At 38.8% G+C, this 127,997-nt stretch overlaps 3 protein-coding genes, 1 long non-coding RNA gene and 7 pseudogenes across 4 annotated transcripts; 2 read left to right on the top strand and 9 right to left on the bottom strand.

Moving 5' to 3' along the window:
* Window positions 1-6,914: 6,914 nt before the first annotated feature.
* Window positions 6,915-9,231, top strand: LOC131787600 (uncharacterized). The gene is made up of 3 exons (XM_059104683.2): window positions 6,915-7,236; window positions 7,829-7,956; window positions 8,584-9,231. The coding sequence occupies exons 1-3, from the start codon at window positions 6,915-6,917 to the stop codon at window positions 9,229-9,231; spliced, it is 1,098 nt and encodes a 365-aa protein (XP_058960666.2).
* A 3,858-nt stretch (window positions 9,232-13,089) lies between these two features.
* On the bottom strand, window positions 13,090-15,151 carry LOC131787601 (uncharacterized; annotated as a pseudogene).
* A 6,701-nt stretch (window positions 15,152-21,852) lies between these two features.
* On the bottom strand, window positions 21,853-25,161 carry LOC131787602 (uncharacterized; annotated as a pseudogene).
* Window positions 25,162-40,678: 15,517 nt separating this feature from the next.
* LOC136280748 (tetratricopeptide repeat protein 28-like) lies at window positions 40,679-50,353 on the bottom strand (annotated as a pseudogene).
* Window positions 50,354-57,797: 7,444 nt separating this feature from the next.
* LOC136280747 (eggshell protein-like) lies at window positions 57,798-59,744 on the bottom strand. Its single transcript, XM_066166431.1, has 2 exons — window positions 59,508-59,744; window positions 57,798-57,869 (listed from the first exon to the last, which is right to left on the bottom strand). Exons 1-2 carry the CDS (start codon window positions 59,742-59,744, stop codon window positions 57,798-57,800), a joined length of 309 nt encoding a protein of 102 aa, XP_066022528.1.
* Window positions 59,745-67,146: 7,402 nt separating this feature from the next.
* LOC131787617 (uncharacterized) lies at window positions 67,147-72,244 on the bottom strand. Its single transcript, XM_059104694.2, has 7 exons — window positions 72,131-72,244; window positions 70,572-70,912; window positions 70,344-70,487; window positions 69,396-69,518; window positions 68,566-68,694; window positions 67,593-67,973; window positions 67,147-67,429 (listed from the first exon to the last, which is right to left on the bottom strand). Exons 2-7 carry the CDS (start codon window positions 70,894-70,896, stop codon window positions 67,188-67,190), a joined length of 1,344 nt encoding a protein of 447 aa, XP_058960677.2. The 5' UTR covers window positions 70,897-70,912; window positions 72,131-72,244; the 3' UTR covers window positions 67,147-67,187.
* A 1,887-nt stretch (window positions 72,245-74,131) lies between these two features.
* LOC136281044 (uncharacterized) lies at window positions 74,132-79,342 on the bottom strand. The gene is made up of 4 exons (XR_010717544.1): window positions 79,223-79,342; window positions 75,839-75,910; window positions 75,299-75,407; window positions 74,132-75,144 (listed from the first exon to the last, which is right to left on the bottom strand). It is a non-coding gene; the product is annotated as an uncharacterized lncRNA (long non-coding RNA).
* An 8,687-nt stretch (window positions 79,343-88,029) lies between these two features.
* On the bottom strand, window positions 88,030-89,448 carry LOC136281015 (uncharacterized; annotated as a pseudogene).
* A 21,001-nt stretch (window positions 89,449-110,449) lies between these two features.
* LOC131773535 (uncharacterized) lies at window positions 110,450-111,378 on the top strand (annotated as a pseudogene).
* Window positions 111,379-111,646: 268 nt separating this feature from the next.
* LOC131773534 (uncharacterized) lies at window positions 111,647-113,165 on the bottom strand (annotated as a pseudogene).
* A 20-nt stretch (window positions 113,166-113,185) lies between these two features.
* On the bottom strand, window positions 113,186-114,199 carry LOC131773533 (uncharacterized; annotated as a pseudogene).
* Between the last annotated feature and the right edge of the window lie 13,798 nt (window positions 114,200-127,997).

Genomic DNA, 127,997 nt, shown 5'->3' with positions numbered 1-127,997 from the left:
TACAAAGCACAGTATAGTAGACATTATCAAACGCACGATGGTTTTACAACAGTTCCATGCCGGGGCCATAAGCAAGACAATGATAAGATAAACTGAAGTGGTTAAACGATTAAGCTCGCTACAGACTGGGAGATATAGAGACAATAGAGGCTTCGTTTAAAAGGAGGATGGACGACCTAAATATGATTTTGTAAATACAGTTACGCTTTAGGTAGACACAAATAATCACTTATTTAACTCAGCATCCCTTTGTAATGCATAAACTGAAACAGGCATAACAGTATATCCATTGATGGTAACACGCTGTTCAAAACATTAAAGCACTACAAAAATCATGTGTGCTTCCTATAGCAGCTACATTGTATTGGTCCAAAAGAATATTCCGTATCCACTTGTTCCTCTTAGAATATATCACGCAAGGACTCCTGTTAACCTTATCGTGTGACGATTTTGGAAAAATTCGCCTCCGTTTACCATGATTATTAAAGTAAAGCATTGAAATTTCTAGAGACAAAAATGATTGCTTTATTAAGGTCTTTTGAGGTATGAAATAATGCATACTTTCCGGTGGGAACAAACGTATTTCAAAATAGTTACAACTGGAAAAAAAAAGAAAAATTTCCAATCATCTGGATAATACTAACACAAATAGATAAGAGTTCCCTGGTCTAACTTTTTCTGTCGACCAACAGATTCTTGTTTTTTTTTAATAACTGAATTAAGCTACCATTTGTTTGTGATTAAGTTTAACAAATTGTTGACTGGCCAATAACAACCTGCACTTTACTTTTAAGGGATACATGCTTTATTGCTTTTTGGGTACTTTTAGTTCCTATTCTAATTGTTGAAAATAGAAGCAAATGCATGCAAATTTCCGAAGTAAAAAAATGAAATATTGAGTAAAATTTTGATACGCAATCGTTTTGTGGCTGATCCACTTTAAAACTCTTTATGGTGGCCAATTTACGTTATCAACTCCGTTGATCATACCAAGTTACCATGTTATACTTTCCTATCGAAGTGGAGTAAGGATTCATGAGTGAGTTGCTAGTAATCGGATTCTCGTGTTTGCTCAAAGGTTTCTGGGATTTTCAAGGGGCAAACCCTGCTTGCTTTTTCGGTGCAACCAAGGCTAGTTGTTGTGCTAAAAACGGTCAGGGATCTGACCCATTCTAGGTGGATGAAGACTACTGCCAAGTGGAAGAGGCACTGTTACTTCTCTGTACGTTCTTTGGGCGGGAAATCGAAAACTGTCAACATACTGAGAACGCTGGCGTGGTTTGTCATAATTAGATTGGTCGCAAACAAAAACCTGATATGCACGAAACAAAGAGTTTTATGCCACAAGTCATTTTGTGGTATTGTAATGCACGACCCTTTTTTCAGCATGCTCATATTGACATAGAAGCGGCCATTTGTTTCTGGGGGAAGGTTGTTAGTGGCTGTGATCACACTTCAGTGGGCTATAGTCAGGAAACGAAAATAATAGTTAAAAAGTCGAATTACTTAAGTACCTGTAAATATAGTCTTCAAGATTTCTGTATACAAGTATTGTTTCTATAGATGTCTCAGCTGCCCCTGAACGACGCGGCCTGGATAGTCTTAAAATAATGTAAGCTGGTATGATCTGATCTGATCATCTCATGAGTAGTAACTGATTATTTAGCGGCGAAAACAAAAATATTGCATTCTCCTCAAAAGGAGAATGAAAGAATCCACTCTTTTAAAATCAGACTTATGGACGAGGAAGTTATGTATTTTTATTTTCTCTTCATTACTTTCTCCTTAAGGGTTGCGTTATACGGTTCAAGTTGCGAAATTGATTTCTCGCGCAACACCGTTGTACCTAAAATCAAACCACACGTAAAATTATACCGGTGGCAAGCTAACTTTTGATTCTGTAACACATTGCTAAGTCTTATAGCGTTTCAAATACACGTTACAAACGAGCCAAATTGACAAATATTTGCAAGACCAACTATTACGAAATGTCTGCCAAGAATTCCATCTGACATTTCAGTCTGCTTATCAATAACACCAGTTTTCATTCTAATCACACTCATTAAATGTATATATATAATTTCTCGTGAATAATCACTCATGATAAAAGTCCTCGTCTTACTCAAACATGATCAAAGACCCTAAAGTCAGCATTAGACCGGCGGGTGTCGTGGAAGTATCATTAAAACCTTGTTAGTTGACATAATAGCACATATTATTTTAATCAAATATTAATCAACACAAATGGGTAAATATACCTGTAACCATACCTTCAAAAATTTATTATTCTAGAATGTGTCCTCTATGGCTGGTATCGATCCAAGGATACCGCTGGTACGTGTATGCGTACCGCTTGCACGCCTATTTACAGGTGCGGTGCACACTCAACTGGTTGGCTAAACGAAGTCCATCCTACTACAGCTGACCGATAGGTTACAAGACAGGTCTGCTTTTACAGGAATTCAATTTGTTGTCTCTGGAGCATCAACATTGAAGTAAGGAATTGTGGCTCTTATTTTCTTTATAATCTTCACTTAACACCAGATTGTTATCTAATGTATTGCGGCACTAACTAGGTAACGGCACAAGGTTAATGGTACTACCTTCTACTTGTAGCTGGCAAAAACAAAAGTAATAATAATATCACACTCTAAACAAAGAACATTCGAAAACTGAAGTGACAAGTACAACCCCAACACTGTTGTGTATGAGAGTGTAGATCATAAACGGATGTAAGTAGTAGGAAATGCATTGATAATGGCTGTGTTGTTCGTAGTATTAGTAAAAGTAGAAGTTTTGATAGTGTTAGTAGTAGTAATAATGGAGATAATGATAGTATTAAAAACGGAAGTTGTATTTGCGCAGTAGTGGTAATAGTTGCTGCAGCAGCAGTTTTGTGGTAAACTGAACTTCTGAACTCTGTCGAGGTGATATGACAACTTGAGATAAGGAACATTAGTGCTTAGTTCTTATTTCCGAGAAGTACTTTTATTTCAAAATTAGACTCACACTCATCACACCACAATACATTTGTTCGGATTTGTCAAACATACGCACTGTCTCGTAAGATTGACGGCCAGCTTCATGCCCAGCCACAACTCAGTTAGCGGGTGACATCCGGTGATAAGAGAGTGGTCGAGAATCCAAAGCAAGAGACTTAGGAGGGGTTACCTGCCAGGCTTTTATTATGGTGATTGTGGCTGGCCTTCAAGCCAGCCTGGCCGATGAAGATAAAAAAGGTTTAAAAACATTAAGGCGAGCAATGCGATGCAGCCCTGGTGAGTCACTGGTGAGTCACTGGAAACTGTTTGTGCAAGCCCGAGGATGGGAACTCTTGGTTTTGGACTGTTCAGCCCACTTTTGTTCAGCCTACTTTTTTTTTTTCTATCTGAGTTTTGCGTATAACAGTGATGGTGTTTGTTTTCTAGATCTTGTCTTATAGTCGTTTTCTGTAAGTCCTGTGTACCTGCTATTGTCCTTACGTGTGACGGTGGCTTGATAGGTAACTGATGATTGAAGGCAGTTTCCGTCGAATTGGGAATGTGTTCTTTTGTCGGCAGTTGCAGTTGTTTTGCCATCATAGCGTATCCTTTTATTACGCTCACCCTACAATAGCGCAAATAAAAGATGCAACCTCTGCCTTAAAGAAAAATTCCTAATCATCTGCCGACCTGATTTATCATCACTCGACAAACGTAATGAACTCGTGTCTTCATGATGTCACAGAGACAAAGCGTTGCCGCGTAACAGCTGAACAAAGCATCTAAATTTACCGCCACATTTATTATGCAAATTTTATTGTCTTTAAACGATGGTTACAAACATTCTTGCCATTAAAATCCCCAGAAGAGTGATTCTATCACGAAACAGGCTTTTCGGGATAAAGCGTAATCTCTTTGTTTTTTCCTTAACCAGTTCATACGCTCTACTTCTATGTCTCCAGCACTGTGATACGGAGAAACCGAAACATAAACTTCCTATATATGTATATATCATACCATACCATACGCCACAGTAGATCTATGATTCTCTCTTTAAAAATGCCGAGTATGCCAATTCAGTAAGGAAGAGGCAAAACCGAAAGTGCTTATTTCTCTTGGTTAAACTTTTCTTTTGACGTCAATAACTCTTGTAAACAAATTCACGATGGAAAGCTTCAATTAAATTTTGTTTTGGATTAACTATGGGAATGCAAAAAGTCGAAGGGATTGAGAAACTTGCAAAAGCTTTGGTTCCTTTGAAATTTATTGTAAAAAAAATATGCTTTCCCAAAAATTTCTGGCATCTCTCTTCGAGGGCTCCGCAAACTGGCAAAGATACAATTAGTTAAACCTCACAGACAAGAGGTTCTATTCATTAATTAACAGTACAAAAGAAGCTTGTCCATTGGCGCCTGTCTCGTCGCTAATAAATATTTTATTTCTTTCATTTTTACAAAAGAGGCCAAATGTTCTGAGAGTTTCGTTGGCCTTGCTAAAGCTTGGATGCCAGTTACTCAATTTAACAAGTGGAATTAGTCGAAAGAATTATCCCGAATGTAATTTAAAATACCCTCATTTTGCGGTAAGTATTAATGAAGATCAGGAAAACTACTTTAAGGAAACATAATTCCCATTTTGGAAGTCCTATAGATTAAGATTGAGGTCTTGGCAAAGTAAATTGAGTGAGTGATATATACGTTTCAATGGAATATGAACTAAACTCGTTTGTTATTTTTTCGAGAATAGTAGAGAATGCGTAGCAGATATTTATGATATTTGAGTTATTTGTATCATGTAAGATGTTTAGAGAATAATGCAGGGGCGCGCGTAGATTCGATGTCGGTCGATGATGTTTTACGTCTGACCGAAAATCTTTCAAACAGGAAGCCTAAAAAGTTATTTCTTTGTGGTTCAAACTAAATTTTCACATGCAACACAGGTCTGCTAATTAAAATCAGAGCAGATTAAGTTTATAACTAACCGAAGATTCACTTGCTGGATTTTTCTCTGCTTTTCCGAATTTTCTGGGCTATGCATTGATGCATTTCTTACCTCGTATTTTTATATTGTCTCTCCTGAATTATCTCTAGATGTAAAGTTTGGGAAATTTTAGCGAACAAAGCCGCTTCTCGTTTACTTTCTTGATCGAGTATGCAGAATTTTCACTTCTCAGGTAAATTTCAATATTTATTGTTTTTTTAGAGGGCACGGTAACGAATCTTGCAATCTGATTGGTTCTTTACCCGGTCAGTATTTTCCTATCTCTGCCCACGGGCCACGGTAACGCTTTCGTGAGTCGCCGAGTACATCCCAACTTTCGTTGTCATTTTTCATAAATATACCTCGTTTCCTGGCTGGGCTGTATTTTTAAGCAAACACGTCGGTCACTACCTCAAGCCGATAAATAACTTATGAATCCTCTCTTTTCTCTCTATCAAATCACTTTGGTTGACAGAAAAATATTGGTTTCAGAATGAATTTGTATAAACAATAGTGTCATTACGTTGGTTGACAAGCGGCCTAAAAACCGTCTGCAATTAATTTTAATCGTTCACAAAAAGTACCCAGAAAGTTGAAACGTGAGGTATTTGGTTACAGTTAAACTGAACGATGGAACTTTTATTCATTTAATATCTGAATTTTCTCGAGCAATTTGTTCATAGTGAAAGAGCGAGCGAAGTTTTAAATTCTACAACAAATATACGCTCCTGGTGAGTCTTTCCAATTCCGTTCAATTTGGACATTTGTACCTTAAATTGCACAACAGAAATTGAAGGAATTTTTTGGGAAAAGGCTGCATTACATTCCCTTGTGTCTCGTTGGAGTGTGCCGTTCGAATTTAGTTTTTGTGAAGGAAAGATCAGAGTTAAACACGCCATTACAGCAAACAAACGAGCAAACTCTCACAACTTCAAAATAAAAAAAATTGAATTTACTCACAATTACTTTCCTCGCCGTTTACTTAATGAACAGAGGTAAATCTTCGTACATGAATGAGTGGTCGATGAGAGTGAATAATACTTTCCGTTAGATCATTAACTGATTTTGAAGAAAACATTGTCGTGACAGTCCTTGCCAAACTAGTTCTGTTGGTTTTCAAATGTTCCTACGCTTTTTTTTTTCTTGCGCGCTCTCTAATTGACAGGTGTCAGATTGTGACAGATACTAGTAAAAATAATGTTTCAAAGTTTGTTTGGAAGCCTTTTAAATCACCTTTATCGTTACGGAAATGAAAATGTTTCGCTGAGGCATCTCTCTTAAATTTGCATCACCTCTATTTTAACTACCATTTACTCACTCAAAAATTGTTCAGTTTATGGAAGATCTTGCCGTATTCACGGGCATAAATCATTCGGGTTCTTTCGGAAATAATTTCGTCAAGTTTAAAAACAATAAAAATGTTATTTACCGGCTAAGGGTCGGTCCGTATGGTGAAAAACTGTGACCTCGGTCTTGAAAATGCTGCCCTCGGCCTACGGCCTCGGGCAGTATTTTCAAGACCTCGGTCACAGTTTTTCACCATACGGACCTCCCAGCCGGCAAATAACATATATATATGCATAAGGGATTTTTCCAGGCTAATACGCAAACTAAGCTGTAAGCAAAAACAAAACAAAGAAACACGAGTTTTGAGGGTTCTTACAACTTTACGTTCACATTGATAGCCTAGTTGCAATACAGGGGTTTTAGTTGTGCTGCATGATTAGAAGCCTAGTTAATTAGAAGGCTGAGTCCGTGTAGTTTGGCAGAAGTGAATCAGAAACGTGCGGGACCAAAATATATAATTCAGCTGAAAATTTACCTTGGTATTGGCGTGGGAATGTTTTTCTTTATTATTTTTCATTTTACCATGGTGAGGTGTACGTTAGCTTGCATGTCTGAGGGTTTAATGTTGCCTTTCATTTACAGAAATCAAATCAAAGCTGCATCAAGATGAACAAGATAAAGAAAACGTTTCACTTACTCTCCCTGATATCGGTGTTATACTTATTAAATATTTCAGTTGGCAAACAGTGCAAAACAGCGGAAGCATCTATTTCGGGGAAAGCTCTCATGGGTTACACGTTTAAGTCTTTGGCTGTGCGGGCACCGTTTGAATGTCAAGTACTTTGTGAGAACACTTTTCATTGTCAGAGTTACAACTTTTTCTTACCGAGAAAAATTTGTGAATTGAACAACAGAACTAAGGAAGCAAGACCACGAAACTTTGTCACGGATGAAGATCGATTTTACGTGAGGAGCTGGCCTAATAGAGGTAAAGTGTTGATAAAAGTGGAGTATAGCTTTGCTTCTGCAGGACGTTGTCCCAGGACTTATAGTAAACGAAATTAGGAAAATCATCTCGAAAATTTTGTTATTTCTTAGTATGCACATTTAGCTCAGAAAATTCGTCTCCTTAACTGAAAAAGAATAATTAATCGAACAGCTAGGCATTTCAAAACAAACATCAAATCTTGTAGCTGAATGTTCCATGGGATTTTCTGTTGGAATCAAGTAAAAATTTTGTATTTTTAGAAAAGAGAACGTAGCGGCTTTCTTGTCTGACCAAGTTCAGATACCTTTAGCTAGAACATAAGCATGGGTTTTGGAATCGCTTTCCATTGTTGCGTATACATCTGACACTCTCAAGAAGTACGAAAGCAGCTTTTAATCGAAATTCTGTGAAAACATTAAAAACTACCTCCTTTAAGTTATCTCTTTCCTATCTCTTGGTCGCATTTGCCTTTCATTACGACTACGTTTTTGCAAATATGAGCATATCAGAAAAACATAAACAAAGATTTACATGACTGCAGCTGATTTGAAATATTTCTTTGAAGCGTTTCCATTTCGCCATCATTTTTCAGTTTCCCTAGGCACCATTCCTGAGTTGTCAGCTGAGTCCTGTATGGAGATCGTCTCCAGCGAAGAAGAAAAGGTTGTCAGAGGTTTGTACTGGCTTAATTTCAGAGAGCTGGGAATAATAAAGGTAATTGCTCTCCCCGTCTGCAGAGAAATCGCAGTGATTGCTTAAATTGGTCGAGCATTTTTTTTTCTGAGATCCTGTTCATCATGCATTTTCGTGGCACTTCGAAATTCAGAAAATATCATTAACTACTACGCCGAGACAATTTGATCTTGGCGTCTTGACATTACGCTCATCCATATCCATCCATTCGTAAGTTTATCCGTGTATGTGCATTTAACGCATGTCTACACGGGTGGGCAAACTAAAGAAACAGAATGATGGTCTTATTTGAAAATGCTATGTCGATTCCAAGTTTTATTTTCATTAAGTTTTCCCCGCTTTAGAGCGCGGAAGATTTTCTGTGAAGTACACACGTACTAGACTTCAACTTTTACGGCTGAGCTACTCGACATATTAAGATTTGCCCGTATATTCTGAGAAATTTACAAATATTTAAGAGAGAACATTGATCATAAGAACTTGACTAAAACATTCGTTAAAACTAACGATATCTTTCTCACCATCATAAACAGTGTTACTTTCTCTCCCTAGACACTTTTTTGTCAGAGTTTTAAATACAGCCAATCCTCGTCAACTGTTGGTTTTAAAATTTAAGTTATCGTGCCAATATTTTGTATAATTTTGATTCTTCAGGTATATTGCGACTTTACACATGCTAGACATGGGTGGAACCTCATAGCTCGATTCTCAAACACTGATACAAGGCACTGGATGCTTGATTCTGGTCATTGGTGGTATGATAGAATGGAGGCTTTCGGAGAAACTACTGATCCATCTGGCAACACTGACATGATATCACCGTTATTTTGGCTGCTTAACGGAAGCGATTTCAAGATCACACGCAGCGATGACTCAGAGCATACTGCTCTACTGCAAACCACAGATAACTGTCTAGGAGGACAGACATTCCGCTCTAAAGTCACAAACTACGGTGATTTCAGAAATGGCACAGCTTGGCCCGCGGAAAGGTGCTTAGGAACATGCAAAGTGCAATATGATGGACAGTACCAAATTACTGACGGCTTCGTGCGGGCTTCATGTAACGGCAGCCTGCAAGCTGCTGATAAGGTTGGCTTTTGGTGTGAGATTGGTTGGAGCGGCTCCGTGATTATGATTGGAGGAGCCGGAGGTGCATGTGGTACAACGCATCACGGGATAGGCATTACAACGGCAAAAGAGGCTTCATTCAGTGCAGAAAATGGACGGGCTGAAAATGATTTTGGAAATAGTCCGTGGGGCTCATCTGAACGGAGTTACTCATTAAACTTGTGGATAAGATGAAGAAAGGAAAAATGTATTTAATTGTATTTTAGAAAGAGATTATTAATTCTTTATGATAATTAATGCTTCTGGAGCGGGGCTAAGAATAGCTCTATTCTATTTATTCTAGGCTTTACTCTATTCATAATCCATTTTCGTTGATTATCGACAGGTTTCTAACTGAAAAATTGACTGTTGGCAAACATGGCAAACATGTATATTACCTTTTTTCTTAAAAGTTACTTTTTGCAAAAAAAAACTCCTTACTTTCCTTTTCTTGCTGCAATTGAAGTACATTAAGAAAAAGATTCCTTCAGCAGCCGGGCTGGGCTTGCTCAGGAAGATGCAAAGTACTTGTAATGGGGCGGACGCTGACATAAATCAAATCAAACTTGAACAACGCTGTGTCGGGAAATGTCTTATATCAACGGAACTTTCAAGCGTCTATCAATCTCGACTGGTTTATTAAAGACTGGAAAGCTCGTAAAAATTGAACACGGCAGGTTAAAGTTTTATTATGTTCTTCGAGTTGGACTCCAAGAGGAACTTCGAGGTGAACTTCGAGTTGAACTTCTGGTTATGTTTAGTGTTTTATCTAGGTAACTGATTCCATCTAAGTGCAAGTACTGAAGGATTGCCATCAGTAGAGAGCAAATTGACATAAATCTAGTATCCCACGCCAAATAAGTAAATTCTGATTTAGGCGATGAAATAATAGCCGTATACACCTTTGAAAAAGAGGAAAACTGTCCACAGAAAAGCAGACATATTAGCAGTGTGAATTTTACCGTGACGCGAAACAGGGAAAAGCTTTGATTATCTCCTTTGTCATACATTTTTAACGCCACGTTATGAGTTCATATTTACAAATAGCCAGGTGAATTCGAGGTAACATCGGGAATATTTTTTTCTTTCGTGGTTTAAGCCATAAATTTTTAGAGCAACGATATTGGTTCTCTACAAAGTGTGTTGCAATTTTGAGGAGGCGAGCGTGGCCTAGTGGTTAGGGAGCTGCACTTGTTAGCCGGAGGACCAGGGTTCAAGTCCTCCTCCCTGCCACTGGATGGATTTGTCTTCGGTGGCCCCGAATTCAACTCCTGCACGCTTTGTAAATAGCCAACTGGTCTGCCTCCTACCAGTTGGGGTTTTTAACGAGTTTCTGTTCATTTACGATATTTGTTTCCTTATTTACAGTGTCCCCAATTAGCACAGCAGTGCTAAAATACACTGACACTTAAATAAAGTTATTATTATATTATTATTATTTTTCACTGCGAATGAATACTAAGAAACTGTCCATTTCTGCAGTTGTAGACCGCATACAGACGAACAGACAAATTAGCGAATGTGAATTAAAACTCGAAGTCCAACTCGAAGTCCAACTCGAAGTCCAACTCGAGCTCGAACCTAATCCAAAGTCGGTGGTACGTGCTACTCTATAACATATAAGGAAAAATTACCAAATATCAACCAGAATAATAGAATAATATCAATTTGCTCCTACTGATTGTAATCCTTTCGCACTTGCATTTAGATGGAATTGTCTAGATAAAACTCGAAACAGAACCGGAAGTTAAACTGGAAGCTAATACTGGCGATACTGAGCCGAAACAAAGAAACATCGTTGTAGAAAATTTTCAGTTCCGTTTTATTTAGTCATCTTCTAAGTATTTTGTATCGTGTTTTAAATATGATCTGAAATACCTTGTCTAGACATTCTTTTTGCGCCTTGTACTCTTGCGAGGAAAATGCTTCATAAATATTTCATTTTAAAAACTTGAACTAGAAACTTGGCTTTTGAATATGCGCTTCGGAGAGCGCAATTTGCTTCGGAGAGCGCAATTTGCTTCGGAGAGCAACCTCATCCGGTTAGCTTGAGCCCTGAAGTGATGTGTACAAATGCCACCAACACCTGCCGTGCTGTTAGCAAATATTTCATTACACGCTGATCTCCCGCTACTTGTAATGAACTGGGGAGTCTTTCCTTCAAATTTACTGACAAACTCTTGTTTATCGCCTAACTTACAACACTCACAAGTTAACCTCCCTTCAAAATACTTCATTTCTCACACAATCCGCTCGCTCAAATTGGTCAAGTCGCTCCAAGAAAATAACGAATGAGTACTAATAACACCCTCTTTTATTTTGACAAGTTTTTCTACCTCCGGTATTTACATAATTGCTTTCACAGGGCTCAGATTGTGTGCCGAAGGACTACCTGTTATTACTTTCACCAAATTTTAACTCATCTCGATATTTTGCGAAGATCTCTAGTTCTCCATAAGAATAGGCTCCGCAGGTTAAATGGACTAGCTACAAAAAGATAGCAGTACTGAGCCGAAATAAAGAAACATTATGTTGAGAAAATTTCAGTGTTGTCTCATCTCGTTTTTTTCGAGTACTCTGCATTTTGTTTTAAATATCTTCTAGAATAATTAATCATGGAATATCATTGATCTCTCTCTGGAGTACGCTGTTTTGAGTCAAACTGATCTGCACTCCTGTTTCCTTCCTCAATACACTCATTAACGTAAATAATCCTCGTTTATCAAAACTGACTTAACTATTAGGTCAAAGGAAATTATCACGTAGACTTTTTCAGATAATATTTTTTTACTCATGCACTCTCTCCAGGGAAAGGCTTCGTCAACAATGCATTTGAAAAAATAAGAGTCTGACTTGTAAAACTGCGCTTCTGAGAGCAATCTCGTCTGATTAGCTTGAGCCGTAAAGGGAAGTGATGAACGAGAACGCAATAGAACCTAAACTCGCGGTATACTTAGCAAGCTCCATGCTCCATACAAAATACAAAAATTCTACCTATGATTGATTTGTGTTTTTCCTCGAAAACTCTTAAAAAGAATTTTTCAGTCATAACCTTGAGAAAACATTTTGGTAATAATAGTACAAAAAAGATTTCCTATGAAAAGCATGCTTCGGGTCTAAAATTACAAATTAATCGCGAACCCGTAAGGTAAGGGAAACATTAAAGGCAGTGGGAATGGTTTTCAAACTCTTCTTTAAACAACGAATATTTAAATCAAAGAGAAAAATCAGAGAAAGCTCTAAATTTAGATTGATACAAGAAATCACAATTTCACATTTGCTATTTGCGAAGGAATACTCAACGAGCTTACTTCTCTCTCTTGAACTAATACATTATAGCCATAGCAGGGAACCTCCAAGATTTTCGTTGGGCTTCAATCATGATTTTGGACATAGTGTTGCCAGCAAAAGATATTTTGTTATTTTTTTGTTTCAGGTTATGCATGTCGAATAGTCGCTGAGTAAATGTGTAATCATTTGTACGTGCGCATAGAGCATTACTGTATTTACAAAATCATACTTAGTTCGTCCATCTTCTTTTTCAAACAAAGCGTGCTGATGTTGTAAAATCCTGCTCCATAGTAAGCTTTAGAACAGTCACCCTCCCTCTCAGCAGTTTATCTCTTAACCACTCCGGTCACAGGCTGACAACATGCGTTGATCTCATCCGTGGTTTGCATATGGCCACTGCATTGAACTATTGCAAAACCATCCGTCGTTCAGCAATGTCTACTATACTGTACTTTGCATCTTCCTGAGCAAGCCCAGCCGCTCCTGTAGTAACCTGTTGCTTGATTTATTTCAATTGCAGCAAGAAAGGGAAGTAAGAGTTATTTTTGCAAAGAGTTACTGTTTAAAAAAAAAGGTGATATATATGCTAGTTTTCCAGTTCGAAACCTGGGGATAGTCAACGAAAATAGACAATGAAAAGAATAAAGCCTTGAATAAATAGAATAAACCATTATTAGCCCGTTCAATGATGACTCCAATCAAGAGATTGTAAATAGTTAATAATCTCTTTCTAAAATACAATTAAATATACTTTTTCTCTCTTCATCTTATCCAAAAGTTTAATGAGTAACTCCGCTCTGATAAGACCCATGTGGTATTTCCAAAATCATCTTCTGCCCGTCCATTTTTTGCTAATGAAGCCTCTTTTGCCGTTGTAATTCCTATGCCGTGACCACTTTTGCCACATCCATTTCCGCCTCCTCCAATCATAATCACGGAGCCGGTCCAACCATAATCACACCAAAAGCCAACCTCATCAGCAGCTTGCAGGCTGCCGTTACATGAAGCCCGCACGAAGCCGTCAGTACTTTGGTACTGTCCACCATATTGCTCTTTGCATGTTCCTAAGCACCTTGGCTTAGGCCAAATTGTGCCATTTCTGAAATCACCGTAGTTTGTGACTTTAGAGCGGAATGTCTGTATTCCTAGACAGTTACCTGTGGTTTGCAATAGAGCAGTATGCTCTGAATCGTCGCTGCGCGTGATCTTGAAATCACTTCCGTTAAGCAGCCAAAATAACCGTGATATCATGTCAGTGTTGCCAGATGGATCAGTAGTTACTCCGAAAGCCTCTCTTCTATCATATCACCAGTAACCAGAATCAAGCATCCAGTGCACAGCGTCAGTGTCTGAGAACCGAGCGATGAGGTTCCACCCATGTCTAGCATGTGTAAAGTCACAATATACCTGGAGAGTCGAAATAATACAAACAATTGGCACGATAACTTAAATTTTAAAACCAACAATTGACGAGGATTGGCTGCATTTAAAACTCTGACAAAAGTGGTAGTGGGTTACGATAATGTCTGAACTACGAAGTGCCACGAAAATGCATTATGAACAGGATCTCCATTATTTTACTTGCAGACATCAATGTTGAAGTTTCTCAAAAAAGAAAAATGCTTAACCAATTTAAACAATCGCTGTGATTTCTCTGCAGACGGAAAGAGAATTTACCTGTATTATTCCCAGCTCTCTGAAATTAAGCCAGTACAAACCGCTGACAACCTTGTCTTCTTCGCTGGAGACGATCTCCATACAGGACTCAGCAGACAATTCAGGAAGGGTGCCAAGAGGAACTTTGAAATAATGGCGAAATGGAAACGCGTCAAACAAATATCTTTAAATCAGCTTTAGTCGTGTAAATCTTTGTTTATGTTTTATTTTTTGGCATGTTCATATTTGCAAGAACGTGGTCGTAGTGAAAGGCAAATGCGACCAAGAGAAAGGAAATAGTAAACTAAAAAGAGGCACTCATTATTATTTCGATTAAAAGCTGCTTTCACACTTCTTGAGAGCGTCAGATGTTTGTGCAGCAATGGAAAGCGATTACAAACCTATGCTTATGTTCTAGCTAAAGATTATCTAAACTTGGCCATACAAGAAAACTGCTTTGTTTCCTTTTTAAAAATATAAATGATTCACTGGATTCCAACAGAAAATCCAATGGAACACCCAATAACAAGATTTGATGTTTGCTTTAAAATGTTAAACCGTTCGTTTGATTTTTTTTTCAGTGAAGGAGACGCATTTTCTGAGCTAAATAATAATCAAAAAAAAAATCATAATAATTTCATGCAATGCTTAAATGCATATATTTCGTCAACTTTAAAAAAAACGACTTTCTTTTTACAAAAACGATAATCCCAAGGAGATTGTAAGAATAATTCAGAAGAAGTTCTGTGAGACTTTCCCACAACCGCAGCGTAATTTTTATTTGAATACCTATTTGGCTTTTTCCTAATTTCATTTATTAAAAGTCCTGGGACAACGTCCTGCACAAACGAAACTATACTCCACTTTTATCAAAACTATACCTCCATTAGGCCAGCTCCTCTCGTAAAATCGATTTTCATCCGTGACAAAGTTTCGAGGTCTTGCCTCCTTTGTTCTGTTGTTCAATTCTCTGACAATGAAATGTGTTCTCACAAAGTACTTGACATTCAAACGGCGCCCGCACAACCAAAGATTTAAACGTGTAACCCATAAGAGCTTTGCCTGGAATCGATACTCCAGCTGTTTTGCATTGTTTCCCAACTGAGACATTTAAGTATATCAGCGATATCAGGAAGAGTAAGTGAAACGTTTGCTTCATCTTGTCCATCTTGATGCAGCTTTGATTTGATTTCTGTAAATGAAAGGCAACATTAATCCCTCAGACATACAAGCTAATGTACACCTCACCATGGTAAAATGAAAAATAAAAAATAAAACATTCCCACGCCAATACCAAAGTCATTTTTCAGCTGAATTATATATTAATGCGTTCCTGGTTCACTGCCCCCAAACTATACGGACTTGGCCTCCTACTAAGCTTGGCAGCCAATCATACAACAGAGCTAAAACCCCTGTATCGCAACAAGGCTATCAATGAGAACTTAAAGTTGTAAGAGCCCTCATAACTTGATTTTCTTTGTTTTGTTTTTGCTTACAGCTTAATTTGCGTATTAGCCTGAGAAAAATCCCTTGTGCGTACGTTAGAGCCTTGAAAGAAACAAAATTAAAAACGAAAAAGTAGCACAAACTTTTAGAACAAATTGAATACAGCTAATTAGAATGAAAAAGAAACGTCATGCATGGTACACCTGTTGAAGCTCTAATTAAAGGTCCTTTATATCGACTTCTTTCTTTCTTTCTAAAGAATGACGTCTGGAAAGTTCAGTTTCTGAAGAGAATTCCGAGAAGTTTCGAAGGATACAATATATTTGACTCTCTTTGCCAATTTTTACCAGGTATAAAGCTATCCCTATGTCGACATTTGTATAAATAAATCTGTTTTTACTGAAACTTTTTCATGGAAAACTTTCAGCACCCTGGAAGAAGCTCTCAAAGAAAGACAGTTGCTCAAGATAAATTGAAATTAAGGTGAGAAGAAAATTCCGCATACTCAGGAAAGTAAACGAGAAGCGGTCTTGAACGCTAAAATTTCCCAAACTTTTCATCTGGAGATAATTCAAGAGAGACAGTTTAGAGTAAGAAATGCATCAATGCATAGCCTAGAAAATTCGGAAAGCAGGGAAAAATCCCAGTAAGTGACTCTTCGATTACTTATAGACTTAATTTGCTCTGATATCAATTAACAAACCTGTGTGAAAATTTCGTTCGAACCAAAAACAAATAACTTTTCAGGCTTCCTGATTGAAAGATTTTCGGTCACGCGTAAAACGCCATCGATCGACATCTGCCATAGCCTACCACTAACCTTTGAAACAACTTTTGCGTTAAATTTTCTTGTTATTTCCAAGGTACTAATAAAAAAAAAACAACACGAGCGTACATAAATAGATCACCCACTGCCAAAGCTCACGTTCTTCAATCAAAGCAGAACAGTTTTCACAAAGCGCGCTAAGATAAAAGTCATATTGGACCTTGACTGCATTTGATGAGACAATAAGCCATCTCTGAATTACCTTTAGCCTCTTTTTCAAAGCACATCCTGGTGCACATTCTTTCAAAGGTTTATTCGTTATCATTCCCATGCAAATTTTGGTTTAAAAACTCATTTTCATACGAATGACTCAGCACCAGGCCTTGTTTCGAAAAGAGGCCAAAAGCAATTCGGAAATGGCTTACTTATCTATCCTTGATTTCGGACACTGAGAAAAAACAGGTCGTCTTTTATTCTTCAATTTGAGCGAATTCTAACTTATAGCAAGAATTGCAGAGAAAGAGCTTTTACGTATAGGATAAACAAAATAAGAAGGAACAAAAGGCTGACGTTCTTACTCGGTGTGAATTTTGCTATTATTGAAAAAAGAAAAAACTGACCACTTGAAGTATTTTGTGTTCAATCAATCAAAATCCAAATAAACCCGTGGCTGCTTAGAAATAGAATAGGTTTGTTTTAAAAACCCCGAATGAACATTTTAACAAAATACGCCAGCTGTCGCTTTGTAATTTGTTTCTTTCTTCCAAAGATGTTATTGTTCTATTTCATAAACAAGCTGTCTTGAGTCAGTAGCGTAAGTAACCAATCTGTTTATAAACTCTCATTTATTCATTGAAATATAAGGCACCAATGCGTAGACTTATGAACTCTCTCTTACCAGGAAGATTTTTCACTTTGTCATCTACAATCCATTCAAAAAGCACGAAAAAAGATTGAAAACCTCACTCTTAAAAACTAAGGATAAAGGACCAATCTTTTCTGTTTGCCTTAAGCATGAGCCTTAAGAATTGAAGTATAATGATGCAATATACCCTCTTATATTTTGCATATCCTTTCCATTTTTGGGATTTACATTTTTGCTTTTAGAAACCTAACACTGTCTCTCCGCCAGAGGAAAACCCGTTGTTATTGTTACCAAATCTTAACTCATCTACATTTTGTGTGTGGATCTTGAGCTCTGTATGAGATTAGGCTCCCCAGGATAACTGAATAAGCGACAAAACGATAACGTATCTTTGTCTCACTAATTTTCTCATTTCATTTTCGTGGTTAACCCTGGTGATAATTCTGTAGAAAGGCAATTTGGAGCTCCGAATGTAAAGCGTGCCTTCGATTATAAATAAGAGACTATTTATTTGTCTGCTAATTAGTTATTCCTCGTGGTCAAATGATTATGGAAACATCAAACGTAATGAAAAGGGTTTAAAATCGTTATCTAAAATACCAACTTCCACATCCAAGACAAAATTGCAAACAGAGAAAGCGGAGCCCTTGTGAAGCGAGATGCCAGAAACTTTTAGCAAAGCGTATTACTTTTTCACGATAAATTGCAAAGGAAAAAAAGCTTTTGTAAGTTTCTTAATGCCTTAGACTTTTCCCATTCCCATATGTAATTCAAACAAATTTAATTGAGATTTTTTTTCGTGAAGAAAAAAGCATAGATCTACTTTTTTGCACGTGATCAGGACGTGGCTGTAGCAAGGTCTTTTGCATAACATTGAAGCTCTCTTTTCTTAATTTTTCCGACGATTTCAGACAATCTGTCGCTAGTTCTCCTTTAGCCCTTGAAAATTTCACTGGATCATCCTGAGGCTTAAAAAAAGTGCTTTTATACTTTATGAAAAGACAAAATCGAAAAACTGGAAAGCAACAGCTGTGTGTTTAAAGGGAAAACTAAAATAGGCTGAAGAGTCCAAAACCTATCCTCCCCACTTCCCCGGCCTTGGACAAACAATTTCCGGTGACTCACCCTCCAATGGGCCGATCCCTGGCCTGCATCGCATTGCTCGCCTTAACGTTTTTAAACCTCCTCCATTTTTACCGGCCGGGCTGGCTTGAAGGCTGGCGATAATCGCCTTCACGCCAAAACCAGGAAAGTAACCCCTCCCAAGACTGCTGCTTTGGATTCTCAACCACCCTCCAATCACCGGATGAAATAGAAATAAAATTTCTTCTCAGAAATTAGGGGTAAGTACAAATGTTTTTATCCTAAGTTATCATATCATCTCGACAGCACTCAGAACTTCACTTTACCACACAACTGCTGCTGGAGCAACTATTACCGTTACCTCTACTATTACTGCTACTGGTACTACTAATACTAAGAAAACTTCTGATTCTACTAATACTACAATCAACACAATCACCATTAATGTCTATATTTTTCAAAACTCCTCGTTATCCAGGTGGTGAATTCATCAGATTTCTTTACCAGCTTGCGAGGCTCTCCATAACCTTAGGTTCCTTCTTGGGTGAGTACGAGGATATTAATGCTTTAGGAAACTCTTGTCATTTGTCAAAACTTTCCTTGATTTTTATTGTTTAAAGAGTCCAGAAAAAAAAGGAGTGAAAATATAAGGTGAGCTGAGAAATAGTTAATATTTTTGGATTATAACTTCGATAGTGACGATAAACCATTTAAATATACATACAGAATGTCAAAAAAATCAAGGATACCATAGAATAGATAAGAGATTATAATGTTTGAAATGGACAAAGCTTTTCGTACTTACTCTCTAATAAACGACATGACTGAATAAATTAGAGGACAAAAATAAAGTAAATACTTTTCCCAAAGGAAACACCTGTCATCTAGACGGGATAAAACTAGTTCGAGCGGGAACGCCAAAGCGACAAAAACAAATGGAGTGAAACTTCCATGTCCTCAAAAACCAGATGAAAAGAAATCTCTCTTGATTCTAGAGGGCTGTTGGCCAATCGAAGAACTTGACGGCAACTTGATTGCAAAGAACCGTCAATTTTAAGGCTCTTTGTAGCAACATGCTGACCAATCATATTTGGAAGTCTTAGATATATTTTACCGCCCGCCATAAGGACACAGTTAGATTGTTTGATGTATGCAAAAATAGTCGATTGTGTTTTCTTTTTCTCTACAGGCACATATAACCTCCTTTCAACCGCACGCTTTCTCGGCATTTCTTTTATCCTTTTCTGAAATAATTGACAACATATAAAGGGAAGCGAATATTCCTAAAACTCAGTGAAAACGGAATTATATGATGAAAAGACCCAAAGTCTTAGATATTTCAAAGATTAAAAGTAACCCTCTCCTTTAAAGTAAAGGGATATTTGAAAAAACAGTGTTGGAACGTTTGGGGAAAAATAACTTGAGCAAATGTTTCCATCTTCTATAACCAAAAAGCTTCGCGCTTAAATTCTCCTTTGGTTGTGTTTTCTTAGTCTTGGGAGCTGAAATTACAACTGTGCTCTATACAATACGAAGCACTGACAGCTAATTAAGAGATAACCTCCTGAGCAAAGAAACAGATGTGAAATTTTCGCTAAAAACAAGCTTCGTGCAAATAAAACGCCTAAAATATTGAAACTATGGAAACGACGAATTCTAGAATGTATTAACAAGAAACCCCAGTACATTTTTATCCAAACCATACGACGATAGCTTCAATGTGCCAAACCGACAGCCACAATGGTTGATTCTGAACTGAAAAACTAAAAAACAACCGAATGGGTGTAATGGTTTAAAAGCACAAACGCTCCTTCCGCAGTTTTCCTATTGCACCCATATCAACTAAATTTGAATAAGATCTAAGACTGTTTAAGATTGATTTCTGGAGTAGGATGGCACTGTGGTGAGAGCGCTCGCCTCCCACCGTTGTGACCCGAGACTCGTTTCTCGAGGGTTCCACTGAATTAAGTAGACTTCATTAAAATGATAAGCAGGTTCTGGCCCCCTAAGCAGTCTCATGTTTTCTTCTTTACCTGACAACTTCGTTGCATAATATTCAAACCTTTTGAAAACCCATCTGGATAGAAAACAAAACAGCTTTTGGGGTCTCTTAAGTTACCGGGCCTTCAAGAAATAGGCTCCAACGGCTGATATTTCACATAGCTCGGGTTTGTTATTGGTTTGTTATTAGTCCTTGCTCCAAGGGTCTTTCCCCTAGTCCTCCGGTTTTCTTCCCTCCACAAAGACCAACATTCCAAATTCCAATTCGAACAGGAGAAAGTAGGTAAGAGGAGGGGAATTTCCACTCCTTAATCCCTACTACCATTCTTCCTCACCAACTCATTTGTATTTTGGTGTAGATTTCCACTTCTTAATGATGATAAGCTCTGCATGATAGCTGGATTAGCTACAAAAGTGTCGTTTTCAAGTTTTTGCATGTGAACAGAACGTTGGTGATGCCGATGGTGCGATGGCGGCGTGATATTTTTTACAATTTGCCGCTAGCTCTCCGCTCGTTCATTCAAACATAATGGAGTAGTCTGGAGCCGGAAACAGTGCTTTTTTGCTTTATCGAAAGACAAAACCGAAGAATAACTGAAGTAACGGATTATCCTTTGTCGACAGGGCCATTGAGCCTCTCGGAGAATTCTCGTCATCTTTCTAATGATACATTACTTGTTTGATTCGTTCTAAGGAGAGTCAGTAGATTTGTCTCTTTTGGGCAGATATCTATGACATTGAACCTCGCCGATTTCTTTTTGCTTCAATATTTTGAACAAACATACAGTGACATAGCATGCTGCCAGAATTTCTGTTTTGTGTCAAGATATTTACGTTGTTGCCGTGCCTTTTCTTACATTTGATAACTCCCAACACTATTATGCCCGACAGAAATGCGTGTCAGACAGAACACATTCGCTGCAAAAATATGGACACGTATGAGAATAAAATGGTTAAAATAGACGATTCTGTTTAATCGGAGTTTTTTAATGCATTCAAAACTTTAAAAATAATTAATTCGTCCATGCTCTTTTTTAAGCAAACCTTACTTTGCGACTGTAATTCCTATTCCGTGGTGAGCTAGAGAGCAGTCTGCTCGCACTCAAAGCATAACCAGCCCCAGTAACAGCAAAAGTTGATCTTATAAATAGCTTGTTTGTTGCATCGCGGGGAACTAGGGCGAGGCACACGATCGTTTGGTAATGTCCCCTAGAAAGGAGATTTTCCAAAAACATTTTTATGAGAGCAATCTTACCCGTCTCAGAAGTCATTTATTACTGACACATTTCGATTGAAGCAGGAAAGGGAAGGGACAAAGTCGATTTTTTAGAACACCCATGATAGGATATGTTGCTAGTATGTTCTAATGTTTTTGTTTGGATTACAGCCAATTTATCATTTCATTTTTTTTTATCTTATCCACAAGTTTAATGAGTAACTCTTCCTGTGTGAGTCCAATGCACTATTTCCAAAATCGCGCTTAGGTCGTCTACGTTCTTTTTTAAATGAAGCTTCCTTTACCGCTGTAACTCCAATCCCACGGTCAAACTTTTGCCATTTGAGAAATCAAAGTAATTTTTGATTTTGAAACGGAATGTCTGACCTCCTAGACAGTTATCTATCGTCTTCAATAGTGGAGTATGCATAGAGTCATCGCTAAGGGTAATATTGAAGTCACTTCCGTCCAGCAACCAATATAAGGGTGATATCATGTCAGTCTTGTCAGACGGACCAGTGGTTTCTCCGAAAGCCTCTTTTGTATCATACCACCAACGAGTAGACTCATCCATCCAGTGCTTGGTATCAGTGTTTGAGAACCGAGCAACAAAATTCCACTAATGCCTGCCATCTGTAAAACCACAATATACCTGACGAAATGATAATGATAATGACAATGGTAATGACGTAATTTAAATGGCAGAAAAAATCGAACTTTTTAAATCAACATTGGAAGAGAATTGGAAGCATTTAAAGGTGTCTCAAAATACCGTATTGTAAATAAAAGCAGTGCCGATTATGACTGCTAGGTTAGTAATGTTTACTTTACCATTGACACTATTATCGAGCTTTTGACTAAAGAAATAAAACTGTTTTTATGCTCCACTCACACCTTTTAATGTCTTTCAGGCTAGTGCAAATGGTAGACATAACTCAAAATCGTTAATGATTAGTTATAAACTCTTTTGAATATGTGTAAACGCTACGATATTTTCTTGCGTTGTAAAGCGGGTAAAAACTGTAAGCGTGACTTATGAAAGCAGCATTCGGAGTAGGCTTCTTATTTCAGAATAAAGTCAATACTTTGTTTGCTGGATGGGCTTACCTTTGCGATGCAGTCATTGGAGTGAATGCGTACCGGCGAACTTACGAACGGACGGACGGACGGACAGATGCGCACTCGTCAGGAAACCAAAACCAAGTTTTCTCAGCATGCGGAGTTATCAGCATAAGGAGTTTTTTGGAAATAAGACGCATAACGGCAAAAGAGGAAACTGCAGTACCAACAGCAGCTTGATCATCTTACTTTTTTGCCTCAACAGACAAGTACAATAAAGGTAATTCAGGCAAATAATAGTCAGTCAATGCGACACCTTTGCAGGAAAAGTGAGCAATTACCTGTAATATTCCCAGCCCTCTGACATTGAGCCAGTATATACCGCTGGCAGCCATTTCTTCTTCGCTGAATAAGATCTTCAAATAGGACTTGGCTGATAATTCAGGAATGGCGCCCAGAGGAACTGTAAAATTATCGCAAAATGAAAACCATCTCAATAGGTTCCATTATTAGTTCATCACCATAACAGCGTCTTTAAATAAGATTTAGTCGTGCACTCGTTCAGTCCATGAAATCTTGGCTTTAGTTCGTTTGAGGATGCTCCTATTTGTAATAAAGTTGCTAGGGAAAGGCGCAAATACGACAAAGGAAAAAGAGAACAAACCAAATTGGAAATAACAAGCGAACAAAAATACGATGCGACCATATGTTCCGCGGTTGAAAAATTTCTTCAGAATTTACGTCGAATAGTTCCTTTAAACTTCTGAAAAGTAACAGGCGATTCCAAAACGTCTTCCCATGTTCTACAGATCTGTGCTTAAAGAAATATCAGAAAGAGAGATTGCAAGAAACTATGTTCTCGAAACTGAGAGTCTGAAATACTAAATTCCCGTAGATGTGTAGATTCCCTAATGTAAATGTGATGAGAGCAATAACATAAGGCAATTTTTCCGAGGATGTCACACCATAAAATTACAATTTTCAAAAAATTTCGACTTCATTATGCTTTCATCTCATGTGTTGTCTACTAAGAAATCAATATTTCCTTAGTTACCTCTATTAGGCCAGCTCCCCGCCGTAAAATTGATTTTCATTTGTGACAAAATTTCGTGGTCTTGCTTCCTTAGTTCTGTTGCTTAATTCACATATTTTTCTCGGTAAGGAAAAGTGGTAGCCCTGACAAATGAGTGTGTTCTTAAACGGCACCCGGACAACCCAAGTTTAAAAGTGTAACCCACGAGGGCTTTACCTTGAATCGATGCTTCGGCAGTTTTACTCTGTTTGCCAACTTTCAAAGGAAAATAAAATGTGTTAACGATGAGTTGAAATTTATCCAAGCGGTTAAAATGGCCTAAAATACTATATAGTCTGTCGGAAGGAGAATTGAGAATTGGCGTGCGCGTTAAAGGTTCTCAAGCTAAACTTGCAATTTAAGTTCCAATTTCCCTTTGGCTAGGGATAATTTAACAAAGAGAATATCAGTTTATAGAGAGTTAAAAAAATACCAGAAACTGATTGTTCGGTGAGTTGAAATCTTAAGGTGATTTCTCAGAAAAAAAAAGTTATCGAACAATTTTTTCAAATCTTTCCTTGAATGTTCCTTACCAATGTCTGTTTCGAAAAATACAATAAAAGAAGATAGGTCGCCGCGCTTGTTTGGGAGATATAATGGGAGATATAATGGGGCAAACTTATCCCATGGCACGAATCGCGCAAGTCATTTCATCGGTTCGCGGTACATTTTGCTGCGGCTGGAAGCAAGAGGTTTTAAAGTAACATTTGAAAAAAGCTTGATAGGCAGCAATTCTCGAGTTTATGGGACAGTTTGTTATATAATTTGTACGAAAATCACGCAAATTTAAACGAAATCGACTCGAAACGTTCCTCGAGTCGTTCCCCTCAAGGTCATATTTTGCATCCTGGAGTGACGGGCTTTGTGCACGCTCTCAGCTTTATCTTTTATTTCCTTCAGAGAATCTTTTTCAATTTCCCCAATTTAAGTGGGATAAATTGTTCACTAAAATTATGCAAAAAATTTAGCTTACCGTGCTCATTCAAGAGCTAAAGACAGTCGTTCCTCTTTAGCTGGTGCATTAATTGAAAAACAATACTGTATTCTTGGAATGCGCGCGCGCTTATTCGCCTGATTACGTGTTTTGCGCGCAGTAGAGGAAATTATTTTTATTTGTGTTATTTCCATGATACTAATAAGAAAAACGCAGGCGAAATTCATTAAATCACCCACTGCCAATGCTTACCATTTTTAATCAGATTATTCCAGTTCGACAAAGCTCCTTCACACAAAATCACAGGCGTCTTTTTACTCCATTTGTTACAGCTGGAAATAGATTTTTAACTCAGAATCATTGATTTCCCACTGTGAAATATAATCTCTTTTCTTTTAAATCTGAGTGAATTCTAACTTAGGAACGGGTCGCACTAAAGCGAATTCCAATATTATCCAATTTTTCTAAAACCAAAAAATGGCAAAATTTTTCCCACCCTTTCCAAATGTTGGCAGCGGTCTCATCAAACTAATATCTCTTGACCAAATCTTCACTGATTGATTCATACGTCAATGACAAATCCATCTTGCTCTAAAAAGGGATGAAAAAATCTCGCGCGAATTGCGGACTAACTGATCCTTTTTTCCGGCCAATCTTTTGCGTTTTGGTTGACACTTGCGCTACTTGTGCTGACTTCAATACTTGCAACGGAAGGAGAATTTCTCGTTGAAGCCATATTTCCGCCAGATTGCTGTCAGTATAACATCAACTAGGATACGAGATACAGATATCCGAATACAATCGGCGCTCAAATTAGTCTCCCTCGATAGAGAAAGAGTCAGATCCTGCCATCGGACGCCAAACTACTAGACTAACGGACTTGTATTCTTTTTTCGATTAAATTTTATCTAGACATATCTTGGATATTATGACAGCTAAATGCTTAAAAAAATATGAATGTTTGTCTCGCCAAAATTTGGAAGCCTCCGAGGCAAGACAGGTTCTTTGAAGATCGGCGAAATTTTGGCGATTTGCAAAAATTTGGCAAGTTTTTTAAATTGTGGTCGCACTTATTTTACGCTACATGTTGACAGAATTTTCATTTAAACAAACAAAAAGAACTCTAGTACGACCCGGACCTTACATCTAAATATCAAGTAGGGAGAAAGAGCTCTGGTGAATAACCATGCATAAATTAGGGAAGAGCAGAAAAGCTGGTGGTCTTGCCTACTGTAAATATGCGTAATGTTTCAATTCTTTTTTCATCGTTATTATTTTATTTTCTTCTCTTCCCACGAACTGATACTCTTTCTAGTCTATTGCGATGAATTTTTCAAAACTCAAATACGCTTAGGGTTACCTAGAAGAGATTCAATTGTTAAAAACCCTTTGCTGACAATGGCGCTCACGTGCATTCTGACAAAGCACGACAGCCGTCGCTATTCATATATAAATCATATTTTTAGCTTTTCTGAGAATGAAAAGGTTAAAGATAAAGGTTTTTGAACCCCAAACTGACACCATCAAAGAATTGATTGTGGGATCTTAATTACTGCTGTCTAATAGATTGAATGCTAAGCTTCACTTGTGATGCAAATCGCTCCAGCTGGCTTGAAATTTCCTTAATTAACACCTCAATTTAAATCACCCTTAAGATTTTAATTTAAAATTGAAAAATCAAATAAAAGGTAAGTCAAAATCAAATCAGAAATTAAGGGGTAGCCTTTTTTTTTGTTAACGTGTTCTGTTTACAAATTTGTTAAGTATAAGATATTGAAGGTTGAGACACACATTAATCAAAGTGTAACTGGCTCATTACAATCAAAGTTTCGGACCATTAGAAAGAAATGATTGCACTGAATTGTTCGCAGGGATGGAAAAGTGAAACCAACTCGAAGTAAACAAGCATTAATACGAACAAACGAAACAGCCAAACCTAATCTATTATTGAATTAACGCTGTTCCATGTTCCGCGTTCAGTCTTTTCCGAGAACATTCGTTTCTACAGTGAATGAATTTTGAAGACATTCAACATGGCACGAATCGATAGAACTGTGCAGATACAGGTAGGCGATAACATTTTACCGTCAATCGTCTCTTGCCTCTTATTTACGTTGCAAATTACGCGACGTGTTATATTGGGTTAAAACATGCGGTTTACGGACAGCCTTTACTGATGGCTACCACTACATGAGCGAGTGTTATGGGAATTTATGCGGCTGCGATAGCCAGATACGGGCCCAAAAAAAGTCAAGGGTTTGATTTAAATTTCAAAAGCCTCACTAAATCGTACCGCAGACAAGATTGTGAATCCAACTACATACCACGCAGAGTAAATAAATCACATTAAATATAGTTCTACAAGTGAATAACTACCGTATTTCCAGGTCATTTTTGTGAATATTACTTTAATTTATCACAGAGCGCACTTGTCAGTTAAGCGAAGTAAACTTCTGTTTGAAACACACCCCTTAAATGCATAATTAAGTTATCGAGAAAGTTGAAGGTTTTTTATGCTTCAAATTTGAGTCATGTATGAAATAAGAGTTCACTAGAAAACAAACCAATTCTGAAAAAGATGCAAGTTGTTTTAATTTGAATAATGAATATCTTTATAATTTTTCCAATTTACAAATCTATTACCAGCTTTGTTCAGCAGTACCTTTGCCTCGCCATAAGAGTCTTCCCCGTAAATTTCCCGCACACAAATTATGGCCGATAATTTACTGTAAAACTTTGCACTTTAACACGCTACATGGCAAGGTTGTTAAAATCGCACCAATTACTTTACAAAACCCGAAAAAAATGATAAGAATAAAGAAAACCAACTTTCCCTTATCAAGTTAACAATTAAATTTATCATTAGGCCGTAGATGAAAGAAACCCTGCAATTATCTAAAATTATTGCTCAGAAATACTTTAGATGCCCTTGCTCTAAGAAAATCACAGCATCTCAACTGTTGACCACAAAGAGAGATTGTTCACCCTTCACACCATTACATCAGTAAGTATATTCTCCATACAACTCTCTATACATTTCCTAAGGTGCTGACAGGGAGAATTTGTTTAACAATCAAAGCTTCTTAGGTTGGTGATCATTCCTTTATTCTCATGATCTTTATGATTGATCTAGCAGTATTACTGCAAGGAGAAATTAGATGCTGGTCACTCTTAGGATTTAACCTGTGAAAACCAAGACAGAATTTCTCCTTACAATATCAATACAATATAAAACAGACAAGTGATGAGAATAAAGAAAAATATAAATTAGCAGATTATTAGTTGATCCAAAACCAAATTCTCCAAACTCACATCATAAGAATTGTACTGCAGACAGGAAGGAGAATTATTAATGAGATCTTGAGAGTGGAAAGTTAAAACACATTTCCTCATGACTTTGTAACAATATCGAATGGTCAAGTAATGATAACTGACGACAACAGCGATAGCCCCCTTAACCCTTCAACTTCCAAAACTATCTTGATCTAGCACCATGCTCTCATAACTAATTTACAAGGAAATGTGTATCAGCTAGAAGGGAGAATTAACAATCAGATCTTGGAAATTTAAGGGGTTAAACAAAGCCGTATTCCCAAAAGCATTCAATGGTTTTCAAGAACTGTATGCATGATGGAGTTTTGGGGCTGTGCAGAAACTTCGCCAATATGAGTGTAAATGTGTTGTACAGATGATGCATCGAGCTCTCACGGGTATCAGAAATATTTACGTGTGTATCTCCGATTCTCTATTGTTTAGAACGATGTTTTACTAAATTACAAATTAAATTTGGGCGCCAAAGTAGTGATGGGATTTTCGAAACTCAGCCTGAAATACTAGCTACCCACGAATACTCGAATCAAGTACTGAGATCTTTGTAGATTCTTTTCTTCTAAGGCAGATCTTGATCAAAAGTCAAAAGCTGTACAGATCGAAGTTAAAAAGCTTCCAGATTGCACAAATTGGACGGACTTCATGCATTACTGTATAAATGTGCGTGATCTCGATCGAATATCAAGACCTATTTCCGAACTATATCGGGAAACTATGCCCCGATTTTTCATGGAAAAAGCTAACCTAGGTGCCTACCTTCGGCAAAATCTCTTTCTCTCCATCCCCTACGTCGACGCATCATAAAAACAGTGAAAATCTGCAAACAAAGTCGATCTATTTTCTACAATCGGCCCCAGCTTGGTATGACTTCATATTCATCTCATTCAAAGGTAATGGAATCTCACCCCATGCCTCCGCTCTGATGTCTAATCATAGGCGCGTCTAGCGTGTGAAGTGTACTTTTTTTTGGCTGCCTGAGTCGTGACTTATTAAAAGTTATTTGAAAAAGCTTTTTTTTTTTTGAGTAGTTTTCTAGTTTTAAGTATAAGTTAATCATATTTTTTACTTTCTATGGTTTTAACTTCTCTCAGGACTTTCCTCTCCAGTAAGTTGTACACAAGGTTAGGGAAACAGGTAGTCGCGATATGTTTTTGTTTACAGCGAAAACTAGTGGATGCGTCAGAACTAGCCTGAAAAGCAGTCGTAACGCATAATCCATCCTTCTATTCGGAAAATGCTCCAAAGGTTAGCCAACTTCTCATATTCGTCACGGCTAGAGTTATTTATCTTTCTCGAGCAATCACAAGTTAAATACCAACAGATTGTTAGGATGGTCAAATGATTCAGAATGAAATTTGGAATACAAGTGCATGTAAATATTGACAACAAAGATTTTCAAGAATATACAAGTGCTAATCAGTTTATTTGCTTGATGCCTGTTAGTAACACAATTTTCATGTGTGAATTTTGCTGCGTACACCATTTGAACTTTCTGCTTTCAATTTCAGTTTTCTGTACTTTTTGGGGTTATTTGATGCGCTGTAGGGCATTATTCCCTGCTTGCTATTACTTTACGTTAAAAACTTATTACTAATTGTTTTACAAGCCAATGGACACCAATATTCTCTGTTTTAATATGAAAGAACGCATGCTGGTTTTCAAATAAGGTTGCAAAGCATACAAGTCAGTTTAGGACGCTCTCCAATGGGCACTGCCTGATTGTGTGCACTGACCTCCGTAGAGAACAAGAAAAAGAGAATTAAAGTTACGAAGGATCGTTCATAATTATTTCATGAATCCAACCGGGTGCAATGCAAGTTATAGACCGCGTTAAGAAAAACTCGAATGTCAAACAAAACGGTCTCCATATTTACGAGTGACATGGAAATCATTCATTGCGCGAGATCAAGTTCTGTCAAGATGTGAAGTAAGAAATGAGTAGAAAGCAAATCACAATGTTTCCCAAAATTGTAACGAGGAACTTGAAATCGAGAATTATCAAGGTTCTTCATCCAACACGTTTGAGGTTTCCCACACGTTTCATCCCTTACGTTTGAGGTATGATCCTCTCTTTGTATTTCCGCGATTTTTGTCAGGCGAATTACTGAAAACGTTCATGATATTTTTAATTACTTTTCTCCCATCCAAATTTAACAACTGGCTAGGGTTAAATTCCTTAATCGGAAAGAGATAAATGAGATGAGATGAGGCACAATCATCGCATATGTTTTTTGTTGTTTTTGTTGTTGTTTTTTTTTTTCATCATCGTGGTACCATCGTATTTGTCGTGTGCTGGTTTTTTGGAAAAGTTTCTTCTCGTCAGTGTGAACGCGAACACTCCATATATGAAATGATGCTCAAGGGACATGTCTTCAAAAATGTGACGACTTTATCTTTATTTTTTATCTTTAGGCTTGGCTTGCAATACCGACGTCAGCTGTCGACGCATCAATTACGTTATTTCGCGCAACATGTATGAGTTGAATGATCGGACAAAAGAGGCGAGATCTGAAACTTTCGCTCCAGACACTGACAGATTCTATTTCAGAAGAGACAAGAATAGAATAGAAGTATAAGATACAACAATAAAACATATGAGCAGATAAAAGTAATAAAATGCATTTGGACGTCATAATGTACCGGAAACGCATAAAAGACACAAAGGCTTTGGCAGGATTGCACCCTTTATTGTACTATTTTTCTTTATGGACAAGAAGGAGTGGTTTGGGTGCCTTTTTAAATGGGAATACTTTATTAAATTTGATGATGGTTGCATGGAGCAGTTTTCCATCTCCTTTTAAGGTCCTAAGTTTTCAATATCCTTAGTTTCGAAATCAAAAACACTCCATCTCTTGCGTCCTTCACAAAAATAAATTAAAAAACAACTTGATTAACTATTATCAACTAGACATAGTTTGAAGCTACACTGGTTTGCAGATTTAATGAATGTAACCGAAGAAGTTACAATTCATAGACCCAACGTTTCGACACTCCTGTCTAGTGCCTTCATCAGGGGTGATCTAAACGCTGCAACAAGAGGTCCTTTTATATGATCACTAATTAGCGGCCTTTTTTTTTTTCTCTGACGAGGTGTAAATAGGCGTCAGGAAGCAGACCGCCATCGTCACGATTTAAAGGAGCGTGGGCGGAGTTAATGTGCCAAGCCTCCAAACAAAGGCGCTGGTGGTAACGCCGATTAGTGGTGATAATTTTAGAATTATCCCACCCAATTGTATGGTTGGTTAGGCAAGTATGCTCCGATAAAGCTGAATTTTCCTTTTTGCAAAGAAAAACCGCTTTTTGGTGCTCTTTTAACCGTGTACCAAACTGGCGTTTGGTCTGTCCGATGTATTCGTTATCACAGTCATTGCAAGGAATAGAATAAATGGCGTCGGTTCGTTGTTCTTTCGTGACAGGATCCTTAGGTTTGGCGAAAATATGCCCCAAAGTCTGAAAAGGTTTTTGAGCAACTTTAACGTTGTGGCTATTCAAAATTCTCTTGATGGGTTCAGTAACACCCTGTATGTAAGGAATAACAGCAAAACCAGTCGCTGGTTCCCTTTCATCAAGAGCGTTACTATTTGTAACTGGTTTTTGGCAGTTACGGAGAAAAGTTTTTGTATAGCCATTTGCCTTTAGGACATTGGAAACATATTTCCTCTCCTCAGCCTTCGAATCGAGTGATGATGGTAGACAATCAGCCCTCCTAAGTAAAGTTTTGGCTACAGACTTTTTATGGCAAATAGGATGGTGAGAATCGAAAGCGAGGTATTTGTCGGTGTGGGTGGGTTTACGATAGACACTTGTCTCTAAATTACCCTGAACCCCTCTAGACACATTTAAATCAAGAAAGGGCAAATGTCTATCCTTTTCACGTTCAAGGGTGAATTGGATCGACGGCTCTACTGAATTCAAATGCGACAAGAGGCGCTCCGCTTCATTTCCGGATACCGCAGAAATAACATCATCGACATATCGTTTCCAGAAAAAGGGTTTAACCGGTGAAGTGGCTAAGGCCCTTTGTTCCACGTCTTCCATTACCATGTTAGCAATGACAGCAGAAACAGGCGAACCCATAGCTGTACCAAAAACTTGTTGATAGTATGTGCCGTTATATGTAAATTGCGTGGTTTTGAGGCAAAAAGACAGCAGATGAATAATATCCTCCACAGGCAAAGAAGTTCTTTGTCCTAGGGAAGCATCTTCTCTGAGTCTTTCCTCCGCAACCTTAACGGCAAGATCAACTGGGATTTTAGTGAAGAGCGAAACAACGTCGAAAGATACTAATTCTTCACAAGCGTCGAGAGTTTTATCTCTTATGAAATCCGTAAATTCGCAGGAATTTTTGACAGTGTAATCAGTATTCCCAACAACAGGCGACAAAATTCTCGCAAGATAACCAGAAATTGCATAAGTCGGAGAATTAACAAAAGAGACAATGGGTCTCAAAGGAATTCCCGGTTTATGAATTTTAGGTAAGCCATAAAAACGTGGACATAAGCCGTCACTACTGTATAACATTTTGTACGTAGAGTCACTAATTCTGCCAGCTTTTTTCAAATCAAGCAACATTTTGTTTAACTTTCTTTGAGTTTTACTGGTTGGATCAGAGTTTAAGACAGCATACGTACTCTTGTCATTGAGCAGAGACAAAGCTTTGTCGTGATATTGCTGTTTGTCCATAACCACAACACAATTACCCTTGTCAGCAGATAATACGAGCCTGTCCGGATCCTTTTTGAGAGTTATAAGCGCATTGAAAACATCCTTTTGAATGTTTTTGGGAGGAGGTTTAGCACGCCTGAGTACGCTACTTACTTCTGCTCTTACCAAATGCCTACGATCGTCGTCGAGTTGAGAGATACTCTCCTCAACAGCGGCGACAATTTCGGCGGTCGGTATTTTGCGAGGAGCAATAGCAAACTTTAGACCCTTCTCTAAACCGCTCCGTTCCAGCGCGGATAATTCCTTGGAGGAAAGGTTCATGACCCATTTATCTTTCAGAGATGAGCCTGAATTAACAGGAGACCTCTTACTGAGCAAGTGACGGAATTTTCTGTCATGTTTCTCTCTCTGTTTGGTAAACGTCTGCAGTTCTTTCGAAATGCAAAACTCCTCGACCCAGGAAGTTTCGGAGTTGTTAATCAAAGCAGAGAGTTCACTCTTGACGCTTGTGAAGAATTAGTATCTTTCGACGTTGTTTCGCTCTTCACTAAAATCCCAGTTGATCTTGCCGTTAAGGTTGCGGAGGAAAGACTCAGAGAAGATGCTTCCCTAGGACAAAGAACTTCTTTGCCTGTGGAGGATATTATTCATCTGCTGTCTTTTTGCCTCAAAACCACGCAATTTACATATAACGGCACATACTATCAACAAGTTTTTGGTACAGCTATGGGTTCGCCTGTTTCTGCTGTCATTGCTAACATGGTAATGGAAGACGTGGAACAAAGGGCCTTAGCCACTTCACCGGTTAAACCCTTTTTCTGGAAACGATATGTCGATGATGTTATTTCTGCGGTATCCGGAAATGAAGCGGAGCGCCTCTTGTCGCATTTGAATTCAGTAGAGCCGTCGATCCAATTCACCCTTGAACGTGAAAAGGATAGACATTTGCCCTTTCTTGATTTAAATGTGTCTAGAGGGGTTCAGGGTAATTTAGAGACAAGTGTCTATCGTAAACCCACCCACACCGACAAATACCTCGCTTTCGATTCTCACCATCCTATTTGCCATAAAAAGTCTGTAGCCAAAACTTTACTTAGGAGGGCTGATTGTCTACCATCATCACTCGATTCGAAGGCTGAGGAGAGGAAATATGTTTCCAATGTCCTAAAGGCAAATGGCTATACAAAAACTTTTCTCCGTAACTGCCAAAAACCAGTTACAAATAGTAACGCTCTTGATGAAAGGGAACCAGCGACTGGTTTTGCTGTTATTCCTTACATACAGGGTGTTACTGAACCCATCAAGAGAATTTTGAATAGCCACAACGTTAAAGTTGCTCAAAAACCTTTTCAGACTTTGGGGCATATTTTCGCCAAACCTAAGGATCCTGTCACGAAAGAACAACGAACCGACGCCATTTATTCTATTCCTTGCAATGACTGTGATAACGAATACATCGGACAGACCAAACGCCAGTTTGGTACACGGTTAAAAGAGCACCAAAAAGCGGTTTTTCTTTGCAAAAAGGAAAATTCAGCTTTATCGGAGCATACTTGCCTAACCAACCATACAATTGGGTGGGATAATTCTAAAATTATCACCACTAATCGGCGTTACCACCAGCGCCTTTGTTTGGAGGCTTGGCACATTAACTCCGCCCACGCTCCTTTAAATCGTGACGATGGCGGTCTGCTTCCTGACGCCTATTTACACCTCGTCAGAAAAAAAAAGGCCGCTAATTAGTGATCATATAAAAGGACCTCTTGTTGCAGCGTTTAGATCACCCCTGATGAAGGCACTAGACAGGAGTGTCGAAACGTTGGGTCTATGAATTGTAACTTCTTCGGTTACATTCATTAAATCTGCAAACCAGTGTAGCTTCAAACTATGTCTGATTGTCCACCTGGTTGCCGTGTGAACTTTAATATATTTTATTATCAACTAGTTCCTTTTTTTTCCTGCTTTTCACCCTTGATCCAAATCTGGCTTTACACCTACGACTGGGAATCATTCTCACTGATTTGTAGATGCTCTTCGGAGAATTGAAAGATGTCGGATATCGTGTACTCATTGCGCGATAATGGTTTTAACCTCTCGTCTAGCCACTTTGCCACAGCGTAGTTGTACTTATTTATTGCAGACAAGATGGGCCATAGTGAAGTGGCTAGACAAGAAGTTAAAACCATTATCGACCATGACGTATGACGTCACAGCCCTTTTTACTCACGTACCTCTAAGAAGAAACTACTCAGATTTGAGCAGAGAAAGCATTTGATGGAAACTGGTTTAACAACACACACAAACTTAACATCTGTGAAGGCGACCTAGTCGAGATGCTTACAATCGCAACTAAAGACAAACTCTTCCAGTTTAACGGTGATTTGTACAAGCAAATAGACGGCGTTGCCATGTGCTCACCATTAGGACCACTATTGGCTAACACCTTTATGTGCTTCATTGAGGAGAAACTTGCACATGAAGACAAGCTTCCCGATTTCTACAAAGGATACATCGACAATATCTTCGCTTTAGTACCCGACCTCGCCGCTGCTACCGATTTCCTTTCAGTTCTGAATGATGCACACTCAGCAATCCAATTTACAATGAAAACAGAGAAAAGACCAACGAAGGGCTTCTACTCCATTATCAGAGCCATATTGACAATAGATAATATATAGATTTAGCCAAGCCTAAAAGCAGAGCTCGCATTTTTTTTTCCCACACAACTTGTCCCGGCCAGGACAAGAACCCGGGTCGTCCGACTCGGAGCGCAGTGCACTGACCACTGGACTACTGAACAAAGCCGTGGCGTTGGCGTGCCCGCGGTACAGTTGACCACGCATGTCAAAAGTAGCACCTTGTACAGTCGTACGGTCGTACAACCAAATTTTTTCGGCTTGATGGGTTACTACCTTTTTTTATAGTTATGGGGCTACGCTCTGCGAACTCCGCTATAAACGATACCTGATAAAAACTATGCTTGATCGCGCCAACCGTTTGTCATCCTCACCGGATCTTTTTTGAAAAGAATTTCAGGATCTGAGAACGATATTTCTGAAACTGAAATATCCTGAAAAACTCATTGATTCTATTTTCCAGAGTTTCCACGTTTCCAAAACCTAATTGAGCTAGTCGACAGCCCTATACGAATCACGTTGCCTTTCAAAGACCAGAAATCCGCCGACACCTAAGCGACGTTCGAAAGAAATCGACAGCGTACAACAACTAGTTTTCACAAGCAGGAAAATCTCGGAAGATTTAAAAGTCACGGAAACAAACCCTTCTTGGTAAACTTACAATGCGTTGAGTATGAATTTAAATGTAGTTTGTGTGGTGCGAATTATATAGGCTACACGAACCGTCACCTCCACCTTGACATTGAGGAACACAAATATTCCGTCATAGGTAAACATCTTAAGGACGAAAAAATCAAAGACCGAAAAATCTTCACGAGGGATTTGCCATCCTAGAGAAATCCCATTGAAAGTTTGAGTGCTTTATTCTCGAGATGCTTTTAATAAGGAAAAAGAGACCGACTCTGAACACTCAAAAAGACTCCATTCCAGCGAAACTGTTCATTTAATCATGTGCATTCTTTTGTGTTACTCCATCTTATTTTATTCTAATTTAGTTTCACACTTTCCTTTCTTTATAGAACGTCACCAAACTTATAATAATTTTTACATTTGATGATAATGACATGTCGTCGCCGAAACCTCATGTTTTCATCTCGCTACTTTTATGGAACCTTTCAAACTGAAAAGGTGTCTGTATTCCTAAAGAAGTGTTTGCCAAGGCCGGCATTCTCGCAAAATTTGAAGATTTGCGAAATATTTCACTGTCTGACATCAAGTTCTTTTTTTCCGGTTTAGAGAAACTTGAACAAATCAACTCCCCTTCCTCTCCCGTTAGAAGTCTTAGCGTACATTTAAAACAAATTTCTGGCCTTCAAGGCTAACATCGAACTCTTTTTTGCAAAGAGAGTAATTAACGGCAAAGAATGAAAAAGAAGAAATGCTTCGATTGATTATATAATGCATATATCGTTTTTCTCTATCAATTCACTCAATTTCACCTTTTCATCATTTTTACCCTTAAATTAAACATATTTTTTCATTTTCTTTCCGTGATTTGAAAAAATTGTAAGATCAATGTCCTCTTCTTCCTTTCAGTTTCTCTCGGTTTCCTTTTTGAACTACCCAGAGAATCCTGCGAAGAGATCAAAGCGAATGAAGGAAGACAAGCGGTCATCGGAATGTACTGGCTGAAGTCCGGTATACCAGAAACTCCTGTTCATGAATTTTGCAACATGGAATCGAAAGGTGAAGATTAATTTTTGTACAGTCCATAGAGAAAGGAGGCGAAAACTATCTGGACACATTTTAAAACAGACTTAGGTAGAATAACCAATTAACATTAACATGATATTCACTTTTCTCTTTCAACCTGTTTTAATTTAGTTTATGACCATGAAGCAGGAGTACCTTAAAAAGTTCATATTAATGATTAGATGATTTAAATATTATATAGTAATAAATGTAAGCACAGTTCGTTTTTTTTCTTTCTTTTTTTTTCTCGTTTAGTTTGCAAACCGATGGGAGTTGAAAGTGAGACCCTAATTCCCGACGCCCAAATAACTGCAAGCTCTCATTACATGTATTATTATGCACACAAAGGACGTCTCAACGGAAATACGGGTTGGTGTCAAAAGACCTCTAAAATCACCGATGACTTCATACAAGTGGATATGGGAGTACTGCGCTGGGTGTGTGCGGTAGGAAGAAAAACGGAGCACTTAAGAAGAGCTACAAGATTATCTTTTCGGCAAATGGACTTGAGTGGATGACACATCAAGAATAACAAGTTGACAAGGTGTTTTTAAGTGAACACTGGATTAAAGTCACCTGAAAAAATTACAGATACCTTTGTTCCTTTTCGCTCACTCAACGTTCGTGCCAAATTTGAACACGAGAAAATCAAATTTGCGCTGTTTCATACAAGCAAAGATTATTTCGGATAAAAGAAGCTTGCGATTGTTACGACTTCGGTCCACTGCCCTTAGTGCCACTAACACTGGAGCTTACAGCCGCCTGCAGTTGCTTGCGGCTGACACTGCAGCAGTCTATTTGCACTTAGCTGTTCAGATCTTATGCTGCCCAGGAGAGCATATCTTACTTTGGTTTGTTTTTTTTCCAAATAGTTCTAGAGGAGATTTTTTTTCCATCTTCTTTTTCATGGTGCCAAAATATCACTGATTATTCATATTTGTTTGCAGGTCTTTGAAGCTTAGGGTGGTGAAGAACATTCTGAAAAACCCGGTACAAGCAAGATACGTTCGTTTTCAGCCATTAACTTTCTATAGCTATCCATGTGTAAGGATGGAAATATTTGCTTATTACTAAAAAAAGGTCTGCGTAAATTTGAAAACTATATTTCCAATCCACAAATGTTTTTCCATTCTTGTTTAAGTTCTCGATATAAATGTTTTCGATTGTTTAGAGACATTTAGTAGTGAATATAAAAAGTCTAAGTTACATTATAAGCTGAATTATACTTTGATTGCTTCTCACTTAAGATTCTGACTTGAAATTGATAAGAATTTCTTTAAGTTCAATCCCCCAACAGTGTACATTATGCTCTAGTTGATACAAGTGATGCGTGCTTAAAGGTCCATCAGGAGGTAAAGATTACACCCGTCACCGAAAGACAGATCATAAATACAGCCGAAGCAGTTGCTACGAAAATAACAAAAAACAGCTGTAAAAAAGTCCTGAATAATTTATCAGGTAGATGCCAGTAAAGATAGCAAAGGAGCATAACAACTCTTACGCCAATTCTATCGAACTGCTTTACTGTTAAACAGAGTCTACTAACAATGGACAGAATCTAGATTTCCACTGTTTGTTTGAACTCCAGTATGAACTCCAGTATGGCTTCATTAAAAATTACGAGGTACAACTATGATGGAATTCATTTAAGTGCAAGATAAATACGTTTACAGAAAAACACTTCAAAGGTAATTGCGTAATAATAACTTTTAACAAAAGTAAACAGTTCGAATTTGTAAAAGGGCCTAACAACGATAACGCCAACTTTTTGTATATCAACTAGAAAATAGTGATTCCAGTCACACCAATGGAAATCATTTCACAGGCTGTGAAACAATAGAAAATATTATTTCTCATTAGCTGTAAAATATTCGTTTGACATAGCTCAGGTCAAGTGACTTTGGAAATTTCAGAAAGAGATAGCCAGTAAAAACTAATTACAAGTTGTGAAACAATAGCCAAAATTATTATTACCGGTAGCTGTAAAACATTGGTTTGGCATGGCTTCAGTTCAAGTAGCAAAAAAAGCGAAACATCAGATCATGGTACTAAATCAGTCATTCTAAAAATTCCAGGAAGAAATAGTCAGTTAAAAGCTAGTATTAGGTCAAAAGAGTGAAGACCAAAAATAATTACTCAGCTTCATAGTCAAAAGAACATCCGAAAAAAGGAATATTGTACTTTAAAAGAAAATCAGTTTTAGCATATATAAAAGTTCGAAGTTAGCTATATCCCTTTGGGTTAAAAACTGTACCAGAAAGTATTATCTAAATTACTGCAATTGAATAAGTTGTTCCACGCGCATATACTTAGAAGCCAATCCCGAATGCAAAGCACTTCCTTTGACATAATACCTCTACACTTTCATTCTAAAATAAACATGAACAATCGTTCAACTATTTGATTGATGTCAACAGTCAATTAATGTAACACCTGCCTACTAAAAAGGTGTAGACAATATTCAAGGTAACTTAAACAAATTCAAAAACAAAACACCAATCCCAGTTGATTGTTTATAAGTTCAAATTAGTTCAACAGATCCCGCAATCTCGTTATTTAACACTGTGCATAGTTTGACTCCTCTTCCTTTCTTTTTAATCTAGATGCAACTTCTGTGCGGAAGGAGAAACTTTAGAAGTTATTTATTAACTTCTAACTGAAAAATTTGAACTAATATTTCGCTACTCTTATTTAGGATTGGTCTCTTAGAAATAACAGCTTAAAGTAACGAGCCATCCCCTAAAGCAAACTGCGCTCAAGACCTCCAGTGGTTTCACTGATTTTCTTATTGAAAATGTGACAACATCTCCAAACTATTTTCGTACTTAGACTTAAGTTTAAATGCAATTCCTATTTTACAAAGAACCAGTCACTTAAATAAACTTGGTTAATGAAATTGCTTCAAGACTATTACCGCAAATTAGGATAAAAACCACATTATCACAACGTCCATCGGCAGTATTTGGATGATCCATGACTTAAAATATTTGATAAGAGTTCTGAATAAAAATTGCTTGGTAGCTATTGTACCTTTTGAAAATCAAGAACCGATATCTCATTAATAAAATATATTGTTCGTATGTTTTGAGACCCAACCTCTTGTCTTACTAACTCCTAAATTAAAAGCATTCATACATTAAAATTATGCATACTTATGCTATAAAGCCGATTTTAAAATCAGATAAGTTAAAATATATCAAATAATATCAGTGACTATGGCTCTTTACGAATTACCATAAAATAAGCGTATACCTTTTCGAGTTAAGAGTTCACTTTCACCGTGCTAAACGGACCATTTTGCTTGTAAACTCCTAAATTATGATGAAGTATTTTGCTCAGTCTCTTAACTATTTCAAAGGTGAAACAACACTGTCCATCGCATTACATGGATTCATCACAACAAGGTCCATTCCAGTATTAGTCTAGGTTAAAGAACAACGATAATTCTAGTTTGAATCCACCTTATTTTTTCAGCAACCATCTAAGGGGAGAAAAAAAGAGTCAGCAACAGCAAAAAATCATGTATTTTGAGAAATAAAATCATGGTGTAGTTTTTTGAAAACTTCGGCCCTCTTCTCCTTTTTTCGGGGCAAGTACAATTCACAGCTGATACAGTGTCTAGAAAAGTCACCTTTTTCCTCCACTAATCTACAAATTCTTCCAGACTGCGAAATGTGACCTTATCCAATGTTTAAAAGCCCCTGACCAAGGCCCAGCTATGGCAGCTGCGAAATCTCGAATAAAATGGTTAAAAAATAACTTCTGCCGCTTGTAATTGAGATTTTAGAGGGTGGGTGAGAGATTCATATCGCAAACAAAAATACAAAAGCATAATATTTGTAAGATTTGATGTTAAAAGGCAGTTTAAGCATCCTAGAGAAAGTCTGTTAAAAAAATCCCAAAACAAGTAATAATTACATTGAGCAGCAACTAGATTGCATCGATTCCATTCAGCTCAAGAGTGTCATCATCCCCGATGAGAGCAAATGGTGCCCAATGTTTCACTTCCCTGAAATCTCCAGACTCTCTCATACATTTCATGGCTTGGTCCAGAGCTTCACAGACCCTTCTTCCTCTAACTAGTTCTTTATAGAAATGTTTCATGAACTGGAAAGTGGCTTCGTCATCAATTGCCCACAGGGACACCAAAACGGAACGAGCCCCGGCACCTAAAAATGCTCGAGCAATGCCAACTAACCCCTCAGCCTTTATTTCTCCACGAGCGCTATGACAACAACTCAACACAACCAATCTTGCCCGCAGCTGAGCCTGTAAAACATCCGCCATTGTCAGTAGAAAGTCTTTCTCTCTGGGACGATGGGATTCTCGAATAGGGTTTGGTGCCAAGGCAATTTCTCCCGTTTCCATGCTGCCATGTGCTGCGATATGTATCAAGGCAACCGTCGAGAGTCGCTTCAAAACTTCACCTTTAGTAGCCTTTTTTCCGATGAGGGGGGCCGTGCAGAGAATTCTTCCAATCATCTCTACTTCCTTCTTCGCAAATGGCAGCTCACACAATCTTTTACCATCATAAAGAACTTCCTCTAAGCACGGATCTCCAACAAGTAGTGCGCCGGTTTTATTGTGGGACTCTGTTGGACAATAAGTGACCAATTTCAAAGTGCTCAGAGATGGCATCATACGGATCTTATAAAGCTCAGACAGATATTTCAGGATTGGGTTCACCAATGCTACATAGGGTACCAAACAAAATGGACCTTCAGGAACGAGTATGAGGTCATTTCCATGAAACCGATCAGCTATAGGAGCAATGATAATGTCACTCATCTTCTTTAAGCTTTCTCCGGGTGGAGTAGAGTGAGAAACACTAACAGGGGCTCTCTCAGTCGTCAATGTCACATCACAAGGCTCGTCAAGCGAGCGATTTTCGCATTTAATGCCATCTCGTACAGTTATCTCCTTAAGAAGACTGTGGTTTAAAGAGGTGATAAAAGTTCGCACATTCTGTTCTAATGAATGGTCTTCTATTCCCCTTCTTCTCAATTTGACCTCGCAATCGCTGTTTATAACCCAGAGGAAGATTTCTTTCTCACTAAACGCTACAAAAACTGTTGTCGATGGAATAGATGTAGGGGAGAAGTTAGCTGACCTTTCGAAAAAGTGAGACTGAGAGTTTGCTTCCTTAAGCCCTTACTTATCCTCCATGAGATCCCTTAAAGCTTGGGCTCGTCCTTCCTCGGCATAAAACAAAGCATCAATTACTTCACCACGGTTTAAATGCAGACGCCACAAATTATTGTATGCATGACTATATGTATCACGATAATTAATCTTCCACTCGTCTTTAAACTCGAGAGCGGCTCTGATTTCATTAAACATCATCACACTGGGACGATAGCATTCAAGAGCATTCGTTGACGATCCCTTACCTTCAAAGCTCTGACCGAGTTGATAAAATGAAACGGAAACTGCAGCTTTGTCTCCTACTTCTTTAGCAACTTTTTGACGAAGTTCATAATATTCAATGGCTTTCTTAAAGTCTCCTGATTTATAGTAGGTGTTTCCGAGATTTCCATAAGCCCCTCCCTCTAAAGTTCTGTCTCCTATTTCTTTGGCAATTTGTAAAAGACACTTTTGGCACTCGATGGACTTACTAATATATCCTAATTTGTCATAGGTCGAGCCTAGATTTCCATAAGCTGCTGCTTGAACAGATTTTTGTCCTTGCTCTTCGGCAAAGTTTAGGAAACGTTTCCCGTACTCGATAGACGTTTTGAAATCTCCTAATTGATCATATGCATTTCCAAGGTTTCCATAAGCCGCTTCCTCTCCAGCTTTGTCTCCTACTTCTTTAGCAATTTCCAAATCCCACTTATAGCACTCGATAGCCTTCTTGAGATCTCCCAAACTATGAAAAGCGATGCCAAGATTTCCAAAAGCCCTTCCCTCTCCAGCTTTGTCTCCCACTTCTCTGGCAATTCTTAAATCGCGCTTGTGGTATTCAATAGCCCTTTTGAAGTCTCCTAAGCTGTGATAGGTATTGCCAAGATTTCCATAAGCCCTTCCTTCTCCAGCTTTGTCCCTCACTTCTTTGGAAAGTCGTAGATGGCATTCATGATATTCGATGGCCCTCTTAAAATCTGCCAACGCACGAAAATCTGAGCCGAGATTTCCATAGGCCATTCCCTCTCCAGCTTTGTCTCCTACTTCTTTAGCAATTTTTAGATGACATCCATGGTAAGCGATGGCCTTCGTAAGATATCCTAATCCACGAAAGACGTTTCCCAGATTACTATACACTCCTCCCTCTCCAACTTTGTCTCCCACTTCTTTGGCAATTCTTAGATGGCATTCATGGTAATAGATGGCCTTCTTGAAATCTCCCAACGCACGATACGCCAAGCCGAGATTTCCACAAGCCGCTCCCTCTCCAACTTTGTTTCCCACTTCCTTAGCAATCTTAAGACTACACTCATAGCACTCGATGGCCTTCTCGAAATCGCCAAACGCACGGTAGGAAATTCCAAGATTTCCATAAACCCTTCCCTCAAGTGATTTCTCTCCTATTTCTTTGGAAATTTTTTAAATGAAGCTTATGGTACTCGACGGCCCGCCTAAAATCTCCTGAACAATGGAAGAGATCGGCCAGATTTTCATAAGCCATTCCTTCCCCAATCTTGTCTTGCATTTTCTTAGCAGTCTTCAGACGACGTTCATTATACTCGATAGCCTTCTTCAAATTTCCTGATTGGTTAGGATTATTCCAAAGACTTTCATTTGCATTCCCCACATCACCTTCTTTTTCTTCTTCTTTAGCAACTTCTAATTCTTGGAGTGCTTTTGCAATTGCTTCAGCTCGGTATGATTCTTTTTGTAGGCCTTAAGTAAAACAAATTGCGCCTTTTAAGTTCAGGTAACATATCAATAAGAGGAAGATTGAATAGACGGTCCCTCAGTTTCATCTTTTCACCTATACTACGCAATTAGAGTTCCATCATTAAGTATCTATGTTTACAGTATATTTCCCCAGTTGGCCATTCCAAACTCTTAATAAACCAGTTATTCTACCAAGGCCATTGTTTTATCAAGAGAAGAACAATTTTCCCATCAAATATTGTTTTGAAGTCTCACTTTCTTTTCAAATTTCGTTGTAAGAATGAGAGAAGTTAAATATTTAAAAGGGCATCCCACATGATCCAGCCTTTGTTTTTGCTTGTTTCGCGTGCGTTGGTGTGAATGAACTGATTTTCCAATTTCTTGCCTGGGATTTCTCGGGATTTATTGTCAGTTCGCCCTCTTTCTTCCATGTCTCCAATGTTTCTTGAACTGCGTGTGCCTCACCAGTACATAGTCTCCATAAGTTTTCCAAGACGTCATTGCACTTTACAATCTTCGTAGAGTAAAGACTGATTCATTTAACTTACAGCTCTTTGTTATCACTTGATACTTACACATTTGTCTTACTCGTATAGCCATAAGAATTCACACTTTTTTTCTCTCCCATACACATACATGGCAATTTTATTTCTCCCAGCCACTTGCTGAGTGTTCATAACCGTTGCTGCAAGATCGGGTCAATAAAAAATAAATATGAACCATAAATGCAAAGCAAATTAACCGATAGAGTGAGTGGTTATTAAGGGAGAAGTGTATATGCTCCCAGCAGTCAGTAAGATAATCTTGTTTCCTTTTTTAAAGGAGAAACGAGTGCACAAACGAGTGCAAACTTATTCTTATCCGTATCTTAAGATCAAATCCGTTTAAATATGATGTAGACTCTGTCTGGTCTGCGTTTATTATAATGTCGATTGAAAGACTCATGCAGTGGAAGTGTACCTCAAATACCAATCAGCAATTCATTTCTGATAATTGAACTTACCCAAAACGCTGAGACCATTTAAACTCCATATCTTTGGATGCCTTCTTGCCACTGACTGACTTATGAATAAAACATACGCCTTTTTTGATCGGAATGGAGCAAGCAATAAAAACAAATCGCCTAAATTGATTGAGATTCTGAAACAGTCAAGATGTGGGGATATATTCCTAAAACCTAAACAAAGGATACTGCCAGTCCCTTCTGACACCACTGAATGGCCTCTGCTTGTAATTGAAGCTGCACACAAGCACTGGCTCCTAAAGACGAATGGCAATTGGTTGAATGCAGTTCGCTAACTTTTGTTCGGTAGTGAAAAAAATTCTTCTTTCTTTCATGAAATCGAACCAAATTCTGTTCACAAGTTATCAATCAGTACATAGCCGCTGACGCCCTTTTGCTTCCGTCACATGACAAAAACACCTACTTCGATTTTAAGGAGAGGCGTGGTTTGATTGATTTGAACTTACGTGCTGATACATGCATGAAAGTGAATGTGTCCTTGAGTGAAATAATGCGGAGGAAAAGCTCTCTCCAACATAAATGAGGGGGAGATCAAATTTAGCATAGTTTCAAATCATCAGCATTAGATGATTGTGTGACAGCATGAAGATAAATAATATTTCCCTTAGCAAAAGTTTCCAGTTCAGACAGTTATCCTATCGTTGATCGGATTTTTGAAAATAGCTGGCTCCGGTTTTACACAACCGAGGCAGATAGATTACCAAGAGAGTGATTAAACCAGTTTTGATCTTATCACGTTAAGACATGACTTCCACTTATTATATAAAATCTGGTTATTTCAAGGATTTCCATCCCTTGGAAAAACCGTAACAGCACACGTATAATATTACGATAATAATTTACGTGTGATTGATATAGCCAATCAGCTACTGACACGTCACTCGCCTTTCGCGCCATTCTGTCAGGCCGATGAATGACTGGCACAGCTTTCATCATTACTTAAGTCGACTTTTCTCATAAGCAAAGGCTTCTGGTGTTGATAAAATAAACAAATTAATACATAGTTGTCTGTAGATATTGAATTTGTCTTCTTGCGTTCAACTCGAAACATCACTCGTTCGCTGCACTCATTTTTGAGCTACCGAGTTACACATTCAAAGAGAAATTGCATATCTACGTGCGCCATGTATTATTCACCATTTATTAGTCTTATTTATGGCACCTCGTTAGTTACCTTGACTCAATTTATCGATTAACTTACCTAATTCTATGGCTTTAATCAAAGTTGGATCCAACGCAACAGCAACTGATGCATCATCCAGGGTTTCTTTGTAATAACCTGGAAAAGAAAGAATAAAGCAATGAAGCAAAAGGAGGAAAAGTCAACATGTGAACATTATGAGCAAGAAAAAAGCAGCAGACATCAAGAAGTGCAAGATTACCAACAGAAAAACGATATTTTTACTTTTAATAGCCTCCCCTTAATGGCCACAAACTGTATGTTAAGGGTTACAGGTCAACCTTTAACATTTTTTAATTTCTTATTGTAAAATATTTGTCTAAGACTAACAAGAGAGTGCTGATAAGGCAAAAGTCAGAAACGAGCTTCACCTTTTGATATGCTTAAATCATGCTTAAAAGGAAGGCTAAGGTACACAGAATGTTTATTAACTTCTATTGTGTACGTCTACAAGGCCTTGCTTCTACAAGGAATGAATAGTGTAACAATGAAACCTTTTCGAGTTGAGCTTATGGCTTTACGAACTTCAGGAGATTATTTTAAAATAATTCATCTTTACCATCAAATTTTACTTTCCGTATTCGAACAAGAACTTAAGTCAAGCCGGGGATGCATTCGGAGGTTAAACCAGTACGAAAAAAAATTAAAACATTCTTACCTAAGTAGAAACTTGCTTCTGCCCTTTTGCTGTAAAGTTCGGCATTCAGTTGATCATCCCTACAGTTTACTTGGAGGCCCTCAGAGTAAAAGTGTATCGCGTTATGAGGCTGTTTATTTCTGTACTTGTCGTCACCCTCCATCAGATACACCTTCGCTATAGCTAACAAAATCACAAGACGATCATTTGCGCTAGCAGTGTATCATAGTTACTGTGCTTTGCCTATTTATTACTCCTCCACCCCTCATCGCTCCCCCTAGTAACAGAGGGAGGAAGAGTTTGTAAAGTAAAATCATTAGTTCTCAATATTATTCAATTTAACAATTTTTTTTTCATTAGCTGACCTAATATTCTTAGTTCACTTACGAATCAGATTATTTTTCTTAGTTTTACTTATCTTTTTTTTTTGTTTTAATTTTTTTTTCCATCATGTTCTCTTCCATACCTATCGAGGTTTCATCGTCAAAATTTAAGCTTTCAGCTTCCGCCATATCTGAAATTTTTGAGAAAAAAGAGGTGTTAGCTGGACTTTTAAATCCGAGCGGACAAAAAGTAGATATGTAATTTACAGTACGGAAGGAACTCTGTCAGAAAGAGATATTTATTCTGTACGCTTCAATCCGTGAGCAGTGCTTTACGATACAGCGACAGTACACTGTTTAAAATTTAAATCTTTAACAAATTTTATCGAAATTGTTTTGCGATATCATAAACAGATGAGGAATAGATTCCATGCTTTGACTCTGAGTGAAACTAGAAAATCGTGACTTTCGATGCTGCCGAGGATTACTAAACGAATGAGCAACGACCTGTGTAAGATATACTAAAGTGAGAAAACGCACTAAAAAGCTATAGGGTAAAGCCTGTACTCGAGCCGAGTGAACCATCCAGCCAAAGCCTATCCCAGTTTCCATAGGACGAAGCGCCTAAGAGTATTACTGCTCACCCTGGATGGGATGCCAGTCCATTGCAAGGTTATTCCTATCATCTCTTCAGGCTTCCATAATAATTCGCTCTGAGCGGAGAGAGTAACTGTTAAAGTGTAGTGTTTTGCTTAAGAACAAACACACTCACCCGGCCTGGTCTCGAACTTGAACCTCTCAACTCAGAATCTAGCGCATCGTAAGGCAATTGCGTGTCTTCTGTCAAAAGTTATAAGCAATGACTACTTTCGCAGACAGCAGGACATATGCAGCCTTATCCACACTATAAAAAAATGGCGTTTCCCTGAGGATGGTTATATCCACAAGAAACTGAGACAACTAATTCTTATCTTTATTTCCACACCTGTGCTCTGTTTACTTACCTGATTGCCTTTGCGTTTTGATGGCTCCGTTGCTAAAAAGAAGGAAAAAAGCAGGAAGCCCTTAATTTTCTTACCTTTCATTATTTTACAGGATTTCTTACAAATTTATGTAAAGTATGGTCCCCGATCAAATGGCCTTACAATTTTAACTCATCTGCCACATTGCAAGAATTTTATCGGAGTTAATTCAGCGTGTTTCGTTCTATTCCACTTTAGCTTCAAGTTTTTGAAAATTGACCTGGAAAATCAGGACAGTGATTCCATTCGAAAAACACTGAACAACCCTTGTGAAGCGAAGAAAAGGACGTAATACTGGTTTCTTGCAGAAATAGGCTTCGCATTCTTATAATATTTCACGTTACGTTTCGTTTCGTGACTGACAACAGTAACACCTAATCAGCTGATTGATGTTAAATAAATCGCGAAGATGTAAAACCTTTGAAGAAGCAATGGCCCGCTTTTTGAAATTATACATGTTTACTCAACATTCGATTTACTAACTCTTTTCAAGTATACATATAAAGAAGTAAATTCCTAGGAAACAGAATAGGGACCTCTGCAAAAATATACTAACAAATAACACGAGAAAAAATTAATACAAAGATATGACAAGACAGAACTTCCCAAATGCTGAGGGAATAAAATGAAGCAGTCGTGGGGGAAAAGTTTACATAGAAGCAAAAATAATACACATTACAAGAAGGAGCGTGAAACGTGAATTTGGGGCGGTGTAATTTTCATAAGGCGCGAAAATAATAGTGCATAACTCAACTCATTAAAAAACCGAAATGAATAAGCATAAATCAATGGTGCGAAAAGTATTTAAAAGATTTGTACCTAAGGGATTTAGAAAATTAAAAAAACTCGCCACAACAACCAATAAGAAAAGAAAAGCCATATAACAATGTCATCTTAAGGGGAAACTATCATTAAATTTTATAGTATCAAAGTTTTATAGTATCAAAGTTTTATAGTATCAAAGTCTAAGCCACGTAGCACAGCAGTTCATCTCAGTACTTCATTGTCAATAGTCGCAGTGATAATGAGTAACACTAGCAGCTTTCAGCCACTGACACGCGATGTGCAGATAACTTAAGACTAAACAATTTTGAATGACACTCATCATGTCACTTACAAAGCAGAGCTGTATGCACTACTGAGTCAGGATATTATTCAACCAACAGTGATATGCGGGTGCAAGTCCAAGAATAAGTACAGCACAAGGTTCTTTTTATTGTAATAAAAGGTTTTAAGTTATTAATTATTCTTGAAATTTCTATGATAAGAGCGAGGCCGTAAGGAAGAAAAAAAGATATTAAAACAATACAAAGCAAAAACAAAGGCTGGAGGGTGCTCGCTGGCCGTCGTCGGATTTATCAACTGATCTCAAAAGCTGGTGACTTTAAATATTTAAGAAAATGTAAATTTTATGGAAATGAAGAGCCTCTAGCACGGTGATTTCGGATAGTGGAGAAACTTATCAATAGTTTAATAATATTCGTCAATCCTGCCCAGCCATCAAACGGCCTAAAACAATACAAATGATGTGTAGCATAACAATACCCTATTGAAACCTTTCAACCACATCCGCACTGAATCACGCCTCACTTCAGATGTCCACCACTTAAACTGAATATTTTCTGTCGAATCGGTTTTAATTAGGCTGTATTTTGCCTCACTAAAGTGAATCAAATGATTAACTCACAATCTTCAAGCTTTGATCGACGTCTTCACACTATTCCGAATTTAACTACAATGTTTAATTATTTGAAGAAAAAATATTGACAGGACTGCAATTAATATATCCACAGTACATGATAATATACCATGAACAATTCGTTGGGCTCAGTTATATTCAAATTTGCGGAATTCGTCTAAAAATTAAAAGAGGAATAAACCTTAAGTTTCAAAATTCTCTTCACCGTAGCAACTTGATTTCATGATAATTATATAACATACATCTTTATCTACTATGCCATTTTAACTGAATAAACTTCGACCTAAGGTCGCATTTATAATATTTTTTCGTTGTTTCCCTTTGTCACTACACAGTTTGCAAAGCGGAAAATTCTCAAAACTTCGGACCTTTATTCTAACGGTTAACTTTGTATTCGATATTTCTGAACGAAATGAAATTAAATCTTGGATCAGTATTTGTTCTTGGGAAACTGAGCTCCGCTTTCTTGGCTTTTAGTTTAGATAAGCACTTAAAAAAATTTTACCGAACTCTTCACGCGAATTATGCGCGGACACAATTCGGTTCATTCGGCCTTGATTCAAAGGTAAGCGCACAAAACTTCATAGAATTTCGGCATACAAATAATTTATCAAAGAAACTTCGTGACTACGTCATTCGAATATTCTCAAAACTTTATTATTTGAAATGTTCGGTGGTCATGCATCGACCACATTTCACATTTCCGCTCTCAGGAAAAAAGCTCAAAAAAGTACGTAGTCTGAATATCGGCTTAAAAAGTCATGATATATAAAGAAACGGCCATCTGTATTACGTGACTTTTCAGCAGAGTTTACTATGAGCAAGAACATTTCCAAATGCTTTCAAGTCTAGCCATACCTTAAACAACAACTGCGTTTCCAAATAATCTGCTTCGAAAGGCAAAAATTTTTAAATAAACGGCCTGCATAAAGTGACGGTTCATCTAGGGCTGCTACGAGAAAAAAATTCCAAACGTTTTCAAGTTTAGTCCTACCTTAAATCACAGCGTGGATTTGATTTATCGATTCAATATTTGAATCGCCAGGTCGTATTTCTTTTCCTTGCCGAAGAGCATTGCCAATCGAACCGGAGAGAGGTAAACAACTTTTCGATCAGTCTTGTACATAAGAGGTTACGTTAAGCATGCGCAAACAGCTATATTGCAGGCACGTCCACACCCTTGTTCAGCTGTTTAGCGGACGACTCAGCACAACGAGTGCACAGAGGTTACGCAGAACCTTGCATATGTACGTATTGTAGTTTCAAACTTGCAATGTGTTATTTTAACTGTCGACATCAAAATTGTGTCTGATTCTGTACTACGAAAGCGAATCAGCGAAAGACTTTCCAGATAATGCCTAACTACAGTCAACCACAGTCGAAAGTGAGCAAAAAAAATGTCCAAGAATTTTCTGCGGATCTCATTGTTATGTAATGTCTTCAAATGTTATTTTCTCTGTTAATCTCCTATCAGGTCGAATTCTTGCGATCATTTCACCTTGCAGTTTAATACTTATAATATTTTTAATATTTTCAAAAGAAAAAAAAACCGTTTGTATGGCTTGGGATTAATCTCTTATCGTGGATTCGGCGTGAAAATTGACCTACGGTTTCCACGGTGACCACCTCTATGGGTAAGTAATGCTCCAGTTATGCCTACTGAAGCAATTTTAATCCATTGAAAACTCCAAAAAGTAAATGCTATGGTTCAAGCTAATTTGTTTACGTATCGCACATCCATAAAGAATGCCAAATGTTGAAGTTAAGATGCGGTAGAACAAAAAAAAGACTGTTACCTAACAATATGATAGACCGAAAAGTTGTAGGAGGAATGACGTACCCAAGAAACCACCCTTTTCTTTTGAATTAACGAGCTACGTAGTCTATGAACAAATTTTTTAATAGGAAAGTAAGTAAAGAGGTTAAAAAGAAGAAATTGTTTACAGTTACAGTTACCTATTGACAAAAGATGTTAACTTTGATAGAATTAAAAATAAAGGAGTTCTTTGTTGACCATAACGGTTAACAATTACTTTCTTCACTAGTAGACGGGTTAATATTGCCTCCACAAGCAAAATTTGAGCCAAGCCTACCTGAAGAGTCAGTAGCGACAGAAACCGAACACCTGTTTTCACACTGTGTTTCTTATTTAAAATCAGAAGCACTATAAAGAGAGTATTTTAAAATGCTAAATAGACTACTTTTTCATAAATATAGAAGATATCAATTGATCTAAATTGTAAAATATGAGCGTTATGGGAATATCAAAAGATCAGATTCCTTTTTACGTTTTTCTGAATAGCTTGAGATACATATTTTTTCTTTTGTATTCCCAACACTAAGATAACAATGCTTTTACTCTTATCAATTTCATCCCTATTTAATCGCCGAAATCAAACTAAGAAGCTTTGTCTTTCTACCGGACAAAGATGTGTAAAATAACCTTTTTTTCAGTTATATATCAACAAAGTTGGAAAGACACAAAGCTATTTCTTCCTTCAATTCTTCAAGTGCGCATTTATTGATAACGTCTCAGAAAGGTGAGTTTAAACTTACTTTACTTACGCCCTCTTTGGTTAGTCCTCAGGATATCGAAACGGAAGTCGTGGTGCAATTTTTTAAAACAAAACTAGTGAACAGCACTCTGAGAACAGTAGTTGTAGAACTTCTTTATTCACACGGTTTTTAGCTAACTGAAACCGTGGCCCCAAATATTATTCTCACCCTGCCCAAAAAAATTTTCAAATTTTTCACAGCTTCACCTTTTCCTTTTCGTATGTCCGCCAAGCGTTTATGGTCATTGGCTCCCGAAAAGCCGCTAACTATGGCTTATAAATACAGGCGTTTAGTGTTAACTTGTAAAACTCCCTGAAGAAGTCTAGTTTAGTGTTAAAATTTTCTTTAAAAAATTTGGTTTGTCTTCAGGATATCGAAATGGAAGTCGTGGTGCAACTTTTCAACTCTTTAGAGCTCGCTTTCCCTTTTTTTTAATAACACTGGGTCTCATCTTTTGAATTTTTGCCGCTTGTAATAGGCTTCCTCTCAATTGCTATCCACGCGTACTTCTAGGAAACGCTTCTTGGTTTCACTTCTCCTCGAGTCTCTATAAAGAGGCTGGATACTGTCTCTTACTCATTTTAACTTCAACAAGGAATTCGTGGCTTCCTACCTTAAGCTCCCCAGTAACCGAAAATAAGATCAGAATGTAGCAGAATGAACGCGCATGTTCTGTTAAACTTTAAGTTAAAGACTGTGACATTTATTTTGTATCAATCGCAATCTTTACGAAAGACACTCCTTGTCCTATATTTTTTTAACGAATATATTAACGAAACTCTCAGACAGAGTGATTGCAAGGAAACAACGAAAAACATGCAGAACATGCTATTTGGAAATTAAATGTTTCGTTTTACACCTCTCTTGTAATTAAACTCTGTAACCAGCGTGTACTCCAGTTTTGTGTAAATAGAAAAGTTTACGCAAGAAGGTACGCTGATATTAAAAAAAGTGGTTTTAACAAGGCAAATGCCAGTTTTTCCAGTTCATATAATCCCAGATACCCTTTTAGAAGAGAAAACTTTGCAGTAAGCGAGCTGAGTTAGACATGATTAATATACAGAAATTGTAACATCCTTTACTGAACAGTCTATTTTTTCACCAATCTGCTCTTTTCGGTCTCTCGCTGACGCAGTATAGCCAAACCATTCCAGTGGCTGACGTTATGGATTACTATTGCACATTTTTCCAGGCATTATTGCGATTATGTGGAAAATTGGTGTCATAGTTAAGCATAATTTAGCAAGGAATTGTCGGGTCTATGTGGTTTGTATACAGAGGGAAAGAGCTCTGCTGTACATGGAAACATGGTAACCGGTAAAAAAAAACAAGGAGGAATTGTTTTTCCTCCGGGGAAAACTCTAATTAAGAAATAATGGTGTAGCCAAGATGTAACCCAGTTGCAAATAACAGTTTTAAAAATAATACAATGGCCTAAAACCTGAGATCTACGGTCGCTATATTAACGACTGTATAAGCCACACTTCCTCTAACCATAACCGGTGTCAATTCGTTTCACAAGGCCCTGAACTATACCTGGGAAATTTCCGACCGACACTCCTTCGGCTTTTCTAGATATCAAAGCTTCTATCGAAAGCAACGGTCTATGCACCGGCCGACAGATTCCTCCGGTTTTTTTATTGTATTCATCTTCGCACTTATCACATGTCAAGAAAGTCATTCCTTACTCTCGGTTTCCTATACTTCGATGTTTATCTAAGGATGACTCTGGTTTTGCCAACTTCGCGCCGCGAAGTGCACTCCAAACAAGTGTTCAACCCTGAGCTTTTAAATACTCGCGCGCACGACGCAAAACTATTTCTTTAATCCATAACGTTGAGGAATATCAAGTACCAAGTCGTTCATTCTGGTCACTAATCCTTTCATCTTTACCTCTGCCTATGTCATCTATGGCATAACTTACACTTATTGAAAATCTTTTTACCTCGCCGAAACGGGAAGACGACAAGGCAACCGATTCCGCGAACACCTTCGTGACATAGAAAGGAATGACAAAGCAGTATCACCCCAATCGTTCCACTTCTCTCTCCACCATTCTCCTACAGTTTGAAAAGCCGCAAAAATCTTGAACAAACAATTATGTCTCAAATCGGCTCTCTAAAACCCAATCAACGAATCAAAGAATGCTTCTCATTTTACCGATTTATTCTTGTGTTTTCATTCCAGCCCCTTTTTTTCCTTCTATCAAGTGAATCACTAATGCCTTTACCATTACCTTGATGTTCTGCGTCTTCGCCTTTTCAATTGGTTTTTAATCCCAAACGTTTTTGCGAGGTAAGCGTAAGGTCTATGTTGCTCAATATCAGTGAAACATGAAGATATCACATCTTGCCCTTCTCTTCCTCAACCTCTTAAAAAATTTTCTGAGACTCTCTCGTGGACTAACCCACGAGAATTTTTTTTGCAGAACTCTTGTACAAAAATTCAGCCTATTGCTGTAATGCCCTCCAATAGGCGGAGTATACTCTGAAGCTTGTTTCCCAGCGTCGCAACACTAGTTTTCAAATCAAATCAAAGAACAACGAAAGTTACAGTTATCAAAGATCGATACTTTATGCAATGTGCTGGTGTTTGTTTTCTTTTTAATCCCCCCCCCCCCTTCAATCCTTGTTCACAGTCCCTTTCACCCCTAACTTTGGTTAATAAAAGTTAGGAAAATCTGTGCCACATTAAGTTAGGATTGAAACCCTAGAGTTGATTCCCTCACCAGAATGAGTTTCGTCTACTCTGACATACACATATGCCTTGATAACACTGCAACATAACGGCTCTACTGCCTCATTAGTGCAAAGGGTAATAATTGAAAATTTTTTCCCATTGACCAAGCAGTTATCAATGGATCGTGTAATTTACATTCTCATATCAAAACTGAAAAATCTTGCTCAATCCATAATTTTCATACCTTTGATCTCCATACTCATTAAACTTCATCCTGTATCAGTATGGGAGTTACTTATTGCCCTTTTTTTGGTGTGCATGTCGTAAGGGTCACCCTGATGACGAATGCTGCTTACTGAGAAGTTAGGACATCCCTGATTTTATCACCATAGTTACTATGAAGAAAATATAAAACTTAAACGCGATTACCTATAAAGAAAACTAAAGTTTGATGTGTGAGTTGTTTTGATCAAGTAACTTCAATGAATCCAAGCAATCATTTCAGTGAATCTGTAATTAATGTTTGCAACTGGTGTAGTCGTTGAAATTTGCGCCTTGTGTTCATATTTTTGGGACCGCCCCCCGAAAAATGACTCTTTTGCTGAGAGTAAAAGAATGACCCTGTATTGACTATCATCGATTAAATAATAATAATGATAAAAATAATAATGATAGTCATTTCCGCGGCATTTCTTTAGGATGGCAATTTGTTCGTGAAGATTGATCCAAGTATGTCCAAAACTACGGATCGATACAAGTAGTTTAATATATTCACGAGTCGTATGACTCGTAGGAGTCGTCTAATGTAATTAAAAGGCGTACGACCCGTGCCTCTCACTTGGGAGACTGACAGTTTTTCACCTCACACCATCGAGCCCTGATGGTGGTGCATCGATTCGTACGAGTGGTACGATTCGTCGACCATGAATATTCATTACGGACACCATGGAAACGAAACGAGTCGTAAGGCTGTCCTGTCTATCCATGAATGTCCTTAGGGAGACTTTTTCACCAAAAAACCACCGCACGAAGTGCACAAACAAGAAAATCCTCGCACTACTAAAAGTGCCACGCAAAATGCACAAATAACGAGAGTATTCTTCGTTCTAAAAGCACCGCGTGAAGTACACAAACAACAACAGTCCATATTTAACAGGAGTCCGTATTTAAAACACAGTCAACGAGACATATACTACTCTACGATCATTAAACCTATAATGCTTTACGGCAATATGATTTGCACTTCTTCCAATAAAGGAAATCTTTTGAAAGTCCGACGTCTTCAAAAACGTGCGGCTAGAATAATTCTTGGTGCCAAATAAACAACACCTTCTGTCGCCTTATTTAACTCCCTAAAGTGGATTCCCTTTTATGCTGAATCATACGTAATCGATACACTTTAACCTATAAAAGGCTGAATGGAAATACTCCTGAATATATAAATTATTTACTTATCAGAAATTCTGACACACATAATAGATCAACCCGTTTCTGTAATCTTAACTTAAGTTGCCCTCGATATAACAGAAGTAAGGAAAATGGTCGAACGTTTGCTGTGAGAGCAACAAAGGAATGGAAAAAACTAGGTACCGATGTCAAAAACTTTAAGCGTTCACTTTTTAAAATAATTTCAAACAATAAAATTCTTACGCGGTTATTCATGTAAATTTTAAAATCTGTATATAACCACATTTTATAATCTTATTTTGCAATGTACAAAGGCTTGTACACTATTTTAATTACCATTAATATTGTTGCAACTATTGCTATTAGTTTGTTTTGTTTTGTTTTTTTTGAGGGCCATTAGGTTGTCAGTTTTATTACTGTCAAATGTTACCTTCATTAAATAAAGTCTTACCTACCTAGCCACCAACAGTAATCTTTGTTGTACTGAAAAGCAACGCGCGAAGTGCACGAAAAACATTAGTACCCCTTCTTCTAAAAGCACCCCGTAAAACGCACAAAAAACAAAGTATTCCTCGTTCTAAAAGCACCGTGCGAAATGCATAAAAAACGAAGTATCCCTCGTTCTAAAAGCACCGCGCGAAGTGAACAAAAAACAAAGTATTCCTCGTTCTAAAAGCACCGCGTAAAGTGCACAAAAAACAAAGTATTCCTCGTTCTAAAAGCACCGCGCGAAGTGCACAAAAAACAAAGTATTCCGTCTTCTAAAAGCACCGTGCGAAGTGTGCAATAAAACAAAGTATTCCTCGTTCTAAAAGCACCGTGTGAAGTGTGCAAAAAACAAAGTATTCCTCGTTCTAAAAGCACCGTGCGAAGTGCACAAAAAACCAAAGTATTCCTCGTTGTAAAAGCATTGTGTGAAGTGCACAAAAACAAAGTATTCCTCGTTCTAAAAGCACCGTGCGAAGTGAACAAAAAAACAAAGTATTCCACGTTCTCGAAGCACCGCGTGAAGTGCAAATATAACAAGGGAATGAGTACATAAAACCTGGCTGTTAAGGAACAGTAAGCTTTCTGCCTCCCTTCTTTGTTTTCTTGACGACTAGTACGACTCGTACGAATCGACACACCACAATCTGGGGTCAGTTCTCTCAAAGTGGTGAAAAAATATCTAAGTTTCCCTAATTACATTCAAGGATAGAAAGCACAGCCTTACGACTCGTTTCGTTTCCATGGTTTCCGGATCGTACGACTCTTGAATACTTTAGACGACTTGTATCAAGCCGTGGTATCGGACAACCTTCGGTTGAAGCAATGGTTCGTGTTGCCTAGATAATTCGCATCGCAGGAATTACATTTAAATTCATAGAATTTTCGACGGCGACGTGTCAACATTATCAAATGCAAAATTATTATACGTTCAGTGATGTTATATAAAGAAAGGAAAGTGTGAAACTAAATTAGAATACAAATGAGATGAAGTAAAACAAAAGAATGTACATATTTAATTCCTTTCTTTATATAACGTCACTCGACTTATAAAAAATTACGAGCAATTTGCCATCCTAAAGAAATGCCGCGGAAAGGTTAAGTGCCTTATTAACTAGAAAATTTACTGCCGGTTAAATTCGAATGAGAGAGGGGGGATTATAAGGATATTACAGCGCCTGATGAGGATCAGGTAAATTTTATCGTGACACACCCAAAACCCTCCAGCCATCCCCCTTCCCACTGGTTCCCCCGAAATTGCGGTGCTTCATCTGTGAAAGAAAGAAAAAGTTTGATAGAGTGATATCATCACCCAAGACATCTTATCATGAAGCATTTCGATGAACAGAAAGGAAAAAAATCGGAAACATCATGAAATACATGTCATCATTTGTTGTGTTATGACACTTGAGAATCGTTTCCTGTCAGATGTTTAGGAGATTAATATAAACCAACATGAAAAAAAATATAGTTGGCAAACATGTTTTTATTAAAACAGTCATCATCTCTGGTAAAAATGAGGGAACACCTAACTTTTTGTCTGCCCTATATTACAATTAACACTGCTGCTCATACTTTCAAATTGGTACAAAGTGGTTGCCATATAAACATTACTGCCCAACCTTGTGATATTACTTGAAAATCGAGCTCATCGACCTTAAGTTGTTATTACAGGACTGCTGATCAAGATTTAACTTACTGCAAATGGAATTTCTAAAATTTGATGAACTTCATAACTAGCTTAAAATTTGTCATTATACAGTGGGATATATACCTTGCCATCGATACAACGAAAAATGGTGTCTCAAAATAACGAAAATAATGTTAATTAACTGTGTGAATGAAGTTTCTCGTGGATAAAGCTAACATTAAATAAATCGCAACTAGATCATATACTGAATGAATGATTTTGAATTCAAATCGACACGCATCGCCAATAAACACATCCGTGTGGAAAACCAACATTATGGTTTTCATAAGTTCAATATCTATGAAATATTTTAGATATTATGCGTGCTCTTATTGGTCGATTGGTGCGTTTAGATAGACATCTTTGAGAAGTTTCACAACACAATTTGAAAAACGTTTTCCAAAGCTTTCGCAAAACTCGCAGAAAAATGTTAAGTACAAATATAACAGCAATGGAGATAAACCTTCATTTTTTTTTCTATCTTCCCCCTCCTAAGTCCAAAGTAAAATAAAGAAGACGGCTCGGAGATCCCTCGTGGATGGAGCTCGAGCAAAGGCAACAAAATATGCAACAAAATGCACAGTAAAAGTGTTTCAAGGTAATCTTCATATTCAGGTACAACAATAAAACCGTCTACGAGACATTCTACATGAAAAAATGCTCACGAAAACGCACGGCAAAGTAAGTACTTTAGAGTACAGGCTTTGCATGGCCTATCAGTTACCGTGATGTGACTTTCCAATTTTTTATAAAACGTAACTTTTTTTCTCAGACGTTCTCGGGTTGCCAAATTAGGCAAATTCACGTCACTTTCAAAAGCAGTCAATCTGAGCAAATTTCTTTTTCAGCTTAAAACAAAGCTCGTTTTCGTGAAGTTCTTTCCTTGCGGAATCTTATAATTCAAACATTTCAGTATTTTTCTGTCAGATTCACGAGGGTTTCATCTCACCCGGTGCTGGCGGTTCTCCTAAATATTATCTTAGCCTGAATTTTATAACGCGAGCTTTGATTGCTCTATGTGTAGCCAAAATTTTTTAGCTCCCGGTAAAACATTCCCTTCAAAATGATGATTATGGAGATGTACCTAACCAGATACACTGTAAATGACATAAGTGACGTAATTTAAAAATTGTTCAGGTTGATCAAGTTTATGACAAAGTAACACAATTGGGTCATGTCTATAGTTTGTTCAAAAATCCAACAAAAACATTATAGTTACCTGACCATGCGTGGATGTCTTGCAACAGCGTTCATTTCTCTGATTTTTCCTAGCATTGAAAGATCTTCCCCCACCGCCACAGGAATTCATTGTATTGGCTCCACTTCTTCCACCAGAGTACCCACCTCCTCCTCCTCCTTGGCTATATTTATGTACTCCGCCACCACCACCACCAAACCCACCCACAATATCTTTAATCGTGGCTCCACCACCCAACGCTCCCTCCAGATATCCCATTCTGATTACACTCAGACGAGATATTCAATGTGAAAGTTTATTTAGGAGAAGTCAGCCAGTCTTGTTGTCTACATATCCTACTATATACTATACTACTATCCTACCTATTATACAAAAATAGGCTGTGCTACGCCAGATACGAAAAACCACTAAAAAACCACTCTTTAGAAGTGGCCAAAAACTATGTGGAAACGTATTCCTCATCTAATGCAGCAGCACTATACCCCGAGGAAAGGGTAACTAAAATAAACCTAGTTACACTACTAAATTACACAGAAAATTCAATGAAAGGAGTGATGTTTTACATAGAGTTGTAAAGCAAAATTACATTAAATAAAAAATAAATAAATAAAAGAAAGTGGCCCAACCCAAGACTGACCGACGTAGAATGGCCTAATTTCCCCGCGAAACGCTTAAATAACCCGAAACTACCATGATGCCATGCGAACCTCTCAAACGTGCCGTCAGAATATTAATTTCTGACTAATTCGTTCCCATGTCTCTCAAACGTCAGAAATTACATTTACCGCCCTCTCCACCTTTTCCCGTGGTTCCACCATAATTCCTTCCACTGTAATAAAATCCGCCCCCACCAACACCTTATGCAAAAGGGAACAATTAATTAGAAAAGGTAACTTCCCCTGCAACCCCTTTCTAGGTCCGCGTGTCATTCGTCTATTCAATTTTCGTTTAAAATCAAAAATTGAAAATCGATGTCAATTTTTGATTTTTGTTATTTTTTATCATAAATAATACGCAATTGCCAAATCGAACATTTTTGACTTTTTGACTTTTTATATTTTTACATTAATCCTGTCAACAATAAAGAAAAAAATGAAAGTGAGCTGCAATTTTGCTTTTCCAACAATGTTGCAGTCTATGGCATGGCTAAGTTTTTTTGTTTTCGGCGGAAGTCTAAAACTTGAAAATTGAAAATTAATTCCAATTTCAATTTTTGTTTTTCGGCCAAAACACTCAAAATTGTTGACAGAACTACCCAAGAGAGTGGGGGAGGGGTTCATTCGCACGGTAATTTTTGGCCCCAGCGCCCTCTCCCCATGGCCAGGTCCGCTTCCTTGCCTATGGAGTTTGGGAAGGAAGTGAGAATTTAACTGTCTCTTCGCGGTCTTTCACGACGTTTTGGAGCGTCTTCCTCAGTTCTGTTCATTACAGCGAGCAGCCAGACTTTGGATGTTATCTAAGAAGTTAAAAAGATCTTAGACTACGTATTTGAGCATATTGGAGCGGGTGATGTAGCTCTATCGACTTTTAAGACACCATACTGTAAAACATGGATAGAATGAAGGTGAGGGAGGGGGAGGGGGTAAATTTCTGATACCACCCCCTCCCTAATGGCCCGCCTGTAGTCTGCGAAGGAAGTGAAAGTTTCGCGCTCTTTCGGACTGTCCGTTCGCCGACATCATGGCAAGCAATAAAACCTTTGATTTGACTAGGGACGGAAAAGTGTTAAAATTACGAATAGCAGCGGGGGATATGACAGTTTCGAGGCTTCTCGAGCTTTTCAGGCAATACACGTTGTATTTACATTTGGCCGATAACATGACTGCAACAATGCAAGATTTGCAAGATTAAGTAATCTTAACCAAAATTTAGATCGTGTTTAACTGTGGTTACCCTGCGAGCAGTTGTGTTGGGAGTGAAATCTTCAACACTGAAAACAACAAACGAGGAAAATTTTATTTCTCAGGTGGAAACGAATTCGTTGTACTTAAGGGAGGAGTTTGGAGACATGACGTACTGGCCGACTGACTCAGAACGATTTGATGTCTTGCATTTAGACGATGGATCTTCTCTTCTTGTCATGGGGGAAGATTTCACAAATTCGCCATCAAACATCCCGCAGATAGCTGAACAACATAAAGGGCAATTAAGTCATTTGTTAACCTATGGTGGCTCTCTTACTGGCTCTCATGCAAGTTCTTCAAGGCCACCACTTTTCGGTAGCGCAAGACGAAAAGGAGGCGCTCTTGCGAAGATTATTCCTGCGGAAATAACACACAAGAATGTGAAGGGACTTCCTACGTTCCAAGAACTGGTGGCAAATATATTTTAGAAGAAACCGCTAATGTGATTTACGTTCAGTCCAAGGCAAGAGATGTATTCAACGATTCATCCCTAGAGTTGATGATCACGCTTGAACAAACACCGAAAACTTTGAGAAACCCAAGTTTAAAGTTATTTTATTATAAAATTTTGGTTGTTTTTATCATTCATATCAATTAAACTTGCTAACAAAAAACGACTAAATTTTGACCAAATATACTGGAAACCACTTTCAAAATTTGATCCTCCTTGCGCTTTATTGTGGATTGCTGTTGAAAGAATTATGAAAACATTTCAATAAAAGGTTGTCAATATCACTGTAGTGATTTAAAATATCTACATCGTTTAAACCTTAGCGAACTGCTAAGTGAGAAGTTTCTCCACAGTCAGTATTCCTTTTCCATCATTGTTAACTTCACGTCCCAGTTTCATTTTTTTCATATCAAAAGCAATAATTCATAATTCTTCGTAAATTTCAGACCTCTACAAGTTCTATAACGGCAAAATATGCCTCGAATGCTGAGTTCTTAAATTACGAGACAAATGTCCTAGTACATGTATAGCACCCGCTCGCAAAGATATCGTCATGGTGAAATAACAGAGTTCCCTTAACTAACCAAAATAAATGCCAACTGAATATGCCCAGATAGAGATCGTGACTGATCAAGAGTAATTTGGTAAAGTGCTCTCATCCGTAAAAATAAGGTGATAAATAGCTCGAATTCAAAACTTTTCCTTTTTCACGAAGTAAACACATCAAATTTCTTTCCATGCGCGCGTGGCTTTTCAGAACTTTGGTTACTAACTCCACGAATATATCAATGAAACCACAAGATTCTCGCCAATTGGATGACATTGTGGATCTATAAAAGGATGTTTAACAGGAAGTCTAGACCATAAGCATGGAATATTCAGGTGAGTTAAGAAATAGCGGGGTTTGTTCATTCGTAACGTGAAATTACTTTAAAATATATGTAAAATATAATGAAAACGAGTCGAAAATCCCTTTTGGAATTAATTAAAACAAAGAAATGGATGGTGAATAGATAGTGAAATAAAAAATAGTTCTTTAGCCATCATGTCAACAGTCTAAAGTTTTAGTTTTTGACAATTTGTGCTGAACTGCAGACCTGAGACATTTAGAAGAAGGAAAAACATGTAAATTTTCAAAAAGCAAAAATAAAACTTACTATTTGCGCAAGATAAAGCGTGTTTAGAGAGAAAAACCACCGAGATGAAAAACAGGTGGAGTAGAAGTGCCATTTCCACAACAACGGGATGAAATAAAGTCGTTTTGATGTTAGAGAGCTAATGAGCAAAGCAAGGAGCTTAACAGCTACTTGTTTACTAGAAATACGCCACCAGTTTAAAGCTGAACCTTGTAGTGGTGCGATAGCCAATCACAAATTGATGTCTAACCGATATTTCATTTATCCTCAAGCGGACTCCATTAGATAAATTGCTTTGAAATTGGGAATTCATTGTAGTAAGGCTCATTCTCAGGCAGGTTGCCATTAATAAAAAATGAGGCCTGAAAATTTGAACCTAAGGAGCATATTGTTTTGTTATGTTCTGTATTACACACAGTTTCTAATTTCAAACCGACAGATGCAGGGTGTAGGTTTGTAAAGTCCAAACTTGATGGAGTGTTACTCATCGTAAACCTTCATGAATACGGTTGAGGTTTAGTGGTTTGAAAGCACAGACGAGCCTATCATGTTCTCACCACGCAAGTCTAGCATTTTTTTTAAACAAATATCCATCTTAAACATTGCATTTATCTCAATTAATATTGTCTAGGTTAAAACGCCTACATTTGAATTAATGTTTGGAAAATACCTTGAAAACCGATATAAAAGTTTAAGAACTTCTCTTCTCTTCATTGTGCATCGTAATAATTGGATTATGAAAATACATTTATGTCGGATCTTAATATTACTGTGGTGATAGTAAAATATCTACTAAGTTCATCTCTTAGTCACCTTCCGAATGAAACGTCTCCGCTTATGCGCGGTCAATAACAACAATCGTTTTTCCTGTTTTTCTTTTCCAGACAGGCGGTTTTAAAAGATCAAATTTGTAGGCTATTTGAAAAAACCATTTTCACCATCGTTGTCACAGTCTTGAAAACGTTTTTCGATGTAGGAGACACTGAAAATAATTTTTTCTCTTTTTTAAAGCATTTCAGAATGAGCTTAATTCTTTGTTTACAAGACTTCTGCGCCTTTTATCGATCGTTTTTATTTGCCTTTCGTTGACTTTTTTAATAACCACCCAACAGATTATTCATAAGTGTCGAAATACACTTGTTACGTTTATCTTCACTGCCAATTATAAAGAAACAGACATATATGGAAAAAAACACAAAAGCTATCGACCGCCGACCCTTGGGACTATTTTATAACTGAATCTCGCTTTCCAGCCATGAAGTCTCGACTTGTACTTATCACCTCTTTTAAAAGTTGTTAAAAAACCACATTTTCCGTACTTACGCTTAACGAAAATAATTTTCATTATTTTCATAATACATACCAGCTGAATTTGTTTAACGCGAAACGCCTTCGTATTTCATAAATATTTTGAAAAGGACATATATAGGTCGTAAATCTTCTCTTCGCTTTATCATGCGTCTGCAATGATTGAATCACGAAAAGTAAAGAAACTATCCGTGGACGTATTCTTTCAGCCTTGGGAACCCGCCGAGAACCGGCTTTCTCTGAAAAATTTTTCTGCGCTTTTTTTTTTACCTCATAATGTTCTTCTAAAACTTCCCCGAGAAAACTGATCTTAAAAATTTGGAAATCCGCCACTGTTTACATCTCAGAAATTTGCGTGGATTTGTTAGCGTTGCTTTACATGATACCTCATCTTTATCAGCGATAACCTTACTGATAATAGTATTCGATCAATGAGCGAGCGGTAAATTACGTTGAAGTGATATTCTCCCACAAGAAAAGTGAGCGATGCAAATATTATAGCCTCCTAGCCCTTTTTTCTAGAATTTCGTCAAATTTCGTTGACCTTTGGGAATAATTCCGGCATTAGTTATCACTCAGAAGTCTTAAATCATTTTGTTAACTGGAAATTTAAAAAAATGCAAACTAGAGGGGTAAATATTTTACGGAACTGAGCCAATTTTGCTTCCCAATTCATCTATGAATTACAGGATGAACAAACTCTCACGCCAGAGAACTCATTAAGCAATTAAGCAATCAGAATCAAACGACTGCTGTACAACCCATGCAAAGAATGAAAAAAAGCTAGATTTTACCGAAATGTTTTGCCTAATAGGGTGAAAGTCGTTTCTGCACGGAACTTGCGTAAGGTGAGAGAAAAGTTCCATTATATTCTATATAGCGATTTAATGTGAAGTGAAAGCAGCAGGAGCTCAGTTAAAAAAAAAAAACGAAAAACTAAATGTTTATTTCCATTATATTCTATGTAGCGATTTACTGTGAAGTGAAAGCAGCAGGAGCTCAGTTAAAAAAAAAAGAAAAACTAAATGTTTATTTATCGGGGTCGGCTTTCATTGTGAAAGTTCCTTAAGGAAATTCACCTTCTGTTAATCATAATTAAAGTTATATAGACCGCCATTGCGTGAGGGCAGGGTAATGACACTTAATCTAAAGTCGAACTTCGTTTTGCGCGGAAGAGATCACAAAAATATACCTCTCGGGAGGCACCGGTCACAGTGAATTTAGGGGGGCTGATTTCTAAGCCATTGCGCTCTGAGGACCCAGGATATCACTTCTGAAAGTTGTTGCGCACGTTGGTCATGCAACTGTTGCTCACTGTTTTTAAAATAGTTTTGCATTGCATCGAAATTAAGAAACCATCAAACTCGTTTAAACACATCTTTTGCGTTATCCACTTTAATTCACTCACTAAACTATTTTTCAAAGCAGGCGTTTGTAAAGTTTTATTTTCTTTCGTTATTAGAGGGCTGGAGAAGAGCCTCGATCCATTTCTGGTTCAATTTGTCCATGTGAGTAAGGAAGTAGCAATATGCATTCTAGAAGTCTAAATCTGTAATACAAGTGACCAAACGGAAGGAAAACCAGTAACACTTTATTATCGTAAGGATAAGATGATACGAGCACAACAGGCTACTAAGAGTGAAACTAGTTTTTATGAAAATCAACAGTGGCATTTTCAAATTTTAACTTAAGAATAAGGTTTGATTTGAAGCCCTCAACTGAATACGTTGGGAAATTGACGAATTCATCATCATAAAATAAACAAAGCAACACCGACTATTCTCTGTCCTGTTGTAAAGCACAACGGAAGTGTACTCAAGAAAAAGAGAAGCACCTTTTTAAATCTTTCTGTTTGAATTTCTTCTAGCACCCAATGCCACGCGATTTGTACATGAGGTTGAGGTTTTGTTGGCAGATTATTAAAAATCGCCATCTTGATCTTATCTTGTTTTCTGATCGTTGGGTCAATACACAACACACCTGACCACACCTGGTGTTTTTTCGTGTTTTACCTTTCCCTCAGAACGGCGAGAAGTCAAGACTTTGTTTGTCTTTATTTATTAATTATTAAGTCTTCTGGTCGCAAAGTGAGTTCTTGCTAAATTTTGGGTCTAGCATGTATATCAAATTGCAGTGATTTAGTAAAGATAAGCTGAGCAGATATCTCACAAAGCCATGTATTAAACACACAACACTAGCAAATTTACAACTAAATTACTGCCTAGCGCAAGATAAGTGTAGTTATTAACAAAACAATTACTCTTTATACTTACGACTTTCTTAACAATACGTAAGGTAAGAGTGATTTTTTTTCTCCCTTCGAAGTGAATATCTGCCAGTCGTTAAGATGAAAAACTAAAAAGTTGTTTTTCGATTCATTTCCGTGGTATCAAAACTTGAACCTTTGATGGTACAAAGTTAAAACATCAGGTTGTAGTATAAGTACATTTAGGATGGAAAATTAATCCATCTGTGTTCGTTAGGAATACAGTTTGCATCTGTCTTATGACCTCCAGACCATGCATACTCGGTTCCACGCCTTACATTCGGTGGTCGCATATCAAAAATGGACGCAGCGTAAACGCAAACTTATTTAATGCAGGTAAAATTGGTATTTGATATAAAAAAAACCGATTTTACTTCCAACACACCTAAATTGGAAGACATACTCTATTTCTACGTGTACGAAACTACTCAACTGACTGGATAATCGTATTCTTTGCTATTACCGCTACTTGTTTCAGTGACATCATTGTCCTACATAATTTGTTCCCAGCATGTGAGAGAGAGAAAGAGAGTAAAAAGCCCCCCACCCTCTCTTGTCCCCAGCCCCCTCCCCACTCACCAAGCCCTGACAAGAGGTGACACAGGTGTGCAGCAATAAAGTATCTGTCCTCAATTTCTATAAATTGATCGGTCTCATCTTCATTTCAGCTCTTTTGGCTGAGTGATGTAGGAATCCATGCCACCGAATGCTATCATAACCGGTGTACTCTCCATTATGGTAAACACCATTTAGGCTGCTTTGGTAGCAACCATAATACCACCAAGCTCCTTTATAGGTCACAGCACAATTGGAAGAGGAAATATCTTTTGTCATGAATGGATAACCATTATGGTAAGCCAGCGAGTCACTAGCGTTTCCTGAAAAAAAAGGTTAAATAAATAAACACCGACCATTTGTTCACAGCAACAGCCATTTTAGAGGTAGGGGCTTAGACATCAGGGTAGTGGACTAGAACTCGAAACACTCGATTTTTCAAACTTGAATCATAGGCATTTTGAAGAGATCGTAACGAAAACTTACCCGAGTAATTTCTGACGTTCAGTTGGTACTTTGTTGCCTCATTGCCAACCGTAAAGACATTGTACTCGGCATAGGCTGTATTTCCCGACATGTCTTCCAAATCAACACGAAGCTTGTAATTACTGCTGTTAGTAAGGCGGTGTATTTTGTCCAGTCCGAGCCAAAACTCCCCATTCAAGCTACCAAAGCCAGTTTTGTAGTTAATCCAGTTGAGATAGAAGTCAACAGAGCCGTCCAGTCTCTTCTGGAACACAGTCCACCCCCCACCAGCCGTTGTTTGGTCACAGAAAACACTGAAGGCACCTGAACCGTCTGGATTGATGGAGTAGACGCCACTGCTTCGTTTGCCTGAATTATAGTTATCAGCACAGTTTTTAGCATCTGTAAAATAAACAGGAGTGTGGAAAATTGAAATGCTAGCAAGACTATTCCAAATTGAGTTAGTGACGACTTCAAAATGCCGTGCGTAATCAAATGATATCCACGTGAAATAAAAGCAATAGGGAAAAGAAAAAAGTCACACATTAAAGGTTCTTGTGACCTATAAAAGGTATTTAGAACGACAGGGAGGTACAACTCGGATAGTCGAACGTTATGGAAAACGTTTTTGATTTTCCTATGAAAGTTCAAGAACAAGGTAGGATGAGATTAATTGGTTGGTACTTGATTCAAATAATTCCTTTTTTTTTTCTTTCTTTCGCCCAAGTATTTATTTAATTTCTTAGTTTTATTATTTAGTAAACAGATCTGCACTGCAAATAGTAGCACCACTTTGTTGCGACAGTTCGCTCTGATATTTGAAAATAAATAAAGCAGCCCAGTAATAATCTTAAAATGAATCTGAAGTATAATGGGTTACACTAAGACTCTAAATCGTCACATCAACTCCCGATTTGGATACTTAGGGCTTTAAGATTGCTCAGATTAAAAATGAAAACGACCGAGTCTGAGATGGGTTTTAAAGAAAGTTTACCTCGCTTTGCACATGTCATTCCATTACCAGTAAATCCATGCTTACAGGAGCAGCTATAAGAGCCAAGAGTGTTGTGGCAGTCGGCATTTATGTTGCACACCCGAATAGAAGCACTACACTCATCAATATCTGTTGGCAAATTTACCAATGTGGAGATGAGATTTAAATGAGCGCTAGAATTTAAATGTGAATATGAAAGCGATCTTCGCAGTAATGATCTATTTTCGTGGTCACGTCTTTATCCGCAGTTCAAATATATGACTTTCATAAATTCACAGTCGTTAAAATAGAAATGTCCTTGGTGATAATACTAACCTCGAAATATTTTTTAAAAATTATCAACTTGAAATCGAAACAGCCTAATACCATAAATTCTCTTTCGGCTTACTTCATCTTTTTGCTGAGAATATTATTGAAACTTAATTCACTGGCGTGAAATCTTCAGACCCAAATGAATGAGGAGGGGGGGAGGGGGGGAGGCTAGAGTTTAATTTGCCACATACATGTATGAAAGTTATTTTCAGTTAGTTCAATGAGATTTCAGACATGGCACGGGAAGGGGGGGGGGGGAAGGCTAGAGTTTAATCTGCCACATACATGTATGAAAGTTATCTTCAGTTAGTTCAGTGAGATTTCAGACATGGCATTTGAGGATGATAAGGGCTTTTGGACCATAATAAATTACCATCTGTTCGAGGAGGTACACATAGGAAGGAGACGGCGATCGAGAAGCCAGAAATAACATATACCGTGCCCCCCCTCCTCTCTCTCTTTACCGCAAGGGTTCTCGCGTTACACTGAAGTCTATATGAATTAATGTGTCTCTTCACCTCTACAAGTTTTTCCATCACCCAGGAATCCGGCTTTGCACGAACAACTGTATGAACCCAGAGTGTTCTTGCAATCAGCGTTAGCGTCACAAACAGGGATAGAGGCATTGCATTCGTCAGCATCTACAAATACAGGGATCATAACTTGTTTTATCAAAGTCAATAAATAAGTATGGAAAAAGACGGTTGTTTTCGTAGGTTTCACGCAAGCATTTTGTTATTGACGCAATTCATTGGATTCGAGATACTATGTCGTACAGTTCAAGAGCGACCCGCGTCTCCGCGGTTCTGAACTGCGCAACCGGCCAACATAGTATTATTCGCCTGATGACTTCTTTCATTTAACAGCATTCGTTTCAACTGCTATATGTCATTTGCGATTCACTATCATGTATCTTCCCCCTTTTTGTTTCTTTAAAGCCAAATCTTTAAATCTACTAAGAGTTTGACTCAAAAACGATTTATTCTTTTAACAAGGCAAGGCAATGGTATAGCCCACCTGGGTACATTTATTTTGAAACGCAATCCATCGAATGTATCAATGTATCTATACTTAGTCGAAAGAAATCACAGAGGCTGTTTGACATCAATAGTACCAATGACTGTAAACATATGAAAACCATATATGTGAACTGCGGTTTAAGAAATAATTTTAAAGATTTCGCATTAATGAACACTACTTAAGGAGTAGTGAAATAAGGCCCGAAAAAAAAAAATCAGGCCTGTACGGGATTCGCACCCATGACCTCTGCTATACCAGTGCAATACCCCACTTGGCTTGTTAGCTCAGTTGGTAGAGCGTTGCCCCGGTGTCGCACAGGTCATGGATTCAAATCCCGTACAAACCTGTTTTTTTTTTAGGCCCTACTTTCACTACTGTTAAGTAGTGAAAGTAGTTTGAAGATCGCTTTCAAATTCATTGGCATCACTATTGATCAATAAAATTACCTTCGATCTTCATGTCACAGTGAAGTAGAACTGCTCTCTTAATGAGATTCACCCAGTAATAACCACTGACTGCTTGTCCACCTCCACTGGCCTTGATTTCCTTGCACGAGTCTGCAGGAAGCTCTGGAATGGCACCGAGGATTACTGTAAATTGGAAGAGAGAAAGACTATATTTTGTTTCCGTACTGGGTAACTGGTAACCTTTACTATTTTGATCCGAAGGCTTACCTCTATTCATGTCTCGTCTGAAGTAATATCTCTCAGAGTTGGGCACAAAATCTTCAGGCCTGGCTTCCTTTGTACGATTACTCAGCTCACACTTATCTTGGGTGAAGACATAGTTAAAGCTTTGGCATCTGATGTCATGATAACATTCCCGTAAACACTCATCGCCGAATGCAGCTCTGGTGATTGTTTTAAAGATGTGATTTTGTAACATCATCCCAAAGATGGAGTCTTCGCGAGTATCACGGTGGTACTGTGTAAATACTGAATGAAACGATACCAATAGGGAGAGGACAACTGGCAAATGAAAGAACCCTTGGATCACCATCGTGGTTTTTTCCTAACTGAAATGAAAATCGGAATTTAATGCTGCACATATCTACACTTATGTAGCCATCCACAGAAAAACAGGGAGCATGTAATTATAGGGGCACGCGGGTTAAAACACGATACGTGCAACGGGACATGTAGTTCATGAACAAAGCAAAGACAGGCATGGTGAATTTTGTTTGGCTTTGTTCCAAGCAGTCTTACAAACGGGACGCCCGTGAAACGTGCTATATAACACGCATGCAAAAAGACCTAATGCGCAAGCGTGTGTGTGCGATGTGGTACGATCTGGTGCAGGTCGATAAGACACGGCTGCTAAAATAGTACTAAAGTGCGTTTGTCTGCGGTTCTAAATTGCGTCAGGAAGCTCCATAAATGCAATTACAGAATAGCACCCCTGTGCAAGAGAGAATTATAGAGCACGACAGCTATATCTGAATCTCTGAGGGAGACACAGAGCGCCACCGTTTCAGAGCACACCCATAACACCGAAAGCCACTCACTCTGGAACGAAATAAAAATTTATTGATCGTAAGCCCTGTTATTCGTCACTTGCAAGGAAAAACACGAGCCGCAGCTAAGTATGTCACTGATGTTCTTATTTCATTTTGACGTCTTCTTACTTTTCGCGCGAGTTCAGCGTGACTTTATTTGCTGTTTTTTTTTTTCGTGCAAACACAGCCTGGACTGAAACAAATAGCAGCTAAAGTTAAAACCTAATAGGCGGGGCATTTCCAGTCTAATCTTAAGTCATTTCGATCACAAAAGGGAACATCTTTTTGTAAATCAATAAAAAAGCAAAAAAACAGGCGCTTGAGTTGGAGAATTAAGTTCTGAGTCTTCGAGGAGAAACTGTGGCTCATTTTGAGTCATTTTAACTTATATCCCTAACCTTCGTGTCTTACGATTTCCTCGACACCATTTCATATTTAGAGGTACATGTATCAACCACGATGATAAACCGAACGTTTTCGATCATATTTAAACTGATAATCTGTTGCCATATTTAAACTCGACTTCAAATATAATTTTTACCATAGATTCAAATTATAAGTGGCTAATAATGTTGACTTAAAGATCTTACTTTCCAAATACTTTTCTTTTGTTTTTGATCCAAATACAACTTGAAAATGCATCTCCTACGCTTGGCAGCGCTGAAGATTTCCACTAAGAATGGAACTGTTAGTTAAAATGTATCTCATCGAACAACTTCTCTTATACTAGAGACTCACCTGAGGGAGTATCGCAGAATTCCTTTCCTTTCAAGATCAATACAAAGACCTTCAGTTGGAAACGTAATGGTCGTTTAAACCCAGCCTTCGCTGAGATAAGAACCTTCTAAAGGCTGATACGTGCTAAAATGATGCAGCATGGCAACACGATACCCTATTTTAAAACCTCCCTTAAAATGCCACCTGAAGATTTACTTTGTAAATTAATCTGAGTTGAATATCTGTTTTGGCGGGGAGTCAAAACATTATATCCTTGTCATAACGTAAAAAAAGAAATTAAATTTTTAATATTCCTATAAAAATCTCAGAATTCGTTCGCCTCTAAAAACTCGTTCCTTTCCATCTTCCATTAAAACACAGTTCGTATCATAAAGGAGCTAGTATAAGGAGGAAGTCAAACTGTGTGCGCGCGAAATGTATCTAAGACAGGTTATTATTTGTTTGAAGATTTGAGTAAACAACGGTGCTGTTAATTCTGAGTCTCCAATGAGAATTAGAAGTAAGAAAGATATCGTTTCATCCAGAATTACACCCTGTAACTGTGGTGTTTTTGGGACCCTAGCCACCCTGTTATGTTAAGAATCATTTGTATATATTGAGTGGATACGATTATACAAATGAAGAATACTCCTTAATTGCAATTAAACACAACAGTTTACGACTTTTAATGTTAAAGGAAGTGTTTTTCTTTCCAGAAACAATTTTTCCTACCACTTGGCTAGAAAATGCATTTTGTAGCCAATTCAGCATCGAAATTCAAAAATTGAAAATTTAAACATACGTTTTGAACAAGGAAACCTGCTTGTATGTTTGTGTCATTAATTATTCAGCGCTTTTAGCCACTGGTTTTTTTTTAATCATTATTACCTATTTTGAAAATCTGAAGTTTACAGAGAGGTTAAGAGGAAAAGACAAAAGTTGATGATTGTTCAGGTCTACAGGATGTTCACGAGGGCGAACTTCTAGGGAAAGTTCGGTTTGCCGAAGAATTGTTGCAAGCATGTTAGTTTATGAATAACTTTATATTCCTTTAATAAAGGAACAGGATAATTTTCTGGAACAGTACTGAGAAATTTTGGTGGAAGAATAATCTATCATAAACTATACCTTATCCTTATCCTCTTTTTTGCGCGCAAATTTCGCACCTTTGAGATTAAACTGCCTTAAATTATCATAATAAAGCACTTAGAAGGAAAAAAAACAAGTTGTTTCTTTTGTTTAAAATGAGTGACTTTGCGGCATAAATTATTTTGTGACTAAGACTTAATTTCGGCTATTCCCGTCTCGATCTCCTGTCAACTGATTGTGATGTCATCTATCAGCAGACAGGTAACTAGTTCGTTGTTTTGTCGTCACTTTCAAATTGATTGAGTTGACCATAAAGAACTTGAACGTTCATTTAAAACAAAGGTAGAAAAAGAAGATTGTGAGAAGCACGCACTTTTTTATCATAGACACGACTGAATTAAACTCTTTCGAGTCAACTCCTTATTACAACGGTAAATGCTAAATTTTGCTTTCAGCAAGTGAATTCGTTTATTTGATACATGTATAGTGAGGGCACAATTCCTTGCTGAGTCTCTGATCCGTAAAGTCTTATTGATGTTTGTTGAATGACTTAGAATTATTTCGCAACAAAAAATGTATTGAAAAGTTTTAAGTCAGTTAGCCATGACTGGCTTTATGGTTATTGAGCTGACTCTCTCGACTGATATTAGTGTGATAAAATATAAACCAATAGTTTCACTAGCAACCCATGTGGCTTTTTCAGTGTTGGTAAAAGGTATCTCAGATGTATGGGTCTCCTCTCCACTAATGGAAGATCAGTGGGTGAACTGAGAAATTAAACTGAATATGAGGGTGGGAAGGTGTAAATAAAAAATAAAATCGGCGAGGATGAAAATGCAAAATTTTCCTCAGCACCCAATGATTTACTAGACCACCGAAAACAAAAACACAAGCTAAAAATTTCGGGTTTGAAAAACAATATCCATTCGCGCGAAATGGCCACTTGAAATGTGGACAGGTGAAAATCATTTATTGTTCACACACCAGATTTAATTTAGCAGGATGCTAATTGTCGATGCTTCATTTATTCTCACTGTTACGCAACAAAAGTTACCTCGCATATAAACACTACATAAATAGAGAACGTGATTATTTTCTTTACATCTTAAGAAAATGTACCTCGGTCATACATGAAAATAATCAATCCTAGTGATCTCCCCATTAACAAAAGACAAAGGAGAAAGTTAAAATATTCCAATTCCTTTTCGCACAGCACTGACAACATCTCTTATTTTGCAATTGTTCCGCTATTTCTCTTTGTCAGAAATTATTATGTCATTCCTTTCTCAAGTGCTACATCTTAAAAGAAAACTCCATTCAGGGAATGTAGACGTCCAGTGTGCACACATGACCTGTATGCTTTGATTGTTTGTTGACTCTTTTCTTGTGCCACGCACGTGTGCTTAGGAAGTGTGGATGGTAAACGCGTTGAGGTCTCTGACAAGGCACGCATTGTTCTCATCGTTGAACAGAGGTAAACAAAGAGGCAGACATCTGAGCCATGCGCTGGCTTGAGACATTCCATACTCATAGTCCCTCCTTTCTCCTCTGATGATCATTCCGGAAAATGAAAAGAGATGCTTTGAAGGAACCTGATAAGTTTCTCGTGGCATTCCATCCGGGAGGAGGAACAGTAACCCATGTTACTAAATCCTATAGAAATGGGGATGACTTTTTTTTACGGGAGCGCAGGTCAAGTCACCTGTAGTCAGGTTTTCAGGATACCACTGACGTTTACTGAGCGTGGTAGAATGTGGTGGTGTATTCCAATTGATTGTCTTAGGATGTTTCATCTTATCATAAACCAGATCCATGTGACTGACCTTGGAATCCTTTCACAAGTTATGGTAGCGAGTAATTGGGAATTTTGGGGGCTCTTCTTCTGATTACTATGCAACAAGAATGTGACTTGGGTGGTGCAGGTAATAGCACAGCCAATGTGGTCCCTATGGAATTTGCAAGGGATGGTTATCAAGTTCCTCTGTTGGTAACCGTTACGTAACTGATTATTTGACTTTAAATGGTGACAGCATTCTCTGCCTCTAGACATTTGGCAAGTTATTTAGCGGCACTATTTTTTGTGTCTAACGGATTAATTACCTGTAAATGTCTCGTGGGCTGCCTTTTTATCGAGAGCAGCACTGCTGGCTGAAGTATGTTTCTTATGGTGCTGCAAGTACTGATGGGTGCGGCTCCTGTCCCTGCGTTCCTAGTTTAGATGAATTTTGATAATATGGCTTTAAATTCTCTTTTCCAGAATATATCGGCACTCAAAACTTGTATTGCTGAACTGAATTGGACTAATTCTCCAAATACATGTCAGAGCCATTTTGGTGTCAATTTGTCAGTCTCACTGCCAACTTGGAAGAAAAATAAGTGAGAAACTTCTGGGATGAGGTGGTTTGTAACACACTGAGGAACCTCTCTGGGAACAAGTTTCTTTTGGAGGGGTTAAGCTGTGCCTGAATCTTACAGGCTAAAAGGAAAATGAAGGAGTACTGCAAATGAGTCTCTGAGTCATGAGGTTTTAGGAAATTGTTGGTGATTGCAATATAGTGGACTATTCCAATAACATGATTTGCAATTCAGGTGACATTTTTAAAGAAAACATGACAATTTTTATTTACCCTACATGTTTACCTTACATGTCTCAAGCAGGAGATCCTCAGATATGAAGCTTTTCCACAGTAGATCTACAAGTTATATTTCCCCCTGCATGCATAATGTTTTAAATAGTTTATAAATAATATTGGAATTGTAATATAGCATGTTTTATTTTATTTTAGCTTATTTTCTTGAAGATATTAGCTCTACAGCTACACTGTGAATTTCAAGCATAAATAAAGTATATGTATGTATGTATGTTTAAAATAATTTATGCTGGCTGTTCAGATTCACACAAGCTGATGATAAGTTTAACATTCTGAGTTTTAGCTCACCACTTTAGATCCTCAGACTTCTACTAGCCAAGATGAAGATGAGTTTTAAATCTTTAGCTCTCATGAATGACCAAGACAGAATTTCTCCTCAAAATATCAAAACAATATCAAGCAGACAAGTAGTGAAAATGAAGGAAAATATCAATTTGGAACTTATTAGTCCATGCTATCAAAAGAATTGTACAGTAGACAGTAAAGAGAACTGCTAATGAGATCTTGGGAGTGAAAGAGTTAAATAGCATTGCCATAAGAATGCACTGCTTTGTTTTGTGATGCAATTGATGGGGATGATATTGTAAATCAAAGTTCCTTTGTACTGTCCCTCTGGTCAGTAGGATCTTGGATAGCTTAGAAAATACTATCAGCCAGAAGAACAGGTTGTGGACAAACTCAGCTTAGCTTAAGTATATTCACAGATTTGGTAATATAAGAGTTCCACACATTCCTGTTAGACTAACAATTCCTTAGAATCACCCTAAAAGAAAATTTTAATTCTCTCCTGTCTCAACCCTCTACACACTTGCCTTATCATGCGTGTTATCACATATGTTCTCTTGACATATTCTAATGTGCAGACAATGAAAATTTGTGTAACAATTAAGAGCTTCCTTGGTAATGTGTACTTCAGGGGTAATATTGTAAAGAGAAACTAGATGCTAGTCACTCTTAGGGGTCAAAGGGTTAACTCTACAGGCTGGAGAAACAGCTTAGTACTTAGGAGCAAGGCTGTGCATTTACCCTTTGATATATAGGAATTGTGCACATTTTTCTTTCATCTTTCATTACAATTAAAAGAAGCTCTTGATTGTTAAACACATTCTTCTTGCCTTAAGAAATGTATGGAGAACAGTGAGAGAACATGTATACTGGTACTAAGATGTAAGGGGTTAAGTAATGTTTAGTCTTGTCAACATTATTTTCAATCATAAGAAAACATCATGGTGATACTGTTCCTTTCAAAGAATTTCTGTCCAGGCTTAAGCAGAATACATGTCAGATTTCAGTACAACTGGCTGAGGTGTTAAAGTTTACAAAGCCTTTTAGATTCAAGTCATTTTAAAGATTGTTATGGATGATACCCATAAAGATGAGTTTCTAGAAATTTCTTGAATACCTGGTCATGCTGACATGCATGCTATGGAACTTTCTAGAAATATTCAACTAGGCCATATAAATCATGATGTAATACTACCAAAATAGTTGTGTTGAAAGCTTTGAGAATGTTCTAGAATACTTTGTAAATGTATATAAGGATTAACTCATGTACTAGTTGTAGATTTTGTGATTGTCAACTGCTTGGAAAGCCATACTGACAGAGAGTTACTGTGCAAGATTGTTCATTCAAGAAACTTTGGAGAAAACTGTGAGTTTCTGTTAGTGGTGAGCTGGGATAGAGACTGTAGAGTGCTTAAACAAGTTTATTAACCCTTTAACTCCCAGATCAAATTTGTAATTCTCCCTACTGTCAACCATACAATTCTTATAATGTTAGTTCAAAGAATTTAACATTGTATAAACTAATTATCCCCAAACTGATATTTTCATCACTTATTTGGTTGATACTCAATTGATATTGTCCAGAGAAACTCTGTCTTGGTCACTCATGGGAGTTAAAGGGTTAAGGATAATTACTGTACAGCTTTAGGAATTGCTGCTTAGTTAAAATATTACAAGTTGGTTTGAAGTAGTTGGGTTTGAATGAGTATTGTGTTCTTTCTGCCAGATAACTTATACTGTAACAAGATGTTTAATTTTTAGTAGTAAAGAGATCTCCAAAAAAAGAAAGTACAAATCAAAGTTATGTGATACCTTTTTGAGCCAAAGCTCATTTTCAAATACAAAATATAAAAACTTTCTCATCATACAATTGTATTTTCTGAGCTAACAAGGATCATATTGATCTTAGTAACAAGACCACAGAGCATGAAAGTATTCCTGAAAAGTTATTCCAATGAAGAGGTAAACAAGAGGCAGATGTAGAAAAGTATCCCATTAATCAAACTGTAAATGAAAGTAAGCTAAGGCCAGGTAAAATAAAAGGTATCCTTCCAACTGGTGATTTTCAAAGAGGCTAGCAAACGGTTTATACATGATGCATGATTAAGGCCAAAATAAAAATGTAAAGCATGAATTTCATAGAAAAGCAAGTGTAATTAATTAATGCATTTATGAACCAGCATAAGGTGTCATCTGCCTCCTGAAATATACATGACTTGGAAACCTTTTCTGTCATTTCCACAAGATTCCCTGAAAACTTTTACAGAAGAAAAGAGATTTGAAGATTTTTCTCTTACGTGTGTAAAACCCAAAGTTTCCTTATATTTGTGCAAGAAAGAGGATCAGGACCACCCCTCCCCCCCTTTTAAGATTCTATTGACCAAGGCCCAGTTGTTCAAAGGCTAGTTCTTAGGTTAAGTTTAAAGTTTAACATGGGTTTCTATATTCCTTTGTTCAGAAGCCTTTTTGGAATAATTTTCTCTATCCTATTTAGAACATCCAGTTAATCACATTCTAGTCAGAAAGAATGACACTTAATTTTTTATCTAAAGCTTTGAGATCTAAAATCAGATTTCATAATGGTCCCAAGTTGACATAGAGGAATAAGATCACAACTGAGTATCAAAATTTTCGTGTAAAACAGTTCCAACTGACTTTTGGATAGGAGAGAATTGCAGAAAAGTTTTCTATCAATCAAATGGTTGGTAAAATTGGGCTAAGCTGGCTTTACATATTAGCTGTCCCTCTGGCTGTAGTATTTGGAAACCCTCCCTCTCCCATAAGTGATTAATCTTCAACCTCTCCCTACAATATTCATTCATTATCCAGCCAGTAGGTAATGAGAATACTCAAAGTTATCCGGCAGAAGTTGTTTTCTTGATCTAACATCAATTTCTTGTAACTTATTAATGAGTAAATGAGCAGGATTAAGAAGAGAGAATTATCGATCAGATCTCGCGAGTTAAAAGGTTAGCTATCCGAGATTCTATGACCCGACTAAGGAACCTTTGATTTAGAGGATCTCTCGAATCAAATGCAGTACAAAACATACATTCTTGTGGCAAAACTATTTAAGATTACATTTTACCTTCGCCATCGTAGGTCTCTCAACTGTATTCTTTACATTTGAGGTGACCAAACATGTTAGTGTCTAATTCTAGAACGTTGACTGTTGGTAAATGGACTCTTGTAATAGCCGACAATTTCCGAAAACCATCCGACTCGGAAACTTGTCAATAGTACTCCTCCACTGTTCGCTCGGTTTTACTACTAACCAATAGGATTGACAACGAATGATTCTCGGAAACTCGTTTCTAGTACTCCTCGGTTACAATTCTGGCAATGCGAGGTCGCAGTCGATTTCGAAGCAGGCTCATCAACTGGGGGCTGTCCTGGGACACGGGGGAATTCCTATTGTTTTCATATCCATACATGGAGTTGTGACGCATTCGTTAATGTTTCGTTCCTTTGTGTACCGGTACACGAGGACAGAACCCATCAACTGGGCAAACTTAACTGAGGCGTACGCCGAATTTTCCCAGTTGACGGATTTGCTGCTTCCCATCTACTACAACTTTTTAAAAGCTGTTTTTTTTCGAGTGAATGGTTAACACTCATGAAACCGAAGACCTGCTAATATTTTTGCCCTTCGTCGTGGACCTCGTTGAGCAGTCCAGCTCTCGTGGTTTAACACATGGCTTGAACTCACAGTTGCAAAACAAGGTCCGAGCGCCGTGAAGTAAACTTTTCAACGTTGGTCTTACAGATAAACTCCTTACATCAAAAAGACGTAGAAAACATGGAACACAGATACACTGAACACGAGGAGGATAAGGTACGTTAAACGTTTGTTCAAATAAAGCTCAAATTCCTTTAAGCTAAATTGGTCGCATTCCTGCTTGTGCACACTTTGCTACATTAAACACGAACACGAGATGAACGCAAAGAGCGAAGGAGCATAAATAGGTTTAAATGCGATACCTCTGGTTAAAGACACAGATAAAACTTAACATTGATTTTATGGTTTCACAACTCTCCTGGAAAAAAAAATCCAGAATTTGGGAGTTCACGTTGTATGGAAATTGTAATGAATAATTCATTAACTTTTTTGCGACAAGTTTTCCTTCGTAACTCGCGCACATCAAGATTTTCTTTCCTATTTTATTGTTGTTGGGGAAAATGTAACTTGCGTCATGAACTTCGAATTGACTAAAATACATGTACGAAAACGGAAAAAAAACAAAAGTATTTCGGAAAAAGCGTTCGCGCAAAGGTATGGTTTACCAGTGGTTGTGATAGTGGTAATTAAACTGGAATTGTTGGTGTAAAACAAGTTTGTCTTCACAGAGATGTGAAAAGTAGATTTTATAGGTGTTGTTTTTATACAGTGGCAAGGAAACAATGAATTAAAAAAAATGGAAATTAAACAAATAATTACAAAACAAAAATATGCTTAAGATCACCGGGTTTTCCTGTGATCTTTGTTCATGTCTTACATGGTTCAAACTCCATGTGTGGCATGCTGGTTTCTTAATTTCTCTTCCCCTACAAGAAACCGCTGAAGCCATGGATGTCTTTTCTTCTTGTGTGGTGTTTACACTTGGCTTGGTATTCACTGGTTCTTTCATAGTAGTAGTAGTGGTTGGGTTTGGCTGCAGAGTTTCTGGATCTTCAAAATTAAGTGGTTCATGTTTATCTGGGGATGCTGGTTGATTTTAATGACATTGTTTCTTGTCTTTAATCTGGCTTCTTAAAGTAGGAAGTGTTGTCTGTGACTTCTTTCTGGTGGGTAGTTTGTCTGGCAGTGACTAGTAATCCTATGACATTTGGGATGGCAAAGGTACTGGCTCAAAGAGCAAGCTTGACTTTAACTGCAAGGTTGCAAGGCTTAGTGTGTTGTTTGAGGTCAGGGCAAACCTTTGATAAATTCTAATTGTTAATTAGCTCTTTCAATGTGAAATGTTGCCTGGATTGATTTGATCATAATAATCATTGTCTGCTGCTCCATTGTGGGCTTTTGATTGCAAAGGGAAAAGTGGTGGTGTTTGATTGAGGTAGTGACAGACTATTGAAGCTAATTACATTTGCACCTTTGAAATTTTTTGTAAAGGAAAATTCATTGTTGTATTTAAGTCTCTTAAATTTATTTTTTGGTAAACAATCTTTTAATAGACAAGTGAAAAGGTGCCAAAAACCTTTTCATTCATTACCTTAGTGGCTTAAAGTAGTAGTGAAGCTGTAGCTGCTTACTGCAAAAGGGAAAATTTAGTTGCAAATGGTACTGAAACCACAAGAGGTTCTTGGTGATGGACTCAGCCAACTTATTTGTAGTATTCTAAATAATAATAATAATAATAATAATAATAATAACTTTATTTAAGTGTCAGTGTATTTTAGCACTGCTGTGCTAATTGGGGACACTGTAAATAAGGAAACAAATATCGTAAATGAACAGAAACTCGTTAAAAACCACAACTGGTAGGAGGCAGACCAGTTGGCTATTTACAAAGCGTGCAGGAGTTGAATTCCGGGCCACTGAAGACAAATCCATCCTGTGGCAGGGAGGAGGACTTGAACCCAGGACCTCCAGCTTACAAGTGCAGCGCCCTAACCACTAGGCCACGCTCGCCTCCTCTGATCCTCCTCGTCAATGACGAGTTGGTACTTTCTCTATGGGTATAGAAATGATAATAGTATTTTATTGATAACACCTCTATAGGGTAGCTGTACATCTATCAATTGAAATGGTTAAATGAGGGATAAATGAAAATTAAAAAAGTATCATTGTTAAATACCATATTACATCATGGATAAAAATTTAGGAGGTTGACCTATTCTAGTGGCTTAAGCTTTGCCAAGCAGAGAGTGCTTAACCTCTGGTAAAAACATCAAGTTCCACATTGTTTCTGAAATCAGTTGAGAGCTGGTTTAAAAGAGTAGCAGCATGGTCTCTTGGGTATTAATCTGTGATGTTTCATTGTCTCTCTTCTTGTACTGAAACCATGGTTATTTAAAATCACATGATATGAGCCAGAATATTAAGCAGAAAAATACTGAAGAGATAAATTGTCCCTGCTTGTGTTTGGATTGCTGAGTTACACCTTTTCCTAAGAAGTGATTTATAAATCCTCCTTCTTGAGACAATGTGGGTAGTAATAGAGGTTTAATTTAAAGAGTTATTAGTGCAAAGTCAAAGCATTGGCAGATGATGGTTTTCAGAATCTCTGTATCACAGGTTAGATCATAAACACAATCTGATGATACAAAAGTAACAGTGTTAAGGTTTTTATTGGCTGTATCCTCCTAGAATTTGATTTTACAAGATTCCAAGGCTCTAGCTTGTCAAAAAAAACTATCTGTACTTATGAAAAACAACTTCTCTCAAACGTTTAAACTAAATTTTGTAAATTTAAGTGCTCTTAGACACAATCTAGTACATTTTGGGTGCCCAAATTAAGCAAATGAACAGTCCACAAACACAAGAAATGGTAATGTAATTAAAAAATGCAGCCATTTTCTGTTATATCATATGATCTTTTGCAAAAAAAAATGAATATTACTATTTGATTCATCAATCACACGAATCTTCTGACATATTTTAAGCCAATAATCATCAAATAAGGCAGTCACCTAATTCTACAGCTCAGAGAAGAGCCCATCCAATATGAGGTGAAACAGACCTACTTTTTTTTTTTGCAAGTGGCATCCCCAACAAGGGGAGCCCGATGGAGTTTGAGGGCCCATGATTTGTTGATGACAGACAGACCCCCTTGTTTCAAAGTGTGATGAAAGATATCACATTAAACCAATTCGGTTTTTCCCACCCCACAAGAAGTTCCAAATTGCTTTAGAGACCATTGTAAAGACCCATTTGGGCATAGTTATCATGGTAACCATGTATTAGAGACCAAAGGAGTCAAGAGTATTATTAATCATGGACCTGCCTTTTAATGATGGGTGGGACAACACCAGAGATTAAGGTTTTTAAATTTTTCAGGTTTTTAAATAATTTGATTTTCGCCAATCAGTCCATCTAATTAGCTTGATCAAGGTTAGCATTACCAAGATAAATGCTGAGGATTTTAAGGTTGTTGGCAATTCAGGTGTGAGCCAATCCTTAAGCCCTCAGTTTTCTTTGGATCTAGCTGTGAGCCAGAGCCTTACTCAAAAATGTTAATTATTGGTTTGTTTGTTTTTTTAAAATTACATTTAAAGAACAAGTTACAGACATAATTAAAATTACTACACAGAAACAAGGTTTGGCCAACAACAGCTGTGCAATTGCTGTTGTAAGCATTGCACCAAAACTAACATAATTGCTCTAAAACAATTTAATTATATTAATAATAAGATATTTAAATTACTGTACAGTTTCACTATTACAATGAAGTTAAATACAGTTACTATTGGGAAAACTAATACAATTATTGTAATTATTACTGATGAAAAGTGAAAGAGAGAAACACAAGATAAGAATGGAAAGTTTTCAGTCCATTTTTTAGTCTGTTTTTAATTTTTTTTTTAACAAAATGATAACAATGTTAAAAGCCTTGACAATGGAGTAATCATTTGCCAATATTTAAATGGTTTCATTGGTGCATTGAGACACATTGCTCACTTAATTATGAGAGTCAGGGATTTGAATTCCCTGAATGCTTGAGTCTTGTCAGATAGCTTGACTTAAGTCTCATCTACCTGGCAATATAAGAGAGGGTAAAGGGGGCATCCTTGTCTTTTGGGTGAAAGGGCAAAGAGAGCCAGCAGCTGTTGATAACTGAGGAGGTTATGTTGGTGTAAATAACCCGAACCCACCAACAGAAGTCAGAACTGAAACATAATCTCGCCAGAACCTGTTGAAGGAAAGCATGATTCATGTGATGGTGTGTTCTAGTGTTGAGACGCCCTGAAAGTGCTGAGGACTTGAACTTTACTGAGGGCTCTGAAAAGAATTTCTCTTGTTTATTTTGTATAGCGTGGACATTGTTAGGGCTTTCCACAAGTTGTTCCAATTTTCTCTAAAAGTTGCTCAAAAGTTGCCCTAAAATCCAAAAGTTGCTCAAAAGTTGCTTTCAATTTTTTTGTGTAAGAGATTGATTAACAACTCAAATAAAGAGTTAATGAATAGATTTCACTTTGCATAGATATTAGATACATAATTACACCATACTGACTCGCCAATATTGTAAGACTGAGTCTCTCTCAACCCAAATCATAAAAATCTGATTCTCTGTATTGGCTTTCTATTACAATAACCACGTGATTATATGCGAACAAAACAAACTTTGCTAATATGCTTATTAAATATATAAAGTTTCTCTGGCATGCACGAGTGTATGTGGTATAAAAGTGGTCAGCGGTCAGCGATGGCGGTCGGTCAACTAATTTTTAGCTCCGTTCTTATGTTCACTTTCCTCGTGTTTTTACTGTTCAGCTGCTTGAACAATCTAAGCCACTACTCTAATTGGCGGTTTTCCTCAATTGGGCATGGATTTGACACACCAGGAAGCGCCCCAGAACCTTCTTCGATGTCTTATCTCGATCCTAGTAGTTTTTGCCGAATCCGCCATTTTGGATTGAAATCATGGTACATAAGAATGAAGCGAAGGCGGTTTCTCCGAAGACGGCTTCTGTACTCAGCTAACGGAACAGCGTCTTTTAACCCATCTCTCCTGGAAAACAATCTTAGCGGCGACATTCATCCACATCCTGGACCAAACTCTACTTTTAATTCTTCATCTACATCGACGAACACAAATATTAGCTTTCCTTGCAACACGAAGTCAAACATCAGGATTGCTCATTTAAATATCCGCTCCTTGAAGTCCAGGGAACACTTCACTCTGCTAAAGGATTCCGTTGTCTAAAATAATTTCGACATCTTTACGATATCAGAGACTTGGCTGGATTCTTCAGTCAACAACGAGAGCATTCATATTCCAGGCTACACTTTGTATAGACAAGACCGTGGCCCGCACAAACCTGGCGGCGGACTATGTGTTTACATTAAGAAAAACTACAAAGTTTCATCACTGGAGAATGTATCCTCAGTTTCTGATAATAACTTTCAGCAATTGTGGCTGAAAGTGCAAAGTCGCTGTTATAAGTCATTCGTCATCTGCACAGTATATCGACCACCGAGTACTCCATTAAATTTTATAGATGATCTTGCCAACAGTCTTATCGAATCCCTCCTGTCAGGTCTTGATGTCATTATATTGGGTGACCTCAATTGCAACCTCCTTCAAGATAAAGCAGAATCCCGTGCTTTAAACGATTTTTGCTCTGCTTTTAACCTCACCCAATTAATCAATCAACCAACCAGAGCCACGGAGAATGGGGAATCGTTAATCGATGTTGTGATGACCACGAATGAGAAACTAATTGCTTCAAACGACGTCCTTATGTCAACTATTAGCGATCACAATCTTGTTTACATCTCGCTGAAGTTAAAAAAGCCAAGGATTAAGCCCTGTTACGTCACTATTAGAAGCTATACTAATTACAGCGCCGACAATTTCCTACGTGATTTGTCATATGCGCTTTTTCACAGAATACGCCCATTTGACGATTTCAACGATCAAGTTTATGTATTCAATGAACTGTTCTTGGAAGTACTAAGTCAACATGCTCCAGTCAAGAGGGTTAAAATTAGATCTAAACCTAACCCCTTTATAACACCAGAAATTCGTCAACTAATGAGAACGCGCGACCAATGGCGCAAACTTGCGGGAAAAACAAATGACCCTTTCCCCTGGAACGGATACAGATTTTTTCGTCAAGAAGTGAAAAGGGAGATTCGTGTGGCCGAAAAAGTTCACGTCAGGACTCAGATCCTGGATAGCAATGGAAATTCTAACTCAATTTGGAAAATCATTAACCGGTGTCTACCACGTAAACAACAAGATAGTTTTATGGCTTCTGAGGATCCCACTGGGTTAGCTAACGAATTAAATGATTTCTTCATTTCCGTCGGCAGTATTACTGCTCAAAAAGCCAGGGACTTATCTTTACATCATGGACTTAATGTAAATTTGGATGTGCCGACTCCTTTACACATATCCACCGACGTTAGCCCCGAATTATTCGTTCTCCATCAAGTCTTGGAAAATCAGGTAGAAAGGGTGATTAGAAGCCTACCATCTAACAAAGCTCCTGGAATGGACAAGATGTCTTCTAGAATTCTTAAAGACAGTTTACCCAGTACGCTAACAACAATTACCCACATTGTGAATAACTCCTTTGTTACCAACACATTTGCACGTGCATGGAAAACAGCAGAGGTTACACCTATTCTCAAATGCGGTAATCCAGATGTCCCTAACAACTATCGCCCCATCTCATTATTACCAATAGTCTCAAAAGTCACTGAAAGGTTGGTACATGGACAACTTATGGAGCATCTAATTAGAAATAATAAACTGGCAGCACATCAGAGCGGAAATAGAAAGCTTCACTCGACAGAAACCGCTCTGTTGTACGTTACAGATCAGTTGCTCCAGGCTATGGATAGCAAGAAAGTTTCCATCATGGTCTTATTAGATATGTCTAAAGCATTTGATAGTATTCAACACGACATCTTGTTATCCAAGCTACAAAATCTCGATTTTTCCCAGGGTGCGTTGAATTGGTTTCAGAGTTACCTTTCTAACCGACAACAGTGCGTTCGAATTGGTGACGCAGTTTCTAAAGTACTCCCACTTGAGTTCGGAGTTCCGCAAGGCTCTATTTTAGGTCCGGTTTTGTTTACAATCTATGTTAACGACCTCCTTTCTGTTCCTAAACGTTGTCTATCTGCCTCCTATGTTGATGATTGTAAATTGTATTTGTCCTTTTCACCTGCCGAATTACCCACGTCCATCCTCGCCTTAAACGAAGATCTTACGAGAATATCTCAGTGGTGCTGTAAAAACTCTCTTTTGATTAATCCGGACAAAACTAAGGTTCTAGCTGTTGGATTACCACAACTTTTAAAGAAACTGTCATCATTCAGTAGAACACTTTTTGACAAAGAAATAACACCTGTGCCTGTCGTTAAGGACTTGGGTGTTCTTCTCGACACACACCTCAGTTATAACCAACATATCACTGAGATTGCCTCTAAATGCCTTTTTAAATTGTACCAAATTAACAGAATCAAGCACCTCCTGGATAGGAAAACACTTCTGTTAGTAATAAATTCATTTGTCTTTAGTAAACTCCAATATTGTTCAACTGTCTGGAGTAATACCAGCAGTAGCAATATTGACAAGTTACAAAAAGTCCAAAACTTTGCTGGGCGAATTATTCTGGGACTAAGAAAGTATGACCATATTTCGGATGGGTTGCGATCGTTGAAATGGCTTCCTATTAGAGAGAAACTCATTCTGAATGACGCTACTATGATGCACAAATGTATTAACAAGCTTGTTCCAGACTATCTTGCTGATATGTTTAAATCACGTTCTCAAGTCCATAATAGACAAACTCGATCATCTGGTGCTTTGGATATACCTTTATGTCGCCTGTCAACAGGGCAGCGCTCCTTTGCTTTCAGAGGAGCCAAACTCTGGAACTCCTTGAATGATAACATTAAGTCCTTAAAATGCCCCAGGAATTTTAGACGTCATCTTGCAAATGTTTTATTAAGTTGATATATTATATTATTGATATATATTTTGTAATTATAATATTATTGTATTTACATTCTCAATTAATTTATATATTTGTATTTTTTATTCTATTGAGCTGAAAAGCCCACTTAGGGAGCATCAATAAAGTGTGTATGTATGTATGTATGTATGTAAAACCATAGTGTTTCAATATTTACATCTTTGTGGATGTAGTACAGAGCACTGTCCCTGTTGGTCAATGTTTTGCACCACCAGCTAGTCCTCTACAGACATATAATTCAAGATTTCATGTGTGCTTATTGTCATTGTAATGTAACATGACCATTGTTTCCACTGTTTCCTCTAATGCTGCCTCTTGCTGCTTGCTAAATGCATTTTGCAGCAGGCTAAACACTCGTTCAGCTGATGCTGAACTAGGCTGCACCAACAAGATCTTTTTGACTGCAGCAGACCAATTTGGGAGAGCAGTGGCATGTGTAGCCCACCACTGTACTTTGCCTTCTTCTGTTTCAATGGCTGCACCATCAGCAATGGCCAGATAGTTTGGCAGCTCTTCCACAAGCTGTACAACTTCTGCATCAGTAATGAAACTAAATTGCTTTAGTTCCTGGACTGATGCAGCAGTTGGATGTAGTGCTTGCACCTGTATTGGGCAGCATAAGTGTGCAGCCTTAAATGCACGGACAATATTATGGAATTGCACACTGAATTTCTGTTGGTAAAAGCGGAAGCCTGGATCGATACATGTCTTTGCTTGAGCAACTAACTGGTTGTACAATGCCATATTTCTACCTGCATGTTGGCGAGCTTTGGCCTCAGTGTTTGGATAAGAGTCAATGTCTATTGCATGTGCTAATGCAGACAAACGCTCATAGCAAGTAAATACTAAGGGACCATCCCCCTCAAGATAATAAGTTGCTTGAACAAAGTGCTTGCCTGCATCAATCGTAGCAGCAAGCTCAATGTCTAAGACTTTAGCAGTAGCTGGATCATCAAAAATCTCCAACAGGCTTGCATGGCAAACAGAAGACAGGTTATCATTTTCTTTTAGAAAGGGCTCAACATCCCCAAAAAACACCATGACCTGATTGAGGACTTCCCATTTGCTCCACAATCTGGTTTTGGAATGAAGTCACATTGCTGTGCCAGTTCTTGTCTTCCACAACAGCTGAGCAGCTGGACTGAGAGAAAACATGGTGTGTATAGGACACTAAATTCAAAGTGTTTCCCAACATTATCGATTGTGTGTGAGAAACAGATGACATTAAGAATATTGGAGAAGAACAACATGACTTGATGCAGTCCAGCTTAATTTACTGTTGCACCATCTCTCATTGCTGCTAGAAGATGGTTTGTTTGCATTCCATACTCCACAGCCAGGCACTGAATCAGCCTTTGAGCAAGCTCTTCTGCATTCATACTCTTAGCTAGCATTTCTAATTTGAGAAGCCTCTGCTGTATATTCCAATCTTTGTCAATGAAGCGAACGATAATTGCCAATGCTTCTCCAAGTCTGGTGCTCCCATCAAAGATCACAGAAAAAGCATTGTTGGCAGCTATTTCGGATTTCACAAAGTCTATCTCCTTTAAGCGATGTTAAGCGATGACCATATTTTTCAAGAAATGGTCGCAAACTGTTGACTTTTAAAAGGGGAATGCCTGCCTTCAGTAGAGCTTCCACAAGCTCATATCGATAGAGCCTCATGTTTTCAGGTAATGTGGATCCTTTTGCTCCTCCGCTTGTTTTTGCAAGATCCTTGATATTTTGATCTTCTTGCTTTTCTTAATATTCTCCAGCGCTTTGATGTGCTTTATGGATGATACATGTTTCTTGACAGAACTCTTTATTTTGGAAAGAGTTTCTCTGCAGGCGTCATATCTTATATTTCCCAACACTGTAGTTAGGCACTGGTCTTTAAACTCATTCACTCTAGCCCACTCGGACATATTTGGATCAACTGATCCACGCACATTTCTCTTAGTCTGCACTTTTCTTTTCCGAGAGATACTGGCTTTTTCTTGAGTACTTAATCTAGTACTAGCTTCTACTTCTAAAGGATCTGAATATTCATCATCTTAACTCGAGCTCGAGCATGGATAATCACTCACCTCCGTCATTTTGAATTTTTCAGCATATCTGCTGACCATTTTCGGCTGCTACCACAAGCAGACCACCAGGGGAATAGTGTTTTTTTGTTTACAAAAGGTATTTTATGCCAAATCATGCATACAAGTGACTGATGCTTTAAATAAGAACTTGTTTGAACGGTTTTTTTTTACAAATTGCCTTAAAAAAGCAAGAAAGTTATTCAAAAAAGAAAAAAGTTGCATGAAATCCGAAAAGTTGCTTGAAGGACTAAAAGTTGCTCCAAATCTGAAAAGTTGCTCAAAAGTTGCTGAGCAATTTATGGACAGCCGTAGACATTGTGCTTCGTGCATAGGATGTAATACACTCCTTTAACTCTGATAAACACAGGCCACCACTATCCACTTGCTGCACAGTAGGCAATGTCAGCTTTGCACAACCATGTGTGATTGAACAGCTTTTCTTTCTTTCCCTTATCTGCCTCTAGCTGCCTGGAAATCTCCTCTCTGCTGAAGGTACAACCTGCATCACAAATATGATGAATTCCTGATTTTCTCCAGGAAAAATGTCTTCCAAAATCTCTTGTGCATGGGTTTTGGGTGGATTATCCAATCATTTTTGCTTACATTTTTCAGGGTCACTGAAAGCTGAACATGGGAGCTGTTGTCCTCTTAAACTGATGTCTGGTTGAGTCTGAAAATTTTCAACCATTTCTCTTTCCCAGGGCGTTAATCTTTTAATACATGTAAGTCATTCAGACTTTATAAACGAAAAATTCCAAACAAATATGGTCACTTTGTTTTACAAATATGTTAATTTATAGAGTGAGATGTGCTGGGGAAGCATTTAGTTGTAGTCACCATCTTAAAAGTTTTCTTATAACCTAAATCCTTAAATTCCTCAAGAGGCCATATCAGACTAAACATTGAAATTTCAGACAAGAATTTACTCTAACATCACGCTAAAGATCAATGTAAAGAAACAAGTTTCTTTCGGTTTTACTATTCATATAACAATAGAACGTGCAGGAAGGGCTGGCACAAGAAGGGCACTTTTCTGTAAAGGAAATGGGGTCTTCATCATCAATATCAAGGTCATGGACCCACCTGAAAAAGACTCGCCAAAATCTTGCACTCTCAAAATCTTGATCAGCATTTGCTTTGCTAACAATTTGAAGGGCATTCAAGGTGTTCTTTATTGCATTGGATTTAAAAAATAATGTCAATACAACCCTCCCTTTTATGTTGAACCACTCATTTCTTTTCTCAAAACAGTAACACTACACTCATTGATGCCCATTTGCTCAACAGTGCCAAATATCGGCTGCTCCCCTAATTTCATGTCCCAGGGGGTGTGACCTGTAAGATTCCTTGGCTGTTTTGAAGCAGTGGAAGTTGACAAGCTGGTAGTGGTTACACTCGTAGGAGGGTTGTTAGTAGTCTCTGGGATCTGTATTTGACCTTTGAAATTTGCACTAAAGAGGGAGTTGTCTGTGAATTCAGCCATGGTTAAGTCTGTAAGGTACTGCAGTGTTTCTGGTTTATTGAAGTGCCCATAATGTGAATTTTTTGTGTGTATTTATTTAGCTTATTGTATGTACAAAACTGATCAGATAGTAAAAAGAATGTAAAGTCGTTCTCTTCATCAGGCATGGACAGTCTTTAAGGTGTCAAAGATGGTTAGGGGTAATGTCAATAATGCAGATGATAGGTGTGTACGCATATCATAGAAGCTATCAAAATCCTAAGCCCAATGGAGTCCATCAGTATCTGCAGCTGTATTTTCTGAGGCCTTTAGAGATGTCTGTGACTTACTATCGACCAAAGAGGAAGAGTCATTTATTGGAGGAGAGGTAGTGCCTTTAGAATTATCCACATCAGGCTGTGCACATTCCATGCTCTTCTCGATCTCAGCATCATTCATATCTGAAAAGTTCACTGAAACATTCTCAAAATCTCGCCATCACAATCTAGCAACAGTTACAAACTAATGAGAAGTAAAATTATGTACCTTCACATTCAAATCAAATATACGAATTCTTATAGGAAAATACTGAGTGGATGAAGAAAGGAGGAAAAAGGGGCAATATTTAAAAAATTTGCCTATGTTTACGTCCTAATTTTGATTAACTTATTATTTCATCAAAAAACTGGCTAATTACGGAACATGGACATGCTATGAGGTCAGTAACATTGCAATAAACAACATTGCTTGTGCTAAATAAAATATCAAACTAGTATTGATACAAATCATATGATTAAGTTTGTTTTTGTCTTAAGGATAGACACGACTTGCTGTGTAAGCCCAGAAGTTTAAGACTTTTTTGGTCTCTTTAGTATAGCATCTTGCCGAACCTTCTCTTAGTATAAAACCAGCTGGGTGTGTCTTTCCTGATATTTGACGGCTTTACTAACACTGTTCATTAAGGTTAACTAGTTACCTTAAGGATCTTTTAGCTCTGGACTTCTAAATATTTTCTCTAAAGGCCAAAGATTTATAATGCAGTAAATGCTGCTCTCTTTTGACCGACCTTGAAGCCTTGACTTTGTCAAGTCTGCTGGAAATGCCAAAAGCTAATCCTTTTAGTGTTACTACTTCGCTTTGTTCCTCTGGTGTAGTAACCACTCTCCTCTTTTCCAGTTGCTTTCTTGGTCTAGGGTTACTCACTAAGCTTTCCAGAACAGCTGCCTTTTTGGCTTGTGAAGCTGGGAGGGTAATTTTCACCTTATCAGTAGCACATTTATTTGAGGTCTAATCTAGAAATGTGGCACCCCTGCCCAGAATCTCTTCTACGTTATGCTCCTGTCTCTATCTTTGATGATATTTTCGAACTCTCTCTTAACTTTTTGTGGCTTTGTTCACAATGTCCACTTGTAGTTGCAATTCTTCTCCTTTTCTCTGTTATTATCTCAGTCTTGTCCCTATTATGATTTCTTTGCTTTAATATGTCACCTTTGTCATCTTTCTCACTAGTTCCTTTTGCTTGAAGTGTTTTGGTTGTGGGCCCCACGATTGTTTGTTGTATCTCTTTGTTTTGTGTATGCTGCTGCGGCATACCGTGAGGGACCTTGTGTAGCTATTTTGACATTTACACTGACAAACAGAAAAGGGCTTCTAAAAGTGTCGTGTGTGGACCCCCAGGGGATAGATAAAAGAGCAGTTCAAGGACAATCATGAACCCGGTGACCGGTTTCTTTGCAGCTAAAACTCCTGATTGTTGTCCTCTAGTTAAGGGACCCTCTTCATTGCTGTAGTGACATGAACAGTTATGTGGCAGGAGCTGGGAATATATTTCTCTACTGGTATTGTTGCGCTTTGAATCTGTTTCAATCAAACAGGTCACGTCAGATAGATGGCACTTTTCCTGGATGGGAGGGTGGTTCCTTTATTTATTTGTTTGTTGCTGCCTTGTGGCCCTTTACCAATTTGATACAACAGTTTGATGCCACATTACCAGATGGGTGTAAGGTACATGTCTAACAGCTGTGCAGGGATTGGTTGAGAAAGTGACGTGGGTTTCTCACAGTTTTCCAGAAGTAAGGCAGGATATGAGTTGATGCTGTCTTCTCTGAAGTTTAGGATACATCGAGTGAGAGTTAAAATTAAAACTAGAATCTGATTCAACTTTTGTGACTAAATCAGACAGAAATTTAAGAATTGAGGTGCAGAACTTGGTTGGGGTGAGAGCCCTGGGACTGGAATTGTCTTTAAAATAAGACCACCCCAGTCTCATCTGAAGGTATAAATGTACATTGTTTACTTTTAATTAAGGCAATTACGGCATGGCAAGCAGATTCTTTGATAAAATCCCACCATTGATGAATGGAAGGGATAGTATCCTAAGATCATTTGGAAAAAAGAAGGATCCTTGAGAAGGTCTAAATTCAGATGCCAAACCCCAGTCTGTGAGAATCAAATTTATGCAAACCAGGACTCAATAAATTAAATCATGATCTTAAAAAGACATAGGTAGCTTTTCACAAAAATCACTGAAGGTACTAAATTGGAGGTAATGAGATATTTATTTAAATGTGAACCAAGCGTAAATATTGGTCAGATTGAGTTGTAAATTAATCAACCCCATCTTAAAGGCTAAGAATCCGGCCAGGTCTATGCTTTTTCCATGAAAGGAAGAAACGCTCAACTCACTGAATTAGTAGAACCTCAGTTTTGTAATGAATGAATGTCACCCCAGGTGACAGGTGGATGATGACTGCTCTGGAGACAATAATTTCTAACGAGGCTTTTTGTGAGATTTCCTTTCCTCCATCTTCCTTTTAAAGAATTTCTTTGACCTTGGGCTTTGTGATTGGTATAGATGTCATGATCATCTCTTTGAAAGTAGCTCTCAGCCTATGAAACACTGAGGATGAAAATCGGTTATGAACACCACTTGCCTCTGTTGTTTTGGTATGTATTTCCCAAGGTCAGTTTTTCTTGACGACAAGAGATTTCTCCACTCTTTCTCCTTCTCTTGTTTGTCAGGGAGGTTCACAAGCTCTGGTGTGAAGGAAGGAAAAGTGCTACATCCGCATCTTGTCATAGATTTCCCCTTGATCTCCTCTTTAAACAGATCTCTTATAATCATTTCTTGGTCTTTGCTCCTGGAATGTTTCCTCATCTACAGTGGAAATGGTGGGGTGTTTTGAAGCCAGGATGGAGTTTTGACTGTATCACAAATCACCTCAAATCAGGTTTTTGTCGGGGATTTAGATTTTTTTTGCAATTGTTATTATCTCATAGCAGTGGAATATGGGCCATCAAATACACCAGGTTTCCTCTTGCTTAATTACTGTCACTGCTGCTGTTATGTATGATTGAATCTGTCCTTTCAAGTTCTTCATCATCTATTTCCAGTCTGTTATAAAATAGGTTCATTGTGGTGCAAGATAGGAGATGAACTTTAGTTAGAGTCACTTTTGATGTTGATCATGAGGTTGGCATGCTTTATGACAGCTTTCATCAAAATATCATCTGTAGATGCAGAGGGGGAACTGTTACTGGCAAATTGCGGCCTCGGCAGAATTTTAAAGTTCCGTTTATGTGCATCATGATGCCAATGTTTATTGAAACATTTCCATTTCTTGGCAGATTTCGGCTTAAAATGTTCCTTTCTGCTCTCAGCCTTTTGTTTTAAAAATTCCTGAAAATTATTGGACTATTCACTGCAGGTTGCTTCACTTCAGAGCTGATCCCTGACCAACCTCAATACTCAACAGCTGTAGGGAAAAGCCACAAGCTGAGCAATACTTTGATTCTTCGTAATTGCTGCAGTTTTTAATATGTAGTTGAACTTTTTTATGTAGTGACCCTTGTGTGCTTCCGTAATACGAGATTATAAATCTAAGCTAATCTAGGATTATAATGATTTTGAAAATTCTGAAGCTATTAATACTCAAAATGAAACAACAACAATGACCAAGTTCTTAGCACTAGGCGGGTGAGTAACCAATTGTTACAATTATACATTTTCTCTTATTTTATTTTTATCCTGTGCACCCTGTGCAAATGTATGGTAGTATTTAAAACTTCAGCGCCCATGAGGGTGTTTTTCATTCAACTACTGAGGTTTCAGAACTAAATTAAATAAAATAAATAAATAAAGTGTCTTTATTGTTCAAAAGATAAAATTACATATCTTATGTTACATTAAAAAAAGGATGTAAATAAGCTTAGGTGTATCTAAATAAGATAAGTATATACGTGGAAACAAATACAAAAGTCTAATACAGGAAGTACACTTTTACAAAGCTACATTGTACTTAAAAACAATTCTATTAAAAAATGTATTCTTAAAACGGTTTGTGCGAATGGCGGGCATGATTGGGGATTTATTTCTCAAATTATACCTCGTGATCTTGGTCTCAGGGAAGTAGGCTCTAAGAGCCTAAGAGGATGGCTCAGGATAGTTGAAACCTTGCGACAAATTTTGTGATCTTGCGTTTTAAGTAAGTCACCTATCACTAATTTCTTAGATATGTAACTACGTTTAAAACAACGATCTAAAAACTGCTGGGCTATAGTTAGCTCTGACTCAGAGGCCCCATGCACAGATAGAGCATAAGTAATATTAGGTAGGACAATGGAATTAAATAAAACATCTACTTCTGCTTGGCTACATCCTTCTTTGCGGAAGCATCTGATAACGTATAAACATTTATTAGCTTTACCTAACTTTTCTTTTAGGTGAGTACTGAATTTGCAGTTCGGCTGAAACGTGAGACCAAGAATGGTTATTGTACTAGTCTGAGGTATGCCAAAAATACTTTTGTAGGCCTCAGCAGTGTGACCTTTTTTATACATAATAAGCTCTTTACATTTAGTAGAATTTGAATTCATTCTATTTTGGCTTGCCCACTGTAAAAACTGATTTATTAAGTCTACAGAGTGATCTTTATAATAATATACCGGAGCAATAATCGTACAGTCATCAGCGTATTTGAAACCAAGTGTCTCGTTCCCTAATTTAATTTCCAGATCGTTAAGAAATATATTGAACAAATAAGGTCCTGAAACACTACCCTGGGTTGTGCCCTTGTTAACTGTTTTCCAATTACAGACATGATTCCCGAAAATAACTCTTTGTTTTCTATCTCGCAAAAAACCTAACCACCAGTTTATGATATACGGGTTAAGTGGTAGACTCTTAAGTTTCTCAGCAAGGAGTTGATGGCTCACAGAGTCAAAGGCCTTACTGAAATCCATCGCGAACATCCGCACTGCCTTGCACTTGGGATCATCAAGAAACTTGCAGATCTTATTCTGTACAAGTAGCAGAGCATCTGTGCAGCTCCCTCCTTCTCTATACGCGAATTGACTATTCAACAGCTGTTCTTCTACCGGCCTTTGGGCGTGAATCTTATAGACTGCCTTTTCCAGGGCTCTTGCTATTACAGGGGTTACGTTGATCCCCCGGAAGTCCCCTCTTGCCACTGGAACATCAACTTTTGGCAGTGGGTTTATACTTGCCCTTTTCCACGATCTAGGCCATTGGTGCGTAGCGAGAGACAAATTCCATAGCTTAGTAATGATTGGAGTGAAGATCTCCGCATGGTCTTTCCACACCCAATACGGAATTTGGTCAGGACCAGTTGCAGTCTTCTTTAGAGTACTCAGTGAGTTCCATACATATCGTTCACTAATTTCCGGGACTTTCACCTCAGGACCAATTTCAAGTAACACGGGCTCAATGTAATCGCCATCCGTACACAGGTCACCGAAATACTCGTTCAAATCTTGAGCGGTCTCTCTATCCAGCGAAACGTTTGTGGACCGCCGGCGTTGAGATATCAAGTCTACGTTTTTCCACCATTCTCTGCTCCCCATTTTGCCCTCCAGAAGCATCCTTCTGTTTTCGCCAATAACCTTCAACACATTTCTACTAAGCTCTCTATGCTTATTAGTGCGTAAAACAGAGATGCGAGACTTGCTACGTAGCATGTATTTAACTAGCGGTGTCATCCAACTTGGATCACGGGACGAAAGGGAAACCGTTCGTAAAGGCATGCACCAGTTAATATTTGACAGGATCTTCAATTCTAAGATGTTCACAGCTGTTTCGATACTATCCGCCTCCAAAACATCATCCCAGCATTCTGATGCGAGGGCAAGGTAAAGAGCTTGCTTCCTATGCTCACGACAATCCCTAAATTGCACTTTCTTACGAATAGGCTTGAGTTTCTTGCCCGCTGGAACTATAAATCCAATGTGATCCGTCTTAATCAGCATCTTTATAGATAAAGCTTTTCCGAAGAGCTCTGGCCTATTTGTAAGACAATTATCCAAAAATGAATCCCCTCATGTTGGAAAATCCACTAAAGCGGTCCAACCAGTAATGCGTTTAAGTCTCGTGAGATCAAGGTGATTAAGATTGCCACCGCAAACAATAGTAGTGTTTGGGTGATTATCCAGCATTGTGTCAAAGAAATTAAGAAGATAATCCATTAAATCGCATTGCTGGTATGATGTTTTCGGGGGGTGATAAAGACCAGATAAAAGAATGTAATTCCCACTTGGCAGCAACACAGTCAGGCAAATAAACTCGTATAAATTAGAACGATAAACATCAATAACTGAAAGATTACTCCTTGTATAGATAGCAACACCTCCCCCATTCCTTAGATCGCATCCAGACCAATTCCTATCCCTTCTGAAGATATTATAACCCGAGATATTAACCACCGTATCGGGTACCTCAATTTTTAAATGAGTTTCCGACACAACACAAGCAAAAAAAAAAGAAAAAAAAAACCAGGCTATATATTCCTTTCCATAAATTTTCAGCAGTGACAAAACATTTGTTGAAGTTTCAAGTTTATTAGTAAGGCCAAGTAAAAAAAAATGTAAAAAAATTTTAAAAAATTAGTTTCCCGTCCAGAATTGCCAAAAACATGAGGTGGGAGGTCCTTACTATTTACTGTTTTCCCATTTTTTATTTTCCAAAATATAGGTTTATGACCCCTTTTCCTCCAATAAAACATCAGAATATGCTCTCGATTTCTTCTCTATCAATAGTTCTTTCCAGATATAAACCCTAAAACATGCTCTCGATTTTTTATTATTTATGGAGGAGAAAATTGAAGTTGAATATGTGGGCCAAAAAAGTTCATTGGACTTGGCAATGTTGTCAAACGAGTAGAAATTTTAATCTGGGTCGGTCCTCAAAAAGAAATTATTTAGGTCATTGGGGTCTAATTTACTTTCTTGGTAATTTTTAGGGGTTTGGTTGTTGGCGTTCTCATTTGTGGTTGATGGACAAGAGATGTTCAAAGTTGAAGTCATTGCTTGCCGGGAGTTGTTCATTGGTGTTTTCTTCAGTTGCAAGGTGGTCAGATGGGTTGGTCTTGTTCGAGGTCAAGCAGTTGTTGATCACTTTCATCTGAAGAAGGTCTTGCAGGTGACAAGAACTCGTGTTCATGGTCCTACTAGAAAGGACAGGACTTTGCTCTGTGATCTGGTTGTTTGCAGACAAGTTGAGCCAGATTAACAATTTCTTTGCTGTTGTAATATGTAAGTTTGTGGGCAAGTGTTAGCAAAATGTTCAGTGCAATGACAATGACGGCAGGTTTGGGTTTTGTTATTGTAGCACAAATTTATCTGAATTCTTCCAAAATGCATGAAGTTGGGGATCAGTTGTTTTAAACAGACGCGGTAATGATGAACACCATTCTCAATAAGTTCAATGCCAGGGTGTTTAAAGTAACCACAATGGTGGTGGAGGACATCAAAATACTTGAATAAATGAGTAATAATTACAGAATTGGGCATTTCATAAGATGTGTTGCAAAATTTGGAGATGGGCCAACATGTAAAAGTGCGAATGGTTGTTCATGAATTTCAATGGTGTTGAGACTCAAAAAACGTTCATGGAGTCCAGAACTACATGAGGTCAGCACAATTATTTTGCCATTAGACTGTAGCTGAATACATGAAAGATGACAGGGATCTGCAGAAGCATTGTTTAGGGCTTTGAAGAAAACAGTTGCGGGTACTCGTGCACGTGGGTTCACAAAAACAGTACAAGGTCGTTCTGGCACGTCATTTTCGATAGAAATTACCCTTGGTCTGGCCCAATCAAAACAAGTTGTAAACTTTCAAGGAGGAGTGTATTTCAACCTTGCAACTTCTGGGGTTGATAAGGAAGTTAATCTCTCGCGCTTTCTTTGTGACTGCATGGTTGAAAGGGTAAGTGCTATACTGCATACGTTTGATAAGTACAGTTTATAGAAAATGGTTATGATAAAGTTTACTCTAAATTATGAAATATCAATATCATTGATGGAAGAAAGATTTTTATCAAACTTTCTATGATAAAATTGTATCATCCATCTGCGAAAGAACTTGTCAACGCAATGTGGTGAAACCATGTTCTCAGACAGAAGATACAAATAACAGCTTTTAGTGGACTTGTCAGCCACAGGGCAGCAGACATGGGGACAGGACGAACCAAAGACAAGAGAATTGCAAGACGTGGCAAACAAACCGTTCAGGCCACGCCAGGCCAGAAGGAGAGAGCTTTAAAACGGCGGCAAAACCCTGGAGTCGAAGGAAAAAGGCCTGGAAAAGACAACAGACAGCAAAACACCAAAAGAAGACAAAAACCAAGAAGACATGAGTGAGGACCAGCCAGGGGAGGAGTAGGCGAACCTCCTCACCCACTGGCCAAGAAGAGCCCACACCTTGTACAGAACACTGACAACAGAAAACCACCAAAAAGAGGGGACTGGATCATGACAGAGCGAGAGACAAGCTCACGCTTGCCAGACCAGAAGAAAGAAAAAGCCAGAGAAGAGAGCTCCTTTGCCACCCACGTGGGCATGTGGGCCTTAGGTCTGGCTATCCCACGGAGAGAAGACAGAACCTCATCCACAGAGAGATGACCCTCACAAAGAGAGGACTGATCATCAGAGAGAGAGGATGACAAGTTCTCCAGGAGATCAGCCTGGATGTGAGGGTCAACCAGGGAAGTGGAGAAAAGATCAGAATAAAAAGAAGACAGAGAAGCACAAAAGTCATGAGGGGAGGAGACAATAGAGTCATCCCTATCCCTCATCCCTATCCAAACCACGCTTCCGTTTGAGACAAAAAGTACAATGAAGATGATTAACCCCTCTCTACCCACTTGGCATGAGAGCAGACTCGGGCTCCCTTAGCTGCATGGGAATTGATAGCAGCCAACTCAGCTAGGGCTGAATGATATGGGCTGAGGCATGACGAAGAGCCAAGATTGACTTTAGCCTTAAGATGGTCAATCAGCTGGACCAGAAGGTCCTGGAGATGCGACTGGACCTTGGACTTCTGGCAACAGTGATGGATCGTGAGACCCTTCCCCCCATCCTTCTCTTCCCCACCACTTTGCCAGGGAGGGAAAGTGGGATGGAGTTGCGCCATGATAGCTATGCCTAGATATTAAGTTGACATACTCTGGATTGTTGAGGACAGAGATGTTAAGCTTCCAGAGACCTGGACCAGGAGGAATAGCATCAGCGGTCGTTGAGACATACACCACAATAATCTAGAAGGACAAAGGACAATATTGGAAATTGGCTACCAATGTAGAGTTCAGAACACTTGCTCAGTTAATGGAAATTGGCCGTTCTACAGCTTGTGAAATTGTTAACAGTGTTTGCGAGGCTATAACCTGTCATCTTTTGTCAAGATATTTAAGTATTCCTATTGATGAGGTACAAGTACAAGAAATTATGGAGGAGTTTGAGGGAAAAACGGGGTTCCCCCAGGTAATTGGGGCAATAGATGGTTGCCATATACTAATTATTTGTCCAAAAGATGATCCGGGTCATCAAGGACGGAGATGTTCAGCTTCCAGAGACCTGGACCAGGGGGAACAGTGTCCGGGATGGACAAAGAGAGATAGACACCACAGTGATCAGAGAAAGGACAGGGGACGAAAGTACAAGAGGAAACAGAGGGCACCCATGAAAACGGAACACCAAAAAGGTCAATACAAGAGGCTAAACTGCCATCCCACCTGGTCCAGGTAAAACCAACAGAAGAAGGGTGGAGATACCTCCATATGTCCACCACACAACAGTCCTCAACCAAGTTACTTAAGCAAGGAGGAGCTATCGCGAGGGGAGACGGGGGGATCAGAGCCCGCCTGATCCAGAGAGCGATGAAATACCTCTTTAAAATCGCCACAAAGAACTGTAGGGATTGAGGGATTGATCTTGGAAGGAAGTTCCCCAAAGAATTGATCCCGTGCAGGGTTGCAGTTTGGTGCGTATACACAACAGACGAAAGACAATGAAGGACAAAACAAAACAATGCAACCACATGAATTAGACGACCCAGGATAGGTGACAGAAGAAAAACTAGAAGAGAGAAACCACGATGAACACTCCGAAGATGACAGACAGTGGGTCTCATGAAGGCAGACAATGTCCGCCCCCACAGGTAGAGATTGCAACCACTGCACAAGGCCAACCCTTTTTGACCAATCCCTGATCCCATTGCAGTTCAAAGTCAAGATGGACAACATGACAACAATAATGAAACAGGCCATAATGCTATTAAGAGGGGGGACCCCAGCTAGCAGCCTTCCTGGCGGTCAGAGACATACTCCCCGGAAGAGAGTGATGACCAGGAGGCCCGAGGGTCTTCTTAGAGACCTTCGATTTGCCTCGCTCTTTTGAGACTGAGCACGAGGTGAGACCAGGCGGTGCCACCGAGTCCTCCATAGGAGACTCCAGGGCTGGCCGCTTAAGGGGCCCAGAGGCAGGCACCATCTCAGCGTCCTCAGACGGAGAGGGAGAAACCTCCACACTCATGTCTGGGACAGACTCACCCAAACCTGGGGACACATTACTAACTAAGCTAGCAGATGAGCGGCTTTTAGGCTTGCTATCAGCGGAGCAACAAGCCCCAGCATTACCAGCACTAATGTCTGTATTACTAGCCTCATTATCTACATTGTTTACATTAACAGCATTATCTACAGAGCTTACATTACAAATAGTACTACCATTGCTTACTTTACTAATTGCCCTACCATTGCTTACTTTACAAATAGCATTATCTACATTGTTTACATTACTAACAGCATTATCTACATCACTAATTAAGTTGCCGTCACTATTTAATACATTACTAGCAGTGCTGCTATCATCACTAATGCTCAAACAAGGTCCCCCATCGGGAACCGAAACGGAGGTAACTCTACCCTCCAAAGAACCATGCCCACTGCGTGAAGAGGGGGCAGCAGAAGAAAGGGTCTGGCTTGATGGGCTATCCCCCACACCCGCAGCCCCACCCGACTCAGAAACTGGAGAGACACGCTTGGGCAACTGACCTCAAGCACCCCTGCCATAGAAACTCTGACACTGGGGGCACTCCGCGACAATGAAAACACCTGCCCTTGTTAGGGCACTTAGAGGCTAGGTGACCCTCCTCCCGGCAGGCATCACAGGTCACTGGCTGACCCTTATACCAAATTTTGCAGCAAACCCCAGCGATCATAAGGGTCCATGGGATCTGCCTTAGCTGCCTCCCCACCCTCTTCATCTATTTTCCCTTCTTTTTCTGCACGCCAGCCCCAGGGACTGCCTTGGATCTCTTGACGATGGAGGCCGCAGCCACGGCGGCCGATGGAATTATTGCGTGTTTAGAGCGCTTACGACTCACTGCCAGCAGTTGGTCGAGGGAATCAGGTGGTTTGGACGAGGAGGAGAAGCTCAAAATGTACAGGGAGTCCCTGCATTCCATGCTTCCCGACTCCTGGCTACCAAGATCACTGGTCTCTACATTAATTCCATTTTCTTTGACTACATTAATTCCATTTTCTTTGACTACATTAATTCCATTTTCTTTGACTACATTAATTCCTTTTTCTTTGACTACATTAGTTCCTTTTTCTTTGACTACATTAGTTCCTTTTTCTTTGACTACATTAGTTCCTTTTTTATTGACTACATTAGTTACATTATCTTTGACTACATTAATTACATTATCTTTGACTACATTAATTTCATTTGCATTCTCCATACTAGTACTACTTTCTTCTGTTATATTTTCATCATTATCTAGTGTTACATTATCTACAACTGATTCATTTTCACTTTCGATGCCATCCATACCTTCCACCGCGGCAAGGAGGGAAACGCCCGATGGACCACGGGTCACTTTGACCTTGGGCACGCTGGGAGACCCCCCAGATGAAACATGACTATCTTCGGCATCCATACTATTTATGGGCTCAGTAACTTCAGGGACATCGACTTTGGCCGAAACTGGTGGGGCCACAATGGGCAGGAAGAGCTCGGCATCCACCAGGGGGGCAGTGTTGGCCAGAATAGGACCATCCCCCCAAATGCGCCCACCCCGGTGGGACAGACATGCACAAGCCAGATGACTGGCTTCGCCACACTCCCTGCATTTCCTGTTATGTTGACAATCCGCGGCTTTGTGGCCCATTGTTTCGCAGATCAGACAAAACAGAGCCATTCCGCGATACCACACCCGAGTAGGATAAGAGTCTACAAAAACTTCAGCAGGGATTTGCTGGGACAGGGACATTGTAAGGATGCGGATGATGTCGCCTCATTCTCCATGATGCAGACAAAACTCAGAGAGAGATGACTTATCCATTATAGAATGGCCATACGATTATTATTATCCCTAAGGCTGTTGATATTGAGGGACATCCGTGAAACTGTCATGGCAATGATGATAAAGGAACAGTGGAACACTATTACATAATTTTGGAAGAGACAGAGTTTGCTTGTGCCCTTTTCCTTGGGACTCCCACTTAGGGGGTGTAAGTAGCTCTTTTCTTTAATTGAGTCACACTCATGGCGGTTGTGGGCATGACAACCCATTTGGGGGACTGCCTCAGCCGAGGAGGCCTATGTGCAGCCATTAAAAAATTGTCAATGGAAGGAGAAACTCGGGATGTCTGCACCATCAGTGTTGTTAAGCCCAGTGCTATTATTATTATTGCTATTATTTAAATCATAACTATTTGATTCACAATTTGTTTCACAATTTGTTTCACTATTTGTTTTATCATTATTTGTCACGATTTTCATTTGATAATAACTTTATTGATACTGCAGAAATAGATCAGCTAAATTTAAATATAAAGACAGCTGGTAAAACTTGCGTGCAGTTTAAAAAATATTTCTAATTAGTGTTAGCAATAAAAAATATTTAGAACTAAAAGATAAGATTTGGATACAATGGTAACATATATATATATATATATATATACATATATATATATACATATATATATATATATATATTATGAGAGGAAAAAAGGACGCAACTACATTTCCCGACAAGCCTGTTTCGTGAATCGCTTCACTCTTCCCTGAAGAGCATCGAATAAAAGTCAACATGTGCTTTTTTGATGTCCTCCTGGGAGACTTCAGTGCCATTTTAATCGTAAACTGAAGAGATGTGAGATCTCTGAGCTTTAATCTTTTGCAAATTAAAAAAGTACCGGCTGGGCCGTTCGCCCTCCTCTTGCCATTGTGCGCGGCTACGAATCATGATCCCTTCGATCTCTTTGACGCGAAGGGCTTTCAATTGACGGACGGTGTCATCCCCATCAACTAGACGTCGATGGAGACGAATTAATTAATTTTTTAGGAACACTTTTTCTTTACATAAACGTCTCCGCTTATTACAAGAGAAGACGATCGATTCCTCTTTGATGGACAGTTTCAAGAACTCCCACCAATCCTGGAGACTCGTGAAAGACGGTAAAAAACGTAAATGACAATCAATCAATTTCTCAATAGACGTACAGAAATCCTTATTTTTCAGCAGAGAATTATTAAAATTCCAAACACCCGGGCCGCGTTTGAACCCGGTGGGGATATCAAAAACAAGAGAAACGAAATCATGATCGGAAATCGGACAAGGTGAGATGTCACATTCAATGCTGGGTGGCAACAAATCCCTAGAAATCAAAAACTTGTCTAATCTACTCCCAATAGACCGAGACGAATTAAACCACGTAAACTCTCTGGAGGCAGGATGCAAATTACGCCAAACATCAACAAGAGCAAAATCATTTTTCAACGAAAAATTTATCTAAGGCATTATCGTAGCAATTAAAATCTCTGATGATGATCGCAGAAGACGGAATAAAAAGATCGTGAGGAGAATCAAAGAAAATGTTTCGCTCTACAAGATTAGTGGGAGCATAAATATTAACTAAATTAACATCTACATCGTTGCTCCTGACCAACAAACTGACAATACAACCGTGTGAGTCTTTTTTCCAAGAAACCATTCCGTCTGAACATGTCAACGAGATCAAAGTGAGGACACCCCCCTGTCTACCAGAGGCCGGAGACCAAAAACTTCGGCCCGGCCATCTGCAAGACGGGGACTTAATAGTAGATTCTGAACTAATTAAAGTTTCCTGAATGAAACAGACATCACAATTGGAGGTCTTGATCAAATCGAATAAAAGATTGTAAGTAAGGGAGTTAGCAAAACCCCACATTCACAGTTAGAAGCTTGAAAGGCTCAGAAAAAAGAGTCACACTCAAAAACCAAAACACTTACTTGGGAGCTTTCTTAGCTTTACTCTTTCTTTTCTTAGCGCGCTTCGACGAGGAATCCGAAGATTTCCTCTTTAAGTCCGTTACAGTTTCCATGTCAGATTCTTGAGATTCAGGCGGAAGGGAAGCAGATGAAGAAGCAGGTGGATCGGGCGACAAAGAACGAGGTTTTCCAGTTACAAGAGCAGGCGAGGTTGGTTTTCGAGTACAAACAGCAAGGGAATTTGAAAGAGAAGAAAGACAGGCAGGCACTCAACGGGGAGGTGGTTTCCGCGGGGCTTCGGAAGGAATTAAAAGGCCTTGAGAATCTAGAATTTTAGGGGACGGAGAATCGTCGGAAGAAGAAGGCAACAGTGTAGCAGTGGAAGGCGGGTCGAGAGCAGCTGGAGCAGATGTTGGTTCTTCGATTTCGGCATGTTCGATAGTTCCATCCGATGCGGGTGGGACAGAGACGAGAGGCCGTATTCACTCATTCCATCATGTGAGGATTCAATGGCCACATCGCTATTCTCGTCTGTAGAAATGCCTTGGGTACAGGGAAAAAACCAGGAGTAGTCGCAACCAATGCCGCGATGTCCTTCTTCTTTGCATATACAACAGAGCGTCGGCAGGTTACAATCTCAGGCCTTGTGGCCGATATTGTCACAGTTGAAGCAGATTTTGTTTGGGCACGCATTACTAAAATGCCCAGGAAGGTTGCACTTTCGGCAAGTGGGAATTTGGGAGGTATATTTGATATAGATCTGGTATTTGCCGAACCGCAAATAGTTTGGTATGGGTTTTATTATGCGGACGTGGTAGTGTCGCAGCCCGTTGTGAATATTCAGTGCGAGGGAATGTTTTCCCCGTCGATAGTGGAGGACCTCGCAGAAAGGGGTTAGACGTTTGATAATTGCGAGGTCCGAGAGCTCGAACGGCGCGTCATAGATAGTTAAGAAAGTGAGCGGTTTGTCGATGTCCTGGAGAGCGTAGTTTTCCGAGTTAATTTGGAGGGAATTTAAACGAAGGAATTTTTCTTTGGCTTCACCATTTAGTTTTCGTTGTAGACAATGGATCTCGGTGTTATCGATGTCGGCGTTAACCAACACATCGAACACAGGTCTTGCAGTAGTAGTTTTGCTCGGTGTGAAGAAAGCACTCTTCGGCCATTGTGGCATGGAATTTTCGTTAGAAGTTGGCGCTGTATGACGCGGCCGTTCCCCAAACGAGATTGTGCGTGCAGTTTGTGACGCATAACTCTCACCGTCAACAATACTTCTATCTTCATTTTCACACGTGTTTCCATCACCAACGGTCATCTCATTATCCACAGCAATCTGATTCTCCACAGGCATCTCATTAGCGATCGTCACAGGCATCTCGCTATTACCAACTTCCGTCTCTCGAATGAAAACTATATCGCCCATGAACAGAAAAAACTTACAAAAATCGCACTTAGCAAAGTAAACAAAACACTTACTTGCTGACTTCCCTGAGGAGTGAAGCGATTCATGAAACAGGCTTGTCGGGAAATGTAGTTGCGTCCTTTTTTCCTCTTATAATATTTATTCTGCTCTGCTTCAGTGTATTGAGCAGTGTTCCACGCGAAAATCGACTTGCAGACCTCCTATATATATATAAATATCAATCATAAATAGTTACTACATGACTCCAAACAATCACCTGCAAAGAATGTATCATGAACGGTGGAGTTTTTACAGGGAGGAGTATGATCGGAAATTGTGTTAAAGAGCTCGCTATGTTGTTTATTATACTGTGCAGGTATAAAAGTTGAATGGGTGTGGTTTTAAATGCATTAAAACGTGTAACAGGGTACGATAACATTCTTGAATACTCCGTCATTTTTATGTGTTGATGTGCTTTAAAGAATTAGGTATGTATCAATAGTCTCTTTTCTTATTCAATGAGACGCAAATAAGTGGGCAAACTATTCATGCACGCCATTCTTCTCTTGATGTTCTCAACATGAGAAAAAATCTCATTAAGTTTAATTAGCCTGAAGAACATAGGTACTTTCTGTGCGTTTCGCACACCTACCATCACGGTGATTCCTGTTTGGGTTGACAAAATTGGCAAAAAATGATGGAAACATGCATTTGTGATAATTGTTTTTTTTTTGTACCTCCTAGCTCCTCAATTCGTTTTTGCATTTCTACTATAGTAGCTTGATACTCAGCCTCCATCTTTTTGTACAGTTCATTGGATCGAACCTGTTCTTGGGCAGCTTTGAGGTCACTTTCAATATGTTTGAACTTTTTGGTAGAACTTGTCTTCTCTCCCTTCCCGCAGGCAGTTTTATTGGTTTCCTCTACAACTTCACAGCACAAGAAGGCAAAGGGACCCGCATATTTTTGTCCAGAGTACCCCAAAACCGCCTGACTAGTTGCCTAGTTACCAAGACATTGAGGCACATTGCCTCGAACCCCCCGATGCTGTTTCTTTATGAAATCCTCAAACATTCTATTCCTGACTGCATCTACTTCTTTGTAACAGATACTCTCTTCCTCACTTTCTATCGCTTGGCAGTTTCCACACTGACACCTTGTAATAAGTAATCAGTAAAGTAACGAATTTTTTCATGACGTTGAATAAGAGAAATAGAGGGCACAACTTGTTTGATTGTTTTCACCATAAGAGACAGTTGTCAGCCCCATTGCTGTCACAAATATGAGAGACAACTCAAACTTGAGGCTATAAACAAGGTACAAAGACCACAAGTCAACAATAAGTTATTATGAAGACTGTTCAATTCTACACGTGCAAACGCTATTTTTCGCTGCATCGTGTTTCAAAGAAAAATCCAAGAAATCTATAATTGTTTGCCAAATTCAACACAGGAAAACTTAAAACCCATTGAATCGCATGGAAACATGTATAATCCATCCAATTGACCTCCACAACTGCATTATTTTCAGTCTGAAACCTAAGCTTTCAAACAGTATAATTAAAAAATTATTGTACTCACAATTCATCGCTTTCCTGATTGAGGTGGCTGTGGCACGTGGGCTCTTGATTCTCTTCTAACTCTTGCCCTGTATTCTTGGTTCATCCTGGCGGTTGTAGCTAAAATTGTCTCAGTGAAAACACAATTAAAAAGGATTTACTTTAAGTAAATCACTATTTACAAAATAAAAGTGCAGAACAGGTGTGGGCTTGGCCCTTACTAACTATTAATTAGCGGAAAAAAGTTCCCAAAAGAGTCCAGAACGTTAAATATTCCTACAATTTTAACTAGTGTAACTAAATGAATGGTTAAGCTAACTTTAGAGAACCTGCAAGTACTAAAGCAAATATTTAGAATAACTTAGATGGGTACAAATACTTAAGCTAATACTTAAAATAACTAGTGGACCTTAAATGGGTACAAATACTTAAGCTAAAATAAGAATAACATTTACTTTCCCAACAAGCATTTCTCAGTCCACTGTTGGGGATAGGTATGAAAGCAATGCTTGTACTCTAATTGCATTAAAGTTTGGGGCTTGCTGCCTCCAGAATAACTGAGACATTTTTCTACTCTGGGATCAACTACCTGATAATTAGTTCAGTTCCTTTGTCAATGCCATCTGTAATGGGAATGAGGTATATGATGAGTTATGCTCGGATACTGCTGTTTATTTTGATGTTGAAGATGTCATCAATGCTGCAGGAGATTCATTTAATGTAGAAGCAGCTGATTGAATAGTTAGGGTGGCATTATCATCATGGCAAATGATCCCAAGAAGGCTATCACTGAATACTCTAATTGCTTGTTAAGAAATTGCAACCTCACCTTAGCAGTGGGTACCCTAAACTGGGTAAAATATATATCATGATTAGTTTCATTGTTACAACAAACAGGAAAATCTTGTATTTCAATTACTGATAATTTGTAAATAAGCTACATGTATTTTCAATATTAGAAGAACACAAACTGAATTATTTCTGCAATGTCAGCATAGCAATGTACAGAAATAGTTGCTAAAATAAAATGTAATTAAGACTTGTTATCTGAGTTATCATCTTTAGCAGACAGCAAGCAATAGCCCGGGAAGGAAGTTTGTAGTCGACATTAAGGAGGGTGATCGGACACCAATTGCGAGATGGGAAAAGCAAGAAACTACTTTCCCTTCTTTTTCTGAATACCAGCACCAGGGACCGCCTTTGACCGCTTTACAATGGACACCACAGCCACGGTGTAAGATGGGATTATGGCTTGTTTCAGTGCTTTCAAGGAATCAGAAACCCCAGCAGAGGAAGAAAAGCTCGAGATATCCGGGGAGTCACTACACTCTATACCCCCAGAGCCTTGACTTCTGAATTCACTAATTTCATTATCACTAATTAAAGTAGAATTATCGTGAGTATTTTAACTACTAGGATTAAAGGAATACTCCACCAAATTTTAGCATTTACTTAAAATGTAGACTTTTTGCAAAAGCAACTACTGGAAGAATAAAAAGTTCCCTAAAACCTTTCATTCAGTTAAAATCTTAGGTGTAAAAGTGCCAAATTCACTCAATTCAAGGACTGAAAATTGAACTGGCTCCTTTTTAAACACGTGATCCATTACATAGGAAGGAGAACTAAAAAACATTTAAGTGATCGTAATGGAGTTCAACACTAATGATTCAAGTGGTTCCTCTTTGGGTTCATCCTTGGTGATCAAGAGTGCAGACGCTCAAGAAATGCAACCATATTTGTTTGAACCTTACGACAGTGAGGCTAGTTCTGACTCTTCGAATGAATCAAATGAGGCCAATCCATTCATGCAATTACGAACCACAGACTGGTAAGCAATTTCAGTGACTTACAATTTTCGCCTCTTGGTGAAATTTCTTCGTTTCTTCCTTCTAAAAGTGAAGTGATCGTTACATTTGAGAATTGCAGCAGTTTTTGGCCCTAAAAATGTAGGACTTAAGCTTGAATAGACCAGCATTTGTTGATGACAATAAAGCTATTCTCTCACATTTGCTGTGCATGCTACATATATCTTAAGCTTGCGTAATTACTCCTTCTTTACCTCTTCAACTGCACCATTGAAGTTGATGTTCGAAATTTTAGGTGTAGGTGTGCAAACTGTCAGAGACTGAATCGAGTTCTCAAATGTGTTTGCTGTTGCGAAATTGACTGTTGTTGCCAAAAACAATGAAGCAATCGAGGCAGAAGGACTGGCCGAGCCACTGGTTTGTGTAACACAGGACCCTGGGTTGCAGGCTGTTTGTTTGAATCATTGGGTTCTACAGACAGCATGGTATCAGGCAGCAGTAGAGGGACCCTTATGAAGGCCCTCAGCCCAAAAAAAATTGACATATAGCCTACAGGCAGTTGGCAAGATGGTGTTGGGATGTTCTAGGTAAAGAAATATGCGTGACCTTCCTGTGCTGTGTATTGTATTCGGGCCTGCTTTCCTCCCCTTGGTATCAAAGAACAATTAACTTTCGAACAGTTCCGTTTTGCAGACGAACAGTTCTCTACTCTATTACCCTTCTTGTTGTTGCTTTTATCAAAGAAATTTTTTGTAGGAGATGCAAAGTAAGAAAACTATACTATTGAGTGGAAACTTTATTAATCATTTACAGTTAACAGATAATCAAATTGGCACGATTAATTACATATAGGTTGTGATGAACACCCACAGAACTATTTTGTTTGATCCAGTCAACCAGCAAAATATATGACTGAAGAAAATTATCTTTATATATCTGTACTTGGGACCTGTCGCTTGGTTTACAATAGTTTGACTCAAATATTTGTCCTGCATATCGTTTTTAGATTAGATTAAGAAAGCGTAATGAAGATCTGAATCACCTGTTAAATCTTGATCTTAGAGCATTCACAGCAGCCTGTTTGTCAGGGTGGTCATACTCAGATGATAGGGATGGTGGAGAGGCAGCTCTCTCCAACACAAAGCTCTCAAGGCCTAATATTACCTGAAGAACAGTTTCTCTCAGATCAGCCAAATACCCTCGGTGGTGTTATAGTATAAGCAATGAGTTAACACAAGCATCACATTTTTTTTCTTTTTTTCTCATTTGTTATGGATTAATTTGAAGAAATGTTACCAGTTCTATGCGAAAATGGATGCTAGTATGATATATCTTTTAATAGTTAACTTATTAAGTTAGTTGACTCACTAATTCCTTCTTGTTTGGCCACTTACCATAAGAACATTTTACCAGAATCTTCTTGACAGTATATTCACCCTTGTGTTTTGGAAAAGTGATGTTCACCTGCTTAGTTCCATCCATCGTTGATGCCTGCTCATGATTACTATTTTCATCGTAATGCAGGATTGCAGTCTGTAACCTGAAAAGACAAGTCTGTTTTGGATTATTTTTTATCTTGTGTGACATAACTATTATTTTTAGGAATTTCTGGAAAGTAGTAAAGCCTTCAAGTTGTTTTATTACCAAAGTTATTAATTGATGTGAATTAGATAATTTTGATTTTAAATTTGTTTATGGTTGTACACCTGCTTGTCATTCCATGGTAGTAAAATGCCAACTTTTTGGTGGCAAAATGGTTGAGAACAGAATGGAAGGCCTCTAAGGAAGAAGTTGCATGCTTCCCAGACATCTGCCTTATGTCTTTCAACAGGGAGCCCTTTGTCAGCAACTCTGTAAGGTGTTCATAGGGTGGCGTGCCTACAAAAATAGATTTATTGCATTTTTCTCAGGCACTGGTTAGTGAAATCCTTTGTAATAGCTAAAGGTTACTGAGTGCAAGAAACAGAAATGAAGATACTGATTGCACATTTTAGAGAGGTGGGTTGTTTCTACAAATCAACTTTTTGTTTCCTTTGGGACTGTGGTTTGTTTCAGGTTAATGGTAGTTATGTGTTAAGTGTACAATGCTATGTACCTGGCTTGAGCCATTTCCTCTTCCTCTCTCTGCCAGGTAGTCTCCTAGGACACATTTAGGAAACAATTGGTTGTCATGCCGAGTGCCAGTTTATTAAGTGGTTTGTTATGGACAGCCACTTAGCGTCTTTGAGGTCAGGCTCATCATCATTAGTTGATGAGACACACCAGAACATGAGATTGATAATGCTCTTCCATTTTTTAATCTATGTATAGGGGGGCTTCAACACACATTTCATGGCCATCAAAAAGTAGAAATAACATTAAAAAACATTGGATATACACAAAGTTTCACACATTGAAAAAGGAAAAAGTTTGTAGTTCACTGGGTTTAAATGTTCCTATTTTCCTTTGTCATGAAAATGAAAAACACTAATCCTTAACAACAACCCCTTCCCCTCCACCTTTGTAAGGGACCTGCATAGGGTTTTCTAGTGTAAATGTAACCTACCTTTGCCGACATGCCACCCATCAAGCCGGTATTTAATAGCAGGCTATGTTTCCCTCATGTACTTTCTTATTTGAACATGCCTGTCTGTTATGAGGGAGTTAATAGACAGACCCTCTCCAGTTAGAAATGTCAGAGATCTTGAAAGCCCCTCCTTCTTCATTTCACTTGAATTTCTCACTTCGTTGCTCTGAGGACAACCAAAGGAGCAATAAGTCAAATGCCAAGCATGGTTTTGGGTTAGTGTACTACGTAAGCATTTACAAATCTGAACCAACTTTGAATCAACAATCTTGTTTTGCTCAACATCCATGACTGACTATGTGCCGTACTTTGCTGAATGACACGGACTATCACAGTGGCCATCCCCCCCCCCCCCCCAAGTATTAACTCTCTACCTTGGGCCTTGATGTTTCCAATAAGGTTTGACTGCTGAACTTGATACATCTTTTGTACTGCAGGATGTAAGTACTTCTTTTGGTGCATCATAAATGTTGAGTAAGAAATTGTGGTGAAATTCATAAGAATCAAAATATTAAGCACATTTGCTATGCTAACCGTGGCAAAGAGTATGGAAGAGGACAGCATGATATTACCAATTGGAATTGTCCCAACAGAGGGTTGTGAATCCCACTTCCTAATAAACGAGGACAAAAGGCATTTCTGCATAACTATTATTTTAGTACCACTTCTTGATTCGATCATCCTTTCACATTCTGTAAGCAAATGGGGCAAAACTGGAATAGGCCAAAAAGCGATGATTCTGACATGAGGAACAACTTTTGTTTATGGGATGGCACACTTCAGGGAGATTCTCTGTATAGAACAAAATTAGTGATTAACCATTTACCACCACCACCAATCGTTTGTAATTACTGTACAACTTACTCATACAAATCGTCGGTATTGTTGTTGCGATCAGAAATCTCGTCAGGGTCAGGGATGTAGGAAGGGTCATCATCCTTGACTTCACCTTCTTCCTCTTGATCTGAATTTTCCTCGTCACTCTGAGCTAGGTTGAGATGATGAATTCCTTGAGCAAAGTGCATTGTGTGCCTTGACTCGTTACTAGAACAGATGTCTGACAACCTGCCAAGTTATTTTAGCGTATGATACTTATGCACGCTATACTTATTTGGCAGAATGGCTGCATGCCACGGTACCAGACATGGGTGGAATACGCATCCACTAACACCTCAGCCGGAATTGCTTTAGACCGGGACATTGTCAATATATGAGACCCTGTAAAGAGATTAGGCCTCCCAGAAAAGTGTTGATTCTTACAAAAAAATTATTTTTCCATAATGGTGTAATTCCTGACACAGGAGACCATCATCCCCCTCGGCTGGGTAGTGATGTACATACACCAAAGTGTTAGGCCAGTCCAAGGGAGTGACACTATGCTCAACATTATCTAGCATAACCAATCCCTGATTAATCAGCCTATCTTTATCAGTGGGTCTTTAAAAATTAGCTGAATCAGACTCTGGGAACGAATTGGACAGCAGACAACTTGCCAAAATCTACCACCTCTTCAAGTAAAGAGAGCACATGTGCCTTCTCCTGAGTGACAATTGCCGCCGGAGCATGCACTACGCAAGTGTTCGTACATAAGAATACCACAGCAGAGTCAAAAGGAAAAGCAAAAACAAAAAAGGAAAAAGGGCCCAAAAAAGAACCCAAATAGATGCCCCAAAGGGCTGAGCCCCCCAATTCACTACACAGACTCGGAAGGGTGATTCAGTACAAGCGCAGGTAACTAGGCTAAAATGCTAAACACCAACAAAAACCAGGAAGTCCTGGCACACTATAAACTGGAAAAAATGGGGCAAAAAACCCTCAAAGGCCACATCCCAAAGGGCCGAACCAAGTCCAAAAAACGGGATTTTTATATTTAAGGTGAACAGCCAGGCTCCCCTGGGGGCAGTGCAATGCCTGCCCATCTACAGACCTACTCCAACCCCTGGCTGAAAGTGCAATGCCTTAGGGTTGGGTCCACCAAAAATCGAGGGCCACCACGCATCAACTTCCCTTGGAAATCGAACTCCACCTTGCCAAAATTAGCATACACACTCCAAAAATTGCGCACACCCACTCTCAAAAGACATACACACACAGAGACAAAACCAAACATGCACTACAGAAATGAACACAACTGATACAAGGACCCCCATGCAGTACACCAGTTAAGGAGACCCGGCGCAAGAAATCACACAACCAGATACCACACAGACCACCCAGATTAGGGCCATGCAGCACTAAAACCTCTGTGCAGTACACCAATCAAGGAGACCCAGCACAAGAGGACACAGAACAGACACACAATGCCCAGATTAGGGCCTTGCAGCACGCAGGAAACCCCTGTGCAATACACCAATTAAGGAGACCCAGCACCAGTGGCTGCAAGAGGACACGAAATAGAGAGAGCAAGGTTCCAGGGTGTTACGAGTGTCCATGTAGAGCAGGGTTGTTCCTAGACAAAACTCAGGATCGTCGCTAACAACAACTGTTTTACTTCCGCGTAGTTGACTTCTTGTTTTATAGCACTAAGCTTCTTCGCAAATCTGTCTCTGTTTGATGGAACTGCCGCTCTTATATACATAAAGTATAAGGATCTAGAAACTTCTCTAAAGAACTAAATTTAGTAGATTAACACGGTTTCTAAATTTGAACAATTATTTAAGAAATAGAACGTTCCAGGATGTTCTCTTTACTAGAAGGTCATGTCTAGATAACTTCGGGTTCTAGAATGTTCTGGGACTTTACTTAGACAATTTTTCGTAACACAGGGAGAGACAGAGGCGACGACTCCACGAGCGCCCCACTGGCAGTGGAAGAGGCGATGATGGCGAACAGACCGTAAACACTTGAAGAAGATTAGCAGGTGAAATCTGAAATGAGACTTCACCCCTGCGATCACCACAGCAGCGCCAAGACAAACAGCACGACAACAGAAGTCATTACGAGATTGCCAGATACAATACTTACAAAGATTCAGCAGATACACAAAGATATGGGTGAAGACAACTAGCTCATCAGAGCTGAAGCCGAAGAGGACATGACAACAAAGGAGGGCAGGGCACATGAAAGAAAAACTGAACATCAGCGACTGAAGTCAGGAGAGAGCACTCTGCGCTAGAGGACAGAAAGAGAACAGATGCTCCAAAGACTCCACAAAAGATCTGCAAAAGCAATAGGGGGAACTGACAATCCAAAGGAGATAAGACACTGTGCAGTGTACAAAACACTGTGTGCAATCTTCCAGCTGAGATTTGTGACCTGATGGTCAAGATCAAAAAAGGTGAGCGAGCGCCACATGAATGGCCAATCCAGTGAACCCTACACTGGAGAAAACTTTTCAACACAATGTGGTGGAACCATGTTCTCAGACAGAAGGTACAAATACCAACTTTTTGTGGACACATCAGACACACGGCAGCAAACATGAGGACAGGACGAACCAAAAACAAGGGAATTACAAGACATGGTGAAGGAACCATTGAGGCCATGCCAAGCCAAAAGGAGAGAGCTATAAAACCACGGTAAAACCCTGGGGTCAAAGGAAAAGGGCCTGGAAAAGACGGCAGATGGCAAAACACCAAAAGAGGACGAAAACCAGAAAGACATGAGTGAGGACCAACCGGCAGAGGAGGAGGAAAATCTCCTCACCCACTGGCTGAGAAGAGCCCACACCTCATACTGAACACTAACAACAGAGAAACCACCAAAAAGAGGGGACTGGATCCAAACAGAGCGAGAGACGAGCTCACGCTTGCTGGACCAGAAGAAAGAAAAAGCCAGGGAAGGGAGCTCCTTTGCTACCCAGACAGGCATGTGGATCAAAGAGGCCACAAACCACACCCAAGAGAGGGCAAGAGCATTAATGACCAGGGCTTTGCCACGAAAGGACAACGAATGAGAATGCCATGATTTGAGAACATGATCCACCGCTTCAATATGGGGATGCCAATTGTCACCATTCAGATCTCCAATGCCAATGAAAACACCCAAAACCTTTATTTTAGCGGACGACCACTCAAGGGCGACCAGAGGGTCAGTGAAGACACACCAGCTCCCCAGCCAAAGACCCTTAGACCTAGCTTGATTTAGCTTCCACCCAGAGGCTCTTTCAAAAAAAGCATAGGTCTCAAACACTGCGTTGATAGCATCATCTGACGATACAATAAGAGATGTATCATCTGCATATTGTGAAATATGAGAGAGGAGGGAAGGCGGAATGCAAAGACCAGAAATGCAGGTGTTGCAGCAGATGTTGGCTGCAAGAACCTCAGACACAAGGAAGCACAACAGGGGGGACAGGGGACAACCGTGTCTCACCCCCTGTGAGAGATTGAAAAAAGGCAAGATATAGCCATTTACGTTCACACTGGACTGAACCCGACTCCAGATCCCAGGTAGGACACATGGGTGATAGAGTTATCCCGCACCATCCTAACAACCCAAGAACCGGTATAAACTTTCATACCAGGCCAAGACTGATGAGCACCAAGCTTCTTTATCTCCGTCTTGTTATCAGAATTAAGACCCTCAAAAGGGTACCAATAAGCAATAACAGTAGAAACAGGAGGAGGGGGGCAGGCTCCTGCTAGGGCAGTGCAATACCTGCCGAACTAACAGTCTAATCCAACCTAAGGCGGGGAGTGCAAAGCCTTAAGGTTGGGTTCACCGGACTGATCCCGGAAAGAAAGATCATATTGAAGGTAATGCCCCTCCGTGTCGTACCTGGAGCCTGATAGAGACAGAGGGGCGAAAAAGAATAGCACAACCAGAGGAATGCATGGAGCCCAGCAAACACACAACACCAAAACGAGAGGACAAATCAGATGCTTTGGTGGAGGAAGAGAAGCTGGAAATGTCTGGGGAGTCACTGCATTGTATGCCCCTCGACTCCTGGCTACTAAAATCACTAATCCCTACATTATCTTTATCTTTGACTACATTAATTTTAGTTATGTTTTCAATACTACTATTTTCTACTGTTATATTTTCATTAATGTCATTATTATCTTCTACAATGGTTACATTTTCTACTACTGGTACATTTTCAACACCATCCATACTCTCAACCGCGGCAAGAAGGGAAACGCCAGATGGGCCAGGGGTTGCCTCAACCTCGGGCACAATGGGAGGCACTTCAGACGTAACATGACTATTTTTGGCCAACACATCCACAACATCCATACTATTAACAGGCTCGGTAGTTTCAGGGACACCAGAAGTACCAGGGGTCACCTCAACCTTGGCCGTAACAGGGGGAGCCACAATGGGCGGGAAAGACTCGGCATCCACCAGGGGGGTAGCGCTGGCCAGAAGAGGATCATACACGTTAATCATATTAAACAAACAATGGAGAGAACGATAGGACTTTAAAATACAGCGGGATAAAGGTATTGCATCAGAGAACCACTCATTCACGATAATGCGCATATTGGCACCATTATTTAAGGTATTGATCCAAAAACAAAAAGATGGACCAAAACCGAAACGGGACAACAAATTTAACAAAAAGGTGCCATTAACACGATCAAAGGCTTTCTCTTCATCAAGGCTAATCAAAATGCCGGTTTCATTAATGCGATCGATATAATCTAAAACATCCCTAAGAATGTGTAAATTCTATGTAATTCTACATCCGGGCACAGAACAGGTTTGATCAGGATCAATGATGAATTCTAAAACTTGAGATAGGCGAAGAGCAAATTTTTTAATCGACATTCAGAAGAGAAATTGGTCGCCAGTTTTTCAGGTTTCTATGATCACCTTTTCTTAAGATGACGCACATGTTACTTGTCTTCATAAACTCACACATCTCCCCAGCATGATAACAAGCATTAAGGACCTGGCATAGGTACGGACCTAGCCGATCCCAAAAGGCCAGTTACTTTATTGGTGTTCATACTTAGTGCAAGAGTCATTTCGTCGAGCGTCATCTGGCCTTCGCAAGACGACATTTGATGGGAGGAAAGTTGACGCAACAATGAGGACAAAAGATCATACTGCAAAGCCGCGTCAATTGGCTTTCGGAAAAGAGCCGCAAATAAAAATCAATGTGCGCTTTTTCGATCTCCTCCTGGGGGGAGACTTCAGTGCCATTCAGATCGTAAACTGAAGAGATGTGAGATCTCTGAGCTTTAATTTTTTGCAAATCAAAAAAGTACCGGCTGGGCCATTAGCTCTCTTCTAGCCATTTTGCGCAACTACAAATCATAATCCCTTCGATCTCTTTGACGCGAAGGGCTTTCAATCGACTTTCTGTGTCGGAGATCAAAACGGAGGCGGTATCGTCCCCATCAACTAAACGTCGACAGAGACGAATTAATTTATTCGTTAAAAACACTTGTTCTTTACGTAAACTTCTCCACTTATTATGAGACAAGATGATCGATTCCTCTTTGATGAACAGTTTCAAAAACTTCCACCAATCTTGAAGACTCGCAAAAGAAGGTAAAAAACGCAAATGACAATCAATCAATTTTTTAATAGACATACAAAAATCCTTATCTTTCAAAAGAGAATTACTTGTTTGATCCCAGTGGGGATGTCAAAAACAAGAGAAACGAAATCATGATCGGAAATCGGACAAGGGAGATGTCACATTCAATGCCAGGTGACAACAAATCTCTAGAAATGAAAAACTTGTCCAATCTACTCCTAATAGATTGAGATGAAGTAAACCACGTAAACTCTCTTGAGGCAGGATGCAAATTACGCCAAACATCAACAAGGGCAAAATCATTTTTCAACATTTCATATTCTTTATGAATAGAAACATTTCCACCAAATTTACCAACAGCATTATCATAGCAATTAAAAGCCCCTCTGATAATGATTGCAGAGGAATTGAATGACACATTTATTTGAAAATAAATAACAATCCCAACACCAGGGTAGTCCAATCAGAACGTAAGGCTCTGCTATCAGTAGGAGCCCTAGTGAATAGGATCCCAACATAAATACAATGCATAATACAAAAACAAATATAAATAGTACTACTAATAATAATAATAACAGTTACAAGAATAATATATATGCTATCTAAATATCAAACAATACTATAAAAATCCATATATATAGAATAGTATACAAATCTATAAATACACACAAAACAATAAGAATGTAGTCAATATAAAATATAGAAAATTCTAATTAATTTGACTATTATAAACAACACATCCATGACAAGACATCCTTTCTGTTGAATTTAACGTAAAATTTTGGGATCAGCTAGGTCCGTTCTTATGCTGTCCTTAATGCTTGTTATCGTATTGGAGAGATGTGTGAGTCTATGAAGACGATTAATACGCATGTCATCTTTAAAAAAGGTGATCATAAAAACCTGAAAAACTGGCGATCGATTTCTCTTCTGAATGTTGATTATAATATTTCCATTCCATTTCCTATTAATTTGCATTTCTATGACAACAGTCCAGTGCATCTCAAGTACAAAAATATGTCAAAGGCAGATTTTCGAAGATCTTGGGAATGGAGACCTTGTGTATTGAAGCTTGCTAGAAGTGTCATTGTGTATAGATACAGGATAAAAGTGTGAATTAAAAGGACCAGAGACATCACGAAAGTTTTGTTTTTAAAAGTTGAAGTAAGATGCAACATATTAGGTTGCTTTTAAAGTTTCTTTTGCTTTCCCACTGGATTTTGCACCAGATTTGTGTTCTTTTTTTCTGGCTGCCTCCAAGTTGGGTAGAGGATTAATTTTTTGTCGTCAGTTTGAGATCTTTTTGTGGGAGTCCAAGTCCGTATTAAGTTGGCATTTTAATCCTTTGCTCTCACAATCCATATCTTGGGAAAACTCCTGCTCATTTGGGAAAACCCAATTTCTTTTGTGAAATTGTTCAGTTGTTTCTTCTGGTTCCTCCTCACTTAATTGATCTTCCCTTTTCTCCTCTTCATTGTTTTCTGTCTCCGTGTTGTTTTCAGGTGGATATTCTTTCTTGTCGTAATCAAAGGACATATGCCCCAACTCATTGCATACTCTGCATTTAGCCGTTGGGCATCGCTTTCTAGTATGCCCTACTTCTTGGCATTCACTACAGATGGGCTGTTTGTTGTTGTGTATGACCCTTCACCATTCCCCAGCTATTCTCAGCGAGTATGGAATGGATTTCTTCTCCAAAACCCTTTTGACTGATCTTTTTCAATTCACCAGACCAGCAAGGTCATGATCAGATTTATATTTGAGTCTTATGATTTTGCTCTTAGATTTTCCGTATCCACTTAGGGCTTCCTTTACATCTTTATACTCGATGTACGATCTTAGGTTCATGATGCTTACATTTGTGTCCAATAGATGGAGACGAATTAAACCACATAAACTTCCTTGAGCTGGGATGCAAATTACACAAAGTCATTTTTCAATGACTCATATTCTTTGTGAATAGAAATGTTTCCACCAGATTTATCAAGAGCATTATCATAGCAGTTAAAATCCCCTGTGATGATGATCGCAGTGGAAGGAATCAAAATTCGTGAAGAGAGTCAAAGCAAATCTTTCGCTCTGCAAGATTAGTGGGAGTGTAAATATTAACTAAATTAACGTCTACATCGTTGCTCCCTGATAAAAATACTGACTATACGACCATGTGAGTCCTTTTTCCAAGAGACAATTTCATCTGAACATTTCGACAAAATCAAAGTGACACCACCACCCTGTCTACCAGAGGCTGGAGACCAAAAACTACAGCCCAGCCATCTACGAGACAGGGATTTAATGGTGGGTTCAGAACTGACCAAAGTTTTTTGAACAAGACAAACATGACAGTTGGAAGTCTCGATCAAATCAAACAAAAGATTATAGGTGAGGGGGCTAGCAAAACCCCTTGCATTCACAGTTAGAAGCTTGAAAGCTCAGAGAAAGGACTCTCACTTAAACACAAAGCACTTAGGAGTTTTTTTTTAGATTTGCTTTTCCCTCTCTTAATGCGCTTCAGCAAAGTGCCCACAGATTTCCTCTCCAGATGGATGGTGGTTTCCATGGCAGATTCCAGAGTTTCTGATGGCAGAGGAGGGACAGGAGAAGCAGGAGGATCAGACGAAGAACGAGGTTTTCCAGTGAGAATAATGGGTGAAGTTGATTTGCAAGTAAAGGCAGAGAGAGAATCAAGAGTAGAAGAAGAGAGATGGGCAGGCACTCAATGGGGAGGCAGTTTCAGCGGAGTTTTAAAAGGGATCAAAAGACCTTGAGAATCCAGGATTTCAGTAGACAGTGAATCATCAGAAAGAGAAGGCAGAGGCATAGTGGTAGGCAGCAATTCGGTTGAGACAGCAGTCAGAGTGGAAGATGAGTCGAGAGCAGGCGAAGCAGCTGGAATAGGTGGTAATTCATTGACGTTGACAGATGGCAATTCAGAAATTTCGGCAGATGCTGGTAGAAGAGCAGAGGCAAGGGGCCCATACTCTTCGCTACGGCCGTATTCACTCATCCTGTCATCAGAAGAGTTGACAGCAACATCGCTGGTCTCATCTGTAGAAACACCACAGGTATGGGGAAAGAACCACGAATATTTGCAATTAACCCAAGATGTTGTTCTTCTTTACATATACAATACAGCATGGGAAGGTGACAATCTCGCACCTCATGTTATCACAGTTAAACCAAATTTTGTTTGGACAAACATTGGTGAAATGCCTGGGCTGATTGCACTTATGACATGTAGGGACCTGAGAGTTGTATTTAATAAGGATTTGATGTTTGCCGAACAACAGAAAACTCGGGATAGGCTTGAAGATGTGAACACGGTAATGCCGCAAGCCATTGTAAATATTGGGGGCGAGTGAATGCTTTCCCATCGATAATGCAAGACCTCACAGAAAGGAGAAAGGCATTTGTTAATAGCCAAATCAGATAGTTCAAAAGGAGCGTCATAGATAGTAAGGGACGAGAGGGGCTCATCAACATCTTGAAGAGCGTTGTTTTTGGAACCAACTTCGAGCAACTTTAAGCGGAGGAATTTCTCCTTAGAAGCAACAGACTTAAATGTAACGATAACCTCACTGTTGAGTTAGTGCTGTAAACAATGAATCTCCGTAGCTTCTATATCGGCGTTCGCAAGAGCTTCCTATACAGACTTCCCTGTTGTAAACCTGTAGTGGAACTGTGTTTTGTTACTGAATGCAAAAAAAAGAAGAAAAAAAAACGAAGCCGAATTTACACCTCGGGTGTTTCCTTCGGAAAGCCCAAGTAATAACCCATTTAGGGACACAAAACAGTACAAAGATAAAGAAGTTTGCTAATGCCTATGACATTGATTATAAGTGATTTGCTGATGAGAGAGAGAGCGAGATTGCCACATATCGAGATGTTTCTCTTATTTCTTGAGTTTCGGTTGCCAATTGTCTGCATTGGTATCATGTCCAAAAACGACACCTAGAATTTTTATTTTCGTCACCTGTCCGCTGATTTTCGTTTTAAATCATGAGTGACCTCCATGTTAGACTCCAAAACAGGAGCAGAAGGATCGACAGGAGCAGGTTGCACAGATGCTGAAGGTTTGGTGTGTCCAGAAACAGGAATTTGCAAAGTTGATCGACGAGAACAAGCCGCAAGAGAATCAGGTAAAAGAGCAGGAATTCGATGTCGAGGTGGATCCGGTGGAGATGCGATCAAAGTTAAGAGGCCATCAGAATTTAGCATAGGTGAAACAGGCGAGGAAACGTCAGAAGCAGGCAAGTCATTAGAGCAAGATGGGGTGGCATCGGCGGTGGGTAACACGACAGGAGAAGGAGATCGTTCAGAAACAGCAGAAATATAAGGAGTGGCAGGCAGTGCAGACGAAAAGGGTAAACACTCCTCATCCCGACCATCGGCTGATTCATCCGTTGGAGCAATTGTCAGGAAGAACCAGGAATAATCACAATTGACACCCAAGTGCCCTTCTTCTTTGCAAATGCAGCATAAGGTTGGCAGAGAACATTCACAGGCTTTGTGGCCAAGTTGGTCACAGTTGAAGCAGATCTTATTTGGGCAGGCGCTACTAAAATGACTGGCGTGGTTCCATTTACAACAAGTTGGTACTTGGGATTGATAGTCAAGAAAATTTGGTACTTCCCGAACCAGAGAAAACTTGGGATAGGTTTGATAATTCAAACGCGATAATGCCTGAGGCTGTTAAAAACATTAGGGAAAAGGAAGTGCTTGCCATGATGATAATGGAGCACCTTGCAAAAAGGTGCAAGATGCTATATTATGGCAAAGTCTGAGAGCTTGAAAGGCGCGTTGTAAATTGTTAAAAAGGTGAGAGGCCTGTCAATGTCCTGGACTGCAAGATTTTCAGAGTCTACCTTTAGTGAACTAAGTCGAAGGAGCTTTTCTTCAGAAGAAATGGACTTAAAGGTGATGATGACCGCACCGTTAAGTTTCTTCTGTAAACAATGAATTTCGCTGGCATCAATATCTGTGTTGGTAAGTGCTTCAAAAACCGACATGCCAGTGTAAAAAAGGCTGTCTTATAACATTTTCCAAGGATACAGTGGGTTGTCTGCAAGGCGGCGAGCTAAACAAGACGGTATGAGCAGCTCTCAACATGTACAAATCCCCATTCACAACACTCCCAATGAGCATACCATCATCTTCTTCAGGTGGCAAAGGCAATAATACATCCTTATTATTCTCTGACACTAGAGTCCTCACATGGCATAGACATTTCTGATACAATTGCCTCACTTGAATCAACTGACATTTGAACTAAATAACCAAAAATCGAAGAAAAGCTTAGGTAAATAAACTTGTGGGTGGTTGAGGGATCCTTCCCATGGTTTATGATGGATAGAAGCAGGTTGCAGGTTGCCCCCACAAGCCCTTGCGAGTCCCGCAGACAGTCACAGAGGCTGATCCATTAGGTATCTCCTTATTGTAAGATTTTATCGCTAGATACATACACCTACGGACCTAAAACATTGTACGATAGATTTTTAGGACACGTTATGTCTCTAGGGACCCCTCCTTCCCTCCCCTCCGCACAGACACAGGACTGACAAGGCACAAAGAATACACTGTAATCGCACAAGACAGAAACACAAAACGCCCAGATTAGGGCCATACGACACAAACCCACACTGTGCAGTACACCAATGAAGGAGACCCAGCACATGAGGACACAAAAACACCACACAAAAACGCCCAGATTAGGGCCATGCAAGCAAAACCTCTGTGCAGTACACCAATGAAGGAGACCCAGCACAAGAGGACACTAAACGAGGCAAAACCAAAACACGGATGAGATATTTACAGACAGACAACCATTGACAACAGAGGCAACAACACCGCAAGCTTCCCATTGCCTATGGAAGTAGCGTTGGCGGCAAATGGATTTAAAGCGCTTGAAAAATAGTGGGATGTTGAACCTTGTGTGCAAGTTAGCCTACACGATGACCGATGACGGTGCCAGGACGGATACCACAAAACCAGGAAATTCCAGGAATGCCAGATGAGAAACTTAGACAGATCGAGAAGGTACACAAAGACACAAGGTGTAACATGCAACTCATCCAATTTGAAACCGAAAAGAACAGGACACATGGACACATGGGGGAGAAAGGAAACAGTAAAGATTGAAGCCATGAAAGAACACTTTGAGCCAAAGGACAGGAAAAAAAAGGTGCCCCAAGGACTCCACAGGAGCCCCACAGAAACAAGGGAGAGGAACTGGCATTCCGAAAGACATAAGATGCTGAGCCATATAGAGGACACCATGCGCAATCTTCCAGCTCACATCGATCACTGAAAGTCTAGAACCAAGAAGATATTTGGTTAGGAAAAATGATTTTCACTCGCGATCATTGAGATTAAAGACAAGGGAGGCTAACTTAGGAGAATTACTTTTGGTCTGAAAATTAAAAATGCCGAGACCACCTTTCCCAAGGGATTGGTGGCAGGTCATCTGGCTAACCATTTCAATGCGAGATCCCCAAAGGAAAGGCCAGACTAGATTGTTAACTTTTGAAATAACCCATTTAGGGACACACAAAACAGCAGAAAGAAAGAGAAGTTTGCTAATTCCCAACACATTGAGAGAGAGCAGGAGTTCCAGAGATTAAGATGTTTCTCTAATTTCTAGAGTGTCGGTCGCCAATTGTCTGCATCGGTATCATGTCCAAAAACAACACCTAGAATTTTCATTTTCATCACCCACTTGAGGCCAAGTGGCTGGTCGCCGCATGAACGCCATACTCCCAGCCACATGGCCTCAGTTTTTGCGACATTGAGACGAGCTCCAGATCTGCCCTCATACACATTAATCATATTAAAGAAACACTGGAGGGAACAATAGGACTTGACAATACAGGTCATATCATCAGCATACACACTGACTTTATAACATAAACCTTGTGTGCCTGGAAGGAGAAAGCCCTTGATATCTGGATTATTTCGAATCTTACATGTGAGAGTTTCAACACAGAGAATGTACAACGAGGGAGAAAGGGAATTGACATTTAGAGAAGAAATTGGTCACCACTTTTTCAAGTTTTTACGAACACCTTTTTTGAAGATGACGCGTGTTACTTGTCTTCATAGACTCACACATCTCTCCAGCATGATAACAAACATTAAGGACACAGCATAGGTACAGACCTAGCCAATCCCCAAAATTTTACATAAAATTCAACAGAAAGGCTGTCAGGGCCAGGTGCTTTATTGGTGTTCATACCTCTTAATGCAAGGGTCATTTCGTCAAGCATCATCTGGCCTTCGCAAGATGATGCTTGATCAGAAGAAAGTTGACACGACAATGAGGACAAAAGATCATCTGCAAAGCTGTGTCAATTGGCTCTTCAGAAAAGAGCTGCAAATAAAAATCAATGTGCGCTTTTTCGATCCCCTACTGGAAGGAGAGGTTTGAGACCTCTGAGCTTTAATTTTTTGCAGGTTAAAAAAGTACTGGCTGGGCCGTTCGCCCTCTTCTATCCATTGCATGCGGCTAAGAATCATGATCCCTTTGATCTCTTTAATGCAAAGGGCTTTCAATCGACTTTCTGTGTCAGAGATTAAAACGGAGGTGGTGTCGTCCCCATCAACCAAACATCAACTGAGACGAATTAATTTATTCGTTAAAAATACTTGCTCTTTACGTTAACGTCTCCACTTGTTACCAGAGAAGACGATCAATTCCTCTTTGATGGACAGTTTCAAAAACTCCCACCAATCCTGAAGACTCGCGAAAGAAGGTAAAAAACGCAAATGAGAATCAATCAATTTTTCAATATAGGTACAAAATTCCTTATCTTTCAAAAGAGAATTATCAAAATTCCACACACATTGGCCTGAACGGTGAATGGAAAAGAACCACGAATAATTGCAGTTTACACCACGGTGTCCCTCCTCCTTACATATGCAACACAGCATTGCGAAGTGACAATCTCACGCCTCATGGCCGAACCGAACCACAGATAATTGGGAATAGGTTTAGAGATACGGATGCGGTAATGCTGCAAACCGTTATAAACGTTGGGGGCGAGAGAATGCTTTCCACGTCAATAATGTAAGACCTCACAGAAAGCAGCTAAATGTTTAATAATACCAAGGTCAGATAACTCGAAAGGCACGTTATAAATGGTAAGGAAGGTGAGTGGCTTATCAATATCCTGGAGAGTGTAATTCTCGGAATTGACTTTAAGCAAGTTCAAACGAAGAAACTTTTCTTTAGTGGCAATGGTCTTAGAGGTAACAACAACCTCACCGTTAAGTTTTCACTGCAGGCAGTGAATCTCTGAGATACCAATATTGGCGTTCACTAAGGCGTTGAAAACAGATCTGGCTGTCATCACCTTATTCGGTGTAAAAAAGGTGCTCTTTGGTCACTGCAGCATAGTGTT

This window comes from Pocillopora verrucosa, chromosome 5 (assembly GCF_036669915.1).
Source record: "Pocillopora verrucosa isolate sample1 chromosome 5, ASM3666991v2, whole genome shotgun sequence".
Lineage (NCBI taxonomy): Eukaryota > Metazoa > Cnidaria > Anthozoa > Scleractinia > Pocilloporidae > Pocillopora > Pocillopora verrucosa.
This window is presented reverse-complemented; position numbering and strand designations above follow the sequence as displayed.

Coding starts and splice junctions, on each gene's coding strand:
- LOC131787600 (XM_059104683.2), top strand. CDS start 6,915: ATGAACAAGATAAAGAAAACGTTTCACTTACTCTCCCTGATATCGGTG. Junction 7,237..7,828: donor GAGGAGCTGGCCTAATAGAG/GTAAAGTGTTGA, acceptor ATCATTTTTCAG/TTTCCCTAGGCACCATTCCT. Junction 7,957..8,583: donor TGGGAATAATAAAGGTAATT/GCTCTCCCCGTC, acceptor TTGATTCTTCAG/GTATATTGCGACTTTACACA.
- LOC136280747 (XM_066166431.1), bottom strand. CDS start 59,744: ATGGGATATCTGGAGGGAGCGTTGGGTGGTGGAGCCACGATTAAAGAT. Junction 57,870..59,507: donor AGACATCCACGCATGGTCAG/GTAACTATAATG, acceptor TTTCTTTCACAG/ATGAAGCACCGCAATTTCGG.
- LOC131787617 (XM_059104694.2), bottom strand. CDS start 70,896: ATGGTGATCCAAGGGTTCTTTCATTTGCCAGTTGTCCTCTCCCTATTG. Junction 67,974..68,565: donor AATGACATGTGCAAAGCGAG/GTAAACTTTCTT, acceptor TTTATTTTACAG/ATGCTAAAAACTGTGCTGAT. Junction 67,430..67,592: donor GAACGTCAGAAATTACTCGG/GTAAGTTTTCGT, acceptor CTTTTTTTTCAG/GAAACGCTAGTGACTCGCTG.